Source organism: Lynx canadensis, chromosome X (assembly GCF_007474595.2).
Source record: "Lynx canadensis isolate LIC74 chromosome X, mLynCan4.pri.v2, whole genome shotgun sequence".
Taxonomy (NCBI): Eukaryota; Metazoa; Chordata; class Mammalia; order Carnivora; family Felidae; genus Lynx; species Lynx canadensis.
In genome coordinates this window covers 79,150,353-79,293,935 of record NC_044321.2, presented here as the reverse complement: position 1 = coordinate 79,293,935, position 143,583 = coordinate 79,150,353, and the positions used below count along the sequence as shown (strand labels likewise).

The window sequence follows — 143,583 nt, the reverse complement described above, 5'->3', positions numbered from 1 at the left end:
TTTTTTTTTTTTTTTTTTGCTAACCATTACTTTATTTCCAAAACACGCTGTAGGATTTTAAGTTTTTCTAGAAGTGCTCAATAGTTCTGACAATAATACTGAATGCCACTACTAACAAGGCAGCTTACTGCTAGGTACCAAGCTTATCACACCTAATTTCTTGGCTTACTTTTCAGGAAGACAACATTGAGGTGTGGGAACGCCCACTGTCAGATTTAGCTTGGGCTGTGGCAATGGTAAACCTGCAGGAGATCGGTGGACCTCGTTTCTATACCATCTCTATTGCTTCCCTGGGACAAGGGATGGCCTGTATTCCTGACTGCATAATCACACAGCTCCTGCCTGCGAAGAGAAAACTTGGGTTTTATCAGTGGACTTCAGATTTAAAAATTCAGATAAATCCCACAGGCACGGTTTTACTTCGGCTGGCAGCAAATTAGACCACATTACAAAGCTTTCTTTTAAATGTGTATCTTGTTGCCAAAGGGACTACCCCATTGGTGTCTCCTTTTTCTTCCATTCCCACTTCGGCCAGCATTTCCTTCAATAAAATTTTCCACAGTGGAGTTTTTTAAGAACTTCCAAATGTATCTTTAGAGAACATTTTGTGAAAAAGCTTTTGAACAAATGTTAACAGATGAGAAATAATAGCTGTAATTTATTGGGCACACTCTATCTGCCAGGCACTCTTCTAGATGCATAAAGTATATGGACTCATTTTAATCCTCACCAACAACCCTGAGGCAGGTACTTATCCACTATAAACTTCAGCCAGGATTTCGGCCCAGACTTTTAACTCTTACACTACTACCTACTGAGTTGCTTGGAATAATCTTGTCAAGAAACACCCCACCACTTAGGTTTCCAAATCCCAGTGGTTTGCAGTCTAGATCCAACAAATGCATATGACTTACTTTCGCCAGCAATAGTTGATACATTGTGACCTAAAGTACCAGGCCTTTGGCCAGAACACCCTCCCCCCTTTAAGCCACCTCCTCTAAAGAATGTGATGAGGCAATGACCTTCAGACTGGGGTATGTGGGAGTGAATCATTTGAAAGGAATTTCCAGACATTACAATTCCCTCCCTTTCCTACAGTTCATTTGCCTGAGTACCAAACCTTAAAGCTTCCAGCCAGCCTCACCACCTCCCCTTTTAAAATCCCCCTTCTCCAACACGACCAAAGGCATGCAGCTCACCCATCCTAATGCACTACAGCACAAAACTAGCAGGGCACAAAAGGCCCACAAAGTACATGTTAATTCCTTTGCCTGTCAGGTGATTACCATTCTCAATAAAACTGGAGGAATAATCATCAGTTGCTAAAACTGGCAAGCCCAGGCTTCCTCACTCATGGAAACAAAGTAATCTGTAAGAAAACTCCATCTCATTGAGATGTAGTTACCAAAATATATTGCTTATACACTTTGTCTCCAGTTTTGCTACACAAGTATGAAAAGCTGAACATCAGGAAGAATCAAGTATACAATAGTATACAAAAAGGAAAAGAATGTAAAACTTACAACTATTAGACATCTTTAATTGACAGATACCTCTGTTAAATTCCACTGAGCAGCTCAATTCACTAGAAACTTTATCTTCTGCAGTGGTTTGTACATGAGAATTTAGGTCTACTTCAAAATTTGACAGGGCACATCAAAATGTTGAGAATAAGTCTGAGGACACAATATAGTATACTATGCCAAAAAAACTGGGCCTAATTTCCTCATTAAATTATTGCAGTAGCAAGGGTATATGAGAATTTCACTCTTAGTAAACTTACATTCACTGTGTAATTGTTACTGATCTCACCATGTTAGTGAATGCAGATCTCTACTTATGTCCCATGGTAACCAATAACCTTTAACAGCAAACAGAATCCCATGAACCCCAAGTAATTGAGGTGAAAACTGAGAAATCATGTCTCATGTGAGTTCAACCAGTTTAGATTCAATCCAAAATGAGCACAGTACCCAAAAGAACCATCAACCATAAATTTCCCCACGAACAGAATTTTGTTGAGGGTGCTAGTTTATTTCATGCTCAAAAGACCAACTGCAACCAAATGAAGTGAACGTAACTTCAAGATTTTATTGCCTTCATAACAAAATATGAAGCTTAGAACTGGATCACTTGGCCCTGTAATGGAACAGAAAATAAGTGAGTTTTTTTAACGTTGCAAAGAACCTTTACTCCAAGTAGACCCTCCGTCCCTAAAGTGATCACCATCTTTTAAGTCACTTTTCATTATCCTTCTACTACTCATGCCAAAACCAACACCAAAAACCTCATACCTTCAGCTAACGGATCTAGGTATTTTAAGAGGATTGCCCAATTCTTGATTCCACAATCAGTAAGTGGGGAGAAATGTTCACCTCTTCCAGTAGAAAAGATTGCACCCTCCACCCATAATTATATACCTTTCTCTTCTTATCTCCTCCCAGTTCAAAATGCTTGCATCTCTTAATAGCCAGCATTCTCTTAGATCTGCAGTTGGGCTCAACACATTCAAGCCTCAGAACAATCTTCTTTGTGGTTTTAGCCTGGAAAAAATTAAGTCAAACCCTTCATAAATCACTAGAGAAAATCTTTCTTCAAAAATAGCACTGTTGGGTTAAGTACTACTTAAAGGAAAGCTTTTTCAAATGACAGAAATGGGTCAACCAAGTGCATGAAACTATGAAATAAACCCAACTTTCTCACTGAATAGGGCTAATAATTGTTACTTAATCTGTTCTCCGGAGACTACATAAAACTATGTATACAATTTATGTGCATTCAGCTGTATCATTTAACTCAAGGTCCACTAATAAACTTTTTAAGCCTACTCCTATAACAAGAATCCTACTGCTACCAGTTCACAGTTCACAAAAAAGCCAAAACCTAGGCAGAATCTCCCCATCTTAAACAAATTAGCTGAATGTGAAAAGGCTATCAGGTATTCCTTTTACCACCTCGAGATCAAACCATTTACAGCACCTAAATGAATGCTAGTTATTCCTTGATATTTTCTGAAACTAGGCTGAATGAGCAAAGCACCAAAAGAAATGCTGTGTTCGTAAGAATGCTGTTCCAGGCACTGTGTACTTTAAGGGGTAGCCAATCACCTGGGGCAGAAAAGAAACTCATTTGGCCTGGATGAGAATGACAGAAAATTCAGACCAGTGGAAGGCCTAAATGACAATTTTAAAGAGCTTTACAAGTTCATGAGATAGGTAGCTGACTGCAGGCTTCTGAGCTGAAAAACAAAGTAAGCAAGTAATTCTTACTGCAAGCAAAGACTGAGGATTCACTAACGCATGACAGGAAACAGGGCAAAGGAAAAGATTTAGTGATGTACTCAAACTTCAGTTCTTAGGAAGGCAGGACGCATTCATTTAACTTGATGTTTGCCTTTTCAGTAAGGGAAGGACAAAAAGAATAAAACACTGAGATGATACAGTATTGCAGACTAGGGTCAGCCCTGGGTTGCATTCCCAGCTCCACTGCCTACGGGACAGGTCACTGCAGGTTAACAGAGAACTTCAATGACACACACCTGTACTGGAGAAATGTGGGCCATAGAAAAATGCAATGTCTTTACCACAGTAGGTGGGCAGCATGTCAAACAGTAATTACTACTAACCTTTTTCCGGAAAATCGGCTTAGTTTGCCCACCATAGCCACTCTGCTTCCTGTCATAACGCCGCTTTCCTGGGAGAATAAAGTTATTTGTTATGGTATACCAAAGATAATCACAACTGCCACATGGTAAAGTCTTCTTTTCTTACAGGTTTTATCTTGGTTTTCCCAGCATAATTATCAATACTCAAATTAGGGGAGAGGGCGCACAGGACCGCTCATTTCTTATACTAGTATACGAATGATGCATTAAAACCAAATTACGTACAGACTGTCTTACCCTGGGCATAAAGAGAATCTTTGCCTTTCTTGTACTGTGTCACTTTGTGGGGTTGGTGCTTGCCACACTTCTTGCAGAAAGTCCGGCGGGTTTTAGGAACGTTCACCTAGTAAGCACACAGTTTAGAATGAGCAGGGTTATCAGATAAAATTGCACAATGCCTTGACCTACCCAGCTGAAGCTAAGACATCCCATGACAGCTCGACTCTCAAGATTCCTCGCTAGCACACAACACTCGACTAGAAGGTGGTACAGCCGCAAGTGCTTCCAATACAGCGGCCTCCTGTGAGCCCCAAAGTCAGCACATTCCCTCCACCCCCACCTAACTACCTCTTTGATCCCATCGCTTCATTTCCTGGCCCCAAAGCCCAGTGCCTCCGGGGTCCACCCCAGCAACACTGGGTTTCTTTGGTACATCGAGTCCACGCGTGGGCCCAGAGCCATCCTGGGACGGCACCGTCAAAGGGTATGAGAAGATTAAACTGGATGTTACAGGGCCCCTCCCCAAGGTCCTACCATGGCTGCGAGAAGGCTATCGGCACGGAAAGAGAGAGGCCAGGCCGGAAACGGAAGTATATAGGAGGTTTCTGGTCGCTCTTGCTCATGGGAGTTGGCGAAAATGACCATAGAGTCTAAGGCTTTGTGAGCACCGCCCCCTGGCGACTGAGATGACCTGCTTGGTAGCCGTGGGCGGGAGTTTAAGAAAGGGTTTGGCCGGAGGCAGATCCTGTCTTTGACTTCCTCCGGTCTTCCCTCTTTGCAATGTTTCCTCACTTCATCACTTTCAGTGGACGCCGCTAGGTAGCAGCGTTAAATGAGGGAAGCAGCGCTCATTCTAGACCCTTGAGCTTCCCTGTCCCTATCTCCAAGGAAAGCAAGGACTAGGGCCAAATGGAACAGCCCTACTCACCCATGTGCCATTACTGTCCCACTTCAAGGACACTGGGAACGTCTTTTGACAGTGAACTGCTGGTGGAGGGATTGGCTTGGAGGGAGCCAGTGCCCTATTTCATTTATCACGTGGCTGTTTGGTCCATTCAACAAATGTTTATTGAATTCCTATTCTGTGTTGGGCACTCTTCTAGGAGAGTGACACAACAATCAAATAATCAAATACACTCTCATAAATATATAATTACAAAGTACTGTACTTTGCAAAAAAAAAAAAAAAAAAAAAGCACCCGTTTGTTGAAGGAGCAAGCTGGCTGCTGTTCTGAAGAGACAATGAAACTTTTCACTTACCGCAATAGCAATAAACAGGCAGAGATAGAAAGTATCTACCGCTCTTCCCTTCCTGTGTACCTGGCAGAAGGCATGTGCTAGGTTTCAAGAGTCCAACAGAGGGGTGCCTGGGCCTGTTTCCGGCTGAGTGACTGAATCTGAGCCTGCTTCAGATTCTCTCTTTGCTCCTCCCCTGCTCGCTTGCTCTCTCTCTCTCAAAAATAAATATTAAATTAAAAAAAGAGTCTAGCAGAGAAAGACTTCAGTGCACTGAGTATTTAAAATTGGATGGCTTGGGGCGCCTGAGTGGCTCAGTCGGTTGAGCGGCCGACTTTGGCTCGGGTCATGATCTCGCGGTCCGTGAGTTTGAGCCCCGCGTCAGGCTCTGTGCTGACAGTTCAGAGCCTGGAGCCTGTTTCAGATTCTGTGTCTCCCTCTCTCTGACCCTCCCCTGTTCATGCTCTGTCTCTCCCTGTCTCAAAAATAAATAAATGTTAAAAAAAAATTAAAAAAAATAAAAATTAAAAAAATAAATAAATAAAATTGGATGGCTCAGGGGCGCCTGTGTGGCTCAATCGGTTGAGCTTCCGACTTCAGCTCAGGCCATGATCTCTCAGTCCGCGAGTTCAAGCCCCGTGTCAGGCTTTGTGCTGACAGCTCGGAGCCTGGAGCCTGCTTCAAATTCTGTGTCTCCCTCTCTCTCTGCCCCTCTCCCACTCATGCTCTGTCTGTGTGTGTGTGTGTGTATCAAAAATAAATTAAAAAATTAAAAAAATTTAAATTGAATGGCTCAGTCCATTAAGTCTCCAACTTAGGCTCAGATCATGATCCCAGGTTGCGAGTTCAAGCCATGCATGGGGCTCTGTGCTGACAACATCGATCCTGCTTTGGGTTCTCTCTCTCTCTCTCTCTCTCTCTCTCTCTCTCTCCCCCTGCCCCTCCCCAGCTTGTGTTTTCTCTTTCAAAAATAAATATTTAAAAAATTTAATAAAAAAGTTAAAGTTGATTGTTTCATAAAATACAGTAATTCTAAGAGGTAGGGAGTACTATTATTCCCATTTTACACATGAGAAAGTTGAGGCCATAAGCTATTCAAATAGTATATTCAACATTTTGCCCAATGTTAATAGTATTTAGTGGAGCCAGGATATAAACACAGGTGATCTGACTCCAGATTCTGGGTTTCTTTAACATTATACAATATGGCTGTTGTGGCCTGGTAATTATAATAGCTAACAATTATTGAGGACTTCTTATATACCAGGCATTTTCCTAAACACCTTATATACTACCTCTTGTAATCCTAACAATCCATATATTGCGTACTGTTATGAACATGTCACAGGTAAGGAAACTCAGGCACAATACAAGTGATTATTTTGTGGAGCTGAAATCTCAACCCAGGTAGTTCTAACACCACAGCCTTGCACCTAACCACAACATCACATGGGGGAAGCAGGGGCATCTGCAGGGTAGAGGATGATGAAGTGAGAGAATTGATCAGGGACTCTGGAAGGGGTACCAGTGACTAAGGGCTAAGGAACTATGAAAGCTTAGGATCTCATGCTTGCATAACTCTCCAGGAATACCCATGAGTCCAGAGTTGATTCTCTGATCATCCTCTTTTTGTTGGATGGTCTCTGGGAAGGAGACAATAAAAACATTACCACTACCTGCTACATTTCCTAAAACTTTCTTTGCCAAACAGCCAGCCCATAGTCTTGACATTTTCTTCTTCTCTTTAGGCTCTTAGGCAGTCTTACTGACATTTGAAGAGTTTCTACAGGGTTTTGACATTAGTCAAATGGAAAAATGAAGACAATGAACATGGCCCCTGTTAGTCTAATCAACCTTAGTTCTTTCTATTACACCTGTGTAACATGGCTTTGGTTTTGATTTCCTTCACTAATCCTGGTCTCTGTTTTGGACATACTCCTGCTTAATTTTTCTTAAGACAAGGCACTCAGAACTTAACACAAGAGTCTAGATATGGCCTCACCTTGCAGAGTAGGTGACCTATTCACTTTCCTCTGTCTAGATATTTTACTTATACAAGGAAGCCTAATATGACCTTGGATTTTCTGGCAGCCATGTTACTGACCTGACATTTCTCTTGATCATTATCAGCAAAAACCTATGAACCATTTTCACAAATGCTACTGCAATCCCACTTTCACCTGGAGTCCTTTGAAGTTCAATTCGGTGCCCAATTATGGGGCACATCCCTTAGCTTTGGTAAAATACACTTGGTTGAAGTTGGCTTATCACACCAGGTGACCAAGACCTTTTTTGCAAACTGATTGCTCCAGTTCTGTCATCCAATCTAACTCATAACAGCCTTGCCCATTCCCAGATTAGCTAGGCTACTTCCTATATCTTCCTCAAAGTTCATTAAAAAATGTTCAACAGGATATCACCCAAAAAAACCTTACATTACATCGGGAATCTTCTGAGGCGACACTAGGCCATTTATTTGCACTATTTGGGTGCAGCCGTTCTGTCATCTAGAGAAATGTGTTAGGGAAAGGCTCATGGGCAGATGGTAAAAAAGTGCATAGGTTTATTTTACCCTATCCCCTTGTCTCACTCTCCCTTTTCCAGATCCCCCATTGTATGCTTATCAATTTCCGGTCTCCACCCCAAGATGGCCCTCGAGAAGGGATAGGCCATGTGACAACAGGTAGCATCTGACTGACGAAAAGGGGAGGGGAGGAGAATGTCTGTGACCAACTCTCAGTCAGAGGACCAGAGCAGCTGTTCAGAAGTGACTAGTGAAAGGATATATCTATCTTGTGCAGATGTGACGATTATCCACTCTACCATCCCTACAAAATGTGTTTTAAAAAGTTTTGTTGCCTTAAGACTTCTGACACACTTCTAGTGAGATCTGTGATCTTAGGATACAGCATGTAGGGCAAGTAAACATGGCAGTGCCTGATGTGTCAAGGTGGGAAAGCCAACCAGTCAGCAGGGGCTCTGCCGCCATCCTGGTCTGCAGCCAGTACTGTCTTCATTTCCTAGGAGAATCCTCCAAGAGATGATTGTGGCCAGAACACAGGCCAAGAAGTAGTTGAGGAAACATTCAGGCTTCAATTAACACACTTAGTCTGGTTTATAGACTTACAGAATTAAAGGAAAAGGTGTAAATTAAGAGTTAATCCCTGAGGGGCACCTGGGTGGCTCAGTCGGTTGAGTGTCCGATTTTGGCTCAGGTCATGATCTCACGGTTTGTGAGTTCGAGCCCCAAGTCGGGCTCTATGCTGATAGCTCAGAGCCTTGAGCCTGCTTCGGATTCTGTGTCTCCTCCTATCTCTGCCCCTCCCATGCTCATGCTCTGTTTCTGTCTCTCAATAATAAATAAATGTTGAAAAAAATTTTAAAAAAAGAGTTAATCCCTGAGGCAGAATCTGAAATGGAGAAAATCAACATCCGCAGAAAATGGGGAAGGGCACAGGTCTTTGTGAGGGCTTACATTTGTACATTTTTATCTGTAGAAAAACATGCTTTCTTAGAAAATGACTCAGCAGGGGGAAGTCTTGTCTCTACCTCTCTCAGGCTCTGCACTTTGGGGGTCCCCTTGTGAGCAGTCTCCATCTTTCATTATCAAGTTTAACTGTGTGACCTTGAATCTCCTCTGCCTTCAAGGACATGAGACTGTAAAGACTCTTCCTCATTAGACCCTTTGATACATCTCTGAAGGTCTGCATTTCTCCTCTTTCCTGTAAGTCTCCACTCTCTCTGCTGAATATCCCCACAGTTCTTTAGGCATGTCGTCCCTTCACCTTGGGGAGGTCAGCCTGATGACCTGTCTGCTCAACCCAGACCCATCTAGAGTCTCACTGTCCCAAGTAATGTTGAGAAGGTTTCTTTCAGAGCAGACTTAAGATAGTAGTGTCAGAGGTCTCAAGCAAATGAAGGGCGGGGACAGCTGGGGGCTCGGGGAGGGGGGGTGGTATAGGAACAGAGGCAGGGAACCAGATACCATGCTGCTGAGAAGAAAAAAAAGACATCGGTTTAAGTCAGGAAACAAAAAAAGGGAACTGAGTGGCTGTGAAAGGGTGGGGTTTGCTCAGACTGTCCTTCCTCTCTGGACTGTAAGAATATGTCTCCAGGGCCAGTGTCTTCTGAGATCGAGTCACACCTTCAAAGTCCTGGCATCTCAATGCATCTGGAAAGCTACCTGCATTAAGTCAGGACTGAGGTGGGTCTGGGGCATGGCAGAGGCTGGGCAGCAGCAACAATTATTTTTCATGGGATCCCTGAAGGCTGGCGAGAAAGCGTGGCTGGTGCCATATCCTCTGCTGGCAGAGAAGGCTGACAGAGGGTGGGAGTGTCATCAGCACAAGGCCCTGGTGGTCCTTTCCAATGATCAGAATGGGATGTAAGGGTCCTTTCCGAGTAGGGTTGCGGGGGGAACAAGAAGAGAAAAAAGTGGCATGAGGTGATCATCTGAACAGGTAGCAAATGTTGGAAACGGGCACCTTGGCAAAACTTGGCAGGAAAGTGATATTGTCGATGGTGGTAGGATAAAAATAAGCCATTTGGTAAAAGATTGTTTGAAGGCCCAAAATGTATACTTGTGTCACTGAGACCCTTAGAAGAAGAAAAAGTAGGAGGCAGATTGAGAAAACAGTAAAAGTTCACGTGCCACAATAGGTCATCAACCTGTGTAAACTGGGGAAAAGCACTGTCTAAACCAGGGTGTAAACTACCTGCCTTGGGCTGCATCGGGCCCATGTTGTCTGGAGTGGGCTGGATTATTGGAATGATTATGTGTGCACCAACCTCGTGGTAATGAGGGTAAGAGCCTGGGCCAGAGGAAAACAGCCTCAGCCTCAGCCCAGAAAGTGTGGCCAACCCCTGAGGTCATGGGGAAGGTTTTTCCTATTACCATTGCCTGCCATGTGCACAGCTTTCCTTTCTCGTCATTATTTCTCCTCTCCTTTTCTCTTCTCTCCTCCTTTCCACCCCCTTTCTCCTTTCTCTCCTCCTTCTCTCTCTACCTGTACTCCCCTTTACACCCCCCTTCATCTTGTTCATTACCATATCCCCAGAACAGAGTTGTGCTTAATAAATAATTGTTGAATTGCATTGGATTCTTCTTGCCCTTTTCTTCCCCTGCTTTTTTCCATTTTTTCTCTCCCACTACTTTTTTACTACCTTCCCCATAGGATTGTTGTGAGTAGGAACCATGTTAATATATATAAAACAGTTAAAACAAAGCCTGGCAATAGTAAGTACTAGCATCTCCATGTTTGCTATTATTTTTATTCTGCCTGAGACCTGCTAGTGTCCCCAGAGGGCCTGCCTAGAGCAAATGGTGTGACATTTAGAATAAAATGGATTGCTGACCCTGATCAAGACATCCTTGGGTGGGCTATTAGACTCCAAAGGGAATCCTGGTCCCATATCCTGGTCACTCATTTCTCCAAGCTCAAAATCTCAATGCCATGCTGTGCATTTCCAGAGGCAAGCCAGCAGCAAAGCCTAGAGGCAGGGTCTATAAAGCTGTGGGACTGTCCTCTGTGCTGTTAGTTGTGTGCTAGTTCTACTCTTTCCCTCATTTTGCATGCCAAGCCCCTGAACTAAGGGTGCTATAGCCTCTCTGGAGCCTCGGTTATTTGATAAAACAATGTCACCCTCCACAAAAGCCACAAAATGCAAATACTCATGGAACGTAAAGCATTATACCGAAACAGTATCTCTTAAGGCTAGCCCTGTGTGCTCTATTCTGACCCCCTTTATATTCAGATATTTAAACTGCATTAAAATACAAATTCCTGTTCTTCTTGACCAGTGATGTGTTTGGCTAGAATCCTTTGTAAACTCTTTATGGTGAGAAGTAATGCAATTTCCCGTCTGCTTCTAGGGTCTCAGTGCAATTTGAAATTATCAGTACTATGATTTACTATTTCCATTTGAGCAAATTTCCTATAGAGATTTTCCTTTCAGTGGACTAGACCCATACCAGGAAGTGACTTAGTATAAGGGGAAGATATGCCTTTTGAAAATCAGTTTGGATGTTCTCCAAAGAGTCATCAGATACTTGCTGCTTTTTGACCAAAGATGCTGTATTGAGATCAGATCGATAACTACTGGGAATAAGGGAGAGCTATAATTTTCAGTAAGTCAGTGCTCAACAAGAAGCTAGAGACAAGACCTTGACCTAATTCATCCCAAAGCCTCTTGGTTATGCAAATGAAGCCATCAAGGGATGGGGTGAGAGAACTCCTCTGAGGACCCTGAAACAAATGGGCCACGTGTGACTTTCAGTTTCTATAGAGGTTCATGTGCACTGAGGGAGGGTGTTGGAAATACAAAAGCCTTAATTGCAGGCTTTTCTTCTCACTCTCTGAGAGCCATCATCAGAGACCCTGAGAGTTATTGTTGGTTATCTGAACCTCAGAAAGATCACTGCCTTTCTTCCCTAAAAGAAAAATAAACGATTGTCAATATGGCTTATTCCTAGAAGAAGGAAATTCTGGAGAGTCAAGATAAGTTAAACTGTACACAAGTTGGAGGTTGGAATACACTGGAGTTCAAGATCACTGGCTCAATAAAAAACACAGATTAGTCTGCAACAAAAACAGAGTATAAAACTGACTAGAAATGGAGCAGAAAATAAATAAAGGATTGGGGAAGCAGGCTCTCAAAAACTAATATCTGGAGTGGAAATTGGTAAAATGTTTCTGGAAACTATTTTGTCAATGTATTTCAAAATGCAAAATGCATATACTTTTTAACTTGGTGAATGATGCTTATATAGAGATCCTAATATCATGGAAAGATAATCAGGAATACTGTTAAACAAAACCTTTGGATATTTTGGGGAAAACGTGTGTTGGTCGGATGGATAGGTAGATAATGTTAAGAAATATAAGTAAACTACAAATTGCATGTGCAGTATGATCTCAAATATAAGAAAAATGCACAGGAAAAATGGAAATTAATATGCCCAAATATTAATACCTCTGGATAGTGAGCTTATAATTGATGTTTTCTTTTTTAATATTCTTATAGTTTTCTTTTTTAATATTCTTGTAAAATTAAAAAAATTTAATGTTTATTTTTGAGGCAGAGAGAGGGTGATCATGGGAGGGGCAGAGAGAGAGAGGGAGACACACACAGACTCTGAAGCAGGCTCCAGGCTCCAAGCTGTCAGCACAGAGCTCGACATGGGGCTCAAACTCACGAACCACAAGATCATGACCTGAGCTGAAGTCAGAGGCTTAACCGACTGAGTCACCCAGCCACCCCTTGAAACATTTTTTATAATGAGCATGTGTTATTTTGATATTGAAGGATAAAATAAATAAAATATTTAAACCAGAAACAAAAACTAAACCGAAAAAGAAGGCCAAAGGGCCACTCAAGTCTGGAGTGAAAGATGGAAAGACCCCAGTAGTCACCCTGAGAGCCGAGGGACAGTGCTGAAAGTATTACCACCAATCTGATGTTGAGTGCAGACTTACAGATTATCTACCTGGCTCTCATGTAAAATATTAACATGAAGAACCAGAAGAACCAGAAACCTGAGGCCTCTTGGAGAGGACTATAGCAGATGAGAATTTCCCTGGTTAACATGCAGCCATAAAACTGATTTTGGCTAGAGGACTTCATCACAAAGCTCACCCCTTATAGTGCTGAGCATGAAGCTTATCAAATAATTACGTTTCTTTGGTGCTTGAATAGAGCTTCTTGGGAACTTAGCAAGAGCAATTAGGTTTCTTTGTTGCTACAGTTATATTGGAAAGAAGACTTCTCTTCTGGTTCCAGGAAATTCTCAGTGAAAATCTCAATCAGAACCTATGATATGCTTCTTGGAACTGAGAAGAGATTTTTGGTGAGCTAAATTTAGCCCATGATACTCTACTCTAATTTCAGACAGTTGATAATTCTACCAGATTTCATAGTAAAACATCAGGAAGATAGGACTGAAATGGAAAGAAGGGATAACGCAAAGCACATAGGCCAACAGATAAGCCAGACCTGGGTTTGCCACTTTGAGTAACTAGGAATTCATTCTTAGAGTGGAAAACTATGATCACATGTACAAGGATGTCCATGGCAGCATTGTTTATAATTGAAAACAATCAACCTAAATATATCCATCAGTAGGAGAACGGATAAATAAAGTGTGATGTACTCATGATATAGAATACTTTATGCATATAAAAATAGATAAAAATGTGTGAGCTAGAACTACCAAGGAAAATAAATCATAAAACATTAAGCTGAGAAAAATGCAAGTTGCTGAAGAATGTGTACCACTTATATGGAAATGTAAAACATGCAAACCAATACTAAATATCTTTTATGGATATTTACATATGCAGTAATAATATAGACCCATGCCTAGGAATGATGAACACAAAATTCAAGATATTGGTAACCTCTGAGGAAGGAGGGGATTGATTGTAGAGGAGTATACAAGGAGGTTTTGACTCTATGGATGGTATTTTATTTGTGAAAAACATCAGAAGCAATTATGGCACAATGTTGGGATTTTATAGAGCTAAGTGGTGCATTTCTAAGTATAGTGTTATTCTCTGTACTGTCTATTTGCAACATTTCATAATATAAAAGAAAGTACATTCAATCAAAATTTTGTATTCACAGTGTGCAGTAACAACCCTAGGGACAAAGAGTGGATGGGGGTTCAACTTAAATCTTGTGTTTTTATCTCAACAATGAAAAATCTTGAACTAGTTAGGATCTCCTTGTGAAACATTTAAAATGTAAGAAAATCTGGTAGGACTAAGAAGAGTCCACATGTGGGAAAAAGTACAGTTGAAAGTTAATAGGGATAAATCATCCTTTCTAGCTTGGAGGATTATTGCAGAGGAAAATTTCCCCAGGGTCCTGTACTCTCTCTTATCCCCTGAAATTACCACCATTTCCTCTTTTGCCAAATGTTCCTATAAGATGCAGAGGGGTCTGTCCCAACTACTCTTTGATGATAGCCAGGGGGGATGACAAGGTGCTGAGGTGGATAGCACCACAACTCATTGAAGGCCAAAAAAAAAATCCCTCTGGGAGGAGTGAGGTCGGTGTCACAGAAACAACAAGGGCTATGGATTCACAGATGGATGAGGTTGGGCAAGTCACACAACCTCCATGAGTCTCACTTTCCTCATCAGTTTGTTGTGAGAAATAAATGAAATAATGAGTATAAAATGCCTGATAGGTAGACTGCATTGAGAGAAACAGGAGTTCCCTTCCATTCCCCTGGGAGGAAAAGGGAATAGACAGACTCTTGGGGCAATTAATTAATGCTTTAAAGGAGAAATAAAGACAGAATGATATTTCTTGGATACTCTGGCTAAGTAGCTATTTGAACTATGACTGACTGGGTATTTCTAACTAGCATCTCCTGGACTCTTCCCAATCATAGGCAGGCTGTGTAGTCTTCTGAACATTGCTCTGGTGTTGTTCCTAATAGTGTTTACCTCAGCCTGAGCGATAATAGGACCAAAGGTGGTTTAGTGTACCCATCCTGTAGGAGCTTTTCATATTAGTGCTTTAGGATAGTGCAGTTTGTAAGATGGCTGAACTCTTACTAACAAGCACCCACTTTTTGAATTCTGCTGCTCCATAGGGAGCTGGGAGGCTGCAAAAGGTGTCCACATGAAAATCCTTGCATTTGTAGTTTAATAAAGAGAACATAATACTGGAATTCTAAATTTTAAATGAAGAGCTCTGTGTCTTTCTTTTACTTTTCCTCCTCTTTCTTTATATGAACAGCAGTATGTATGTGTGTTTGCGTGTGTGTAATATTCATGTCACTTCCGGTTTCCACCCCCACCCCCACTCCCTGAGTGAACTGGAGGGTCAGCCCTCACTGTGCATCTTTTGTGGTCAAATTGACGGTCAGCTTCAGAAATAGTTAGAAAAAAAAAACTTAGAACCTTCCACAATAAGTACCTAAAGAAGCAACATTCAGGAAGACATAAAGGACAGATGCACCTTCTTTCACATTATTGGTGGATAGATCAGTGATGACTAAGGAAGAACTACCACATTTTCAGGCTGTGTGCTCAGGGACTGGATCACAAGGAATAGGAGGAAATCTGCCAAAGAGGGTGCAGCTAGCCCTTGGAAATCCTGGTAATCCTTTAGGTCAATGATCTAGAGGTAGAGGCCATTTCACCCCTTGCTTGAAGGGGTGATGGCTAGTGAGAAGCTTGCTTACTTCCTCATACTTAGACCAGCACTAAACCCTAACCAAACACAGACATTTGAAAGAGAAGAAGGCTTCCTCTTGTACAAACTGGATTTGTTCTAAAAAGAAAAAGAGCAGAGGCAGCTTCCAGAAGGACCTATCTTATAGGAAGTAAGAGCAGACATCAAGACTGAAGTGGATGGATGCCAGGTCAGAGCAGGGAATGTGTCCATCAAGAGCTTGCAACAAAGCTAAAGGTAAAATGATGGGTGTGCTTTACTCAGCTAAAAGAAGCAAAATTGGCTGCAGTTTGTTGGGGTGCTTCTGATCCAATTTACTGGTCATGCTGCTCACTTTCTTTTATTTTATCTTCTGTAATTCTAATCTTTTTGATTGTGAAAAGGTACTTAATTGGAATTCACCATGGAAAAAAAAGTAATATTTTTACAAGGATCTTGATGAGTGACAATTCTTGAGAATATAGTATTATTACTGGGCTACCGCTACTTCTGGGAAATTGAATAGTTTTAATGTTGAAGGAAATTTCTGTGGGCTTTGAGCTGAATCTGTGTTAAAGAGGACTCTGGTTGTAAACTTTGTCACTCCTGTGAGAGACCATGTAAACCAGGGAGTCAGGGGGCTGTGTGACATGATATGGGAAAAAGTTTGCTCCTTTGCCTAATTTTTCTCAAAAGATCATTTATAAACCATTGAATTGTGAACCATCCACAATTTATAAACAATTGAGTTATGAACCATTGAATTAGTCTACCACCAAAAGACAGTAGCATTGACATGGTGGATAAATGATCATTCTGAACATCTGTGGTGTTCCTTTAACCTATTTTTGTGTCCCCAGTATGATAATAGAACCTTCTCCACCACACGAAAGAGCAGAACAATGGTGTGGATAGCCTCAGACTTTGATAAAAACCACTCCCTTGCTCTCCTGATGTGAGCAATAATCTGTGCTTCACAGGTATAAAAAAATGCTGACTTTATTTTGCATCCATGGTGCCACCAAAATCATTAAGGACTTTAATTTTTTAAAATGCCACCCCCCTTAAGGAAAAAACCCACCTGTAACAAATTTGAGAGGGGTTGGTGATTTATTCAGCACTTATTTGTGCTCTGTTTTGTGGCAGTATTTATAGTTTCACTTTGTCTAAGGAAGGTATGGAATTAGTAGTATACAATTGTGCATAAACCAAGCAAATAACTTATATAAAAACGTGTTTTGTGCAAATAAAAAAATGGTGACTTTTTGTAACTGTCTTTGCATTTCCATACTTCAGTGACCTAAACTGAATCTTTCTGGAGTATTATAAGTTTGGAGAGGGTGGAATAAGTTACTTTTCATAAACAGAGATGGCATCCATAAGACTAAGTTGCATCACTTTTGTATGACACTGTCTAAAAGAACCAATCTAAGAAAAAAAAAAGGAGGGAGGAAAAACCAAAAAACAAAAAATTCCTCCCCAGAGATTGGTTTTCAATTTTAGAACAAAGATTCTATCCTTTGTAGCTCAGCCAGTGACCGATGGGCAAAATCAGTTGGGCGGCAGTTAGTACATGTCCATACCTGCAGGTGCAGCCTCCATATCCTTATTAGACCCCTCGGTTACAGACCCCAGTGGGACAGTGTTTGAAAAAATTACATTCGCTGTCTAGGAAACTGGGAACTGAAAGTCCAATATCTGCCTCAGTGGAGTTCTGGCACCTGCATTATCCCTTCTGGGAATATCAGAGTCAACAGCTGCACAGAGGCTTTTGCTGTTAACAGATATCATAAAAGGGTGGTTAGTATAAAGCTGCCTCTAGACATTACCAAGCACACAAGTACATGTCATTTGACATCCAGAGCATTCCATTGCCTTATACAAAAAGCCAGTGTATGTGAACTCACAACGTCGAACCAGTCCTCCAATTCAATGTGCATCCATTAAACCTGAAAACTGACAGAGGTGGGGGCTGTGGAAGGAAGATGTCAAGGTAGGAAGAAGGATCTTTGTTAGCTTTGCACATTTCTGTTCCATTTGAAACTAGATGGCCAGGCTGAGGGGAAACCAGGAAGGATGAGGATTAAAGATCTGGGTCCTCAAGAACTTTCATTATCAACAGCACACAAGTGAGTTTCAGAAAGAAGAAGCCATGGCTACAGTGATACTGGAGAGCATCTTTCTCAAGCGATCCCAACAGAAAAAGAAAACATCACCTTTAAACTTCAAGAAGCGCCTCTTTCTCTTGACTGTGAATAAACTTTCCTATTATGAGTATGACTTTGAACGTGGGGTAAGTTTCTCTGCTGTGAAACTTGAGTTTCAAGGACCTGGCCTTAGATCTTCCTTGAGAAGGAAGTAGATCCTTTCTGTTTGGAGGAGGGAGGTGGTAGGGACTTGGGTACATTTCAAAGTAAAGAAAATGTTTCCTATCCTTGAACTAACTACAGCCATGCTGGCGCAAAAATTCAAAGGTGCTAAGAAGCTGGCAGGGGTGGGAGGGATGAAATCTTACCATGGAATCTTGTAATTGGTGATCATTCATTAAATGTTGTTAAGAATGAAATCCAAGTCTAGAAAATTACTTTCTTACTTTTTATGGTAAAGCCACACACAGTCATCCACTCTTCTATAGTATGTTCCTTTATCTGATAGTCAAAAAATATTAGATTAATAGATCTGGAAGTTTTTTGTTTTTTTTTTTTCAAAATGACAGGTCCTGATGTAGACTGTGGGTGTCACCTCACTATGTTGAATTATTAGATAACAAAATCTAATCATCTAGTTGCTTAATCAGTCTTAACCTTTCTCCATTTTCTTCCTCATTCTCTTTCTCAGAGAAGAGGCAGTAAGAAGGGTTCAATAGATATTGAGAAGATCACCTGCGTTGAAACAGTGGTTCCTGAAAAAAATCCTCCCCCTGAAAGACAGATTCCGGTAAGTAGAGGCCATTGTCAGAGCAGGAGTGTAGTGGTTAAGAAACTTGGAACGCTTCAGTTCTCTGCAAATAAAATGGTGATGCTGTGCAATATGGTAAATCTCCCTTATAAAATTCTTCACTCTGCCACATATTGGTTATATTGAGTCTCAGCATTTTCCACCCAGATGCAGAACAACTCATTTAACCTTGAAAACTCCTAACACCAATTTTAAGACGACATATCAAATTTTCTTTTTGTTGTAAAGATTTTATTTTTAAAAAATAATCTCTACACGCAAGGTGGGGTTTGAACTCACAACCCTGAGACCAAGAGTCACATGCTCCACCAACTGAGCCAGCCAGAGAGAGGCCCCAATATTTAAAATTTTCAAACTGATCAGAGATTATTAGTTTTACTGTCTCAGATACCAGGATCGGATTTATAGGTTTGAGTTAGTCTGAAGGCCAGAATCTAGGGCTCTGAGCCATGAGATTCTTTAATAACTCAAGGTTTAGTCTCCTCTCATTTCCCAGAGGCTCTCTGAGGCATAACACTTACAGATTTCAGATTGAATTTTAAAAAAAATATATCATTTGTTATTTTTCCTTATTATAGAAACTCTATAAAATACTTTAAAAAGCACAATAAAGAAGATAAAACCATGCATAATCCCATTATCCAGGTAAAACAGCTATTGTATGTTGGTATACAGAGTTTCAGATGTTTTTCTCCACTAGCAACACACATATTCATACTAATATGTATGTTATACATTTATTTTTTAAGTCTATTTATTTAAGTAATCTCTACAACAAACATGGAGCTCAAACTCACACCCCCAACATCAAGAGCCACATGCTTTTCTGCCTAAGTGTGCCAGGCACCCATATGTTAGGTATTGAAAACATAGAATCATACTAAACGTCTTGCTTTGTAATGTTTTCAATTTAACAATATATGGAATATTTTCCCATGACAATAGATACTTTTTAATAACGTGATTTTAATGACTATGTGGTATTCTCTATTATGAATATATTGCAATTTGTTTAACTGACCTATTACTACACATTTGTTTCCAACTTGATATTATAACCATGTTAAGAATATCCTTGTATACATCTTTATGTACATTTGCTATTCATTTCCTTAAAATAACTTCCTAGAAGTAAAATATTGTTCTTCCCTTTATTAAATTTGTACAATTTGGTTATGTTTATCTTTATATTCTATTTTCTAGAAATGGAATTTAAATTTCATGCACTCCTACAAGCTATGTATGAGAGTATCTCTATTTCTCTACATTCTTTCCAGTATCAGACATTTTAAATATTTGTTAATTTGGCAGCCAAGAAAAGTGATATTTCATTTCTGACTTATTTTGCAATTTTTTGTTACTCATAAGGTTGAATGTTTATGTCTTACAGCTTATTTATGTTTTTCCATCTGTGAATTGCCTGCACATTTTTTTGCCCAATTTTCTGCTCAAATGTTTACCTTATTCTTAGTACTTTTTAAGAGATCTTGATATATTAAGAGTATTAATGCTTAGAGTGCCTGGGTGCTTCAGTCAGTTGTGTCTGACTCTTGATTTTGGCTCAGGTCATGATCTCACAGTTCGTGAGTTCGAGCCCCATGTCAGGCTCTGTGCTGACAGTGCAGAACCTGCTTGGGATTCTCTGTCTCCTTCTCTCTCTACTCCTCCTCTGCTCATTTTCTCTCTGTCAAAATAAACATTTTTTTTAAAAAGAGTATTAATCCTTTAACTGTAATATGTGTTGAAAATATTTTTCCCAGTTTTTCATTTATATTTTAATTTTATGGTGTTTTTTACTTGTTCATTTTTACCATACTGGGTTTTAAAGTCTATGCCATCAAATTACTTCATCTTTTTCCTAATGTTTCTAACCTTTAGCATTATATTGGAAAGGCCTTGTCTCCCACAAGATTATACATACAGTCACTTATGTTTTTTTTCTCAGTCATTCATAATTCCATTTTTATATTACCTCTTGAATCCATCCAGAATTTACTTTGGTGTATGGTGTGAAATAGCCACCTAACTCTCCCTCAACACACATACCAATATTAGTGGTAAAATGTTTGTCCCAGCACCACTGATTAACCTCCCTTTCCTTGATGGTTTGAAATGCGTGAGGTTTTTTTTTTTTTTTTTTTGAACACATATGTGCTGGTTCTTATGGATATGTGTCCCTATTGGGTTAAAGGAAGCAATCTCCAATAAGAATTGTCTGTGCAGGAATGTCTTCTGGAGCCACTGCAAAGGACTCAGAGTACCCAAGGAAATCCAAAAGACAGCAATGTATCAATTAACAACCATGCTCTCTTCTTTTTTAAGTTGTTTTTTTTTTTAATGTTTATTTTTGAGAGACGGAGAATGAGCAGGGGAGAGGCAGAGAGAGAGAATCCAAAGCAGGCTCCAGGCTCTGAGCTGTCATCACAGAGCCCAACGTGGGGCTCGAACTCACAAGCCATGAGATCACGACCTGAGCCGAAGTCGGATGCCCAACCGACTGAGCCACCCAGGCACCCTTAAGTTGTTATTTTAATTCTAGTTAGCTAACAGGCAGTGTTATATTAGTTTCAGGTGTACAGTATAGTAATTCAATAGTTCCATACTTTCCCTGAGCTCATCACAAGTGCACTCCTTAATTTCCATCACTGGTTTAACCCAACACCCACCCACCTCCCCTCTGGTAACCACCAAATTGTTCTCTATACTTATCTGTTTCTTGCTTTGACTCTCTCTCTCTCTCTCTCTCTCCCTCTCTCTCTCTCTCATTTTTTCCTTTGCTTGTTTATTTTGTTTCTTAAATTCCATATTGAGTGAAATCATATGTTTTTTGTCCTTCTCTGTCCGACTTACTTTACTTGGCATTATACTCTCTAGTTCCATCCATGCTTCAAATGGCAAGATTTCACTCTTTTTAATGGATGAATAATATTCCATTGTATGTGTGTGTATACACACACACACATCTATATGTCTATATCTATATCTATATATATCTATATATCACATCTTCTTTAACCATTTATTAATGGATGGACACTTCAGCTGCTTCCACATGTCAGCTATTTAAGTAATACTGCTATAAACATAGGGGTGCATGTGTCCCTTTGAATTAGCGTTTTTGTATTCTTTGGGTAAATGACAAGTAGTGCAATTGCTGGATCATAAGGTAGTTCTATTTTTAACTTTTTAAGGAACTTCCACACTGTTTTCCACAGTGGCATGTGCTTTCTTCTTTCATTGCAGAAAAGGGGTGAAGAATCCAGTGAAATGGAGCAGATTTCAATCATTGAAAGGTTCCCTTATCCCTTCCAGGTAAGGTATTTTCTCTCACCAGCTCTCAAAGGTACCTGTAATGTAATAATTAGGGATGGGGTGCAGGGCACAGTGAAGAATACTAGGTCCCAGTGAACAGAAGTTGAGGTGGATAAGGACACTCAAGTGAGAAATGACACTGACATGAGCTAAGAGTGTTTGTTTTTTTTTTCTATTTTCCCAATTTAACACAGTACCTTTTAGTCCCTACACCTCAAAGAGAATCCATAATGGCAGTAATTGTATTATGGCGTGTCTTGTCTATGGTAACTACATTAAGAAAGATGCTCTGTTGAGTGAGCATTTCACTTCCTTCTGGTTCTGCCTATCTGTCTAATGGTGGTCATGTGGGTTGAAAAGACAGAAAAGGGGAGGGAAGGAGTAGTATTAGGAAGTTCAGTATGGGGAAGGCTTATTAGACTTATACATAAACCTAAATTCTATTCATGTCTGAAATAACTGAAAAGCCACATAGATATCTGTTTCATAGGTGCATTTTAATCCATGAGGGAGAGCAAGAGCTTCAGATTCAACCTTCAGTTTGGCTTGCTTACATCCTGAAAACTCTGTAGGTCATATGTTGTGAATATAGCAGCCTCTGCAAACAGTGAAAGCCAGAAAAGGAAGTGGAAAGTCTCAGGGGAGGGGGCTTTCTGTCATGGATTTATGAGCACAGCAAGACTAACAAGCAAAAAGAAAAATTTGCAAGGATCTTGTTCACATCCTTGACTGTATCAAAATTTACAAAACCTATGAAGGAGGAGTGTTTTAGACATCGTTTTTACTACTGTTGTTTTTCAACAAGATGATGTTGTTTGGCTGGGCTAGTGGATAATACCATTAATTAATTCAAGTTAATTTACATTTGATTTCAGAATCCAATATGTAATGTCTGTGAGGATTGGAACCACATGTTTCATGCACCTCTACAATACCAAACACAACGCCTTGTACATGTGAAGTTTTTAAAAAATACTGTTTGATTTGATGACAATGCTTAATATATACTTTACTCTTTTTGAAGTAAATATATACTTTACTCTTTTGTGGTTCCAAACTTGGTTTATTTTGGCAATGGGAGGCCACTAGGGCACGGGAGGAAAATTAGCTCTGAGTTAAAATTTTGTTACATATTATAATCCATATGTACCGATGAAGACTTAAGTTATACAAATCATTACTTCAATTCTCTCCTATACAAACACAAAGTTTAATAAGATCATAACATATTCTTTGTTGGATAAACACAAATCCTGTCTCCATCATGAGTAGAGGGAAATATTATGAACTATGTTTACACACAAATTGAAACACAGGTCAAGAGGATCTAGGACCATTTAAAAAGCTAAGAGCCCCTAAGTCCTACTACCCTGGATATTAATTTGTTCAGGAATTTATCAGACAGCTTACATGACCCCAGCTCCACTGCTGACTGAAGACCCTAACTTTCTTTGTTTTCCACTATGAATATACAAAGTTGTAGCTTAAGATTATTTCTTTCATAAATTTTCTTCTTTTTTCTGAATCCTAACTGCTGAAGTCTGTGTGTCCATTGCCTCAGGTTGTATATGATGAAGGGCCTCTTTATGTCTTCTCCCCAACTGAAGAACTGAGGAAGCGTTGGATTCATCAGCTCAAAAATGGTGAGAATTATTTTGAAAATAAATTAGTTTTCAAAGAAAGAAGGGAAAAAAGGAGAGGGAGAGGGAGAGAAAGAAGAGAGAAAGGAGCAGGGGGACAGGGAAAGAGAGATGGAGGGAGGGAGAAAAGGAGAGACTAAAGAAGAATGGATGGAAGGAGGGAGGTGACAGAGAAAAAAGAGAAGAGGTGGAAGAGACAAAAGGAAAGAGAGGAGGGAGGCGGGAAGGAGGAAGACAGGGAGGGAGGAAGGAAAGAAGACGATAAATTGTATTTTATCCAATATTAGTGATACAATTGAGTTATTAAACTCCTTTCCTTCCATTATATGAATAAAAGATAACGTACAAGACAAAGAGTTTCAATGCAGTTCCACCATTATCTCTCTAGTGCAATTCTGTAGTTGTAGGCACCTCTATTTCCCTATCTATAAAACAGTCCCACTCTTTCCACCAACTATAAGGGTGGTATGGCATTCAGTGGTTATTGCAATATTTCAAATCCTAACTATAAGATATCTAGTTCCCAAAACTTAGATGATTATGAGAATGCTTGAAGTCAGAGCAGAGAAGCTTCTTCCAAGCCCTCTTCTGCCACTAATAAACTGGGTGACCTCTAGCAAGTAGGCCAACAAGCTCCTTTTGAAGCTTAGTTTCTTCTTCTGGAATAGAAATAATAATGGTACCTGCCACACCTACCTCCAAGGTTGTCTTAATGATCAAATGATATAATGTTTATGAAAACACATGGAAAACTATAAAACACTGTATAGGAAAGCATGGTACATCTCTTTCATGGGTAAATATTTTCTAAGGAACTATTTCATGTTCCTTGTTTTGTGAGGACTTAAACTTGCATAGTTTCAGCATTTCACAAAGACCATACAACATGCTCAGATAAACTTGACTCTAAAGTCTTGCAGCACAGGATGCATGCACACATATTTGTGTGTATATATAGCCACATGTCAAGTGACTGAGAGATTAACTGGTTGAGTTGACATCAGGAAAGGCTGCCTAGAGAAACAGGAAGGATGGCAGACTGATAACAGCATGGTTGGGTTATTGCACGACAGCCCTTTTTGTTAACATTTAGATTCTGATATTCGGTGGCTCACCATACCACCCTTATTCACTCCCTTGAGTGCAAGTCTGATTGGCCAAAATAAAAATCACCAAATCTTTCAAGCTGAAAGAGGAGAGGAGAAAGGAAGAAAGGGGTCATTTATTGTATTCTTGCTATGTGCCATACACCAAGCTAGGTACCTTGTATTTATTGTCTCATTTAATTCTCACAGCAACCGTGGGTTAAAACAACAATAATAGGGGTGCCTGGGTGGCTCAGTCGGTTAAGTGTCCAACTCTTGGTTTCGGCTCAGGTCATGATTTTGCAGTTCATGAGTTTGAGCCCTGAATCGGGCTCTGTGCTGGCAGCTCAGAGCCTGCTTAGGAATCTTTCTCTCCCTCCCTTTCTCTGCCCCTCCCTGGCGTGTACTGTCTCTCTCTCTCTCTCAAAACAAATAAATAACTAAATAAATAAACTTTAAAAATAAAAAAATAACAACGCTTAATAAGCACTTATTATGTACCAGGCTCTGTGCCAAGTGCTTCAAATGTACTAGCTTTTAATTCTCACTATAAGTTTATGAAGTATTATTCCCCTATTTATAGATGAGGGAACTGAGGTTCAAAGAGGTTCAGTAACCTGCTCATGGTCACATTCATGGGCACACTTGATGGTAAAGCCTGGATTTTTACCATATCCCTAGGTCTGAATGATTCCAGAGCCTAAGTTTAGTACATAGTTTCATGCTGGTTTGTTCTCAAGACCAGAAGTTATACCTGTAGTTAGCTGCAAGATATTCTAGAGTAAGGTCATGTTGAGATGGCAAATTGGTGATATCTTATACCACAAAGTCCAGTTCTTGGGATTTTTTGGGGGGGCATGTTTTGAGGTAAGAGGCCTGCTTTAGCCCTAGGGGTACAAAATGAGCACACAGAAGGCATATATGTTTGTATTTCTTTGGTTTCTCTCCACAGTGCCTAATACAGTGACTTGAATGCAGAAAGGGACCAATGGTTATGCTCACTGATTTTTCTGTAAGAGTATACAACCACCACTAACTAGGGCTCCATGTTGATGGACAGCTAGGAGTTAGTTTGGAAATAGGGGAAAGTGGGACATACTGAGCAAGAACCAGAAGAGAAAAAAAGTGACACATGCAAGTTAGTAACTCCCTTACACTTAAACTACTAATTTCAAAACCAGTCATAAGTTAGCCTAGCAAATATTTACTGAGTGTCCGCTATATTCAAGGTATTAGCAACGACTGAATATCCAGTGTGTGGAGCCTGGGTAGCTCAGTCCGTTAAGGGTCTGACTCTTGATTTTGGCTCAGGTCATGATCTCACAGTTTGCGAGATTGAGCCCAGTGTTGGGCTCTACACTGGCACTGCAGAGTCTGCTTGGTATTGTTTCTCTCTCCCTCTCTCTCTGCCCATCTCCTGTTTGAGCTCTCTCTCTCTCTTTCTCTCTCCTCTCTGTCTCTCTCTCAAAATAAATAATCATTAAGAAAATAAAAAAAAAGAATATCCAGCTTGTAAACTTGGCTTATTAACTCAAATGGCAAACTTATAATGCTGATTATGCACTATTAAAGTTCATTAGGTAAGTAAAACTACAACAACAGTAAAAATAAAGCCAAAACAAATAGAAAACACTACCATTTGAGTTGGGTTATTAGTGTGGATAGGTAGCGTGGGAAGGTACAATTTTGCCTTTTCTTCTCTTGTGTTTCTGAAGGCATTTCATTTCCAGTTTTTCTACACCTGGGTGTATGTCTTCTTGAACCTGCTTGGGCTGACAATATGACCCAAAAAAGTAGGCAAATTGCAACAAAATACCATAGTTGCTGGGGGATTTAGGTGCAAGTCGTAACAATAGCAAGACAGCCCCAGGTTCTGCAATGCCAATTGTGAGATAATCTAGGAGGCATAAAGTCCTACTCTAGGGATAAATTATCCCACTGTAGGATAAAATGCAGCAGTTGAAAATCACAGGCATGAGAAGGAGACTTCATCTGAGTACTGGCTACCTCTGCAGGGTTATTGGCTATTAAAGTGCCTGAGGGAGCCTTCTGAGGTCCTGGATCAGAGTGGTGGTTAAATGGTTGTAGACAAATGTGGCTAGTTGTATATCTCAGATTGCACACTTCATTATGTGTAAGTTATACCTCCATTTAAAAGTAGGGCTTCAGGTACCCCATATCCAGCTGCCTTCTTTTTTCAGTGGCACTTTCCATGCAGAGGTTGTATCCCTGAGGACTTGGGCTCTCTCCTTCCATTTCCTTGAACACAACAGTGGGCACTTTAATGTTATAGCACCACAGATATGTGTCTACATTCACTCTAGAATATTGGTTTGGACAAACTCAATAGATCCTCTCCTAATTGCAACTTCAAAAATAAGCAAAAGTCCTGACCTCACCAAAAATGAAAGAAAGAGTGGCATTGACAAAACTGCGACAACTAATATAGGGAGGAAGAACTCATTCATAATGAAACAGAATTTTAGACATTATCCTGATAAATATGAACACGAGAGACCAGCCCATCAAGTACTTGGAGAAAGTGCACCAACCATTAGTGCTTCCCAGACAGAGTTGGCCCTATGCATTGGTGAAGTAGTCTTTCCTGGCCCTCTCACTTGGACACTGCCTTAGTTCAGGCTGTCATAAAAAATACCATAGACCAGGTGGCTTAAACAAAAAACATTGATTTATCACCATTCTGGAATCTGGGGAGTCCAAGATCAATATGCCAGTGGATTTGGTTTCTGGTGAGAACCCTCTGCCTGGCTTGCAGAATGGCCACTTTCTCCCTCTGTTTTCCTATGGCAGAGAGAGACAGAATCTCTCTCTCTTGTCTCTTCTTATAAGGGCACTAATCCCATCATGAGGACTCCATTCTTATGACCTAATTACCTCCCTAAGCCTCCATCTCCTAATACTATCGCATTGAGTGGCTTCATCATATGAATTTCAAGGCAGGGGGGACATAAACATTTAGTCCATAACAGATGAATGTTTTTGAAATTCCCTCCTAGGTAGCTGGAAATACCAGTTCTGGATTAGCCAGCAAGAGAAAGGGTGTCATCTTCAAGGGACCCTGTAAGAGGCAGGCATTATTTAGGAAGGTAGGGTGAGTTCTTAATGAGTCTTCTGTAGGGAGAGAGGGCAGAAAGCATTATGTGCCTTCATCCGCATATTAGCATAGCTTCGTTTTGCAGAGCAGCCAGTTATTGGTTAAGAATTCTGGTCTGCCAGTGTGCAGGCCTGCACCAGAGGGCCTTCAAATCCCTGGGTGAAGAGTAATGGTGGGAGGAGAGAGGGGCAGAGAACGGAGGTAGTGAGAGTGATCAGTCCTGGCTGACATCTGGAATGTTGTTCAGAATTGCCAGTGCCTGGTAATAATAAAAGACAGACTTTTGGTTGGTTTTACTGGTGTTTTAAAATTCTCTAGAGACAATGCAGCCCCTTAGCTTGCACCTCCATCTGACTAGGTCCCACCACCCTGTACCTGGTACAATGGTGAAGGGGAGTGCTGAGAAAGTAAAGGATGAGGTTAAGCAGGGAACAGTGGTTAGAAGTCCTCCAATCCATGTTTAGAAAAGCATCAAAATAGTACTTTAAAAAAACCAGCACTTTTGTTAATTTGCCTGTGAAATGCACCTGGCCACCAGAAGCTTCTAGGCTTCCCTCAAAGTCTTAAGTGAATGAATGGAGTGAGACTAGCAAGCTCTTAAGGACTTGAGTTGGTCTCTACAGAGGAAAAATTTCCCTTGTTTTTTTAAAATTTTTTAATATTTATATATTTTTGAGACAGAGAGAGACAGAGCATGAGCAGGGAAGGGGCAGAGAGAGAGGGAGACACAGAATCTGAAGCAGGCTCCAGGCTCTGAGCTGTCAGCACAGAGCCTGACGCGGGGCTCGAACTCGTCAACTGCAAGATCATGACCTGAGCCGAAGTTGGACGTTCAACCAGCTGAGCCACCCAGGCACCCCTGCCTTGTTTTTATCTTAAAAAAAAAAAAAAGTTACATGGGCTTCTCCTTGGCAGTAAAGGCTGAAATGTGCAAGTCCTCAAATGTGCATATTTTTAGACCAGCCAAAGTCTTTTTGTCCCAATGATAGCTGTTGTCAATTATTTCAGTTGTGTTGGCTCTATCTGTTATCTGTCAACTTGATCCCATGGATGACTTATCTAATTGACTTCATGCTCAGGTTCTTGAGATGCCACAGTATTAAAAACAGTAATACCAATTCCTCCTATCTGCAAACCACTCTATTCTTTGCAAAGTACTTTGGCTTCTGGGAGACATTTTGAACCTCATGACTCTGTGAAGGAAATGGAGATGCTGTGTTTATCTCCCACAATGAGCTGAACCTACCTTGGTGGCCCTAGGAAGACCGGAACCATGTTTATTCTAGAGGCAGAATCACTTCATTTGCTCCTGAGCTCCATTCTATTGTCTATTCTATGAACATGGAAAGCCTGATGCAGATAATCTCACTAAAGTAGGTATCTCTAAAAGACCACTCAGGTAGCTGGGACATTGGCATGTTGAGAACTGGAGTGAGTTTGGCATGGGCTTATTGTTTCCTGTATCTGGAAAAGAACACCATAATCAACACGTTGCCTTACAGGAATATTGTAATGGTTACTGGGAAAACAGAGAACATATATATTTTGTTGTTGTTGTTCTTGGACTCTGGACACATAGATATTCTTACCACAGTAGTCAGGAGATAGTCATCATGAGAGACCACTGAAGAGGACTGTACAAGAACTCTCCAGGGACAGGGATATGAGCCAACTGGTCCTGAGGAAGGGGCAGTTGTTTGGAGCTCACCACTAACCTTAGTCAAAGAGGAAAACATGCAAATGGTGGATTCTTTGGAATTTCAGATGTGATCTCTTTCTCTCTCTCTCTCCCATTACAGTAATCCGGTACAACAGTGATCTGGCACAGAAATACCATCCTTGCTTCTGGATCGATGGGCAGTATCTCTGCTGCTCTCAGACAGCCAAAAATGCTATGGGCTGCCAAATTTTGGAGAATAGGAATGGAAGTAAGAGATCTGATCAATATAATTTCTCCCTCTTTTGACCCTATCCACCACCCTTTCAAGGGTCTGTCAAACCCAGGTTTGTACATTTTGCCCACTGCACAAAGGGGCCTGGGAGAGGGGTTTAGCTGGGGCCGAAATCCTGCTGGCACTCTGCTGTCCAAGCTGTGCAACCTGGTACAGGGCTGTATGCACTTAGACTTTTTATAACTTTCCTAAAGGTAATGTATACAAAAGCTAAGTTCCTAATCAGATCTGTCCCTGGGCCCTTTCCTAAGATGCATTCTATATCAAAACTGGTTTCTTACTTTGTAGGTTTAAAACCTGGGAGTTCTCACCGAAAGACGAAAAAGCCCCTTCCTCCCACACCTGAGGAGGACCAGGTATACAGGGAAATTGGTGCTGCTACTGTTTAAATAGAAACTTACAGGGGCACCTGGGTAGCTCAGTCGGTAGAGCATGTGACTCTTGATCTTGGGGTCATGAGTTCAAGCCCCATGTTGGGTGTAGAGATTAATTTAAAAATAAAATTAAAAATTAAAAAAAGAGAAACTTATAGTCACACCCTGAAAGCACACTAGTCTTAGAACTCCCTGGGGACTTAGTAATGTTAATTGGTGTTCTTGAGGAAACATGGGATTTGTCCTAATTAGGACTTCCTATTCAGTGGTAAGATATAGGGCTATTGCAAAGCTCTTGGCAATGATTTAATTCAATCACCTCTTTAAAACAAAACAAAGCCTGATATTTTTAAGTGAAAAATATTTTCAAACATAGAGTTGTAAGAATTTAACAGTGAAAACCCATATACCCAATACTTGATCCTACCACTAGTATATTATTATTGATTTTTTGGTTACTTTTTGAAATCTAAAAACTTCTTTCTCATATTTTATGAGTAAGCACGGCTGGAGTTATTATGCTCATTTTACAAACAAGGAAACTAAGATTTGGAGCCACTTAGTAGATCCATGTACTTGTTTAATGCCAAGGTTACTAGATCATGACTGTTCATGGTTTTTGTCTGGGAAGTTTTAAAAATACTGGTGCCTGGGTCCCATCCCCAGATATTTTGACACTATTGATATAGGAAACAGCCTATGATTATTAGCCACTCTCTAGATGATTCTGATGTGCACTCCAGGCTGAGAAGCCAGCATAGATACTTGAAAACTGGTTGAATAAATGCTGAATAAACATTTTTTTTTATTCCTGATTTAGGTTAGACTGGTGTCTCTAGTAAGCCTGAGAGTTGGGGGAGAAGAGGAGAGGGCTTGATATCTAGCCAAAATCCCCTACTTTTTCCTCCTCAACCACACAGATCTTGAAAAAGCCTCTGCCCCCTGAGCCAACAGCAGCACCTGCCTCTACAAGTGAGCTGAAAAAGGTTGTAGCCCTTTATGATTATATGCCAATGAATGCAAATGATCTACAGCTACGAAAGGGTGATGAGTATTTTATCCTGGAGGAGAGCAACTTACCCTGGTGGAGAGCGCGGGATAAAAATGGGTGAGTCCACTCCAGCCCTTCTGGAGCCTTGTGCCCACCTTCTCCACACACATGCAAAATCTTGCAGCATGATTCCCCCGTTCAGTATCCCAATCAGAAATTGTTCTTCCCACACCAAAGTGACTATGCTGTCCTGCCAAGTACTTCACAGAGTGCAGCTCTACTTGTGGCCACCTCTCGGAGCCTACAAGGTATGGCCCATATGTTGTCATGCGCATATAATCAGCGCTGCACGTACAGAAGCTACACACTTCACTGGCTTAGCCATGCATCAGTGACATGATCCTCTTTGAGGGAGGAATGTGGTTTATATACCTCCATTTGAGATCTGTTCTGAGCCGGGGGATACAGGCATATGAATCTGTATCCCCCGCCCCTGCCAGGATGGGAAGTACTGGATGATATACCACACTGTCTCCTCTACAGGCAGGAAGGCTACATCCCTAGTAACTATGTCACCGAAGCAGAAGACTCCATAGAAATGTATGAGTGAGTATGCTTATGTTCCCAGCACACAGTCTTCCCAGACGAATGGAATATAATGTATACATTCTTATACTTTCAGTAAAATTTTTATTTTAAGATACTTACTAAAGCCACTGCCAACTGGGTCAAATGATGCCACCACCCTAAGTCAGTGGGTATGTCTTACCCTCACCCCAAACGCTCTTTTCTTATGAGAGCTGGAGAGGTCATCACACAACCTCACCCACCCAAATTCAGAAGAACCACTCAAAGAAAAGTATTTGACAATTTGATAAGAAAGGGTGAAAACGTCAAACTTCTGTTGTTTTCCTTTCTCCCTAATCAAGTAAATGGATTATCCTTGAATGTCCTGTCCCTAATCCCTTCCTTGAACCCCTTTGCCTTTTGTCCTGTGCTCTTCATTTCCAACCAGTCTTTGGGAAAGGGATGCTGTGTGCTATGCACATGATAGGTACTCAATAAATAGGAGTTGATTGAACTGACTGAACCACTGGCATAGACGAGCCATGAAAAGTGCTCTAACCTCTAAGCTGCTAACCCTGTGGCCTAAGAGCCACTGAAGCATTCTCCCTTTACAGGTGGTACTCTAAACACATGACTCGGAGTCAAGCTGAGCAACTGCTAAAGCAAGAGGTAAGTGTGTGACCACAGGCAAATGGCATTCTCCTTGCACAACAAGTGAGGGCTTGCTTCTATCTGTCACCTCAAGGCAAGGCAGTGTCAAGGCTGTCATTTTATTGGGGGGGGTCTCAATTACACTTTTCAGTATCAAAAGCAATGAGGCTGCAGCTCAAACATGGAACTTGGCAGTAAAATCAAGGCTTCAGTTTTCTCTCAGGTTTGGGCAGGTGGGATGCAGGTGTGAGCACCACTTCCTCCTTAAAGTCAGCTTCTTTTTCATTGTTTCAGGGGAAAGAAGGAGGTTTCATTGTCAGAGACTCCAGCAAAGCAGGAAAATATACTGTGTCTGTGTTTGCTAAATCTACAGGGTGAGCATTACTGTTCCAAGGCCCTGGGGACAAAGGGGAGAGGTTCTTTAATAGTGTGCCTCTCCTACTACCTGTGTGCCTTAAACTCAAAACTCACTTTACTTTGGGTCCTGCTGACCTTTGTTCTCAAGTTGCTGACTCAGCACCCACTTCCTTAGGGACTCTCAAGGGGTGATACGCCATTATGTTGTGTGTTCCACACCTCAGAGCCAGTATTACCTGGCTGAGAAGCACCTTTTCAGCACCATCCCTGAACTCATTAACTACCATCAGCATAACTCTGCAGGTGAGTATCAGGGGTACCAGAGAAGAAGGGTGTGACAAGAACCAGTAGAAGCAATTCAGGACAAAGTGGTAAGGGGACAAAAAGCCTCACAAAGCAGTGCAAATTAGCTGTGAAAGAAAACCCTTATGATGCTTGGTAGAGGTCAAGTAAAGAGGCAGTCAAATGCAGACTTTACACCCAGTACAGACTGACTTCTTATTTGGTGACTGAATCTCAGTGGTAAGGAAAGACATAGAAGATACTGGTAACTAATAAATCAGCAAGTATTCATTGAGTTCCTATTGTGTCCTCAGCAGTTTTCTTGATACTGGAGGAGAACACAGTAAAGTTATTAGTCAAGGTCCTTGCCCTCAAAGAACATACAGATTAGAAAATATCAGAAGACAGTTTCTAAGTCTGGTAGGCATTTGAAAAACTGGGAGATTGGTGAGGGCATGAATACATTGAGAAGACTTGCTGCTGTCTGCTATCCCCATGCAAGGCAGTGTCAAGGCTATAATTTTATGGGGTCCCAATTACACTTTTCAGTATCAAAAGCAGAAGTAGAATGTGAGCTAAGCTTGGGCTTGGAGGTGGGGATATATTTAGTTGGGGAGTGTATTTCAATTAGTATTTATCTCTTTTTTTCTGAAAATCCTTTTGTGAAAGGAGAAACTTCCAGAAAAATTTGGGCTCGTGAAGATCTTCTGGGATTCAAAATGTACCAGAAAGATAAATATCAGAAGTGTAAGGCTTTAAGCGAGGGTGTGTATGACATCCCACCTCCTACACTGCACCAGCAGCATGACCCTCTTTGTATGTTTCAGGACTCATATCTAGGCTCAAATATCCAGTGTCTCAACAAAACAAGAATGCGCCTTCCACTGCAGGCCTGGGCTACGGTAACTTCTTATTTCTCTAGGGTAGGGTGGACTGATCAGTTGCAAGGACCACCTTTGGCAGACCCAATTAGACCTTGCAGCACATTGTTCTGCACCAGCTGCCTCAAGGAAGATTAAAACAAAGCCAAACAAGTTATTTAAGAATTCTTCTTGCCCTGGTGGCTCCTACTGGGACTGCAAAAACAGATTCATAAAGGGATTATTTTTTAATTGTGATAAAAAAAATAACCACAAAGGAATTTTAACAGATTGTCTAGTTTCTCCTACCTTTATGGCTAATTGGCACCTAAAATTCCAATTCCTTCAACCAGTAACCACCCTGTCCCTGAGATTTTCCCAGGCAAAGAGACATTAGTACTCCTGAACATTTCCTTTTTACCACTTGCCTATTACTACCCCTAGTAGAGATTCTTATCTATTGTAGGAATTATACATACATGACTCCCAAAGAATCGTATCAAGGCTTTGTTGTTATAGGATCATGGGAAATCGATCCAAAGGACCTGACCTTCTTAAAGGAGCTGGGGACTGGACAATTTGGGGTAGTGAAATATGGGAAATGGAGAGGCCAGTATGATGTGGCCATCAAGATGATCAAAGAAGGCTCCATGTCCGAGGATGAGTTCATTGAAGAAGCCAAAGTCATGATGTGAGTTACAGCCCAAACTCAACTCTCAATCCAGTTGCTGGAGTCTAGGAATTACCAGGACTGTTTCCACTGTGGCTTAAGGTGACTTAGAGTAGGAGAGATTTGGGACCAGGGCCTGAGGTCAATCTTTGATTGGTGGGAATACTAACTGCTGAGGTAATCATTTCTTTATCTTAGATATTGGTTGATAATAGTGTTGATCACAGGGGTGTACCATCTCAGTAGCATTTAAGGATAAATGTGAAAAATGAGAATTTCAAAAGGAAGACTGATTCTGATTACCCTTATTATTCAGTTAGCCCTGGGCTTATTTTCTGTTCTATTGACAGGCTTCAAATCCCTCTCTACTCTCACATATTAGGCATATTTGTGGTTTAGGGTGGGAAGGAGGAAAGTCAACTTGTTATCATGGTCCCTTACCTGATACTCTACTTCCAGGCCAACTCTTTTCCTCTCCAGCCCCTTTCTGATTAGTATGCAGAGCCAGAAAGGGAGGACTGGTTTGTTGCCTCTCCTGTAGGAATCTTTCCCATGAGAAGCTGGTACAGTTGTATGGCGTCTGTACCAAGCAGCGCCCCATCTTCATCATCACTGAGTACATGGCCAATGGCTGCCTCCTGAACTACCTGAGGGAAATGCGCCACCGCCTCCAGACTCAGCAGCTGCTGGAGATGTGCAAGGATGTCTGTGAAGCCATGGAATACCTGGAGTCAAAGCAATTTCTTCACCGAGACCTGGTAGGACCTCAGAAGGATTGGCCTGGGACCAAGGACCGAGGGGGTGAAAGTAGCAGAGGAATATATATAGTACATGGATGAGGAGGGTTGCTGGAATCATCATTTCAGTTTTATCTAGAAGGCATTAAGAGTTAGGTGAACCTATGCTCCAGCGGTCAACCAGTCAAGGATCTCTAGCCCCAACACAAGTTCTGCCATGGTGGTAGCTAGAGCTGTCACTCACTCCCATCTCCTACCACAGCAAGTAAAAATGGTGGGGTCCTTCAGGACACAAGGGCAACCCTGCTTCCCATTGGGGCTGCTCCTGGCACAGAACCTCATTTGGTTACATCAGAGTACATTTGTACATTTGGGTGCATTTGTTCTTTTATTAAAAAAAATGTTGTATGTTACTTAGCAAACACTTAAAAACACATTTAAAAAAAACTGAGGGTACCTGGGTGGCTCAATGGATTAAGCATCTGACTCTTGATTTCAGCTCAGGTCATGATTTCACGGCTTGGGCGTTCAAACCCCACATCAGGCTCTGTGCTGAGAGCGCAGAGCCTTTTTGGGATTCTCTCCCCGCCCCCTGCCCCTACCCTGCTTGTGCTCGCTCTCTCTCTCTCTCTCAAAATAAATAAATAAACAAACATAAAAAGTGTTTTCATTAAAAATAAAAACTGAATTTCCAGCTTGTCTTGAAAATCTTGACCATCTTGAAACACCAGGCCCATTCTCACAGACCATGCTAACAGTCAACTGGTGCTGAGGAACAGCTGCCTCCTTCAGACCAACTGCATGCTTTGCATTTTCCTGCAATCTACCCTCCCCACTTCACTCTCTCATTTTACCTGTGCCTGCCTGGCCTCTAGAGGCATCAGAGTTTGTGCCACTGCTTATTTCAGGGAGGCCAAGGCTCAAATTGTCTTAGCCCACTGGCAGAAAAGCAAACCAAACAAAACAAACTTGCCTTCTGTTTTCCCTAATTCTCTCAACATTTTGGTAGAGGAAGGGGTGTCATGGAATCATCACTGTGAATGGAATCATTCTGCATACCCTCAATGTTTTACTTATGTCTACACAGCAGGTTGCTTTAGATGTATGGGAAATGTATCCAAGTTTCTCAGTGGCAACAGCTGACTCCTGCTGGGTGGGAAAGTGTCTCTGGAGTGAAAGAGATGAAGCTTCCCTGGCTTCATTCCCCTGGTGGGCAGAAGCTTTGTGTCTTTGTGACCTGTATGTCAGGGCCAGAGTCTCACTGGTAATTGTTGTACTACAGGCAGCCCGAAACTGTTTGGTAAATGATCAAGGAGTTGTTAAAGTATCTGACTTCGGCCTGTCCAGGTAAGTGTATCTTTTTCATCTTTCCCTCTACAAGTAAAATAAGGGTGCCTGGGTGACTCAATCATTCAAAGTGTCTGACACTGGCTCAGGTCATGATCTTGAAGTTTGTGAGTTCAAGCCCCGCGTTGGGCTCTGTGCTGACACCTCGGAGCCTGGAACCTGCTTCAGATTCTGTTTCCCTCTGTCTCTGCCCCCTCCCCTGTTCCGTCTCTCTCTCTCTCTCTCTCTCTCTCTCTCTCTCTCTCTCAAAAAATGAATTAACATTAAAAAAAGTAAAAGTAAAAATAGCACAGCACAAACATGAGGCAGCATTATTGTTTTTCACCCTCTCCCTTTCTTTTATCCCCCTCATTCTAGTCTTTCTGTTCCTTTTCTTTCTCTGAATTATTTAAGTCACTTCTTTTGTCCTTTGTATCCCTCTCCTCTCTTTTGTCATTCCCTCTTTCTTTAGCCAATTTCTCCAAATATGGTTTTTTTTTTGATGTGTTAATCCTGTTGTCTCTACTCCTGAGCCTCCTTCTTTACTAATTAGTCTAATTCCCATGGGCAACTACAGACTAGAAGGAAAGAGAAAAGACAAAGAAGGACAGAGAAGAAGAAGGGAGTATTATTTCACTTCATACTTTCTATAACCATATTATTAATCAAGAAAGCTAATTCAGATAAGAAAACAGGATTACATTAAAAATAACTTTTTAAAAACATACTGATTGGCCCATAGGCATGCATTTGTGCAGTTCATATGACTGTGCCAAGAAAGTTTAAGCACATGTCAAGCTCTCCAAATCCTAACAGTAACAAGTCTTGAACCATCCACAGGTATGTCCTGGATGATGAATACACAAGCTCAGTAGGCTCCAAATTTCCAGTCCGGTGGTCTCCACCAGAAGTTCTTATGTATAGCAAGTTCAGCAGCAAATCTGACATTTGGGCTTTTGGTGAGTGGATAAAATTATACAGATTATACAGCTCAAAGGAAGGGAAAGCAGTGGGGAAATTGCCACTTTGTAACCTGCACACAGAGGTTACTATTTGTTGTTTTCATTCTTCTAATCCTTAGGGAGTGCTTACTATTGTCAGGCACCACAGGGATTCCTGGGGCTAAAAACAGTAAAATAGACATGATTCCTGCCTTCTTAGAACTCACAATATATTGAGAGGAACAATTTATTCAGTATTCCACAGCTTCTGAATACTGATTATGTACCAAGGGACTCTACCAGACCCTCTAATTACAAATAAGAAGCTGTCTCTTTCCTAGAGGAGCTAATAGTCCAGTAAGACCCTGTTTACCCTCTAGTGTGGTCAGTACTACAGAAGTTTGGACCAAATGCAAAATTCAAAGTGTGGGGAATCAGCTGCATCTAATATTTGACATTGATCTAGGAAGACTAGTGTCCCCACTACCTGAAGAGACTGCAAATCGACTTAATACATTTTTTCATTTTCTAGGGGTTTTGATGTGGGAAATTTACTCTCTGGGGAAGATGCCATATGAAAGATTTACTAACAGTGAAACAGCTGAACACATTGCCCAAGGTCTACGTCTCTATAGGCCTCATCTAGCTTCAGAGAGGGTATATAGCATCATGTACAGCTGCTGGCATGAGGTAAGTGTTTTGTTGGGACCTCTTAAGTGATTTCCTCAAGCTGCACTTTCCCATTTAGCCAGCCAGGCACCCAGTCCCCATGCTCCCTGGCCACATGGCGGCTGGGCACACACCGATAGCTACACACGTTCTTGGACCCAGCCTGTACCCCAGTCCTTTGATGGCCAGAGGCTTTCCCAGGCTCATCCAGTTTTCCCTAGAGTATCATTAACAGACTCCATTACCAACTCAGCTTTAGGGAGAGGGGATGTTGTGGGCCCATGTCACCTAGCATAAGCAGGCAGTTAACGGTACTCAGGCAAATGTATGGACTCTTACAATGAGGAGAAAAATCATTAAAATTTGTGTTGATTCCTTTGGAAGTCATTGGCTTTTTCTTCTACTTTACTAACTGCCAACCTTTTCTGGCTGTGGTCCTAAATGGCATTAAAAAAAATCCTGAAAGGAACTAAAATAGGCAGTGGTCATTTTTAATTTTTTTAAATGTTTATTTAGTGTTTTGAGAGAGAGAGAGAGAGAGAGCGAGAGAGAGAGAGAGAGAGAGAGAGAGAGCAAAGCAGGGGAGGTGGGGAGGGGGCAGAGAATCTGAAGCAGCCTCCATGCTGACAGCAGAGAGCCCAATGTGGGGCTCGAACTCAAGAACCACTGACCTAAGCTGAAGTCGGATGCTGAACCAACTGAGCCACCCAGGTACCCCAGTAGTGGTCATTTTTTTTTTAATATAATGCATCATGGGGTATGTGGATAGTAGTGGTATTTTGAAAATAAGGAGCCTGTCCCACTATTACTAAAATGTTTTGGGGGCACCTGGGTGGCTCAGTTGGTTAAGCGTCCAACTTCAGCTCAGGTCATGATCTCGTGGTCTGTGAGTTCCAGCCCCACATCGGGCTCTGTGCTGACAGCTGAGAGCCTGGAGCCTGCTTCAGATTCTGTGTCTCCCTCTCTCTCTGCCCCTTCCCTGCTCATGCTCTGTCTCTGAATCAAAAATAAAAATAAAATAAAATAAAATGTTTTGCTGCTCTCACCTTGAGTTTCTTTAGAGGTGCTTTCTCCACTTTTCAGTAGATCCTTGGCAACTTTAATTTGGCACCCTAAATCTCTAGTAGGAAATGAATGCTCAGCTTAGTTCTGTGCCACTAGAAACAGGAAAGGACAGTGTCCAACAAGCATATATGTGAATCTGGAGTCCTCTTGGTGGGGTGAAAAGTGGGTATCTGGATCAAAGCATGGTTCCTTTCCCTTCAACAAATGACTGAAGTCACAAAGGATGTATGGAGAAAGGGACACCATTTCCCTTCTCTCTCCTGCGCCATGCAGGTTTAAGGGAGATTGACAATGCTCCTTCCCAACTAGGACATCCTCATTCTGCTAGTTAACTGTTTCATACAGGTGCTTTCTGCAGAGCCTGTTTATTTTTATTTTTATTTTTTATTTTATTTTTTTTATTTTATTATATATATATATATATATATATATATATATATGAAATTTATTGACAAATTGGTTTCCATACAACACCCAGTGCTCATCCCAAAAGGTGCCCTCCTCAATACCCATCACCCACCCTCCCCTCCCTCCCACCCCCCATCAACCCTCAGTTTGTTCTCAGTTTTTAACAGTCTCTTATGCTTTGTGCAGAGCCTGTTTAAAGTAGTACTCATGAGGGTACTCATGAGTCATGATCTCATGAGTCAGGGCTCAGGTCATGATCTCATGGTTCCTTAGAGCAAGCCCCACATTGGGCTCTGTGCTGACATCGTGGAGCCTATTTGGGATTCTTTCCCTCCCTCTCTCTGCTCCCCACCCCCCACCCCTGCTCATGCCCTGTCGCTGTCTTTCTCTGTCTCTCTTTCTGTCTTTTTACCAAAATAAATAAACATTTAAAGAAAAGTAATACTCATGAAATTGGCATATCAGAATCCCTGGAGAACTCTTAAAACTGCAGATAACTGGGCCTTACTTTCAGAGATTCCAATTAGGTATGTCTGAAGCAGAACCCAGAAAGTCTTCCAAAAAACCTTTTTTAAATGTTTATTTTTGAGAGAGAGAGACAGATCACGAGTGGGGGAGGAGCAGAGAGGGAGACACAGAATCTGAAGCAGGCTCCAGGCTCTGAGCTATTAGCACAGTGCCCTATGAGGGTCTCAAACTCATGAGCCATGAGATCATGACCTAAGCTGAAGTTGGACACTGAACCGACTGAGCCACCCAGGTACCACCCCCCCACCCAGAAAAGTCTTTTTAAACATCCCTGGAAATTCTGATACTCAGCTAGGTTTAAAAACCACTGATTCAAAGGGACAAGAAATTGATGACTTTTTGGTTCTGATGGATTGAGACCTTCCTGGCATGAATATGCCCTGAATCACGAAATACCTCAGGGGTTTATGGACCATGGTGGTCACAAAGGGTCTTAGTCTAGAGGCCAGACAGTGGTAATAAAAATGTCCTAGGTGCTGAGGATCTCTGCCCACTGATGCAGCCCATGATCTATAAATGTTAATTTCTTTGTAGAACTTTGACTGTGGGATGATAGAAACCGTATTTGAAAGCTTACGATTTCAGTTCTGTCAAACATTTAAACTTGTTCAGTAGCCATTTTTCACTTGAGGATCCACAATAAGGATGCATTGATGTACAATTTTGTAATGAATTTACCCTCAGTTTAATCAGTGTTTGTGAGTTTAATTTGCAAATTGTCCCATCACATTAATAACCTGAGTTACTAAAGATGAGAAGTGCACAAAGACATTATGGAGCACTTGCATTTCTTTTCTTCTTTCTTTCTTTCTTTCTTTCGTGTGTAATTGACAGGTTATGCTATAGGGAATATAGTATACACTTGATAAACATTTGCTGCTTACTCAGTGCATTTCCCTTGAATTTTGGATTTTAGCCTGCTGTTACACTCTACTTTCTGTTTGGTTTTAGAAAGCAGAGGAACGTCCTACTTTCAAAATTCTTCTGAGCAACATCCTAGATGTCATGGATGAAGAATCCTGAGCTCACCAATAAGCTTCTTGGTTCTACCCCTCTCCTCCACAAGCCCCAATTTCATTTCTGAGGAAATCCCAGGTTTACAGGCACTGGATCCTTTGTGCTCTTGCTGAATACACAAAGGCCCCTCTCTACATCTAGGAATGACTCTTTTCTATGATTCTCTGGGATTCTGAGCAAAAGCCAAGGAATTCTTGTGCCTGGTATTGTTCTCAGAGAAAATAATTTCCAGGAGTATTAAGACAGGACTGAATTTGGGATGGAAAGTTTGGAGGAGGGAGGGATGTAAATAGCCTGACAAGGGATCCAACAGCTCTTTGGGTAGGCATTAGAGCTTGGGGGGCGGGAGGCAGAATTTGGCAAGAATAAAATGGTGTCATAAAAATGGGAGGGCAGGGTGTTTTGATAAAATAAAATTACTGGAAAGCATGAAGGTTTCTTGCTACCTCGATTAATCACACAACCTCCCTGAAGCGCCCTATCTCAGTGTTGCAGAGAACTGTTGTGTGGCATTGGTTTGCCATATTCCTACTTTGAGAACTCGGCAAGATCCACGGCAATTAACTCCTCTGGCTCTTAGAAAATTCTGGCTCTAAATCAGAGATAAACTCACAAGCAAAGCACCAGTGCATGCAGCATTACCGGAATGAATCTGAAAGTTGGGGACAAATTCTGCAGGAGCCTCTTTCAAAACACCATCAAAGAACTGGGGCTCCAGGATCGCTAAGAGATGGGCCTAGCAGTCACAGCGGCAGGAAAAGCGCGGGCCAATTTGGAAATGGGCAGGGCCAGGGATTGTCGGGCAGACCGAACCGGCCACCTGGTGTGAAGTAACTTCCTTTTTCACTTTTGACCGTTTCTCTTTGGAATAGCAGCATCTCGACCGCATCGCAACACCCGGCTACAAGCCTGGAGGCCTCCCAGCTGACGTAGGGAGCGTCCGCTGGGTCGCGAGCTGGAGCGGGGAGCGCAAGCGGCTGGGAGGAGCGGCGGGCGGGGGTAGGGGGCCACACGCCGGCGCATTGCAGTCACGGGGCGGGTCTGGAGGCGGTGGATTGTGGTTCCGGTTCCGTCGCGGAGACACGTGAAGGTCGGTGAGTTGCTGCGGAGTTCCTCTCGGCACGCGTGGCGGCGCTGGGATGGATGCCTCCTCGTCTTCGTCCGCGGCGGGTTTGGGCTCGGTGGACCCACAGCTGCAGCATTTCATCGAGGTGGAGACTCAGAAGCAGCGCTTCCAGCAGCTGGTGCACCAGATGACGGAACTTTGTTGGGTGAGGAGCTGGGGCTGGGACCTAGCCACTGTCCCTGCTTTCCCCCTGCCCCTTCCGGGCGGGACTTGTCAGGACGTCCAGGATTCGGGGACGGGGAGGACCCGGTATCATCTTGCCTTGGTTTCCTTCGGTTTCTCACACCAAGCGGGAGGGGTGAGAGGGTGACTCCGCTTCTCGGGGAATTCTCACGCCAGACCTCGGCTTTGTTGGTGCAGAGGACTGGGGATCACACTTGTCCCGAGTAGCACTTTTAGGCACCTGAGGTTGACGCTGCCTGGTGCTGGTCACCAATACTGAGATCTTATTTTTGGAGCCCCGATTCCCAGGAAGCGAGTCTCCCATTCCTGGACTCCTCAGGGTTAACCTGGATTTCCCAGTTGCTTTAACCGTTGTCCGTGACAAATGAGTCGCTGTAGCCCACTAACTAAAAGTAGCGTCTCCCCCCCCCCCCCCACACACACACACTTAAATTTGCTTTTTTGTTGGGTTGTTGTGTAATACCAAGCTGTTTCGGGTCTCAATGTTGAGGAATTGAATATGCCTTGTGAGGGGACTTGGCAAAAGGGTGAAAGGCATTTGCAGCTTAGGATCAAAGTGTTCTCTACCTGCCAACGACAGCATAACTGCCCTGCCTTGAGAAAAAAAATCTCATAGAATTCAGAGGCCAAGGATAATTTTCCTTGGAAGTGGAGAGTCTGACGCTTGTGTACACAGCAGAGAATAACTAATAAAATTCATTTGAAATAACTTGAACTGTATACAGTTATTGGTTCCATAGTCCCTTTCACATAAACTTATGGTATTGTGGGACTCTGACCCCTAACAAATGCTTACTTAAGTCCTGTACTACTTGGTACTTTCATTCTTAAAAACAAAAACAAAAACAAACAAACAAACAACTGTAATTCATTACATTTGGGCCAGGAGGAGGTGTGGTTGAGGATTCCTCTAAGAATCTGTAATTTGTGGGCCCTTTAGGAAAATTCATACAACTTTCCATTCATGTTGAGAGGATTCAAGAACTTCTGGCTTAAGTATACAAGGTTACAGCATCTTGGGTAATAGATGTCTTTTTTTGTTTGATAGGTTTCAGGGTGTCACTGCTGTGATTTATGCTTTCACCCCCCTTTTTTCCCCCTGGCAGTTAGTCTAAAGGCATTTAATGGTGGCAGCATTGTGGAGTTACAGCCAAATTCAGCCAAGGGTTACTTCACTTGTATTTTGCCCCCCCCCCTTTTTTGCTCTGTAATAGCTCCACCATTTTCTGGCCCAATAATTTTGGGCAAAGTATCTCTCCCACTGCTTCCCTGTTTGTAAAATGAGGATTAATAATAGTATCTATTAGGTAGGATTGTTGTGAGAATTTAATGTAAGGCTGTAGATAACTGCTTGCCATACGCCAAATGAGAAATATTAACATAACAGATACTGGGTTTAGGTGAAATTTTTCCTATAAATAACAAGAAGTTACCCCCCCCCCCCCTTTTTTACCTCAAGTTCTCTTTGTGATTCTGTATCTTGTCCTGTTTGTGATTCTGTATCTTGTCCCAAGCAGGAAAAGTGCATGGACAAGCCTGGGCCAAAGTTGGATAGTCGGGCTGAGGCCTGTTTTGTGAACTGCGTTGAGCGCTTCATTGATACAAGCCAGTTCATCTTGAATCGACTGGAACAGACCCAGAAAACCAAGCCAGTTTTCTCAGAAAGCCTTTCTGACTGATCTCAGCATTACCTCTTTGGAAAAGGAAGGTAGTCCAAGAAATGAAGAGCTGTTGATGGGATAGTTGAAGAAAAGGCTATGGGGGGATTGGCTCCCACCTTTGTCACTCTTGGGACATCCTGTCATCTGAGAATGAACAAAGACCAGTTTTGTGTGTGTGTGTATGTGTGTGTGTGTGTGTGTGTGTGTGCGTGCGCGCGCGTGCACGCTTTGAGGGACATGTGTATTTGGCTGTGTTTTTTAATGCTAATCTTGTGAAAACAATTGACAGATGAATGGAAAACTCTACTAGATGCATATTACTGTATGTGGGACTGTGCTTTCTCAAAGTCCCATTAATTGCTCTCTATAATTTTGACAGTGGAACTGCTTTCTCTAATTTGATAGTGGGACCACATAGGTACAACCTGTCATTTGCATGGATTCATTTAGGATTTCTGGGGAGATTGTTATACATCTTTGTGTCTCTCAGAAAGGGCAGCAATGAGCAAAGGGTAATTTGCTACTTAACTGTAGGCCTCCTTATCTAGTGTTTTGACTATCAGTGTTGGAAAAAAAATCGATGGGATATTCATACAATACACTTCAGCTTTCTAGATAATCTCCCCTATGCTGTGATTTACTTAAATATATAAAGGTATGGTCTCAAGGTAGTACAGGTAGCTTGAGTGTCTAGAGGCCTTTGGTTATAAAGGAATGTAGCCAGTGAGCATAATACTCATTACTAAACTGCCACAAGGAAGAAGCTTACTGACGCTGTATATCAGGGTTGAAAAAATTCAAAGATGTGCCTAAGTAGGTTGTAAAGATTTAGGCCAGTCAAGAACTAACAGCAGTTTCAGGTAGAGGTGCATGTCTAATGTTAATCAGTATAGGTTCCATTGATTGCATCTTTTTAATCACTGAAATAAAAGCTTCTACAAAATTAAACTCTGATTGAGAAGGCTTTCTATTCTGGTTATCACCTGCACCCTGGAGAGATTTGGTGTAGGCTGGTTCCAAGACTGAAGGTTAATCAGTCCAGGTACCTCCTCTGTGCAAGGAACAGCATGGTATTCCAGGAATCTCTGACCTTTATGTGACAAAAAGAGAACCTTCAGATGAGATGAGATGAGATGGGGGAAATTTCACTGTTGACAGTCCATTCCTTGAGTGTAGTAGAAGAGGTTATATTGACTGGATTCCACACCCCCCCAACTTCAAATCCTAGTAGTATACTGGAGTGTAGACCTAAAGTGGAACTGCCTGTTGGGAGTCTTTGGTTCAAGTCCACGAAGGTTGGGGAAATACACATTTCTAGAAGCCTCAAGTCCTTTTAGCTTTCCACCATATACTATAAGGAAATTTTTAAAAATCCTGATGAAAAAATTCAACAAAAGTTTTTCTTTTAAGTTTTATTTATTTATTTTGAGAGACAGCATGAGCAGGAGAGGAGCAGGGAGAGAGAGAGAAAGAGAATCCCAAGCAGGCTTCGCAGAGCCTGACATGGGGCTCAATCTCACAAACTGAGATCATAATCTGAGCTGAAATCAACAGTTGGATGCTTAACAGACTGAGCCACCCAGGCACCCCCAACAAAAGTTTTAAGTGATTACTCTGTGCCAGATACTTTCTTGCCAGAGACTCAGGAGTACATAAAAACAAAGGAGTGCCATGTAGAAAAAGCAGGGAATGTTTGTGGGGGTATTGTGATTTCACATAAGATGGTTAGAGAAGGCCTCTTTGGGAACATGGCATTTCAGCAGAGACCTGAAAGAATTAAGTGACCAAGCCATGTTGGTATCTGGGAAGAATATTTCAAGCAGAGGTTACAGAAAGTCCAAAGGCCCCAAGGTCAGAGCAGCATGCTGTGATGCTAAAGTAGACTAGTGAAAAGGTCAGTATGACTGGGGTGAAATGAATAAGGAGAATGCTAAGAAATAAAGTCAGAGACCTATGCATGAGAGGGACTGCAGCTGGGAGGCAGGGATGTGCACTGATCATACAGGGCTTTGTAGGCCATTGCAAGTACTTGGTTTTTACCAAGCAAGATGGGGAGCCATTTGAGGGTTTTTAGCAGATGAGTGATGTGATATCGCTTAAGTTTTACGGGGATCTGGCTGCTGTTTGGAGAACAGGTACATGTAGAGAAGTAATAATAATGTCATTTTGAAGTCCAGGAGAACTCAGGCTCTTAGGGTAGGTATCTAGCATATACTTTGTATCTATATATCTCTATTGTTTTCCACCACCGCCCCCCCCCCCCCCGAGTTTAGTGTGTTCTCATAAAACCTCAAGTCATAAAGGGAGGGTCTTTTAGTCTTTGCCTTCTTATTAATTCTTCCTTACTCTTTTTCTTATATATTATTATGTCATTATTTATTAGCTATTTCATTCATTGTTACTCTTGCTTCACTTAGTATTAAAATATTCTCCTCACATTTAGACACAAAGTTAACCATTTTGTTTTACAGTGTTACTGCTTGCTCAGCTACTGTACATAATGAGAAAGAGTCTGTCAGATTGATACAACATGCTTGAGCACCAAGTATATGTGTGACACTGCTAGGTACAAGATAATAGGAAAGAAAAGGTCGAACATTTGTCCCCATCTGTGAGGAAGTTAAGTATACCAGAGCAACAATTTAAGCTTTTGTTTGCTTTGTCAGTCTCCAAAATTTATTTTCAGGATCTTGATAGAAAGGTGGTAGTGTCAGCCCTAATAACATTCAAAGTTCTCATTTCAATATTCAGGGTACAATGCTTAAGACATAAAGAAATAAAAGGAATGAATTAGCAGGCTGTTCCCGAAATGCAATCTTACTTGGAAGCCTAATGTATAAAAGAGAAGCAAAGCTGCTCCAACAGTGATGGGGATATCTGGAGGCCTGCTGTTGTCACCCCCACCCCCACTTCACCCACCCCTGTGGTGCCTAAGGCACTGTCTTAGGACCTCTAGGGTTTTACTAAGCATACTGTGAAAACGACCAAGACTATCCCTAAGGCCCCTGTCCATGAGCCCGTGAATGAACATTAGGGATGACACATGCAAGGAAATCAAGCAAGAACTTCATATTTATTTATGGTAACAAATCTCTATTAGGAGTTTGGATTTAAAAATACAACAAGTCAATAAACCCCATGTAGAATAACATTTACATGGAAAGCAATCGGGGCTTTTTTTAAACCAATTTTCATTCGTATGAGTACCTTAAAAAATCTTGGCCTGGGGAGATTTTATTTCAAAGACCACCCACTAGTGCATCTTTTGAGACTCTTCATACTGTCTCATCTTCTGGATTCAAAAGAGGCTGATGCAGAAGAGTCTGGTAACGTGCATTTTTATTCCATGTAAGAGAAATGGTATTGTTTAGATTTTTTATGAAGTATTTTTTTTACGTTTATTTATTTTTGATAGAGCACAAATGAGGGAGGGGCAGAGAGAGGAGACACAGAATCTGAAGCAGGCTCCAGGCTCCGAGCTGTCAGCACAGAGCCCTATGCGGGGCTCGAACTCACGAACTGTGAGATCATGACCTGAGCTGAAGTCGGACACTTAACCGACTGAGCCACCCAGGCGCCCTTTGGGTATTGTTTAGATTAATTGATCCCCAGTCAATGGGCAGCAGATACCACAAGGGACCTCTCAAAAGGCATGGAGGAAAAAAGCCCAAGAACTAGGGTAAGGAAACCACAGGTGGTACCACCGAAGTTGCTGAGAGACTTTGCTGCCATTCCTTGAAAAGAATGGCAGAGAGGTGATGACAGTAGTAGGGAAAAGCAAATACTATACGAAAAGGACTGCATAGGTACTGGCAATAGCCAAAGCCTTGGTCAGATAGTTCTTTTGAATGCCACACCCATCACAGACAAGTCAAGAGTATCCAGTTGAGGGCTGGTTATGTGATTGGCTTCCCTAAAACAGCTGCTTCAAGGCAATGCCCAAACTTGATACCCAACACAGAAAGTGAGCCAACAGAAGATCATATCTGAATATACATAAAGAGGCCATCATGAGGTCCCACTATGAAGACAAGCAAGTGGAACTGATCACTACACACAAATCCTGCGATAAAAGAAAATAATTGAATTACTACTTTTAGTACTTATATAAGAAATGCTAAATCAATTTGATGATTAAATCATTACATCCATTAACATTTTAACAAGAGGAACATTTCAGCCATTAACCATTAATGTATGAACTAATAAAATTTGTGTTGTGTATCTAAGGCTATATCTTAAAAAATCACTCAAAAAAGGCAAAGCCTATACAATATGATTAGGGTACTTTCTGCTACACAGAAATACATAAAAGGGATGGTTAGGATATAGCAAGCCAGGATTCAAATGTACTGATCAGGAACTCTAGATGAACAAAGGGGTCAACAGAATTTTGAGCTGTATCTATAATATAATAATAGCTATGCTTTGCTGAGGAAATATATACTATTTGCCACATGCTGTACTAAGTATTTTACATGGGTCATCTAAAAATTACAACTCAGAGGAACTATTATTACATCGATTTACAGATGGAGGAGCTGAGGCCCAGAAAAATGATCTTATTCAAGGTTACACAGCTAATAAATTACAGGGATGGTTTTTGAATCCAAGCAGTTTGACCCCAGAACTAATGGTCTAAACTACTACACTAAACTACCTCCTAATGCATTTAAAGATAGGAAGAAATGTTTCTTTAAAAGGCAAGGCCAGAGTGGAACATTTCATTCTGGAGATACCATGGTATAATAGAAAGAGAATAGGTTTCAGAGTTAGGCAGAACGGGTTCAAATCCTGACTTTGCCAACACCTGTGTGACCTTAGGGAAGTCACTTAACCTTTGATCTTCAGTTCCTTTTTAAAATTTTTTTTAAAGTTTATTTATTTATTTTGAGAGAGAATCCCAAGCAGGCTCCGCACCATCAGCGCAGACCCCGATGCAGAGCTTGAACTCACAACTGCAAGACCATGACCTGAGCTGAAACCAAAAATCGGATGATTAACCGACTGAGCCACCCAGGCTCCCCTGATTTTCAGTTTCTTTATAAAACTGAGATGGTAATGCCCACCTTAAAGGGTTGAAAGATGAGATCACATGTAAAGTACTTGGTACACTATAGATGCTTTAGCAGTAGCAATTGATTACCATTATTCAGAACTGAGCATCTTTGATAACCCTGGCAGAGTCATTATATGGGAGAACAAGAGAAAAGCAAAAAGTCACTTAATGAAGCTGACTCATTGATGAAGTGGCAGGGCTAATGGAGCATATAATATTAAGAATCTTGAGTTTTATCTTGCAATCAATGGGAAGCTATTGAAGGATTTTAAACAGTGGAGTAATATAATGATATTTGCACTTTTTAAGTGACCAAAGTATTACATGCATGTTTTAAAACTTTCAAACAATATAGAATTGTTTAAAAAAGGGGCGCCTGGGTGGCGCAGTCGGTTAAGCGTCCGACTTCAGCCAGGTCACGATCTCGCGGTCCGTGAGTTCGAGCCCCGCGTCAGGCTCTGGGCTGATGGCTCGGAGCCTGGAGCCTGTTTCAGATCCTGTGTCTCCCTCTCTCTCTGCCCCTCCCCCGTTCATGCTCTGTCTCTCTCTGTCCCAAAAATAAATAAAAAAACGTTGAAAAAAAAAAATTTTAAAATAAATGAAAGTTCTCCCCTTACCCTCATGTATGTATTTAGAAAGATCACTTTAGCAGCTAGATGGTAGTTGGATTAAGACAGAGAGAACAGTAGTAAGAGTATTTTCACTAATTGAGGCAACAGACTGTGAGGGATTGGATTCAAATAATTTCAGAAATTTCAGGAATTTCAGAAATTTCTAACTGATTCACATTCCCTTTGTTACTGATATAGTGATTAATAAGATCCCCCTCAGTCTATTCCTGAGTGAGCTTTCATCAAGCTTCCCTACTTCACACAAAACTCAGGAGCTGTAAAATAAAAGGTTGTTAATTTTGTCTATATAAAAAATTCTGAACAGCAAAAACTTCATTAAGCAAAGTTAAAAGAAAAATAACAAACAGGAAGCGAATCTTTGAACCTTTTCTACAAAGGACTAATTTCCTTATATAAAGGACCCCTACAAATCAATCATAAAAGACCATTCAATAGAAAAATGGACAAAGGATATAAAAAGACAATTCAAAGAAATGGGAACACAGATGGCTCTTGAATATGTGAAAAGATGTTTATATTTAAGAGAAATTTTAAAAACCTACACTGAGCTATAACATCTCTCACCTGTTAGACTGGCAAAACAAAATTCTGGTAACATACTGTTGTGTGGGTGGTGAAAGGAAACGGTTACCCTTACACTACTAGTGGGGGTGTAAATTGGTATCATCTCCATGGAGAACAGTTTAACAATATCTACCAAGTTATATATGTACACACCTATTCCAGAAATCTGACTTCTAGGAATTCATCCTATGGATATACGCACATGTTCCAGCTGACAAATAAGATTATTCACTGCAGCATTGTAACAGAAAGGGACTGGAAACAACCCAAGTGTCTCTCAATAAGATATTGATTAAAAAATGTTCCTACAATGAGGTACTTAACTATGTAGCTATGAGGCTACATACATACATACAAAAATGTATGAGGGATCTCTATACCAATAGTGAGCTCCAATACATAGTTAAATTAAAACAGCAAGATTGAAGACACAATATGCTACCACTTGTGTAAAAGGGGGGGAGATTAAAACATATGTGCACATTTGATTGAATAAGCATAAAATACCTCTTGAAGGATATTGTTAACGTTGGTTGCATCCGGGAAGAGGAACCACGTAGTTGGGGAGTGAGGATGGGAGGAGGCTTTACCATACATCTTTTCTGTATGCCTTTTGAATTTTGAATCATGTGAATGTATTACATATTCAAAAAATAAATATTATTTTAAAAATAAAATTTCTCCCCACTTCAGAACTCTGAGCTCTGTACTAAAAAGTAGAGAGGTGTGATGGAAACCACTTCCAGGAATAAAAGCTCTATATTTGAATTGCAACACTTTAAAGTAGTTTTAGTTTTGTCGTTGTTGTTGTTTGTTTAAGAAGGCTCAACTCCCAACCTGGAGCTTAAACTCACGACCCTGAGATCAATAGTTGCATGCTCTACCAGCTGAGTCAACGAGGTGCCCCTCTTTCTTCCTATTCTTTTCATTTTTTTAAGATTTTATTTTTAAATAGTCGGATGTTCAACGTCGCTCCTCATCAGGAAAATACAAATCAAAACCACACTGAGATACCACCCGACGCCAGAGTGGCTAAAATGAACAAATCAGGAGACTATAGATGCTGGCGAGGATGTGGAAAAACGGGAACCCTCTTGCACTGTTGGTGGGAATGTAAATTGGTGCAGCCACTCTGGAAAACAGTGTGGAGGTTCCTCAAACAATTAACAATAGATCTACCCTATGAGTCAGCAATAGCACTGCTAGGAATTTACCCAAGGGATACAGGAGTACTGATGCATAGGGGCACTTGTAACCCATTGTGTATAGCAGCACTCTCAACAAGAGCTAAATTATGGAAAGAGCCTAAATGTCCATCAACTGATGAATGGATCAAGAAATTGTGGTTTATATACACAATGGAATACTACGTGGCAATGAGAAAGAATGAAAGATGGCCTTTTGTAGCAACGTGGATGGAACTGGAGAGTGTGATGCTAAGTGAAATAAGTCATACAGAGAAAGACAGATACCATATGGTTTCACTCTTATGTGGATCCTGAGAAACTTAATAGAAGACAATGGGGTTGGGGAAGAAAAAAGAGAGGTTAGAGAGGGAGGGAGCCAAATCATAAGAGACTCTTAAAAACTGAGAACTGAGGGTTGATGGGGGGTGGGAGGGAGGGGAGGGTGGGTGATGGGTATTGAGGAGGGCACCTGTTGGGATGAGCACTGGGTGTTGTATGGAAACCAATTTGACAATAAATTTCATATTTAAAAAAAATAAATAAAAATAAATAATCTCTACACCCAACGTGGGGCTCAAACTCACAACCCTGAGATCAAGAGTTGCAGGCTCCACTGACTGACCCAGCCAGGTGCCCCCTGAACTGCAATTCTTTCAGATGTCCACTAGTCTCAGATTATTTATATACCTAAGGACCTCAAGCAAATGTGGGATAAGGGTGAGATGAATAAAGCACTCACCTTGTGTGCAGAATTTAAGGGGATACCAGAAAAACCTCAATAATCTAGATAATTCAGTATTTGCCAATTGAAATTAATGCAAAAATCCATGATGAACAGAATATCAAAATTTTAAATAAGGACAGGATCAACAAAAGTGCCATACTGAGCCATACAGGAGCTTGAGGCAAAAGGAAAAATGTGGACCCCATATACATGTTTTTATGTATTCTTGAATGGTTAATGTTTTCCAGAACATTAAAGCAGTTACAAAATTGAAAAGTAGATACATTAAAACTCACAGCATTAAGTTTAAATATTTTATTTATGCCAAGACCATAATTTATTAAAGTTTTATTTTCCTCGCTTTAATGGAAGCAAACTCATGAATACATTTTCATCAAAACCAATAATATTTTCGTTACATATTTAATTAGGCCGAAAAGAATATGTAGAATTTTGGGGGGTAGGGGGAGAAGAGAAGTGCTAGTAATCTGGTGCAACTGAAATGCGTGGTAGACATTGGAGAATCTCTGGTGATAAGAATCACAAGGTAGGCCTGGAATATTTCATTATGCCATGCTCAGGAGCTTGGATTTTATTTTGAAGGCACTGGGGAACATATAAAGTCTTTCATTTTATTTTATTTTTTAATTTTTTAAACGCTTATTTATTTTTGAGACAGACAGAGACAGAGCATGAACAGGGGAGGGTCAGAGAGAGAGGGAGACCCAGAATCTGAAGCAGGCTCCAGGCTCTGAGCTGTCACCACAGAGTCTGACGTGGGGCTCGAAATCACAGACCAAGAGATCATGACCTGAGCTGAAGTCCGACGCCCAACCGACTGAGCCACCCAGGCGCCCCACATATGAAGTATTTTAAAGCACAGGTTTTAGGAAGATTAGAATTATACCAGTGCAACTGAAGGACAAGACTAGAAGTAGAGACCTGATAGATTTTTAAGCTAGAAAGGTAATTCCAAGGTAAATAGGCTGGGTTTTGATGGCTGAGAGAAGAGGAAAAAATGAGGATGACCAACCATTCAAGATTCACCCATTTACAACCTGTTCGGTATCCATATTATTTATATTACACATTCCTGAAATGTATGAAAGGAGATACATTACTCTCTCCTTTCTAAAAAGTATGCCAAACAGCTTTTATTTTTCTAATGTAGCTCACCAAAAAGCTTGAGAATCATGCATATGATCGATTTTCTCATATTAATAGTGACCCATCCATATCCACATCTCACATATGTGAGATATATCCTCCTCACCTTCACTATAGTCCTTTGCAAGAAACTGACAAGAAATCTGGTATTCTGCCAAATGTACCAAGACTTGGATAGAAAAAATAAAAGTGGCAGCAGACCTCAGGTAACTGGTAGGTTGACAGTTTTGTTTTCTTTTTAGGCAAGCAAAAATATTTTTAGTGAAGTAGGGCAGGAAAAATCCATTTATATTCTTCTATGAAAGGATGGCCTTCTCAATAAAGAATTAACATCAAAGCCAATGCTGCCTGCCATTCTAAGATTATTATAAATATAATCTTTCATGTCCATTTACAGTAATGTGGTGAAAATAGCCTGAAAGTCTTCCCTCACTCTAAAACACTTCGAAATATGGAATAAAATATAGTAGCCTTTTAAATGTATAGCTGAGTTTCCAAGTAAGTAAAAGAAATCACTAGGGGTCCAAACACAAAGTGGAAAGCCATAAACCAGAGCTATCCCTTGAACTACCTGGCAGAAGCAACATAAAACAGCTCTACAGGGACAAATCTTCCACAAGATTGTCACAGGTAAAGCCATGCTGAATATGATTTATAATAAAAAAATTACATAACACATGAAACAATACCACACCATAAGCCAATGCCTGAACACATAACAGCAGGATTAGACCCCAAATCTTCAGATAAATTTTCAGTGTCATAACCATTTAACACTATAACTCTGTATAAAATGACTACAGACATAATTGAAAACATGAGAAAGTGACACTATTTTTTTAAAAGACAATTTTTTTTCATCAGTAGAAAGGATGTCATTTTAATCTGCCTGCTGTTAAATCAACATTTGTTGACTTCTGCTTTTTTCACTATCCTTTTATCCCCAGCAGAAGATGAACATGTGGTGAGAGAACCAGAGCAGTGTGTCCAAGTTCCTTCTCCTGGGGCTCCCCATCTGGCTAGAGTCACAAGGTATGTTGTTTGCCCCTATCCTGGGCATGTACCTGACCATGGTGCTGGGGAACCTACTCATCATCAGGCTGAACTCTGGCCTCCACACCCCTATGTACTTCTTCCTCAGCCACTTGGCCCTCATTGACAAAGAAAAAAAAAGAAAAAAAATAATTCTACTAGGTATTTATCCAAAGGATACAAAATTGCTGATTCGAGGGGCACCTGGGTGGCTCAGCTGGATAAGTGTCCAACTCTTGACTTTGGTTCAGGTAATGGTCACATGGTTTGTAAGTTCAAGCCCCACATTGGGCTCCACGCTGATAGTGCAGAGCTTGCTTGGGATTCTCTCTCTCTCTCTCTCTCTCTCTCTCTGTCTCTCTCTCTCTCCTACCCCACTCGTGCTTTGTCTCTCAAAATAAATACACTTAAAAATAAACTTTAAGAAATGTTGATTCAAAGGGGCACATGCACCCCAATGTTTATAGCAGCACTATCAACAATAGCCAAATTATGGAAAGAGCCCAAATATCCATTGACTGTTGAATGGATAAAGAAGATGTGGTATACATACATATATATACTAGAATACTACCCAGCGATCAAAAATAATGAAATCTTGCCATTTGCAACAATGTGGATGGAACTAGTGTGTATTATGGTAAGTGAAATAAATCAGTCAGAGAAAGACAAATATCATATGATTCCCTATGTGGAATTTAAGAAACACAACAGATGAACAAAAGGGAAGGGGAGGAAAACTAAGAAAAACAGAGAGGGAGGAAAAACATAAGAGACTTTTAAATACAGAGAACAAAGTGAGGGTTGCTGGAGGGGAAGTGGGTGGGGGATGGACTAAATCGGTGATGGGCATTAAGGAGGGCACTTGTTGGGATGAGCACTGGGTATGTAAGTGATAGATCACTAAATTATGAAACCAATACTACACTGTATGCTAACTAACTTGAATCTAAATACATAAATATGGGACACCTGGGTGGCTCAGTCAAACATCTGACTTCAGCTCATGTCATGATCTCATGGCTTGTGGATTCAAGCCTTGTGTCAGGCTCTGTGCCGACAGCTTGGAGCCTGGAGCCTGCTTTGAATTCTGTGTCTCCCTCTCTCTCTCTATGCCCCTACCTAGCTCACCCTCTGTCTCTGTCTCTCTCTCTCTCAAAATAAACATAATGAAAAATTTTTAATACATAAATGAAAAATTATTCTAGAAATGAAAAAATAATTTTAAAACTAAAAACCCAGTGGAGAGATTAAACCACAGATGGAGCACTGCTAAAGACAAAAAATTGGTACACTGGAATAGAGATATACAGAAAACAGTACAGAGAGATAAAGAAATAAAAATATGAAAAAGAGGTGAAGAGACAAATGTGAAAAGAAGTAATACTCAAAGAAGTAATGACTGAGGGTGTTCCAGAACAGATGAGTTAAAGATGTGAATTCTCAGATTCAGGAAGTCTGAATCCTGAGCAAGATGAATACTATCAAATTCACATTTAGTCCATTTTAGCAAATCTTCAGAACATCAAAATAAATTATCATAATGATAATACTTACCACTTTTTATGTGCCAGGATTGTTCTAAACACTTTACTCAAAATATAATCATTTTAATATATTGACATATTTTCTTCCAGCCTTTTATCCATGCATATTTATGTATATATATGCATATATATCAAAGAAAAAATAGAATAATACTACAATCTTGTATTCTACTTTTTTTACTCAATATTTTTTCCATAAGCATTTTCCCATGTCATGAAGCAGCTGCTGCGAGAACATAAATAACAGCTAACATTTCAGTGTTTTCATTATGAACTTGGGTTTTGAAGTCAAAATTCTGTGTTTGAATTCCAGCTCACCAATTACTAGCTATATGAACTTGGGTAAGTAACTCATCCTCTCCCTGATCCCACTTTCTCTTCTCTAAAAACATACATCCTAGAGTTATTCTGAGTTACTGTTTACTAAGCTATCTGCCAAGGCTGGGCTAAACACATGAATAAAGTCACTGACTCTTCACAAAACCCGCATGGGTTGAAAACTCTTATTGCCCCTATTTTACAGGTAAGTGGGCTTATAAAGACTATGAAGTGATTTGCCCAAAAATACTCAGCCAGTGAGGGTGCTTCAATTTGAATCCACATCTGTCTTCAAAACCTATGCTCTTGATTGTTATGGTACACTCTTCTTTGATACATTTGACTGGCTTCATAGTAGGTACAGATCATAAAGCTCACCACAATATTCCCCAAATGTTGCACATTTAGATCTTTTCCACTTATTTCCTATTACAAATAACCCCGTGAAGAATATACTTGCCCACAAAACATTGTGTGCAAGTCAGATAAACCCTTTAAGTTAGTTACTCTGAAGTGGACTTACTAAGTCAAAAAGTATTAATATCTTAAAGCTCTTAATATGTGTAATATATATATGTATACATATATCTATATCTATATATAAATATATATATATATGTAATCACAAATGAGGAAGGAGAAATAACAACCAACACCACAGAAACACAAACAATTATAAGAAAATGTTATGTTTTGGGATGAGCACTGGGTGTTGTATGGAAACCAATTTGACAATAAATTTCATATATTAAAAAAAATAAATAAATAAAAAATTAAAAAAAGAGAAAATGTTATGAAAAACTACATGCCAATAAATTGGACAGCCTGGAAGAAATGGATACATTTCTAGAAATATATAAACTACCCAAATTGAGACAAGAAGAACTAGAAAACTTGAACAGACTCCAACTAGCAAATAAATTGAATCAGTAATCAAAAAAACTCACAGCAAACAAAAGTCCAGGGCCAAGTGGCTGCACAGGTGAATTCTACCAAACATTTAAAGAGGAGTTAGGGGCGCCTGAGTGGCTCAGTCGGTTGAGCGTCTGAATTTGGCTCAGGTCATGATCTCACAGCTCATGAGTTCAAGCCCTGCGTCGGGCTCTGTGCTGACAGCTCAGAGCCTGGAGCCTGCTTCAGATTCTGTGTCTCCCTTTCTCTCTCCCCCTCCCCTGCTCATGCTCTGTCTCTCTCTGTCTCAAAAACAAATAAAAACATTAAAAAAAAAATAAAGAGAAGTCAATACCTATTTTTCTCAAGCTATTCCAAAAAATAGAAAAGAAAGGAAAACTTCCAAATTCATTCTATGAGGCCAGCATTACCCTGATTCCAAAACCAGATAAGGTCTCCACTAAAAAAAGGCCAATATCCCTGATGAACATGGATGCAAAAATTCTCAGTAAAATATTAGCAAACTGAATCCAACAATACATTAAAAAATGATTCACTATGATCAAGTGCGATTTATTCTCAGGTTGCAAGGGTGCTTCAATATTCACAAATCAATGAATGTGATATATCACATTAATAAAAGAAAAAATAAAAACCATAGATCCTTTCAATAGATGCAGAAAAAGCATCTGAGGGGCGCCTGGGTGGCTCAGTCGGTTAAATGTCTGACTTTGGCTCAGGTCATGATCTCACGGTTTGTGGGTTCAGGCCCTGTGTTGGGCTCTATGATGACAGCTCAGAGCCTGAAGATGCTTCTGATTCTGTGTCTCCCTCTCTGTCCCTCCCTGGTTGTGTGCTCTCTCTCTCTCTCAAAAATAAATAAACATTAAAAAATTTTTTAAAAAGGAAAAGAAAAAGCATTTGACATACTACAACATCCATTCATGATAACCATCAACAAAGTAGGTTTAGAGGGAACATACCTCAACATAATAAAGGCCACATGTGAAAAACCCACAGCTAATATCATCCTCAATGTTTGGAAAAAAAGAGAGCTTTTCACCTAAGGTCAGAAAAAAGACAAGGATGTCCACTCTCACTACATTTATTCAACATAGTACTGGAAATCCTAGTCACAGCAATCAGACAACAAAAAAGGAAAAAATAGCATACAAATTGGCAAGAAGTAATACTTTCACTATTTGCAGATTACATGATACCATATACAGAAAATCTTAAAGACTTCACCAAAAAACTGCTAGAATTGATAAATGAATACAGTAAAGTCACAGGATATAAAAGCAATGTACAGAAATCAGTTGAATTTCTATACACCAATAATGAAGCAGCAGAAAGAGAAATTAAGGAATCAATCCTACTTAATAATTGTCCCCAAAACAACAAAATACCTAGACATAAACTTAACCAAAGAGGTAAAAGTCCTATACTCTGAAAACTGTAACACACTGATGAAAGAATTTGAATATGACATGAAGAAATGGAAAGACATTTCATGTTTATGGATCAGAAAACAAATATTGTTAAAATGTCTATACTACCCAAAGCAATCTATACATTTAATGCAATCCCCATCAAAGTACCACCAGCATTTTTCACAGAGCTAGAATAAACAATCCTAAAATTTGTATGGAACCACAAAAGACCCTGAATAGCCAAAGCAACCTTGAACAAGAAAAGCAAAGCTGGACTTCAAGTTATATTACAAAGCTGTAATGATGAAAACAGTGTGGTACTGGCACAAAAAGAGACACATAGATCAATGGAAAAGAAGAGAACACCCCAAAACGAACCCACAACTATAAGGCCAACTAATCTTCAACAAAGCAGGAAAGAATATCCAATGGGAAAAAGACAGTCTCTCCAACAAATGGTGTTGGGAAAACTGGACAGCAATATGCAAAAGGATGAAACTGGACCACTTTCTTATACCATGCACAAAAATAAATTCAAAATGGTTTAAGACCTAAATGTGGGACCTGAAACCATAAAAATCCTGGAGGAGATCACAGGCCGTGATGTCTTTGACATCTGCCATAGCAACTTCTTTCTAGATATGTCTCTTGAGCCAAGGGAAACAAAAGCAAAAATAAACTATTAGGATACCATCACAATAGAAAGCTTCTGCACAGTGAAGGAAACAATCAAGGAAACTAAATGGTAATCTATGGAATGGGAGAAGACATTTGCAAATGACATATCTGAAAAAGGGCTAGTATCCAAAATATATAAAGAATAATCCAATTAAAATGATCAGAAGACACAAATAGATATTTCTCCAAAGAAGACCTACAGATGGCCAATAGACACATAAAAAGATTCTCAACAACATCACTTATCATCAGGGAAGTACAAATCAAAACTATGAGATATTATTATATGATCAATGAGATATCATACACTGCATGGTAACTAACTGGAATTTAAATAAAAACTTTTAGAAATCTTTTAGTAAATTTCAAAAATATAATACAGTATTACCAACTATAGTCTCCATGCTGGACATTAGATTTCCAGAACATATTCTTCCTATATTAATGAACTTTTGTACACTTTGAGCATCTCTCCATTTCCCCCGTGCCCTCTCCCTGAACTCTGGAAGCCACCATTCTACTCTCTGTTTTTATGAGTGACTTTTTCAGATTCCACATGTAAGTGAAATCATGCAGTATTTGTATTTCTTTTTTTGTTTATGAGTTCTTTTGTCCTGCTATCATAAGTGTAATTTTTTTCTTATTTCCATTTTTTAGGTATGTATAGCTATGGTACAGAAGAATTTATCTTGAATCCAAATTCTCTGGTTAATTCTAGACTTTTTGTTACTAAAGTCTTGGGTTTGCTATGTATATAAGCATACATTAGCCAAAGAAAGGTCATTTAATCTCTTCTTTCACAGTATATACACAGATTTTTCTTATCTTACTTCATTCTCTATAACAGTACTGTCTAGTGGAATTTTCTGTGAAGGTGGAAATGTTCTATAGCTGTACTGTCTAATGTAGCAACTAGGTACATGTGGCTATAGAGCACTTTAAATATGCCTAGTGAGACAGAAGAACTACATTTTAAATTTTATTTAATTTTAATTAATTTAAATGTGGTTAGTTATATATGACTAGTAGGTATCATATTGAACAGATTGAACAACACATGTATAGGATATCTAAAATAATATTGAATAATAATAATAATAATAGGCTTATCTGTACAGTTTCTGCTTTTACACAAAATGGTTTGAGTCTTTTGCTACTACTTAGGATACTCTTTGTTGTTGGTCTTTGGTAAATAGACTAGTATTATTTAGGGTTTTTTTCTATTCCTATTTTACTTAGAGTTTTTCTTAGGAATTTCTGTTGAATTTTAAGAAATTCCTTTTCACTATTAATGTGATCATAGAACTTTCTCTTTTAATTTGGTGATATAATGGATTATGATGATAGATTTTCTTATAACTAACCACCCTCATTACTGGAATAAACCATATTTGGTCACAGTGTAACTTGTTACTAAGTAATTTTAAAATAAAAATTCTAAGTGATTTTTAACTAGAAATAATGTTTTCATTTCGTCAATCAGTACCTAGATCTTTCAGTTTCTCCGCCATCTGTGATAAGGGAGAATTTTGCTCCCCCTGTTAGGCATAGATCAATATTACATTAAAGCTCGGAACACTTAGGATGCAGCCCATCTTTCTATGCATATTCAGTTACTCATTCAAAAAGTGGAAGAGTAGGTGGCTCAGTAGGTTAAAGCATTCAACTTTAGCTCAGGTCATGATCTCATGGCTCGAGAGTTCTATCCCATATCAGGCTCTTTGCTGACAGCTCAGAGCCTGGAGCCTGCTTTGGATTCTGTGTCTCCGTCTCTCTCTTCCCCTCCCCTACTCACACACTGTCTCTCTCAAAAATAAACAATAAAAAATTAATTTTTTTAAAAAAATTGGAAGATAAAATTGATTAGGGGAAAACAGATAAAGGTAAATAAACCAAAGTTAGGCTAGGCAATTCTTGGAAAAATTCTTGGTAAAAATGACGAAGATCATTACAATTTCCTGATACCACATAGATTTTTTTCTAGTGTTTTGATAGGAATAAAAATGGCTGATAGTAATAAAAATGGTCCTAGGAACAAAGTAAGAAGCAGCAAAGGGTATTTAGACAGATAAATTAACTTTAGAAAAGTTACTGTAGAAGTAATGATTTAAGCAATGTTAAAATTGGAAGGTTTTATATAAGGGCAAATATTCACTGAAATATATAGTATCTTCTAAACACTAAAATTTAAAATTTATTATAAATAAAGAGATGAGGATAATAAAAGACCATCTTTGGCAGAAGTAAAATACTATGTTAGAATTAATTTGGGAATATAGAAATTAAAAATAAGAATGAGAAAGATAGAATAAAAATTATGATGATGCTAACAGAAGTCTCAGATAAAGCATATTTTTTAAAAAATGTTTACTTATTTTGAGAGATGGGGGTGTAGAGTAAGAGGAGAGACAGAGAATCCCAAGCAGGCTCCACTCTGTCAGCACAGAGCCTGATGCGGGGCTCAAACACACAAACCGTAAGACCATGACCTGAGCCAAAATCAAGAGTCAGATGCTGAACTGACTCAGACATTCAGGCACCCTTCAGATAAAGCATCTTAATTCTTCTTACCTGACTAATATATTCAGTCCATCCAGCGGGCACAGGTTACAAAATTGGTAGCTTTTCCAATTCCCACTGCAAAGGTTACACAAAGTTCATGACTAAGTGAGGGAACATGAACATAAACAAAATATGGTATATACTTTTACATACACTAGACTTCTTAAAGTCAAGTCCAGCCCTTGTAAAGAATCAACAGCTCTTATATATAATATACACTTATGCTATGTAAACTCTGAGCATCTACCAAATCCCAGTTAGTGCTATGTTTTTTTCCCAATTAAATAAATCTCACAGCAGCTATCAAATAGGATAGTTCTTACTGATGCCCTAGTAGTTATCACTATTGCAGTGAGCCAAGATTGATAGTTTAATTTTTAGGCTGATAGTTTCTAATGTGTTATGACCCACCAATCAAAGTATCAGCAAATGTGTGCAAATGACTGGTAAATAAGAAGAAAACATATCACGTTGTCCAGAGAAATTAGTAGTAGATAAGCATTTAATTTCTACTTCATTATGATTAAGAAAGCACTACTTCAACCAGAAGAGAACAAAAAGGCAGGATTTTATTGAAAGGTTCATAGGCAGTTCCAATTTCTAGAGTCTGACATCAACTTTATCCTTAGCTCTTTCTGCTATTTGTTCCCAGGATATCCCCTAATTTGGAGAATTTTTCTGGGAAATTTGTTTACCCATAGTGCAGGCCTTGAACAGTAAGACTCAACCATAACTCTAGGCCAAGTCAATAAGAGCTGAAGTTAAGTTGCTTTTGACTTAGCTACACAGAAACAGATCTGAATGTAGGGCAGAGAGAGATATATATACTCGAGATAATTTTTTATTTTGGAAAAGTAAGTAATGCTTATATGACTATTTCTGTGTGAGTATGCAGGTGATTAGGGGAGGAAATGAGATTTTACTGAAAATATCTGAGAAAAGGAGAAATCCTAAATCTGTCAGCTTATTCTAAATTTTTTAATGTTTAATTTTTTTATTTTGAGAGGGAGAGAAAGAGAACATGAGTGGGGGAGGGGCAGAGAGAGAGGGAAACACAGAATCTGAAGCAGGCTCCAGGCACTGAGCTATCAGCACAGAGCCTGACATGGGGCTCAAACTCATGGACCGTGAGACCATGACCTGGGCCAAAGTTGGACACTTAACTGACTGAGCCACCTAGGTGTCCCTTTATTGGCTTATTCTAAATCTGACTGTGATCTCTGAAAAAAAAAAACTTGTTTTTATATGAGCATGGGGTTAAATAGAATTCCAGTAGGTTATAAACTGAAGAGTGGTTACTGAATATTAGTTCAACCTACAAGAACCATTCCTTCAAGTATGTATGACTACCATGACCTAAGGGAAGGCAGAAAAATTATTAATTGTCAATTCTAGAACACTAATATAATAAAGTAATAATGCAACTATTTATCTTTTTCTTCGGGTGAAAAAAACAAAAAATGTAACTGTTCTTTATGAGCTTTAGTAAGGAGCTTGGATTTTTTTCCTATGACATTCATGAAACTTCTTTTATTCTATTTATGAAACAGGATATTTACCTGTTTTTGAAAAAGCTTGATTTTTTTCTGATTATAAAATTAACTTGCATGTTAACTGAAAAATAAGATAAAATACAGACAAGTAAAAGGAAGAAAATGTGTTAATGGAAAGAAAAGCAAGAGGGAGAGAAGAAAAACTAACCTTTTTAATTTTTTAAATTAGTTTTTTTAAGTTTATTTATCTATTTTTAGTAATCTCTACACCCAATGTGGGGCTCAAACTCATGACCACAAGTTCACGAGTTGCATGTTCTCCCAACTGAGCCAGCCAGATGCCCCTAAATAATCTTAAAAAAAATTTTAATGTTTATTTATTTTTGAGAGAGAGAGAGAGAGACCGAGAGTGCAAGTGGGGAAGAGGAAAACAGAGAGGGAGAGACAGAATCTTTAATAATAATAATAATCTTTTAATAATCTTTTTTTTAATGCTCTTTTTTACAAAAATTAGATTGCTCTAATAGAAGTGTAGTTGGTCATTTTAATATGTCCTATCTTCTTTAAGATAAATCTTACTCCAATGAAAATGCTGGAGCTGAGAGCCAACACTAGGCCAATGTAGAAGTCAGAATGGTCAGACACTGTCTCCTTCCAGCAATGATTCTCTGGTGGGATAAAATACCAGGATGGGCAATTTGTCCAGATACAAAAAATTTCTGTGTTTGAGTGACATCAGCAAAAATGATGGAGTAGGAAACTGCAAAATTTCTTCCTTTCATAAAAGCAGTAAATAAATTGTCACTGTCAAAATCAACTTTACAAAAACTCTGGAAGATAATAAACAGTTAATAGCAACTATTCTTGCCAAGTGACATTACCAAAAGTTGCAGACTAAGGAACTCCTGGGTTCTATCTCTCCATGAAAACAACTAATTAGATGGTAAAAACTGTCAACTTTTGCAGAACTCTGGAATGTAGTACAAAAAAACACAAATCTTACAACAAGTAGGGGAAAGTTTAATGAAAAAGAAGTGGCTATGTTGCAGTAAAAGAGTTCAGTAGTGTTTCTGATCACCTGCCTACCAACTTCTCACTCCCCAGGTCAGCGGCAGCCATGAAGACAACATCCTGCACTCCTGGCATAGGTTGATACCACCAGAAGGAGCAATATGGACCTTATTCTCAAAGATTGTGGTTGTGTGTTTCAACCTGACTAGTGACTCCCTCAAGGACTGGCATAAGGACCTGCCTTTATTTCACCTGACTCTGAGCATTCCCAGGGCTTCTGGGTAGCTTTTGCCAAAAGCATTTATTTATTTATTTATTTATTTAATATATGAAATTTATTGTCAAATTGGTTTCCATACAACACCCAGTGCTCATCCCAAAAGGTGCCCTCCTCAATACCCATCACCCACCCTCCCCTCCCTCCCACCCCCCAACAACCCTCAGTTTGTTCTCAGTTTTTAACAGTCTCTTATGCTGCCAAAAGCATTTAAAGGCAAAATATTGTCTGGAGAAGCCTGGGAAAGGGATAATAATCAGGACAACCAATAGATAGCCTGAAAATCCTGGGAAAGAAGAGGCTATGAAAGAAAATATGTGAGAGAATAAGAGCTTTTAACAGCTCTCATGTATACTGGGAAATTTAGAAAGCCACATGCATGCCCAGAGCTGCACATATGCTCAGAAAAGACCTGAGAAGACCTAAGCTTTCACTTCTAGCTGACCTTCAGGATTTGTGCAAGCAAGAATTGAAGGCTAAAGCAGAGTTGTAGATGGGTTTGGCTAATCTTTGAAGGGGTCCCCCAACACAAAGTCAGTCTGCAAAAATTGGGAGAGTACTTTTTTTCTTTCTCTTTTTTCTCTTCTGGTTTTCTTTTCCTGGCTCCAGGCATTTGAGGACATCTGTCAAAATACTAGTTGACCACTAAGCTAATGGGATACAAATGTCACTGGCCATATTACAGAATAGACACTTTACAAAAATAGTTTAGAAAAGTCATTAAACAAATAAACAACGACAACCTACACTAGGAAGCGAAAAACAAACCCTGGGGTGTGGAGAGAATAATATTTCAAGGGTTGCCATATTATAATATTCAGAACAACCAGTTTTCAACAAAAATTACAAGGCATGTAAAAAAAAGTAGAAAGTATGGCCCATACGGCCCATGGGGCACCTGGGTGACTCAGTCGGTTGAGTGTCTGATTTTGGCTCAGGTCATGATCTAGCAGTTCATGAATTCAAGCCCCACATCGGGATCACTACTGTCAGAGCAGAGCCCACTTCGGATCCTCTGTTCCACTCTCTCTGCCCTCCCCTGCTCACGCTGTCTCTCAAAAATAAATAAAACATTAAAAATAAATAAATAAGATAGTATGGCCATTCACAGGTAAAAAGAAATTAATGGAAACTTCCTGAAGAACTTCCTGAAGAGACATTGGATTTACTAGGAAAGACTTTAAATCAACTGTCTTGAATATGTCCAAAGAGCTAAAGGAAGCCAAGAGCAAAGAACTATAGGAAACCAGTAGAACAATGTCATACCAAATAGAGAATATTAATAGAGATAGAATTTATAAAAAGGAAACAAAAAAGAAATTCTGGAGTTGAAAAGTACAATAACTGAAATAAAAAATTTCCCTTGAGGAGAGAGTTTTGAGGAAGATTTGGGCAAGCAGAAGAAAGAGTCAATGAAATTGGAGATAGATCAATCCAGATTATCTGAGGAGCAGGAAGAAAAAAGAATGAAGAAAAATTAATAGAGACTCAGAAACTGGTGGGACACTATCAATCATATTAACATATACATAATGGGATTTCCAGAGGGAGAGATGAGAGAGAAAGAGGGAATAAAGAATATTCGAAGAAATAATGGCTGGGGTGCCTGGGTGGCTCAGTCGGTTAAGCATTTAACTTCGGCTCACGGTTCATGAATTCAAGCCCTGCATCAGGCTCTGCGCTGTCAGAGCAGCTTCAGATCCTCTGTCTTCTTCTTTCTCTGCCCCTCCCCTGTGTGCACATGTGCGCACTCTCTCTCAAAAATAAATATTTTTCAAAAAATAAAAAAAAGAAATAATGGCCAATAACTTCCCATATTTGATGAAATACATGAATCCACACACCAAGAAGTTAACAAACTCCAAGCAGGATAAACTAAAGAGACCCTCACTGAGATCTATTATAGTCAAATGGTCAAAAGCAAAAGAGAGAATTTCGAAGGCATAAAGGAAGAAGTGACTCATAATGTACATGAAAGCCTCAGTATGATTAATAGCCTATTTGTCTTCAGAAGTCATGGAGGCCAGAAAGCAATGGGATCACATATTCAAAGTGCTGAAAGAAAAAATCTTGTCAAGCAAGAATTCTGTATCTGTCAAACTACCCTTCAAAAATTAAGTAGAAATTAAGACATTGCCAGATAAAAAACTGATTTGTTACTAGTAGACCTACAAGAAATGCTACAGAGTCCTTCAGGCTGCAATGAAGGGACACCAGACAGTAACTCAAAGGCATAGGATGAAATAAGAACAATGCAAAGGGATATACAGGGGCAAATTTAAAAGCCAGAATTATCATATTTTTGGGTTGTAACTCCTCTTTTCATCTTCTACAATATTTAAAAAAGAAACACATAATAATTATTATAAATCTATGTTATTGAACACACAATGTATAAAGGTGTAATATGTGACATTAATAACATTAAAGGGGAGAACAGAGTTATAAATAAAGTAGCATTTATTACACAGTTAAAGTCAAGTTGGTATCAATTAAAATGAGATTTTTTATAATTTTAGGATGTTATATGTAACATCCATAGTAACATGTTACCCGTGGTAACCACTGAGAAAATATCTATAGAATATAAGCAAAAAGAAATGAGAAGGGAACCAAAACCTGTCACCACAAAAATCAACTAAACACAAAGGTAAATCAGGGACAATGAAACTGTAAGACATGTAGAAAATAAATAGCAAAATGTCAGAGGCCTTCCTTAATAGAAATTATTTTAAATGCAAATGGTTGAATTCTTCAATCAAAAAGGCAGAAAGATTGGCAGAATAAATAACTATTGGGCCAAAGAAGAAATCATAAGGAAAGTTAGAAAATTACTTGAGAACAATGAAAGTGAAAACACAACACAAGAAAACTTCTAGGATGGAGCAGAAGCAGTGCTAACAGGAAAAGTTGTAGCTATAAACACTTACATTTAAAAATAAGAGAATGGGGCACCTGGGTGTCTCAGTCAGTTAAGCATCTGACTTTGCTTAGGTCATGATCTCACAGTTCGTGAGTTCAAGCCCCACGTCAGGCTCCATGCTGACAGCTTGGAGCCTGGAGCCTGCTCTGGTGTTTGTGTCTCCCCTTCTCTCTGCCCCTTGCCCACTCACTCTCTCTCAAAAATAAATAAACATTAAAAAATTAAAAAAATAAGAGGCATCTTAAATCAACAACCTTACTTTTTGCTATAAGAAACAAGAAAAATAAAACAAACTAAACCTAAAGCCAACAGAAGGAAGGAAATAATAGAGATTAGAGCAGAAATCAATAAAATAGAGAATAAAAATAGAGAAAATCAATAAAACCAAGAGTAGATTCTTTGAAAATATCAACGAAATTGAGAAACCTTTAGCTAGACTAAAACAAAAAGAGAGAAGACTTAAATTAATAACACCAGAAAAGAGATCAGGGACATCACTGTCAATTTTACAGAAATAAAAAGGATTATAAGAGAATACTATTAACAATTGTACATCAGCAAGTTGGACAACCTAGATGGAATGGAAAAATTCCTAGAAACACACAAATACTGAAAATGAATTATAAAGAAATAGAAAATCTCAACAGATCTATTACCAATAAGGAGATTAAGTCAGCATCAAAAACTTCCCAACAAGGAAAAACTTAATGAGATGGCCTTACTTATTAATGCTATCAAACGTTAAACATATTACTGCCTACATTTCTCAAACTATTCTAAAACATATGAGCAGAAAATACTTCCCAACTCACAGTATGAGCAAAGTGAATGAAGCCAGATACAAAAGGATGAATGCTATATGATTCTACTTATATGATGTACCTAGAATAGGCAAATTCATAGAAACAGAAAATGGAATAGAAGTTACCAGGAGCTAGGAGGAACAGAAAATGGGGAATTACTGTACATCTAAGTGTGTAGGGGAAGTCTATGTAAACAAAGACACAGTTAGAGTGAAGGGACCTGGCCTTAAATTATGTATTGGCTTTGCCATTTACTACATGTGTGACATGGGTCAAGTTAATTAACTTTTTCAAATCTCAGTTTACTTATCTGGAAAAAACCCAGGATCACAGTCACACCAAACTCACAGAGCAATTGTGAGGGTTAAATAATACATACAAAGCACTTAACAAAGAGCTTAGCATCTAAATAAGTGCTCAATGAATGTTAGCTATTATTAACCTTAGAATGGTTTCTGGCACATAACTCCATACATTTCTGTTGAAGGAATACATGCAACTGCATATTTGCTATAATAATGAAATTGATCGGAGCCACAGTTAGGGGAGGGGATGGGGTCCAGAAGAACTTTTTGGAAAGACAGCAACATGGCAGAACAGAGCTCAGAAATATAGTCTGTATGTATTTGACAATATGATAGTATGTATATGACAGGTTATCTGTACATCAGTGCTACTTGTTGGATCACCCTTTTCCCAGGAAGAGAAACCACAATTTTCATGTCCTTTTCCTTCTTGCACATTTCATCCGATTCTTCCTTAAGAAGGGGCTAGAAATCTGGCAATAAAGGAAAAAATTACATATATGTATGCTTGTATTTTATGGGTAATTTTTGCCTCCTTCCACAAAACTCTTACCGTATTTTCAACATGTAATAAATATTTAAAATCAAGTCTGGCACATGAGATTCTCAAGTAACATTTGTTGGAAGATCAAATTTATACCTGAACAGTTACTATATTCCCTTACTCTACCTACAGGGATGCTCGCTGTGACACTTCTGTCAGAGTACTATTTTTATTTATTATTTATATCTCACTCTTTTAATATTTTTAAAGTAATTTCTACACTCAAATGTGGGGCTCAAACTCACAACCCCCAAGATCAAGAGGTGCATTATCTACCGACTGAGCCAGTCAGGTGCCCTTCTGATTCTCTTTTTAAGAAAAAGAGGGGTGCCTTGGCTGGCTGAGTCTGTAGGACGTGTGACTCTTGATCCCCAGGTTGTGAGTTCAAGCCCCATGTTAGGTGTAGAGATTAGTTTAAAAAAGAAATAAATAAAAAATAATGTTTTGGGGGCGCCTGGGTGGCGCAGTCGGTTAAGTGTCCGACTTCAGCCAGGTCACGATCTCGCGGTGCGTGAGTTCGAGCCCCGCGTCAGGCTCTGGGCTGATGGCTCAGGGCCTGGAGCCTGTTTCCGATTCTGTGTCTCCCTCTCTCTCTGCCCCTCCCCCGTTCATGCTCTGTCTCTCTCTGTCCCAAAAATAAATAAACGTTGAAAAAAAAAATTAAAAAAAAAATAATGTTTTGAAGCAGGTTTCAGTGTTACAAGATAAAAATAGGGAATTGGGAGAGAATATTGTTATTTAATATAAGAGAAAGAACAGCATATGCCAATAAAGTTCACAGTTGGTAGATTTGGGTTGCAAAATAGGTTCTGAGCTTCCTAGCAGCCATCACAAGGAAAGTTAATTAAATAATTCACATGGTCTGTATGATTCAAAAAATAATTACTCAGCTATTTCAGTTACTGAAAATGGAAGTTTTCCTTTGAGTTATTAAAGAATTATTTTTTTATATAAATGCCTTTAAGAACATACTACACTACATGAAAAAATGAGTTTCATTGGTCAATTTTGTATTTCAACCCTTAATGTAAAGATCAGCAGATGGATTCCAAAAGGGATCAAAACAGTTTGTCTAGGTCTGAAACTCTGATAATTCAGCTTCACGGATATGATTTAAAAAAAAAATCTTGTATCCAGAAGAAATTATTGTACAATAGTCTTCCAAACATATTTGTCCCTTACCATTCAGTTTAGATGCATATTAGGAAGTAGAGATTTCACAGCTACCATCTCTAACCGGGACCCCTAATGTCTCTAATATTATCCCTATGTCTTTAAGGAGGATACCTTTGATATCATTTTATGAAAGTTCTGGAACCTCCAAGGTCACATGACTGAACGGGAAGCCATTTTACAATCTCCACGGGTCGACTATGGAGTACAGTGAGGAGGAGCCTCCCAATTCTTTCGAAAGTGATTCAACACCAACAGCTTCCACATCAGAAGTAACGGGCTCACAAGATCCCCAAATTCCTGAAGACAGCGGAGCTGAATACTTTGGCGACCTGGGGGCCGAAACTGCCACCAATGAAGGCACCCAAACTTCTGCCGATGGCACCCAAGCCGATGTCGATGGCGGCACCGACATTGCTGCCAAAACTCCTGAGGAAAACTTACTGGAAGGGACAGGTAAGTGGTGTTAAATTTTTTTTTTCCCCTCACAAGTTAAGAAAATTCTTTGGGGGAAGTGAACTACTAGAAGTCTCTTTGGACTGAGACTCCCTTCAGGAGAAATAATCGGTGTCACGTGTGTCCCTGTCCAAAAGATGTACTCTAGTGACTCTCTTGAGGAACAGGGAAAGGCTAATTATGTAAGAGTAGTTTGGGCGCGGATTGTAGTTATTTAATGGTTTTGCGTGGCGGCCTGTTTGTCACCAGCCGAGGTCGTCTTGCTAAGGGACAAATCTGGCCAACGTAACGGATTCGAAGAGCAACTGTATGTGCCACCCCTTTTACAAATATCACTGCGCACCGGTAACACTCCCGCGGCCTCCCTGAAGGTCGCCCCCCTGTAAAAGGAATTGGTTTTGAAACTATGCTCGGCAAGGTTCCCCCACCCCCACCCCCACACTGAGCTGCGCTCAGCGCCTTTCAAACCTTCCAGCTCGGCACGCGGTAAACTGGCCGCTGCTTCGAGGCCAAACGCCGGTCGGGTCGGGGGCCAGGTCGCGGAGGCGTGGCTAGGCGGGGAGGGGCGGCGCGCGCGGCTCCTACCTGTCGCCACGCCGTCGGCCCGCAGCCCGCCTCCACGCCCGCAGCCCGGGAGCCCACCCACGCCCGCCGCCCGGGAGCCCACTCACGCCCCCTCCGGAACCCGTCCCCCACCCCCACTCCGGGGAACAGTGTCTGCGCAGCCTTTCCTGTCCTGGCGTAAATCAACGGAGGAGCGGGTGAGTCGGGAGGTCAGAGGGCTCCCGGGCGGGTCAGCGCCCAGCTCCCGCGCACCGGACTTCCTTATCCAGCCCGCCTGGACGGCGAGGCGCGAAGGCTCGGGGCCCCTTGGTCCCACGGGAGGTTTTCCAGGGAAATTGGATCAAAGCCTAGGAGCTGGACTCTTCCTTGGAAGATTAGCGCTCCTGGGATAAGGATGAAGTGGTCATTGCCTCATATTGCAGCCAGTGGCTATGAACTTGAGAAAATACCAATTTAGGCTTGTGCTGACTTGTGCTGCCTGGAGCATGCTGTTAGGCACCCTCCAGCTAGCTATAATTCTAATTCCAATCCTGATTCCGCTGAAACAAGATGGAGCTGGGGGTGGAGAGTGGTCCTGTTTAGTTTAATTACTTATTAAAGAGTGCTTGTCTGAAAAAAAAAATGGATGCCTTTTAAAAAAATAAATACAATACAACCGGTTCATTGGGTAGATGAAAGCAACAAATTTTAAAAATAACTAAGACTCATTTCAACTGGGGTTGTCCACCTTCTCTGAAATAGTTTCAATTCTTACATTCTTTCCTTTATATTGAGAGGAGTTGCCAGTAAGGCATTGAAATGAACAAAATACCTTAGTCTTAGTTCTGAAAAATCTAAAAGTTATTTCTGATCTGATAAAATCTTGCTTAGCAGCTAGTTCTTCAAATAATCTGCATTTCTGCTCCCAACTTGTGTTTGCAACTGTCCGTTCTGTTAGGCAATGTGCCCAGCCCCAAGGTTTTTATTTAATTTACTTTATTTTAATTAAATTTTTGCTATGTTCACATTTAGATTTTGTATCTGTGTGTGTATGTGTGTGTGTATCTGTGTGTGTGTGTGTGTGTGTATCTGTATGAAGCAGGAAGAAAATAAATGACTATCACAAATAATCAATCTCTCTCCTCTCATCCTGGGTGTCTCCTTTTCTGCTGCTGACCTCTCTTGCTTTCTATGCCTTTCTGGTGGTTTCTGAAGTCATACTAAAGGACTGGTGAATGATTTCACCATAATAGGGTCTCAGACTCACTTTTATGTGTTTTTAAAAAGGGTTGCAATTCTTTTAAGTGAGATTCAAATGGTTTACAGAGTATTAGGGAGCTGTGGTTAACTGGAGATTTTAATCTAATTAAAAATACAAGATTTTATAACTTGGTATGTAGCACAGTGTCCTTAGAACATAGGAAGATCTTGTCTATTTTCATATATGTATATTGCTTTCTTTCTACCTTTTGAGAAAAAATTTCCTCAGAAGTGTGAGCCCTAAAACGCAACGTGCAAGCCACTACAGATTTTTCCCAAATAGCTGGAAAATAAGATTAAAAATAAAAATCAACTTGGATGGGATTATTCACTTTACAGAAGGTTTTTTTTTTAATTTTTTAAATTAAAAAAAATTTTTAACGTTTTATTTATTTTTGAGACAGGGAGAGACAGAGCATGAACAGGGGAGGGTCAGAGAGAGGGAGACACAGAATCCGAAACAGGCTCCAGGCTCTGAGCTGTCAGCACAGAGCCCGACGCAGGGCTCGAACTCACGGACCGCGAGATCAGGACCTGAGCCGAAGTTGGCTGCTTAACCGACTGAGGCACCCAGGCGCCTCCAGAAGGTTTTTTTTTTTTAAATAAAGGGATCCATCTTAGAATTCCTTTAAATAACTTCTTAGGGGTATTTCAAGTAAGTGGTAGTTGTGCGGATTAAATAAAATAATAGACCTAATGCACTCAATGAAGTGCCTGCCATATAGAATGTACACAGTGAATGTTAATAATGAATAAATTAAATTGGATTTTATTATCTATCGTATCACCCCTTCAAGAAAGTGCCCATTCCATGAACCTAAGTGTACTCAATATAGATAGCCTCGCCATAAGAACTGGACTCCTAACTTTTAAACAAAATAGTTCAGAATTGTTGATGCTGACTTTAGAGTCATAGAACCTGCCTGCTCTCCCATCGGCTTAATTCATACCAATCCATTAAGGTGAATGAAATATTAAAAATTAAGCTCTTTTTTCCTTCAAATCATCATAGAACACTTGTGCCAGTGGTTTTGGTTGATTCTGGACTTTGGCACTCTTCCCTGCAGAGGCATGTAGTTTGCTTCGGTAGCCATCATAGCGCTGATGAATTGTAGTCCTTTACCTTAGAGTCTAGCAATATCATTAAGAAGACTAGGGGTGCCTGGGTGGCTCAGTCAGTTAAACGTCTGACTTCAGCTCGGGTCATGATCTCATGGTCTGTGAGTTTGAGCCCTACATCGGGCTCTGTGCTGATAGCTTGGAACCTGGAGCTTGCTTCGGATTCTGTGTCTCCCTCTCTCTCTGCCCCTCACCTGCTCATGCTCTCTCTCTGTGTCTCAAAAATAAATAAATGTTAAAAAATAAAAAAAAAAGACTAAATCATGTTCCATAACAACTTTACTTCATTTGTTATCATGTAATTTGGGCTATCCTTGGAAAGTCCACATATATTGGAAGGGAGATCAAGTGACTTTTAGAAATAATCAAGTTATGTCAAGTAAGGTACTTCAGAGCTGTACACACATCGTTTCAGTGAGGGTTGTGGGCAAGATCTTGTGTAATGTAACCAGTACTACCAGAAGTGGTCAGCAGAGGGGCAAGATGAGTTTTTGGTCACTTGCTATTTTGTGTTTGCTTTCATGAACTGAAAAACAAGAGATGAGTAAAAGCCAGGATGAACCTCCTCAGGAACTTGAGAACCAGTTTATATTGCGTCTCCCACTGGTAAGAAACCCTTGTATCTCAGACCACATATCTTCAGTGCATATGTATTAGCTCTGCTTGGATTCTGTAGCATTTCTATTTAAGGTAGGCTTTAAAAATTAAGAACATTTGTTTCCCAGGAATCACGTTTTATTAAACAGTCCTATTCTAGTGTGTACTCTTTTAGCAGAATTCTTTCATCCTGTACATGCCACCTATCATGTGGGTTGATTTCCTAGCAAAGGGCTGTGACAGTGAGGGATCCAGTGACTTACCGGAGGTCCTAACAGCCTGTTCACTGAACAGCCATGATAAGACTCCTTTAAAATCCTTTCTGTCACCTCAAAAGGGGCAGTGAAAGGGACCATCACTATTTCCTCAAATTCATCACCATGCAAGGCTGTTGAAGCTCATCTGAACATTGTGTTAGGGTCTCTTCCCCCATTGATACCTGCATTCAAGTAGTATTTAGTCTAAGAATGTTGTATTAAGGACGGCCTTCAGAAAGATATTTCCCCAATTAGGGCTAATTATATACCCAGTAAACTGCAGCTAAGCCTTTACTTAGCAACTACAACTGAAGGGCAGCAGTAAGAGGCAGGAATATAGGGCTTGAAGAAGGCATTAACTGTAGCTACTAAAAACCAACAATGAGATTAGAGTCAGCCTCATCCTAACTTGACTTAGCGCACCATATGTCATGGTACATGACACTGTTCCTAACATTTGGGAGATTTAAGGTTTTATTTAAGGGAGGACTGTAACACATCTATTAGCTGCCAAGTAGACAATTCATCCTTCTGATTTTTTAATCTACCTCCTTTTTAGGAACATGCATTTACTGTCAGGAAGATGGTACATTCTGGAAGTGTTGCCATGAAGGATAAACTAAAAATTGACTTATCTTGTAAGTAGTAAATACCCGTCTACTATACATTGAACAGTTAATTTATTAAGGGATTGCTATGTGCCAGACACTATACTAGATACTAAGGATGAGACAAAGAGCAGAATATGGTCTCTGCCTTGAAGACCCTAAGAGAGGCTTAAGTCACTCTCATATCTTCTTTTTTGAGGAAAGGAAGTAGAAATTATGTAATTTGAGGTAATTATTGTACTGTGTATAAGGAAGAATTGGCGGGAGGTCAACGGTGAGATTTGTATACTTCTGTTTGTCTCTTACATACAAACTTTGTGATTTCTGACTGTCCAGGGTAATGATAAATGAATGTCCTGTGCTTTTTTTTTTTATAAAAGTGACATATCTTTCTCTCTTTTGAATAATATTTATTAGGATTTTTAAATACAGAGAAGTATATAAAGAAGAAAATTTAAAATGGCTTATAATCCCATCACTCAGGTAGCCCTTATTGACATTTTAAAAAAGGTAATACAAGTTCATGGTTAGAAAATTTAAATATAACCAGAAGAAGACAGGAAATAATAAAGATTAGAGCAGAAATTAATGCTATCGAAACCAAAACAAACAAACAAACCCAGAACAGATAAATGAAACCAGAAGCTGGTTCTTTGAAAGAATCAACAAAATTGATAAACCACTAACCAGTTTGATCAAAAAGGAAAAAGAAAATTTAAATATAAAAGTTCAAAAAGAGGAGTGAAACTCTCCTTGCAGTGCCCCAACATTAATGCCAAAGATAACTAATAATAATTGTTTCTCCTTGTTTCCTTACAGACAGAATTTTTATTCATGATACCAACATTTAAATCCCCTACATCTTTCAAGTTAATTGAAAGAATTAAAGCACCATGTCCAGCATATTTCTGCATTTTTATTTTTTCACTTAATATTAGAAGATTGTACTTGAATCCTCTTGTGTTAAGGGACGAGCAAAAGCTAGACATCTGGGCTGGATTCAGAGTTGTCAGTATATGAACATATATATTCCTACAGTGTATGGATATTGTGTAGAATCTTATCTTGGTGAAGCTAACTAGAGATTATAACTTCAGATATACTAGCACCTTTCTGGGATCACCCCTTCCTTCACTTGACCCTTTGAAAATACCCATGTACAATGACATAATTGAGTGCTTCTAATGGGGTCAAAATGAATGGGGTTGAAAGAATGGAGTTTGCCTTTCAGGATGAGAATGAAACATTCGCCACTTCATCCACATTTAGTTCACAATGATTACAAAGAGACTTAGCTACTTTTGATCCAGTAAACTGAGAAAAAAGAGCTCCATATACCCTGCCTTCTTTTCACTGGGAAGTTACCAATTACATACACAATTCTAGCGTTATGAGAAATAGTAGGTTTTGCTGAAAGACTGGCCTGTCCCACTTAAGTCTTCATCACTTAAACCCCAGAATGCTTAAGAGTACATTGGGAAGATGTTGGATTTAATTTTTCCTGGCTCTCTTCAGCTGATGGACGTCATGCAGTTGTTGATGTAGAAGATGTCTCACTAACTGCTAAGCTGGTTGATTTGCCTTGCATTATCGGAAGCCTGAAAACTCTTGATAAAAAAACTTTTTATAAGACAGCAGATATTTCTCAGGTATGGATGAGTTTTCTTAATCTACTAGTTCTTACATCCTTCGAGGAATCCCTTTCTCCCTACTTTTCTCTTTCTTTCAGTAGTCCTTTCCACTTGGTGAATGGCTGCTTATCATTTCTAATTCGCAGCTCAATTGCACAGGAATACAGTGTCATGTTCTGGTTTGGTATTTGATCCATAACTTTTGACTTTTATCCAGATAGCTTTTATATAAAAAAAGGTTCAGGTTTGCCATTTATGATGATTGTCATCTGAAAAAAAAAATGAGGATCTGGGATCTTCTTCTGAACTTTCTGCTAAAGCAAGATGCTGTTAATTCTGGAGATTTATATTTGTTTTTTTCATCATCTCAACTGTTGATTTCTTGTTTGCCTTCTAAATCAAAATACTAAGATATATTTGTTCTTAACATATTCCCTCTGAAGTGGTAAGTACTTGAGCTAAAAACAAACAAATAAAAACAAAATCTAGAATCCATATACAGTGTTGCAGAGACCGACAGAGAAAGAGAGACAGAATTAATATGCATGTATATGTAATACTTGGCTTTCTGGAAATGCCAAGTACTATTCTCCTTACTGCTTACTATGCTCCAGGATTTCTGGTAGTAAAAATGATCATGATTCATTTCTAATCCAGGATTCGTGACCATAGTCAACTTCTTCATCTTTGTTAAATGTAGATGCTTGTGTGCACTGCTGATGATAATCTCCACTCTTCTCCGGAAGAATCAGTTACCTCTACTGACCTTAACGCAGTCATGAAAAATGAAAAAGAGAGAGAGCAAAAATATGTCTGGAAGCATGGCAGTAAGTCACCAGCCCCTTGCTCACTTTGGTTGACTACATTTAATCTCCTGAATCCTAATTACTTGTGAGCCAGGGACCTGTTACCACACTTAGGTGTTTGGTTCATTAGACATCCAGACACTCTTAAAGGAACAGGTCATGTCGTTAGCCAGTGGCTTTCTCTTTGTCAAATTCAGATAGATATGTGACTACCAACAGTCATATATACATTTCACCATGTTGAATTTATTTTAGTTACTCCACCACTTAAGAATGTCAGAAAGAAAAGGTTCCGCAAAACAACAAAAAAGGTTAGTTGCATGCTATTTCTGTGTCTACTGGGTGGATTGGAAGAGGAGTTAGTTGGGGATTAATTTGTTCACTCATTTATATGTTCAGTAAACATCGATTATGAGCTAAATGCCAGGCACTGTGCGGTAGCAGTTGGGAGTATATAGTGAACAGAAACAGACCTGATCATTTAGGGATCTGGATGTGTCATGAATTTGAAACTTCTGCTAATGCTTTGTTTTCAATTGCAAAATCTAGTTTTAAAGTTTATTTATTTATTTTGAGAGAGACAGAGACAGTGTGAATCGGGTAGGGACAGAGAGAAAGGGAGAGAGAGAGAATCCCAACCAGGCTCCACATTGCCAGCACAGAGCCCAATGTGGGGCTCGAATCCACGAAACCATGAGATCATGACCTGAGCCGAAACCAAGAGTTGGAGGCTTCCACCCAGGTGCCCTGCAAAATCTAGTTTTAAAGTGAACCCATCTAGAACCTGAGTCTTGGAAATTGTGGTTCTGTTCCTAGCCTTACCTCCAATTTGTAGAATCTTGGGCAAGCTACAGGAATATTGTAGCTTGTCTGCTTTTTTTAATTAACTTTTTAAAAAAATGTTTTCGTATTTTGAGAGAGAGAGAGAGGGAGCACATGTGTGTATGTTGGGGAGGGGTTGGGCAGAGAGAGAGAGAGAGAGAGAGAGAGAGTATCCCAAGCAGGCTCCACACTGTCAGCACAGAGCCCTACTCGGGACCCAATTTCACAAACCCCATGAGATCATGACCTGAGCTGATACCAAGAATCAGATGCTTAACCAACTGAGCCACACAGGCGCCCCTATAATTAACTTTTTATTTTGAAATAATTGTAGGTTCACATGCAGTTGTAAGAAATAAAAGAGAGATGCTATGTACCGTTTATCCAGTTTTCCCCATTGTAATTTTTTGCAAAACTATAGTACAATATCACAAACAGGAAATTGACATTATCACAATTCACCAATCTTACTCAAATTTCTCCAGTTTTACTTATACTTGTGTGTGTGTATGTGTGCATGTAGTTCTATGCAGTTTTTTCCCATATGTATGTTCATGTATCCATCTACACAGTCAAAATACTGTGCAGTTTTGTTACCACAAGGATCCCTCATCTTGACCTTTTATAGTCACATTTACCTCCCTCCTACCCCACCCCTCGGTCTCTAACCCCTGGCCAACACTAGTATGTTCTCCATCTCTGTAGTGTTGTCAATTTGAGAATGTCATATAAATGGACTCATACAATGTGTAACATTTAATGCTGGCTTTTTCCCCCCACTAACCATAATTCCCTTAAGATCCATGCAAGTTGTTGCATGTATCAGTACTTCATTCCTGTTATTGCTGAGTAGTATTCCAGGGTATGCATATACTCCAGCTTGTTTAACTGTTCACCCACTGAAGGACGTCTGGGTTGTTTTCAGTTTTTTACCATTATAAATAAAGCTACATGCAGGTTTTTGTGTCAACATAAGTATTCATTTCTTTGGGATAAATGTGCAGGGGTGCTATTTCTGGGTCATATGGTACTTGAATGTTCAATTTTATGAGAAACTGCCATACTGTTTGCAAAGTGGCTATAACATGATATCTTCCCAGTAGACTGTACCTGTGATCCACTTACTCTAAGTCCTCACCAGAATTGGGTGTTTGTCACTCTTTTTTATTTTAGCCATCTGATAGATGTGTAGTAACCTTGTTGTGGTATTAATTTGCATTTCCCTGATAGCTAATGATGTTGAACATCTCATGTGTTTTTTTTTTATTTTGCCATCCATATATCCACTTCAGTGAAGTGTCTGTTCATGCCCTTTGCCTGTTTCCTAAGTGGATTTATTTATTGTTCAGTTTTAAGAGTTCTTTTAATATTCCAAATATTAGTCTTTTGTCAGATATGTAGAAATTTGCAAATATTTTCTCCTAGTCTGTAGCTTGTCTTTTCCTCTTCTCCACAGGATCTTTCAAAGAGCAAAGGTTTTTTGTTGGAGTAAGTCCAACTTACAGATTTTTCCTTTTTTTAATATTTATTTTAGGAGAGAGAGATAGAAAGTTAGTGGGGGAGGGGCAGAGAGCGAGGGAGACAGAGAATCCCAAGCTCTGCACCGTCAGTGCAGAGCCCAATGTGGGACTCAAACCCACGAACCATGAGATCATGACCTTAGCTGAAATCAAGAGCCAGTCACTTAACTGACTGACCCACCCAGCTACCCCTACCATATCTTCTCTATCCATTCATTCATCGATTAACACTTGGGCTCCTTCCATATTTGGCCACCTAGGTGCCCCTATAGATATTTCCTTTTAAGGATCTTTCCTTTGTGTCAAGTTTAAGAACTCTTTGCCTAGCCCAGATCCTGAAGATTTTCTCTTATTTTTTTCTAAAAGTTTTACATTTTACATATAGACCTGAAATCCATTTTTGAGCTAATTTTTGTAAAAAATGTGGTGTTTAGTTCAAGGTTTTTTTTTTTTTTTTGCCTTTGCATATCCAGTTGCCCCAGCACCATTTATTAAAAAGACTCTCCTTCCTCCATTGTATTGTTTTTTGTACCTTGTCAAAATCAGCTGGGCATTTTTGTGTGTGTCTGTTTCAGGGTTCCCTATTCTGTTCCATTAATCTGTGTGTTGATCCTTCTACTGATATCACAGTGTAGCTATATAATAAATGTTGAAATGAGGAAGACTGTTCTCATTTTATTTTTGTCAAGATTGTTTTAGTCATTCTAGAGCCTGTACCTTTCCATATAATTTTTTTTGTAAGTTTGAAGTTTAGAACAAATTTTCTATGTCTATAAAAACCTTGTTGGAATTTTGGTAGGAATTGCATTGAACCTATATCAATTTGGGGATAATTGACAGCTTTACTATGTTGAATCTTTCACTCCATGAACACAGTTGCCTTGGCTTTTATACTGTCAGTCAACAGTACTTATTGAGTGCCTACTAAATGTAAAACTAAATTAAGAATAATTTTAGAATCCTTTAAGCTTTAGTGAAGTAGAACAGTTTTAATAATAACTTCATTGTTTATTGTGTTTTATTTCATAGCTCACTGATTTCAAACAAATTGAAGAAATCAGCTTTCCTGAGGTAGAGCTATCATTATATAACTTTATTGTTTACCCTTAGTGTGTTTTATTTCATAGCTCATTACTTTAAGGCAAATCAAAGAAATCAAAAAGATTACTTTTTGGCCTTCCTTCTCCTCTCTAACTGCCACTGCCATACAGGTACACTAAATTGGTTCACTTAAAAATGGATTCATTGTTTAATGCCTGATAACTCCTAGAGGAAAAGATACAATTTGGCCAGTGACTTTGAATTCTAATCTGCTTTTTTCTCTGATACTTATTTTAAGAGCCATTTTTTGGAAGCCAGTATTCACTTTTACCAGCAGTTGTTTGCAATTGCTTATTCCCCCTCAAAGTTCTAATTTCTATTTGTAGCATGACAAATTGGTTGCTGTGGAGATAATTGTCTAAAATTGGATTTAAGGGAGAACATGTAGCTAAGACCCAGTTTTTATAGGAAAATCTTTAATAATAAAGATGTGGAAAAGTGAACTTTGGGAATTTGGATCTTTAAACCAAATTACTTTTAAATAACAAGTAAGGAATTGTAGTTGTTTGCCAGTATGGGTCAGGGCCAATAATTAATAACTGAGGCCTAAGGGTTGTGCTTCTGAGAGAAGTCTTTAACACAGAGTTGCAGATCGAAAAGATTAAATGTCTCAAGTTAATTTGTTTGAATGGGAAAAAAAATAAGCTTACCATACAGAAACCTAGAGCCTGGTCAAAGATTTCTTCATAAATAGCATTACTTAAAGTAGAAATTGATGTGGATGGATATTAAAGAGACCTAATTATTTGAATTCATTTGTATGTAGGAGCAGGGCATTCCTGCAAAACACAGGGTGTTAAATGACATTACTGATATCCCCCCTTCCCCTGCTTTGGTTCAATACATTGAATCTCCTGATGTGGAAAAGGAAGTGAGAAGACTACTGTGTTCAGATGCTGAAGCTCTCAGTGCTCGTATCCTTTTATACTGAATATTTTCCTTGTAGCCTGTTCCGCCCCATATGTACTTGCTGACAAGCCCTCACTTCTGGTATTTGTGTACTAATTTTGGTGTGTAGAACTTCAGATTTTTGTTACAGAAATGTTACTTCCTAGCTAGGAATAGTAAATCCACACAATAGAAATGTATTTACTTGTGTAATCCAATAGGAGGTACTTCTTCATACTAGGAATCCAGATACAGATGGCCTGAAGTTGGACCAAATTAAACAGCACTTTCACTCAGAGAACCTCTTCCCTTTCAACTGTGTCTTCTCCTTTCTTTCTGCTTGTTCCTTGACCACCACCCCTCCTTTCAGGATGGGAAGTCATTGCTGAAGATGAAACCAAAGAAATAGAAAGTCAAGGCTCTATCCCAGGCTTTGCAATGTCCCCAGGAATAAGTGGCTATAAGCAGGGTCATTTCTCATCAGGTATGTTAATAAAGACAAAACTAGAGCTTCAGAGAAGGCAAGTGTTGACTGTGCGAAAGACCATTCTCCAGAGACTCACAGGCCAATCACAGAAAAAGGATGCCTTGGCCTTTCTTTCCTCTTCCTTCAGTGCTTCAGGGGTTTTAGACTGGTGTTCTAATCTCCCATCAGTCCCTGGTATCCTAAATTCCTATGGGCCCGTAAATACTCTAAATGTCTTGATCACTGAATACATGAATGAATGTTAGTGTTTTGCATTTCCTGCCATTGCCTTAGGAAGGGAAGGATCTTCCTGTGAGGAAATTATTTATAAAATTCATTGGTTGACCAGTGAATTTGAGGGAAGGAAGATAACTGCAGCTTGAGTGAGAGTCATTTGAAAAGATTCAGATAGATTCACCTTCCTCTTGCTTGAAACCAATAGAATATGGTATGTTTCGGGAGATGTTCAGTGATTCTAGTAGCAACAGTGATGATGAGGATGAGGAAGAGGATGAGGATGATGAAGAGGATGAAGAAGATGATGAAGAAGATGACTACGATGAGGATGAAGTTGAGAAAGATTATTATGAAGAGGATCTGGAAAGGGAGCTACAGGCCAAGTTCTTTGCATCTGGCCAGTATGAGGCAAAGGAAGGAGCCAGTTCAGCAGGTAAGTTATGGAGGAAAAACCAAAGAGGTGGGACAGAGTGGGTGGCAGCGCTGAAGATTGACTTTAAACATGTGTTAGATGCAAGGCTAAGTTTGAGAAGTTATGGTTGAGATGTGGAGTGGAGTTTTGGTTGACTTTAATTTTGGTCCACTAGTTTGGGCCATGTTTAGTTAAAATTTCTGTCTGTCTCTGTTAGTCATGGATATTCAGAAGCAGATTCATTACATGGAGAAAAAGCTCCAAGAGATTCAATGCAAAGCACAAAGACAGAGGGATCTCTTAAAGAAAGTGGAAAACCTGACACTCAAGGTAAATTCTTGTTGGCTGGGATAAAGATACCTTGATATCCTACTTTCAAAATCCCATCTTTGTGTTTCTAACTCGTATCATCCCTGTGCAGCATTCTTACTCATTTTTTGACCTAAAACAACCTCTTAGAAACCCCTAAGAAGATATAGCCCTATTTCCTTTTATCTGAGTAATTTTGATCATCTCATACAAGAATTTTTGAGAAGAGACAAGGAGACTTGAGATAATGATTACCAATACTGAGCATCTGTTATGTGAAAGGCACAAAAAGAGCTAAGTATTTTACATGTATCATCTCATTTCATCCTCATTTCATCCTTCCTGAAATACAGGTACTGTCGCTAATCTTATAGATAAGGAATTGAAATTCAAAGAGGTTAAGTAACTAGTGGTAAGACATAGATTGAATCATGTCTTGATTCAATCAAATAGTTGTTTGTACCAAAATGTATTCATTGAAGTGAAAGAAAATTAACGAAGTTCATTTTTAAATGTTATGATGCATGCCTGAACAAGAATAAATATCTTGCTTGATTTTTATTAACATATATTTCAACAAAAGGAAAGTGTATGTTTAGGCCATGTTTGCATCCTTTTTTATAGTGAGGGAAATTCTGAAGCATCTGGAAAATTGCTTGCCAGATTTTATTTTCTGGAGAGCCGTAGTCATCAAAATGTAGTAACTCAACACAGAACTGTACCTATTTAGAATATTGTCTTTTACATTAACCAAGTGAGATAATAGATGTGGACACACTTTGAAAGATACAGTTGTATTGATGTTGCATGGAGGACTAGTTAGGAATAATAATATTCTGCCCTAGTGCAGGGAAGTGAATGAGTCAGCACCAAATTCCAAGTCAGCTTTTTTAATAGTTCACCACAGTCAAAGGATTTGTGCTAAACTAGAAAAAGGTAACATGAAGGCATTCCAACCATTTATTTTAAGGCAAGAAAAAAATATCGTGTGTAGGTTTATAAAATCAAATCAGATGGCTCTGTACTTAGGGGATGCAGTTTTTATACTCTGAATCCTTTAAAAAGAGTGCTCTTTTGTTATGACTGACAGTTTGCTTATCAAATTATTTGCCAAACTCTTTGTCTCACTTGCTTCTCTTTTCCTTTGAGACTCAGCATTCATCATTTATACAATTTGTTTTCCAGAGTCATTTACAGTCTGTGCTGGAGCAGCTTAAGTTACAGGAAAAAGAAAAAAATGAGCAGGTGAGAAGTGTTTTCAAATCAACCAGAAAACATTTGATACAAAGAATCCCCAACCCCACCCCCAAAGTCATTTCTAGCTGTTCCTTTCACAGGATCAGTACTGACTAAATCTTCTAATTGAGGATAGCAGGTTGGAACAAGGTTTTTGTGAAAATTCACTCATTCAGCAGATACTGAATGCCTATTAAGTGAAAAGTACAAGATGTACATACCGTGTTGAATAAGACAGAGTACTTGTCCTCATGGAGATGTCTAGATGGAAGATTGACAGTGAACAAATTAACATACAAATGGAGAAGTGCAAATGGCAAAAAAAAAGTGCTTTGAAGGAGGAAAAAACATCAGTGGTGCTATTTGAATAAAAGGAGTCCTGAATTAAATGGAATTAAATTAAAACAATGGGCCTTTCTGAGGAGGTGATACTTAAGCTTAGACCTAAAGAGTCAATCTGAGCGTAGAGGGAATGGAGAGCCTCTTGGGTGGAGCATATGACAGGTCCCCCATGGGGGAAAGAACCTGGCCTTTTTGAGGACCTCTGGGCTATATAAAGCAAGGAAGAGCATGACTTAACATAAGGTTGTAGAAGTAGGCAGAGGCCATAGTGTATGGTCCCTTGCAGGCCATGATAAGGAGGATGGGTTTTAGTCTTAAGTGCAGTGGGAAACCCTTGAAGAGTTTTAAGCTGGAGAGAGTCACATTTAATTTAAACTTTTTAAAGATCACTCTGATTCTTATCTGGAGAATGGATTATGTGTGGGGGGGGGCAAGACTAGAATCAGGGAGGCCAGTTAGGAGGCTGTGTGGTAGTCTAATAAGAGAAAATGACAACCTGAACTAAGGTGGTGGCAGTGGCTATGGAAAGAATATATATATATATATTAACTGCAATAAAAATGTTTTTATAACCACTTTGTTGAGATATAATTCACGTACCATACATTTAAATTGTATGGTTTTAGTATTTTCACAGAATTGCACCACCATCACCACAATCAGTTTTAGAACATTTTCATCACCCAAAAAGAAACCTGTATTCAATACCAGTCATTCCCCCATTTCTTCTGAATTTCTACCACTTGCCGGACCAAGGCAACCACTAATGTACCTTCTCATCTACTTTGCCTATTCTGCTTATTTTATCTAAAAGGACATATATAATGTGTGGTCTTTTGTATCTGGCTTCTTTCACTTAGTATAATGTTTTCAGAGTTAATCCATGTTGTGGCATGTATCAGTAGTTTATTCCATTTTGTGGGTGAATAATATTCTAATATTCCATGTGTGTAAGCATACACACACACCACATTTTGTTTATCCATTCATCCATTGATGGACATTTGGATTGTTCCCACCTTTTAGCCATCATGAATAATGCTGCTACAAACACTCATATATGAGAGAATATATTTTAAAGGTAGAATGGATGGGAGTTGGGCCAGTTACTGGGTGTTGAAGGAAGTGTTAAGGATGCATGTCAGATTTCTGACTTGAACAGCTGTATTATTTCAAGCCACAAGAGAGTGAGAAGACTGAAAAGAAGGTACTGTAGGATAAGTGAGGGTCAGGTAGCTGTACAGAAGATGTATGCTGGCTTCAGTCCTATAAAATTGAGGGTAATAATCATAAAGGAACTGGGGGCCATATGATGATGGGCTTAGCATGGGGCTCTTAAGATAGAGACACCAACCCCCATCCCCGTTACACATACAAGCAAAGCCAGGGGAATTCTATATATTCCCTTCCACTCAGCAAATCACTTAACCAAGTACTGCTCATAAACAACCATGTGAACAATTAACACCAAATTGCTTTAGCACACACCAAACATCTTTGTTTTCATCCATGTAAATAGTATTGGGGAGTGCTATTTTCAACATGGAAATGTAGCTGTGAACTTTATTCACTCACATTCCTTTACGTTATTAGTTCATTTATAGCCTACTTGAAGCTAGGTTCTGTAGTAGGGAGCTACAAAATGCTTACAATCCAGTCTCTGCCTCCAGGTGGGAAGAGATCCATGAGAGGGACAGGAATTTAAAGGAATGAAGTCTCACTTTTGTCCATAGAGACTAGGGATGACTTCATAGAGAAATGATGTTTGGCTGGAGCCTCAAAAGGTAGAGTGGGGTTTTAATAAGGAGATAGGGAAAAGAGGGCATTCTATATAGAAAGTAGCATGCATAGTGGCTCAGAGATGGTGATGACAGCCTAGAGTTGAGATTTTTTGTTTAGGGCATAATGAGCCACCAAAACTTTTTCACCTGGGGAGTGACTCAGGAAGATGTCTCTGCCAGCAGTATGTAGGAGAAATTGTTGAGTGGAGAGATACTAGAGGAAGATGCAAGTGATGGAAGGAATCAGAGCTTAACAATTGATTGGATTCATGGGCTCAAAAGGAGATCAAAGAGGAGTCCAAAGCCTGAGTAACTGGAAAATGGTGTGCCACTAACAGAAGACAACAGGAAGGGAATTGTTGGGGGCACAGATGGAGAAGATGATGAGATAAATTGGAAGCACGTTGAGTTAGAAGCACTTTAGAAAATGGGAGATTGGAGAGTGGCTCATGCAGAGAAATCATCATTGAAGCTGTGGGGATAGATGAGTTAGCCAGGTTGACTGTTTAGCAAGAAGTCCAAACCTGGGGGAAAACCTTCCTTTAGGGGGTGGTGAGAAAGAGAGCCCACAAAAGGGAAAGAACTGGAGCAATCAGTGGTTGTAATCATGTCAGCACCAGAGTGTAGCCTCTAAATTACTGTAGAAGCAATTCTCGTATTTTGGTAGGTGATGTGCAGCATAGGATCATTTCTAATGCTCCATTCCTTTCTTTCACAGAATGAAAATCTACACTGGTATGGAGTGACCTAAATTGAATAATACTCAAAACCAATCTCTGTCCCAAAGACAGTATACCTCTCAATGTTTTTGGTCACTTTGCCATTCCAAGTAAAATAAATAAGGAGAGAGAGAGATAGATAAATAGATAAATAGGTAAATAAATAAATATTGGTCAGGTCTTTGGTTCAGTTTCCAAGTGTATCATAACATGGTAAGAAGCAGCAGCTAAGACTTGGTTTAAGATCCAATGTGTTCAGTGGGACAAAAGCCTATCCCAATTGCTTTATTTTCTCACTCTTCAAATGTGGCTACAGTGATCCCTCTGTACACTCTTCACAGAAATGCAAAGTCTTATCAGAAGCATATTTAATTTTGAAGCATATTCAATTTGAAGGCTTCTTTTTAGAAGTTTGGCACAGTAAAAGACAACATCATGCAGTGTTGTGCATGCATTCTTGACTGTGGCATTGTTCTTTGGAACATTGCAAGACTCAGATAACCATATAAAATACAAATTACAGTAGTTCTTTTTGGTTCATACAAGTAAATCCTAGATCAAGTAACAGAACCTAAGATTTCAGAGCAATTTTTCATATTTTTCTGCCTCTCCGTACAGCTCATTTTCCTCCGGGAACAATTGAAATCTATTTTGGAGAAGTAAGAGAGCCTTCAGCCTGGCACATGAACCTTGGATTTACTATCCAGACTGAAGACTGGATGAAATTGTACGTGTTTCTGTCCCTTTCATTGCCGTATGCGAAGTCATTTGTTATTTGTTGATCTGAAACTTTTTATGCTAGTCACATTTGAAGTTTATAGCTGTGTAGAAAGGGACAGAATATAAAAAAGTAGTAGACCTAAAACCCAACTCAATATAGAACTTCCCTTCTCTTTATCAACTTGATAATTGCTTACATTGCCTCTGCTCTGTTGGTGCCATCAAATGATTCAGCCATGCCTCCCAAAGACAGTCTAGCCTGAAGGCCATACAGCTAGCTGGTTTGTGTATGTTTTCAGTTCCCTTCTTCTATTAATTTTAAATATTTCCTAAAACATGGAACAAATCATTTCTACCAAAGGCTAGGACCTCTCACAGTGAATTAAGTGCCTATCTCCCAGCAGTTAACACCAGCTTGTGTCCTGTCTTTGTTAAGGTAATAGGGGCTGCTTTCCTGCCTCAGGGATGATTTCTTGCTGCTGCTATCTTTGTTCTGTTGTGTTTTTAGGGACTGTGGTTATTATTTGACAGCTAAGAGAATAGTTAGGACAGAGATGAAATTCTGAGTTGTTATCCTTATTCTGAGCCTCTTTATCCTAACCCCCATCAGAAAAGGTTAGGAAAAATCAGATGCCTGTGATGCCTGTGAAGACTCCCTTAAAAACCCTGAGTGGGTTTGTTTTTTCAGCTGTATTGTTAAAGTTTTCTGGCCTGTGTTCTTTAAGCAATAAATAAATTCTTCATTTTAATTGGATTGCTGTCACTTTATTAAACCGTTCCCATGATGAATACACTCATATCCAAAAGGAAACTGGAGAGACAAGCAATAAACTCTACCATTAGGAAATGACAGAAGATGCTGTCAATACTGGGGCATCCTTCTAAAGAGCTCTTGGGATAACTCCTAATGAACTAAGCAAATCATTTCACATTAACCATATAGCACTGGGAATTTGAGAAATCATCTAGAGAAGTGATCAAAATGGCAGTATTTGCATTGATTTATGTTGTAGTGGAAAGAACACAAGGTTGGAATCCTGGCTTTTCCATTCACCTTGAGCAAGTCCCTACACCCCTTGGAGCCTCTGTTATTTTTTCATCTAGAAATCAAGGATGATAATGCTTATGACCAAGAGGCATCTGAGGGTTTTCTAGAAGTAGTCCAGCTAGACCCAGGTCTGGTCCCAATTGATGGAGTCAGTGCTGCTCTAGGAAATGAACTCCACAAGTTTTCTGTGCCTCTTATAGTGCTCCCATTCCAAGTTCAAGTTAATAAGCCAGGGGCAGTGAAGTTCAGGTCAGTATGTATGGGCAGGCCCTGTGGAGGAGGATGGAAGATGGAAGGGATGCTGGGGGCAAATGCAGGGAAGAAGCGGGACTAAGGAAGATATGTTAAGGGCAAAAAAAATGAAGTTAATATTAGGAAAAAAGCTAGAAGACAGCTTGAAAACCAAGATGATATATAAAAAAAGATTTTTTTCAGAAATTCGGGCTTTAAAAGATGAGAAGAAAGGGAAGTGGGAGAAAGGGACTGTTAGAGGCAGAAGGTGTGGGGGAAGAGGCAAGGTTTGAAAAGAAGATAGCCCTTTACAGATGAAGGAAGGCAGAGGGGGCCACCTGGGTGGCTCAGTCGGTTAAGCACCCAACTCTTGGTTTTGGCTCAGGTTGTGATCTCACCGTTCAAGTCCTACATCAGGCTCTTTGCTGATGGCACAGAGCCTGCTTGGGATTCTCACTCTTTGCCCCTCCCCTGCTCGTGCTTTCTCTCTTTCTCAAAATAAAATAAACTTAAAAAAAGGAAGGCAGGGGGCTGGAGCAGAAACAGATAACAAAGCATCCTGGGGACATGGCTGGAGAGACTGAGGCTAGTGAGGGTGGCATATATGCCACAGGTGGCATCTAGAGGTGATAGAGGTAGAAGAGCCCTAGTTCAGCCTCTATCCAATACTACAGCCCAAGAGCAGCCAGAACTCTGCTGAGAGACAGGATGGAAGGGAAGACAACAGGAAGGGGCAAGGGTGAGTCCATGCGTCTGCAGTGGCCTTGCATTCCCTCTGCTGCCACATCTCATTGTAACCCAGGGTAACTGCTTCCCCACTGCCTTCCAGTCACCCAAGGCTTACTGCCACCCTGACTCCCCACCTCACCCCAACAAACACACACACACAGTGATACCTCATGAAGTTTTCTTTTTCTACAGCCCAGTGATTTTAAATTTTATATATTACAGACCTGTGCTGTCCAATATGGTATCAACTAGCCACATGTGGGTTTTGAGCACTTGACATTTGGCTAGCTCGAGCTGAGATGTGCAGTAAGTGTAAAATACACACTGGGTTTCTGTAGGGTAACTGGTGCCCTGCTGACCTTGTACTATTAGCATAGGCCATGTAGGCAAGGCTCAACTGCAGGCTGACCCAGGCCTTGGCAGAATGCCCTGTGATCCTCCAGAAACATGGGAAGATAGGCAGTCTCATGAGAAGTCACTACAAGACCATTTCTCACCTCCCTGTCTCGAGGGAGCCTTCTGGGAGGCAGTTCCTCATCTGCCTCCCTCATTTAGGTTAAGCATAGGACTTTCTGCCTGCCGTACCACCCCCAAAGTGTACAGCTGGAGGCCATAAAAATAGGATGTCCCACTATCCATGTTGCATGTCCTTGGGCCCCTTTTGTTTCAGTGGCAATCTGTGGAACAAGGGATGCAAGGAGGTGATACCATTGCTGATCTTGCTTTCGCTTCTATGAGTAGTAAATTGTCTGGATCTGTGTGGGTCTCTTGTTTCTTTCCAGCTGAATCTGTCAGCCTGTTTGACAATTTCTAAGACTTAGTTAAAAAAAAGGAATATAAAATATCTCATTGTATACTGATTTCATGTTGAAATGATGTTTTGGATATACTGGGTTAAATGTTAAAGTTAATATCACCTGTTTATTTTTATTTGATATATTTTTTAAGTTTATGTTTTGAGAGAGAGTGGGGGAGGGGCAGAGAGGGGGAGGACAGGATCGGAAGCAGGTTCCATGCTGACAGCAGAGAGCCCGATGTGGGGCTCGAACTCATGAACCACAAGATCATGACCTGAGAAGTCAGATGCTTAGCTGACTGGGCCACCCATGTGCTCCTCACCTGTTTATTTTTTCATTTTTATGTATTTAAAAAAATTTTTAATGTTTATTTTTGAGAGAGAGAGAGAGAGAGAGAGAGAGAATGCAAGTGGGGGAGGGGCAGAGAGAGAGGGAGACACAGTATCCGAAGCAGGCTCCAGGCTCTGAGCTGTCAGTACAGAGCCCATTGTGGGGCTTGAACCCATGAGCAGCGAGATCACGACCTGAGCCGAAGTGAGATGCCCAACCGACTGAGCCACCCAAGCTCCCCATTCACCTGTTTATTTTTTAAATATGGCTGCTAGAAAATTGTGTGTGTGGCTCTCATTATATTTCTATTGGACAGTGGTGTTATAGATTGGTGAGAAAAGAAAAATTGGTGTTGGGGAAGAGGGACTCCCAGGGTCTTATTTTGCTAGAAAAATGGCATTAAAAAAAAACTGCCATAGTTTCTTTGCCCCAGTTACAGGGACATTTTAACACTCCAAAAAATTATATGCCGATAATAAAATGTAGACCTTTAAATTGAGTAAATGTATCTTTATGGAAAGTCACTGCATTGTCCTGATTTTTCTCACATTGCTTCAGGCTGGTGAAAACTCCCTCAGATTGATGAGGATGGTTATTTAAGAACCATTGGTATAGAAAGCTCGTCCCATGAGGGGATAACTGGCTAATTTGTATAGGATCTTGAGAGGTAACCAATCCAGGTAACAGTAGTGGATGGGGCTAGTGCAGGTGGGTTGGTTTTTGTTTTGTCCAGCAGGTGTTGAACTCATCTGGTAGCCCATGTTTTGCAGTATCCCTGTGGCTTCTTGGCCCACCCTCTCTTCCCACACCCGAGTCAGAGTATAACCAGAAGAACCAAAGTAAACAAATACAAATTTATTCTTTTCAAAGCAGAATTCAAGGGAAAGGGGAAAAGCACCACAGTGAGTGGCAATCAAAGTTAACCAATTTGTTCCCAGCCCCACCCACTTTGTCCCATTTCTAGACCTGTGTGCCACCCTGGCCACCTCCCCCCTGCCCTGAATCCCTTCCCCAACTTCCATTCCTGAGACCAGTTGTTGCAGCCAGCAAACAGCATAGCAAGCTCCACTCTGGGACCCAATACTGCCCTGGAGACAGCAAGGACATTCAGCAGCCACCACCCTCCCCCCATGCCCGCAAATGCAGCCGCTGTGGGATGAGATGGAGGCTGGGAGCTGATTCCTGGCCTTGAGCCTTTCCCTCTCCCACAGCCGTTGGTGTTAAAAGAGTAAGAAAGAGCTGAAGTATTCCTTTGTTCCCAGGGCCAGATTTTGGCAGAGAGGCCCAGAGATTGAGCTGCCCAGCTGAGCAGCTCAGTCTCCACAGCCCGGGGGTAGGGCCCCCCAGTTTCTCTCCCAGGACTGTTCGCCTTAAGGTAGCTTACTTTCTTGGCTAGCTGTCACCTATGCGAGCGGAACTTTAATGAGATTCTTGGCCTGAAACGGTCTCAGAGGCCTCAAGTTGGCCATTGAGAATGTGTGTTCCAGGAATGTTCTAGCATGAAGCTGGACATGGAGCCCAGATTCCAAACACACACCTCAGGCAGCATGGGTATTCCTCAAAATTAACCTGGAGGGAAAACGTCTATCTCCCAGCATTGGCCTCTGCCTGACGTCAGGGTTTCTCATTACTGTGGCCTGCCAGCCCAGTTCCTGGAGCATGAGAAACTCAAACAGGTTTCTCTACAGAGAAATATTTTTAAAGTTTGGGCCTTGATAGAAATGGGCACTTGAGAGCCTTGATTTCAGCCTTGCCATTCTGGAGGGAAGGGCATGTATCCTCCTGGGTAGGGCCCTCTTTAGGGAACCATCCAACAAACAGCTTGATGTTCTGCAGCCAGTCAGCCTTTTTTAACAAGTTCCCAGTCAACATGACCCTGCTCTGCTCTCAATTTGAGCAGAGGCACCTTCATAACAGCTTTTTGGCCTCTGCCAAATCCTGTCGAGAATAAATCGCCTATCAGTCCTAACTGTTCCCTGATACTACTTGACAACAACCCCAGCAAACACTCATGTTCCTTCTCACAAGTCAGAGGCTTTCCTTAGGCTGCCTACCCAGAAAACTCCCCCTTTACCATTCCTCCAGTACAGGGCCATAAATTATGCAGCATCACACAAAAAAGATACCTCTAGGAAACATGATACATGATAGATGCTTAACAACATACAACACATCTCAGTAAATCTCACCCTAATTTGGATTCACCGTGCCCAAGGATCCATTTACCTCACTGAGGGCAAACTGCCCACACATGCTGCAGTGACTGTCACTGGACCCTTGAGTGATACACTCACCTCAGGCATTAAGGTACACACAGGACCACACACACAGTGTCAGTGACCCCATTAGTGAGAATTCAACCTGCTGCGTCGGTCCACCTATAGCACAAATCCTACATAGCAAGATCTACATCTTCTCTACTATGCCTAGCCCACCACAGTTGCCACAGGCCCTTGGCAGCCCAAGATCTCTTGGGTGAGGTGGGGGTTATGGGAAGGATTTTCTAAGACTTTCCCGGTCAAAGATTGTTTCATAACATCTGCCCTCTTAAGCCTTAGGCAGGATATGCCTCAAAGACCCTGTGCTCCCTGACCTATAGCAAATGTCTTCTCCCCCATTCCTGCCTACAAACTATGCCCCTACAAATACAGCCTCCTTCCCATGGACAGATGCCCATGCCCTGTGTTTGTTGCCCACTCACAACCTGTTCACCATACATCCAGATACCCAGGCCTCCCATTCAGAGACTTCATGGGCACTAAGGCAGATGCGGTTAGCCCTGGACCTGTGGCTTAGTGCTCCCTGGAAATTCTAGAAGGAGGTAATCCTAGGCTTCTGGATCAAAGCTGCTGCCCTCCTTCCCCTGCAGCAGATAAATTTAACCTCCCAGAAGCTCTACCCACTGGCCTACTGCTTTATTATAACAGAGCACCCCAACTATCTCACACCCTCCTGACCTTGGTGGCAACTGCTGCTTTCTTTGAGTCCCTGAGCCAGACTTATGACCTGGAAGGGGCTGGAGGGTATTCTCTGCATCAAAGCCTGGCAAAGGTCAATAAAGGCCCATCTGTTCCTTCTTGTTTGCATGTGATGAGTAGGACTCACATTTGCTCTATTTTGGCACCTGAACCATTGTTTAGGGGAGCCCAGGAAAATTCATCCAAGGCCCAGGTGTCAAGGGAACGAAATTTGGAATGAGTGAAGAGAACAGAGTGACTCTTCCCGTTAGATTCCACTGTGGCCACAGGCTTCTGTTGGCTTTGGTCTTAAGGATAGCTTACCCCAGACATGAATGGAGAGACATCCTAGGGGGGGCAGCCAGGATGCATCTACCAGTCCAACCAGAGGCTGGGGCTAACAAAGAGCAAGGCAGAACATTAATACTTTGAGAGGTATTAGAATTTAATGTGTGAGCAAGGCCAGGGGAGTACTGATGTACAGTAGGTATGCAGGATAGATATATATGTATATAAACTTAGGCAAATTAAGTCAATTGCGGGGCTCTAGGTTATAAAGCTTCTTTTGATAGAAAACTGCCCAAGTGGGCTTTGACTGTTCAGATTTTCCAAGCCCATTACCCCCCTCCCCCCAACCCCACTATCTACTTTGAACAGTTTCTGGATAAAAGGATTATGGTATATGTAGCCTAGGAAGAGTTAGTTTCCTTTGAGGATTGGATTCACCTTCCAGAGTTAGAAAGAACAGTTTTATGCAAAGGAAGGCCTTGCTGTTGTCTGGGTGGAACGTGGCCAGCTTCCTGATGTGTGGCCAGTGGCTCCTAGGAAGAGGCCACTATTTAAGGTTGCCACTCGCATCTGCCTTATGATTAGCTAGGGACAGTGAGCCACTTCATCTGATTCAGCCTAAAAGAAAGAAGGGTCACAGCCTGCAAGAGTGTTGGGCAGTCACACTCCTCCAGGCTGGTGAGTGGCTTCCCCTTCCTCACCCAAGTAGAGCAAGACTTGCTTGCTGAGCAAGCTGCTGCCTCTACCCCAGGGCTCTGAGGGCAGACCCAGAAGAGCCAAGGGTGGCTTCAGCTGGTTCCTAGAGCAACTCAGCTAGTGTCTCAGGATGCTGAAGCCTTCAGGAAAGAGGATGATTGGGGAAAAAACCAAAGCCCTAAGTATTTCTTTAATGCTTCCAAATGTAAAGTGTAAGTAGGAATCAGAACGAATTGTTCCCCCTCATTGAGGAAAGCCTGCCAGGGCCTGAGGCAGAAGGAACTGCAGATATTCTAGGGGGAAACAACATCTAGGTAGCATCAGGATGACTAGAGATATGCCGTCAAACTATAGTACGCCACATGCTGCCCAGACATTTTCAGGGGCACTTTTTTGGGGGTAGGGGGAAGTCTCAGAGATATTCTTTTGCCTCCCTGAGCTGGGCCAGAGCGTAGGATTAACTCCTGTGGGTTCATAATGCTGGAACCCTGGAGTCATTGGGTTTCCTTATCTCCATAATTCCATGGAGAAGGGAAAGGGGCTGATGGGCACTGCTTAGCTCTGTAAGGCAGCTTCTCTGTCCCCATCTGAATGGCTTCCAAGTGCCATCTGCCTGGACCGAAACAGAGACATACTTAAGGGACTGATCTCAAACTTGTGGATTAAAGGGCACATTTCTATAATTGGAGGAATCATGCATCTTCCTCCCCCAGTCCTCACACATCCACTTCACATACTAGTGGATCCCTGCTGCTGCCCAGAGCCCAAATAACTCTGGCTGAGGAATGTGGGCCCGGTAGGGACTGGAAATGTTGGGTGAAGGCTGAAGGAAGACTTTGACCAGAAAGAACCAGAAGACTGTGGATTATAGGGTGGGGAACTGGCTCCATCAAGAGGCCAGCAGGGTGTTGGCAGTCACATCAGAGCTTCGCACACTGGGGAAGGCATGGCGGAGCTTCTCCATGATGTCTTCTAAGCACAGGCTGACATCTTGGCTCTTTGACCCCACATCATCTATGTTGGAAAAGAAAGATTTGGGAAGAGAACTAGAGATTCCTTGATGAGGACAAGGGGCTGAGGTGGGATGCGGCCAGCTGAAGGACAAACCTACAGCATTTGTGTTGTTCCAGCACAATGCCTAGTACATAGAAGGTGCTCAATATACATGTGTAGAATAAGCAAACAAATGAATCCATCAATAAGCCCATCATCCCCGAAGCTAAGCTCAAAGCCATGAGGAGAAACCAGTCTCAGCCCTAGCAGAGCCTTGGGAAGATCTGGGCCAGGATGAAGCCATAGAAGGGGCTGGGAGGAGCCGGAGGAACTTACCTGCTGCCTCAGTATCTGGAGTAGTCTGTCCCTTCTCCTGGGGGTGACTGCCTTCTGACTGCTGTGGAGAGGAAGCTAGGGACGAGCCTGCAGAGCCATTGCCATCTGGTTCGGTGGGTGGCTAGCAAGAGGTAAGGCATGACTTAAATGGCTTTGTTTTCCTGACCTTACTTTAACAGACTCCTGAGCTTAGAAGGGAGACCTCATGCCCATCTCTTTGCCCTTGGACTTTAAGAATTTTTGGCAGTGCCCCAAACAGTGGCTCTTCCTTTTAAGAAACTTCTTAGAATATTTAGTTACCAGTTACCTTCTTCCTTCGACAACATGTGTCAAAGGTTCCCAGTTTGTATAAGGATGGCATTGCACCTAAAGGTCTCTTGCTGTCATCTTGGCTATAATTAAGCTATTTAAAACCCAGTTCTCTCTGAAAATATAGAGTTGTACACCCGATCCTCTGTTTGTGATATAATATCATATGTTAAGACCTCCAGGAATTCATCTAGAGGCTATCCCTTGGAGGATCTGGGGAAGAAGCATGGGGTGGTATTGGTACATAGAGTGACAATACAGTTTACCCTTGAACAATGTAGGGGTTACGGGCACCAAACCCTCCTGTGTGCAGTTAAAAATCCATATATAACTTTGGATTCTCTCCAAAACCTAACTCCTAATAGCCTACTGCTAACCAGAAGACTTACTGATAACATAGTGAACTGTTATATATATGTATTATATATTATATTCTCACAATAAAGTCAGCTAAAGAAAATAAAAATGTTATTAAGAAAGTCATAAGAAAAAAAAAGAAAGTCATAAGGAAGGGAGAATACACTTACCGTACTGTAAAAAAAATCCACGTATAAGTGGACCCACATAGCTCAAACCTGTGTTGTTTAAAGGTCAGCTGTGATAAGTAACATTTACAAAGTATTTACTATTCCTGGCATCGTGCTAAATTCTTTAAATTCACTGTCTCATTACATGCTCACAATTCCATGAAGTTGATATATTATTATCCCTGTTTTACAGATGAGGGAACTGGGGATAAGTGAGGGTAAGTCACTCTTAACACCTGACAGGCAATGATTGGCAGAGTCACATTCAAACCCCGGGCTGTCTGACTCCATAGCTTCACTATATCACATATACTACTTCTCAAAGAGGAAAGGGACAAACATTAACAAAGAGCTCCCTTCCCAGAAAAACTTTTTCTTGGCCGTTCAAACCTGCTTCTTTCTAGAAAACATCATAGTAGCAAAATCAAGGTTTCAGATGATTCTTTGAACTTTGTTCTTTCAATACCAGATTCAAATGTGTCATTGGAGAAGTGAGCACCCAGAATTGGCCAAGCAATGAGACATACCAGCCCCTTCCTTCCTCCACCTTCCCTAATTGTCAGCCCAGTTCTCTTTAGAAAGTCATCCAACAGCCACTGCCAAGGAGCTCTTTCTTTCCACCCCTTTGCTGTGCTCTCCACCTCTCCTCCCCTCGGGGGCTGCTCTGGTCCTTTCCCAGGCTTCAGCCTCACCTGCAGGAGCAGATCCCTTAAGCGCTGCAGCTGAGACTCTAGTTGCTTGTTGTGGTCCTCAAGGATCTGCATGCGTGTCTCCAGGCGGCTCTTGTGCTGCCGAAGGATCCGGGCCTCAGCCAGAAGCTCCTCATTGTGGTGGTCCTGTGCTACCTCGGCAGAGCCCTCAGCCAGGGTGGGGGCCTCGGCAGCCTCCTCATGCTGCCACTTCAGGCGCCTCAGCTCTCCCTGGAGAATCCTGCCAAGGACAGAGGAGTTAAGACCCATGGCCCTAACAAAGTATTGACTGTCCAGGTCCCAGATGTCTGCTCATACCTCAGTGTGAGCAACCCCTTTGCTCTCTCACCCCCACCCCCACCCTAGCTGTGTTCTTGGTTGAACAGCCATATCCATTTCTTCTCCAGCACATATGTCATTTACTCTGCCATCCTTGGGCCTTGGAGCAGAGGGAGCTGACATTTCATATAACAAATGTCTTAGGGCTTTGATGTGCTGTTTCAGGGATTAATTCTGACCTTAAAATCAGACAGAAACACAGTCTGCAAATAAATGAGGCATTAGGGCCACTGACTCACCTACTCCATTTGTAGATTTTTAGATTCCAGTGGAAGATGTAAACAAAAGACCACCCATCTTGCCTCTTCTCTCCACTACCCGCCTTTTTGGCCCACTTTGAACACCCATGTTGAGTCATCAAGAAACAGGTTCCAAAGAGATGGTCTACTTTAGGGGACATTACTTTTGCAACAGAACCATTCCTTCACCAATGTTTTCCAGGGCCAGGCCACTGCTGATCTAATACAGTGCTTCTCAAACTATCTGTAACAAAATCCTGGGGCGGGGGTGGGGGGTGGTTTTCAAATCACTGTGAACCAATGAGTGGTCCAAATGTGTATGGCTAGTACATAGCTCATGCCACACATGACACGCCACACAAGTTCAACAACACTCAAATGGGTCTATACCTTATTCAATGAAAAGTCCACTAATTATGTGCTTGGATGTCATGGCAGTGTCAAATTGCTATACAAGTTTCTAAAAGCTTATTCTCTACTTATCTTGTCTTGAACCAATAATGAAGATTTGGCAGACCAGTCCTGTTCTGAGGACTTGCCACTCCAAGTAGTCTGTGAGCCAGCAGCATGGGCATTCGCCCCTCCCTGGGAACTAGTTAAAAATGTAGAACTCTGGCCCCACCCCAGACCTGTGAATTAAAATCTGCATTTTACCCAATTCCCCAAGTGACTTGGATGCACACTAATGTTTGAGAAACACTGTTCTGAGGAATTCTTTGGGTTCTACTGAATTCCCCCAAAGTGGCTTGGACCCTCCTCAGACCCCTACTGCCACCCGTACTTTATGGACATCAGTGTCATCCTTGTAATCTTCACCTTCCCTCTGCCAGTCTTCAAACACTACATGCAGTGCCACTCTCCTCTTGTTTTATTACTTTCAGTAAGTGATAAGTACCTCTTTCCATTTCTAACACTGAAGATTCCTTGAGGGCAGAGACATACATACCGTCTTCTGTAATTCTCTGTGTTTGCATTCTCTCTGCTTGCATCTACTGGGTACTTGAAAATATTTGGGTTGAGTTCAAAGGATTCAATTAATTATTATAATAGCTAGCATTTACTGAACCCTTATGATAACCCAGGTACTGGCTAACACATTTATATGCCTGATTTCCTCTGAAATTCTACAAGTGACCCTAGGAGGTAGATACTATTATCATCATACCTATTTTATAGATGAAGAAATGGAGGATCACAGAATATAAGTAACTCGTTTAAGGCCACATAACTAGGATGTGGAAGCATCAAGACTCAAATTCAAGCTGTTTGACTCAAACCCACACAGATCTGTGCCATCACCATACCCACCGGTTCTCATCCTCTAAGTGTGCCAGGATCTTCTCTAGCTCCCCCTTGCTTTCTGTGGCCATGCTGCATGGAGCCTGCTGTCCAAAGGCTGTCTCCCGGTCTGTAATGGGGCTGGAGTGCCGCAGCAGGTACTGGTCCTCATCTCTGCATGGGTGTGGGGAGAGGAAAAGGAGGTGGCCAGGCATTGAACCAAGAAACATCACAGGGCATGAGTTCTCAGCTTCCAGCTCAGGCCTCAGGATACATATGCTGGAAGATTCACTTCTAAGTCACATAGGAAGGGAAAGGCTATATATTCAGGTTTAAGAGGGATGAAAAAATAAGATGGCAGAGGTCATGGTTGAGGGTATAAGAGAGAGGGTTTTCAGGATGCTGGGGCTTCTGGGTTCTACCTAAAGCTCCCTGGGAAACAATGAGCAAAACATTTCCCATTCTGTGCTGTTCCCTGACCGTATCCTCCTTTGCTTCCTCACCCACCCAGGGGCTCACTGCCTAAGTCCCAATCAGGGCCAGCAGCTTCTAAGCCTCCTGAACATGCCAGGAATCTCCCTAGGAATAAAGGGCCCCTTCTCTGACCTATAGCACCAGGGAATCTCTCAAGTCACACTTCAGTTAAGTCCCTGATGTCTCCCCAGGATGTGGCACTAGATGGGGCTTTGGCATCTTGAGCATAGGATAATGATTCATTTCTGCAAATTTAAATGAGGGCATATTCTTCTTCCTTCAAAACTAGGCATAGAAAGATGGCAGCTTACAAGAGGAAGGGACCTGGGCAGATGGCAAATCTATCAATAGAGAGCTTCTATTACCAAATACTGTGCCCAGAAAGCAGCTTTCCTTCCTTGGGGCTTCTAGAACACTAACCACCATACTCCCCCCCGCCATCTTGAGGATATATCCTTCCCAAATTGTGGCAGGGGGATCCCAAAGAAAATTATTCCTGGAAAATAAGCAGCTGTGAAAACTTACATGCTGTCATCCGGGGACAGGCTGTCATTAAAGAAGGAACAATTTTGACTTTCCATCTCAGCAAGCCTGGGAAGAAAGAGCAGGAACAGAAGGGAAAGCAGGATGTGGGGCCTGTTTTCATCTCAAGACTCTAATCCCACAGTGGGATCATTAGCTTTGATGGCTGCCCCAACTGCCCTTAAGTGTTGGGCGTCATTGGCTGCCACATACCCCACTATGCATGTCCCTCTGGTCTTGACTCCATTCTCTTTGCCCTGACTGAAAACCCCATCCCCCTTAGACTCTTGAAAATCTCCCTCCTCCAAACCCAGTGGTACCTGCTGGCAAAATGCTCAATGCGGGAGTGTGTGTCAGCGTGTGGCAACATCGGGGAAGAAGCCAGCCTAGAAGAAAGCAGCAGACTCAGGCAGCCAAAGAATGGGTAGCTGAGCAGTCTGTTACCTTATAACAACCCTCCCCACCCCCTACCACCAAATTAGGGAGATGGGAAAGAGTTGATGGGAACAGGATACAGAGACTGGATTCTAATCTATTTCTCAGGCCAGATTCCTGTCAGGCACAAGCTGAACTTCCTTGTTACTAGTCAGGTTTGCCTTGGAACATTCCTCTAGCCCATGCGGGACTCAGCCCCTACACAGCACATCCCCAGCTCAGCAAGGCCTGCAGCCTGTGCCCACCCACTGGTACTCACGTCTCACTGTAGTCAGCCTCCAGCACTGATTGCACAGGCAGATAACCTCGCTGAGGGTGTTTGCTGAAATAATGCTTTGAGCGGAATTTGTTCTTTAAAGTTGTGGCAAAGTCCCTCATGTTCTCACTGGATGTGGTCTAGGGGGAGACAGGGCAGAGGGACTCACCCTAATGGCTTCGAAGGTGCTCCCCTAGAGCAGGGAACATGACTGGTAATCTAATCTTAGCCCCACTCCCAGAAAAATGTCGAGAAGGGTACAATGCGAAACTGTGAACACTGGTTGCCTCTGGGAAGTTGGACTGGAGAAGTGGGAGCAAGGCTGAGGAGAGAGGGGGACTTTTATATTTTATACACCTCTATATTATTGGACTCTTTTACAGTAAGTATATATTTGTTAATGCAGGAGGTACAGCATTCTCAGTCTCTCATCTCCAGCCAGTTTTCCATGCATGATTTTTATAATGTTTATTTTCATTTTTTTTTTGAGGGTATTTTTATTTTTTTAATGTTTATTTATTTTTGAAAGAGCATAAGCGGAGAAGGGGCAGAGAGAGACGGAGACACAGAATCCAAAGCAGGCTCCAGGCTCTGAGCTGTCAGCACAGAGCCTGACTTAGGGTGCAAACCTATAATGTTTATTTTCAAGTGATAATAAAATAAAAATAAAGGGCAAGCTCCCCGCTCCCACTGAGTCACACATGTTTCTGTGCCAACAGAATATGGAGAAGAGATGGTGATTTACAGGGATGGATTCTGGGGAAACAGGTTGAAAACTGGGGTGGTAGGGTGGGAGAAAGCAGTGGGGGGGGAGATGGCAATATACTTGGGACTTCAGGAGTATCCATGGGGCAGAAAGGGATAAAGGAGTTTGGGGAGTAGAGTTAGCTCAGGGAGCTAGGCACGGAGCTGTGCGTCCTGAATACAGCACAGGAGAAATTCTATGAGTGGAGTTCAGGAATGCTGACCCACCTGGACTCAGGTGGCAATGAAGGGCACAGTTTCCAATGAAAACCAAGTGGAATCTGGGGACCCAGGTAAAGAACACACCCTTTCTAACCTCCAAGAGACTGAGTAATTTGAGCACAAACCTTGGTATTGACTAGAAGGTATGGAAGAAATGACAAAGTAGCAGGTAAAGACTAGGTGACAGAGCAATTCAGGAAATTACGTAGGAAAAATTAAAGTAAGCAATGGAAGTCTAGTTGCCGGGAACTTCCTTTCTCTCTATTTTTTCCTGAAACTTTTCCCTGAAGGAAAATAGTGAGTGCCTTTTTTTTTTTTTTTTGAGAAAGAGAGACAGAGACAGAGACAGAGAAACAGAGAGAGTGCAACTGGGTGAGGGGCAGAATATAGTTAGTCCATGCTTGGCAAAGTGGATCAAGGGCCTAGAACCTGAGAAATGCTTCCCCCTCCTGCCTGGCACGGAGGCTCCATACCGGGGTGTAATACTCCATGATGGGGTAGTGCAGCTTGTTGCCTTTGCTGGCCCTGCCTGTCAAGAAGCAGGTCTGGCAGATGTCCACGTTAAATTCTTTCAGACTCCGGTACCTTGGGGAGATGAGAGGTGATAGGACAGAGGATCCAATGTACCATAGTGACCTCCCCATTTCCCTAACATCCAAATATATACACACACATTAGAAGGGGGCGGGACATGGAGTCATAATGCACTCAACCTCCTATACATAACAGTGGCTTCATCCTCACTAGATAACTAGCCTTAGTCTAAAGACCACAAACCTCCATGAAATTACATGCTCAGACTCCTAGGAAGTGTGGGGAATAGCATTGCCTCACCATCTTTTTTAAAAGGGTTGAAGTGGGAAGGGGTAAAGAGCTCATGATGTCAAATAGCTTTCTTTTTTTTAAATATAATTTATTGTCAAATTGGTTTCCATACAACACTCAGTGCTCATCCCAGCAAGTGCCCTCCTCTATGCCCATTTCCCCTCTCCCCCACCCCCTATCAACCCTCAAACAGCTTTCTAAACAAAAATAGCCCCAAAGGGTTCAGTCTAACAGGTACCACTGCCTACGTTGGAGAACTTACACTTCCAATACAAAGGCCATTTATTCTACCAGCCTTGGGCAAGTCGGCTAAGTTATTTCCAAAACTTGTTTATAAAAATAACTCTATTATTACTAAATATTGACTAGCCCATAAGATCCAGGTCCAAAACCTGGCTGAACTCCCCAGACCAGACCCTAGTAGTACACAATGGTGAAATGCCTGGACTTAGAGAAGTCAAGAGGATCCAACATCTATTCCTGGAACTATACTAACCAACGGTGAAACTGGGCAAGTCACATTCCACGTCTGTGCCTCATTTGCTTATAGAAAGCAGGGCAGTTGTAAAGATAGTGCCTTAAGGCTTTAAAAAGTTTTAAAATTGAGCATTTTATGATGAAAGCCTGGAGAATGTAACCAGGGAAACTTCAAATGTATTGCAATAAGGCCTTCTTTCTTAAGCTTGGTGGTGGATGTTAAAAATTTCAGGGATTTTCCAAGCCAGTTGTTAAATACAACCATTATAAAAAATTACTAAACTCACAATTAAGTAAATGATATTAAAAACAAAGGTAACACATACCCAGAACCCATCACCTCCTAATTATTTTCCTATTATCTATGCACTTGAGGTTGTTTAAATCTATCATCTCTGCTATAAATAGTGTACAACCATGCATCTCTTCTCAACCTCTTGTGGGTACCTGGACATCAGCCACAGTGGGAGTATTTACATCATGGAAATTAGCAAATACTACACATTAGGTTTTGTTTTTTGTTTGTTTGCTTTGCTTTCTGGGGAGTCAGTTGTGAACCATTTGCCAGCATACCATTTGGTACACAGGTGATCTTATATGTCTACTTAATATTCCCTGGGAGACAATGAACAAACTACTTCCCTTTCTGTGCTGTTTCGCCATCCCACCCCCTACTTTTCTATACATTTTTTTGTTAGTCTGGAATACTTCATAATATAAACTAAAAGAAAAGAAAATATTTCATCATTTCTGATTTTCTAAAAAGTTAAACATTCAGTAGTAGAAAAGATTGCAACAACATATAACAGCGTACCATAGATTAGCTGTAATTACATAATTATGGAATATGTACATTGTTTCATAATATATGATTTTATATGTAACATGGCCTATTTAACATTATCATTCTAGCAGGTATTGCTTTCCCTACCTGAAGCCCTTGATGGGGCACTGCCTACAGATAGAGCACTTGGTCTGATGCTTCACTTGCTCAGCAATGGTGACCCGATGCAGGACAGCCAACCACACCATGGATTGGGGCTCCAAGTTGACCCACTCAAGGAACTGTGAAGCTTCAATGACTGGCTTCCCAGTGCTCTAGAGAAACAAGAAGCCCAATGGCAATGAGTGGGGCCCAAAGTGTTCCTAGAATGGTACCCCTCACAGGGACAGGAGAACCAGCAAGGCCTGGGTTGGCCTATGGCCTATTCTACAGAGGTGTCCACCTACTGCCCTGTCCTAGTTGAGCTGGCACTCTCCCCAGTAGGACTCTGGACTTAAAAGCCCAGAGAACCCTCTATTTTGTTGTTCTGAAGAAACTCCTTTACATCTGATTAGTTCAGATTGAAAGCCTCACTCGTAGTTCTCCCTCCCTTCCTCCCACCTTCCCTCTCATCATCCCTACCCAGTCCCATACTCACAAAACGGAAGCAACTACGGACACTGGGCTCCACGTTGCTGCCCCCAAAGGCTGCCACTTCCCCCAGCTGACGGGGCACCTGAATAGCCTCATGAAGCAGGACACCGAGGTGGCGCTGGTCACACTGGCTGCCTGAATTGGCTACTTGGCTGAAGAGGTCTGCTGGCCCCACCATAAGTCATGGCCAACCCCGATGCAGGAATGCCAGAGAATGGTGTGAGGAAAAGGAGAAGAAAAGGAAGACAAGGAAAGAGTACATAGACTTAGCTAATGACTTTTGAAACTGGAATACCTAAAGATCTATCCCTGATCTTCTAGAAGCCCATGATTTATAAAAAGAGCAATCTCTGTGTTCAGAGAGAAAAAGCAAGACAGACACAAAGAGAGAGAGAGCATCAGAGAGAGAGAGAGAGAGAGATGAAGACAGAGAGCGGGCTGCATGTCAGACCAGTGCCAGACACAGATATGGCACTGCTGGGAAAACAGATTCTCAAGAAGTAAGATGAAGGGGTGTGGAGTTTAGGTGTGCCTGATCATGAGTCCCCTCCTGTTCACATAGCTCATGTCATCTGACACTACAGTAAACTCTCAACTCTCCACATAAATGGAAACAAACACTGACATGGATCATCCACAAATAGGAGATGATCACCTAATTGACTATGGTCTAATAGAACATAGTCTAATGTGTGCAATAGACTATGGTACTTATATTCGAACATGGGCTATATCTGCCCTGTGAGAACTACCCCCATGCTACCGCAATCTTAGCAAAGCTCCTTCAGCGGTTCTTGTCTGTCTCATACATCACCAATGGCTTAGAAAATACTCAGAAGTGGAAGGCATATGGCCTGGATTTTAGTTCTGGGTCCATCACTGGCTAGCTTGTAAGACCTTGGATAAGTCATGAACCTCTCTATGCTGCGGTTTCCTCACTTGAAAATTGAGAAGAAATAATTACTATCCATTCCTTCTCAAAGGAATATTGGGAGAAATAAATAATATCATTGCTATGAACATGCTTTGCTATGTCTCCTTCCCTTTAAAGTTTTCCCAGGCCACTGTCATCCATCTTCTGTGATCTGATATAGCACATATCCTTTGCCATTCAGATTATTCTAATTAACACTTTCAAAAATGTTTTCTGTGTACTTCTATCTCCTCCTCTGGACTGTCAACAACCTAAGGCAGGGACCATGTCTGATTGGACCTTGTACTCACCACATTTAGCACAACGGTCAACACACATTAAGCACTTGACAACTAACACTGCTGCTGCAGAAAAGTACAAAAAGCCATACAGAAGATGGAGGATGGAGGGGAAAGCAAAGGTAGTATAAACCAGAGAGGTTAAAAACTACAGAAATGCATACTATTCACCTACCAGATACTGGGGATTTTTGTGCCCTGCCCATGTAATCACATGGGACGTCTCTAGTAGAATGTGTGACTTGGCTTGAGATTCAGACTAGGGGAGGGCTGAGCCTGATGGGCCACAGGAAAATAGCACTAGGAAGTCAGGCCCTTGGATACCCCAGGAAGCCAACTCAGAGCTTAGTCAACTAATTATATTAGGTCAGAAGAAGTCAAAATCCTTGGAGTAACACTGGAAATAATAACAGGTCTTAGACCCATCTTAGCCTTTGACTGTTGTGGGTTTTTGCATTAGCCTGGACCACCGTTAGAATGTAGCCTGAGTAGTGCTCTGCTGAGTCATAAGACCTACCTTCTGCTTATTTTCACCCTTCCTCCTCCTATCATGCCTCTCCCTCCACCCAACTCCACTTCAGACTTTGGAGTTGTACTCACATTGCAATTTTTCCTTTACTTCAGTGCCACACAGGCATGCAATGCCGGTCTTAAAGGACAATGCCCGCATCTTTCCACTGCGACCACTAGGTTTAAGAGAAGAGACTGAGAACATGAATATATGTAAAGGGTTAACATCTTGGCATTAATTTCTCTGACAGACTTTATCCCAGCAGGGCTCTGTGCCAACCATGCCCCAAGTTGAGCTAAGTCCAAGTCCACTGTGGGAGTGACCCCTTCTCACAATGCCCACTTCAGATATCCCATTGGATTTCATACTGGAGGCTTCTGGGGGGGGGGGGTACAGGCCCTTACCTATCAAAAACATTGAGGAGCCAGTTGAGGCTCATGTCCACACAGAGTGGCACATTGACCAGGATGCCTCTTTCCTCCTCCAGCCGTTCATATAAGGCCGTCAGGCAGTGAATGACCTCTACCACATCCATCACTTGCTCACTGGCCTGCAGATCATGCTCATTGAAGATCTCCAGGGCTGTGGTTAAAGTTACCAGGTCCACTGGGAAGGAAAAGAGAGGGAGAGTGGCCAAAAGTAGAACTCCTAGGACTACATGAGAAGATAACACCACTGGCATCACCAAATTTGACTGAATCTCCAGACCATCCATTTATAAGTATGATACAAGATTGCCCTTCACCAAGATCCTCATCCTGAAGAGGGGGATGGCAGTGAAAGGCCCTGGAAATTAACCCCAAACATGTATATACCTATATGTTCTTTGGCATCAGTTTCAAGAAGATGGTAGGATGTGAGTAAATTCACCTTCTTTGTTGTATTAACTCCCAAGGAGTCAAATCTCATTTTACGTTTCTCTGTCTTTACACACATTTCAACAGCAAACAGGTTTGTTCATGAACCTTGTTCTGAGAACCTAGATACCAGTTATGAAGGCTCAGGTATGTCTGGGTAAATGTGAAATGCCTCAAGAGGACTTTCTAATTATCTGGAATGATGGAACCAGCCTAGTCAGACATGCCTGGGCCAGGAAGACTGAATGGATAGTTTTCCTAAGAAAGGCCAGAAAGCACATTTTATCTATAGCCACATTGTCCCCTAACCACTGGCACTTGCTTCAATAGTTCTGCTACATTCAATAACCAACTCCAAGATGGCAAAAGAACACAAGCCCCTGATGGCTCCAAACCTTGGGCTGGACTACTTCCTGCCACAAAACAGTTGCTTGATTATCCATGTTGGGCAGGGAAGGGACAAGGAGGAGGATAGTTATGGGTTAATTTAGAAACAAGTCTGGGGCTTGGAAACAATGGAAGGCCCCTGGAAAGAGCAGGTGCCCACAACCAGCATACTCCAGCTTTTGGAGACAAGCCAATCAACAACCCTGGCCAAGGTGGAATCAAAGTGGAAAACAGCTAGCAGATGAGGAAGAGTGGGAGTAGGGTGAAGGCTGCGGGGAAGTGAGATGGGAAACTTACAACGCAGCGCCTTCTGGACTCTGCGTAGCTTCATGGCAGTGCGGTAAGCTGAGAACTTAATGTTGTTCAGATCAGCTACAAAGAATGGAAAGAGACACACTCAGATCAGGGAAATGCAAATTAAAACCACAAGATACCATATTACACCCACTTGATTGGCAAAAAAAAAAAAGAAACAAAGTGTTAGAAAAGATGTGGATAAATAAGGACCTGCTGGTGGAAGTATAAACTGATACAACCACCTCAGAAAACAACTTGGCAGTACCTAGTAAAATTGAACATTCACATATCCCACAACACATCTGGCTACATATCCTAGAGCAGTGATTTTCAAGCATTTATTGACCAAGATGCACAGTAAGACATTCATTTGATATCACCGTCCAATATGTGCACCCTATGTGTGCATGTATAAATAACTGAATCACAATATTTCAGGAGATAATACCTTACTAGATTTTTGATAAAGTAAAAACATAACAATTAATATTGAATATGATTCTTGCAAAGGATCTGTTGCACTTTCAAATTTCCTAGTCTGTTCACAACACACTGAAATGATGTTAGACCTTTAGACTGAAAAACGTGCACATGTGCACCAGAAGACATGTGCAAGAGGTTAGCAGCACTGTCCTTACTAGTTCCAAACTATAGACAATCCAAAGTCCATCAACAGTAGACTGGATGAAGAAGCTGTTGTATATAAAATGGAACACTCTACAGCAAGGAACGTGAATGAGCTATATTCACATGCATCAGCATGGATAAAATTTGCAACCTTAATGGTGAATCTCTTAGTAGCCAAAACTAAGGCACACGGAAGTCATATTCATCATAGCCTGGACAGTGTCTTTCAAAGCAGGTCTGTAAGAATAATTCCCTAATGTGATGGTAAAATGGTCTAGGAGGAATGTAGAGCCTCCAGTTGAGGGAGGTGCAGAGGGGAAAGGAAGAAAGGCCACTGGGTAAATGACAAGGTGCTCCCTTCTACCCCCACCTGTTTGTTGAATGGAATTCCCTTCTGTTCTTACAGGAAAAAGGCAGCTATATAGATCTCCACCCTATACAGGAACTCTGAATTCTTACCCAGGGTTTGGTATAACTCAGTCATCTTGGGATGGTCCCAGCAAGTGGTCTGAGCCTGGTGGCTACAAACAAAAGCATCAATAATACCAGGGTCCACACCACCCCCCACCCTCCCCACACACATATGTGCTTCACTCAGTGATAGTTTGGATGCAAGGAACTTCAGGATCCGAGGGTGGACCATTAATATCCCAAAGCACCCTTCCCCAGGCAGAATCTTGAGCTCTTGAGATGAGTAGGAGGAAAAACTGGACTGGATGGAGGAATCCCAACAGATAAGGAGTAACAGCGACAGGGAGAAAAAAAGAATAGGCAAGGGAGGAGGGTGGGCAGGTGAATGACCCATTTCTAATTCAGATGGTCACTCACTTGATGTAGTAGGGAACTTTATTGGGTGAAATTGCTCTTTCCCAGGGAACCTGCACAGAGGCTGGTAAAGAAGAGAAAGAGAAAGAAGTTGGCCACTAATACTTTTTAGGCTCCTGTTGACTCCCCTGCTCTATCCTCCCAAATAGGTGGTTAAGTCCAAAACAGGGATGTCTGACTTGCATTACCAGCTCTTAATAGCCCCTGAAGGTGGGGCAAGACTAATAAACGTACTTCTCTCGCTGATGTTAGGGCAAGGGAAGAAGAAATTGTCACCGATACCCTCATGTGTCAATGATGTGGCAAGGGCATGAAGAGGAATATCTGGCCTCAGCCACCTTGATGATCTCTTCCCTGGTCAGCCTGCCATTTCTATCCATTCAGCTGCAGTGCTGTTAGAGATATGAAGTGGACTACTTTCCTCATGGGACTCAAAAACTTTCCCCCAGAAGGCCAAGCTTCTCAGTCCTATGGGACAATGGGGAATGGTATTGCCCATTTCTCTCTGGTGAGGAATTCTGGAAAAGGATGCCCTTCTCTGCTCCATGTCTTTATCTTCCAGATGTTTGAGAGGCTAAGTCACCTGGCAAACCTCCTCACTGTAGTTTCCCTGGATACAAGAGCCCTCTATAGTTATAGCTGCATGCCAGTGATTATTTAATAGCAATAGTTCTAACTGCCATTAACATTTATTGAGTTCCTACTATGAGCCAGATACTTTGCCAAATGCTTTGTGTACATATCTAATTTTCACATCTGTATATCCTCACCATCTCCACTGCTACCACCCTGACCTGGGTCACCATAATCCCTCACCTGGATTATTACAATGTCGCCCTTCTGCTCAAACCCCTCCAAAGGTTCTCAATTCCATTCAGAGTAAAATCCCAAGTTCCTACCATAGCCTACAAGGCCTTCGGTGCTCTAGCCTCCTGCTACCCTTTTTGATCTCCCGCTTTCTCCTCTCCATATTACTTCTACACCTGCCTCCTTCCTGTTCCTCAGGCATGCCCCTGCCTTGAGGTCCTTGAAGTTGCTGTTCCCTGTGCCTGGTGTGCTCTTCCCTCAATTATCCCCATGGCTCATTCCCTTGTCTCCTTGAGGTTTCTGTTCCGAGAGCTCTCAGTGAAGCCTTTCCTGACTACCCTATTCAAAATTGCAATGCCTCCCTCATTAAGTCCAGCACTGCCTTTTCATGCCTTCCCTGCTTTATTTTTTTTCCCACAGCACTTGTCACCAATTTACCTTATATAGATTTTACTTATTTGTTTATGTTCTGGCTTCCCTTACTAGTGTAGAAGCTCTATAAGTCTAAAGACTTGTCTGTTTTGTTCTCACTGATGTAGCTCCAGTGCCTGGAACACTACCTGGCCCACATTAGGTCCTCAATAAATATTGTTGAAAAATTCAAGTTATTTAATATTCCCATAACCCTATGAGTTAGGTAATATTTTCTCTTCTTTTTTCATATGGGAAAATTGGTGTTCAGAAAAGTTAAGCTATTTTCTTCAAGCTTGCACAGCTATTAAGTCAAGGAGCAGTGGCTCAGATCCAGGTCTCTCTGATTTGAGACCCTGTCCTTTCTTCCACTATACTGCACTGCTTTATCCTTACTGCTTCTTGGATGCCAAGATATATTGGGCTCCTACCAGACCCCCAAGGGACATGAGTAGACTCTCTTGTAAGGTATCTGCGGTTCTGCTAAGTGAAGTCTAGTTTGTCTCACGTACAGGAGAGGAAATGCTGTGACCCAGGCCCAAAGTCCCGGTGGGCATCCTGGAGCTGCTTAAGCCTCTCACCAACTGACACCTATGGAAAGAGGCAGAGTGAATTCATTCCAGATATTTAGTGTGAGATTTCCAGGCACCTCCAGAAATCTTTGTGAAGTCCTTCACAGGCTAACTCGTCTCTGGCTCTAGATCCTTCCATGATCACCTAACTCCTAGTGCTTCCACATCACTCCCAAGGGTCAGAGAAGAGCATTCTTAATTACAGGCCACAGTCACTTCTTATCTGACCCTAAATGCCCACATTTAGACAGGCCCCTCTCAAATCTTCATTTCAATTACTTCCTGCAGCTTAGAGGTTGAGAAGACTGTTCCCTGGCCCCAAATGCTCTACTATTCTTTCCCCATGGAGGTCCCATCCCACTTTAATGCCCCTTCACTTTCTTTTGGCCAGAAGAAGATTCTCCCAAGCCTAGTTATATCAAAGCTCTTTCCATTGGCTCACTCCAGGCTTCTCTTCTACCTGTAGCTGTTTCCACCGAACATTGATCTGCTCCAGGGCGCGGGAATTCTCCATTGACAAGTGTACATCAGAAATGGCAAGTTGATGGGCCAGATCATTCACCAATTTCACTCCATCTTTCATAGGAGAGAATTCTTCTTTGAATAGCTATAGAACCAGGACCCAAGTCCCACAGCAAAGAGAAAGTAGGTAAGAGGAACCATTAGTCATTCATCTCAACTCCTCCTTCTTCACCCAGACTTTTGTTTCAATAGCACGATCCAGGTGCTTGCTATTAGGCCATTTGGATGAAGGTGAGGGGGGCCACTGTCCTTATCCTCGTCATTTTTTTACCCTTAGAAAACACCAGGGAAAGAGAAGACAGTAAAAGGACAGAGGAGACTCCAGCTAAACCAGCCCCCAAATCCAGCACATAAACTGGAAAAGGCTCAGTTACAACCTGGGACAACAATGAAGCTTCAGTAGCAGGGACATGGTCTGGGAGGAGTGTCAGGTTTCAGGGTGGACTTTAGCCAGGTTAGGGGGCCTGTATACCTTAAGAGCCTGGATGTGCTCAGGGAGTGAATCAATGAAGAGATCCCCAATGGGCTCCCAAGTGGCTCGGACTCCCTCAGCCTGGGTCAGAGTATTGCTTAATTCCTCCATTGCCCCATGGATCTCCAACAGCTGCTCCAGAGTGTGCTCAATGTGGCGGTGCTGGTCGACACAGCGGGCTGTCAGCTTCTCCCATAGTTCACTGGCCACCGTTGCCTGCTTCCACACAAAGCGGCTAAGGTTCTGGATCCGCTGTCTGGGAGAAGTATCTGTAAGAGCAAGCAGGAAGCCAGGTCAGGCCAACCTGGCAGGGGCAGCCATGGAAAAGACAGAGGCAAAGATATACCTCTGTAAAATGTTCATGTGCCCCTATGTATATATTTAGTTCTATGCGATTTATCACACATGTAGGTTCATGGATCCAACACCATAGTCAAGAGACCATGTTGTTACTTTCCACCTGCTAAGAGGATTTCTTCATATTCTTAAAAAAATGGGCAAGGTAAACAGTGAGTAAAATATTTTATTTTTTTAATTTTTTAAAAATGTTTTTATTTATTTTTGAGACAGAGAGAGACAGAGCATGAGCCGGGGAGGGGAAGAGAGAGAGGGAGACACAGAATCTGAAGCGGGCTCCAGGCTCTGAGCTATCAGCACAGAGCCCGACGCAGGGCTCAAACTCACGGAGTGTGAGATCATGACCTGAGCTGAAGTTGGACGCTCAACCGACTGAGCCATCCAGGCACCCCAGTGAGTAAAATATTTTAAGAGGCACAGTGAGGCAAATCATCCAGAGTCCTATGCACATGACCCTGGAATGCCATTTTGCATTAGTGTCTGCTGCCCACTTCCATCCAAAGAAGGGAAGAATTTTATGCCTAGGAGAGGTTAGCAGAACTTTCCCAGCTTTTCTATCTAGGCTCCTAAATTGTAGGTTTCTTCATCCTCCCCTGGAACTCCCTTCAGAAGTAGATTCAGACCCCCAAAAATCCAGGTTAATTGGAACTATCCTGCTCTCTTTTGAACTTGTCCTATCTGAGGCCCATTGGATAGTAAATTGACTAATAGCCTCCTACTGAGGGGCTGGAAGTAAAGGGAGAGAGTCAACAGCTTTAACAAAGAGCTCAGTTAACAACGGATCCTTCCAGGCTATTCATAGCCAGTCTTGAAAGGTTGAGAACTCCTTCTGGAGAAGAGGGCTTGCTGGGCTACCCCAAGAATCCCACCCTGCTCCCTTATTTGAACCTAGACCTAGAGTGGCCTACTCTACTGAGGAAAGGGGCCAGAAGTCACCACAATAAAGACCCACAATAAATTTTCTCCTGAAATGTCATCACCTAACTTTTTAGATTTAAAAAAAGATTTTTTATTTTCTCATTGATTAGAACATCACTGCATGTCTCTCTATGTCGGAATAAAGGAGTACACTTTTTATTTTATTTTATTTTATTTTATTTTATTTTATTTTATTTTATTTTTCTTTAAAGGAGTACGTTTTTAAAGGACATACTACTACTTTTATTCAGAGTCAGCTCAATGCATTTGAGTCTTTTGTTTTTTCTTTTTTATGTCTCATTAGAACGCCACACATGATGCTCCACATAGTCACATACAGCTTTGGGCCACCCATTGGTCTTCCCTGCTTCAGGTTCTGTTCTCTTTGCTTTTTCTTTTTTCTTTCTTTTTTTCTTTTGTTCTCTTTGATTTTTCTTGCAGTGTGAACCTTGCTCCTTCCCAACTTTGGACTCCTAAGAGAAAATTATTCTCCTAGATAATAGCTGAGAAACTGAGTTTGGGGAAGGAAGGAAGGTGTTTAGCAGTTCAAGAAGAAGGTAAAAGAGAGGAAGACTACCCACCTTTGGTCTCAGAATGAGGCTCCTCTAATTCCTCAAATGGGTGCTGGGACAGGAAGGCCTGAGCTGACTCCAGAACAGAGTAGATATAAGGGCCCCGAGACTTGACATCTTCCATAAAGGCCTATGAAGTTTAGCAACATGGTCAACAGGGAAGTCAAGTCTTTCAACTGCTTCAAATTCTATTCTGCAATTGACAACCTTTCTTCTCCTTAGTGCAACTTGATCCTTTAGCATTATCATGCATCTTTGGGCTACCCAGACATAAAGAGCTGCAGTCCTCTCTAAAGCAGAAGAGTGACTCTGACATAGGGAGATCTATTTAGTATGAAATGGGTCTGTATATGCCACAAGGTAGAGAGAAATGTAAGGATTTGGTGTTGAAAATCTTGGTTCTCTGGAAGACCCAGAAATTCCCCAGTAAGGGGCTTTAGAGAAATCAAAACCAGACAGGCAGGATTTATATCATAATTTTAATTAAAATTTTTGTCGAAATATAGAGAAGTGTACACAAATCAAAAGTGTACAGCTCGGTGAATTTCCATAAAGTAATTCCATGTCTGTAACCAGTACTGAGATCAAGAAACAGAACTCCACCAGCATCCCAGCAGGTATACTCAAGGGCCCCTTCTGGTCACTATATCACCCCTTCCCCTTAGGTAACCAGTATCCTGACTTGTAATACCACTGATTAGTCTTGCCCATTTTTGAAAACTTTGCATAAATGGTATTATGCAGTATGTACTCTTTTTTTACCTGGCTTTTTTTCACTAAACATACTGTTTTTAAGAGTAATCCATGCTGTGGCATTCAGTTATAGTTTATTTTTTTGCTGTACTGTATTCCATTCTGTTTCCACTTTTTAAATTGGTATATAATTGACATAGAAGATTGTGTAAGTTTAAGATATACAACATATTGATTTGGTACATTTATATCGCAATGTGATTGCCATTGTAGCCTTAGCTAACACCTCTACCATGTCACATAATTATTTCTCCTACTGCATTCTGTATTCATTTTTAAGAAATATCTGTTGTTAATTTCTGATTATAAGAGGTAATATATGTCACAGAAATCTTAGAAACTTCAGAAAAGCATGAAGAAGAAAAATTAAAAAGAACTTTAATTTCATCACCTAGAGTTAACCATTGTGGGCTTTGTGATATAGTTCATTCTTATGTTTTTGTATGTGTGTATACATGTACACATGTCTATATTTGTTTTTGTACAACTGAGATCCACCTGTATATAGTTTTTGTATCCTATTTTTTTTTCACTTAACATTATGTTATGTTCATTTTTCCATGTCCCCACTGAAAATCAGGGCAGGATTTTAAGAGAGGTCAGTATTTGATGAAAGGGCCAGGGAGAAAAGGTTTGACTTACTCTGGTGGTGGGCTATCCAAAACCCAGTAAAACTGTATCCAGCCTCCTGTTACTTCAGATGTCTAAGCAGAGGTTAGGTGCTCATCTGTCAGAACACTGCAGAAAAGCTCCCTTCCCAGCTGAGAGGTGACACGCCACAGCCTCCATAGTTCAAACCTACCGCATGTGTCTCCTTCTCCTGTTGCACCAGAGCCACATCCCCTTGCAGGGGCAGCTGAGCTGACAATTCCTCATCTTTCTGGCTGAGCCAGTCAATAATCTCTTGGAGAGGGAGCTGAAGCTTCCCACTGTGGTCTGAGAAGGCCTCTAGGCGAGCACTGCACACAATGCAAAAGACGAGTGATTTTCAACCTTCTTTTTAAGTGGCAAAACACTTTTTCCCCAAACACTTATGTAGAACTTTAATATATATAAAACAGATTAAAGAGGAGCTGCTCTGGTTGAAGTAGGAGGAGGCCCAGAGCCCTCCATCTTACCCATCCACAGAGGTTCCCAATGTACCTTTGCATGGAGTACAGTACTAAAACCAATGGGTAGGTCCATGAGTGGGGAGGTGTGACAGTGTGGATGTCAGCTAATTCAGTTGCTTGCCCAGCATCAAGCTGGGAAGGGGAGGAAACTGAACAAGGGCATTAGGGGTGACAGCTGTCTGGTTACCCTCTTACCCTTGAGGAACTCAAACCATGCCAAACTACTCATCAACAGAGGCTTCTCAGAGCCTGACCTCTGAGTAGGAAGAGGATACAGTAAGTGAAAGGGCAAATGAGGTGACTGAACATGGGTGCTCACTACGTACAAATATACATAGCCCAAGGGTCCCAAAGGATGACAGCACCAGAGGCTAGAGATTTGACATATGGAAGGAGAAAAATGCATACACTATAATCATCTCTGTAAGCCATCCCCCACAAATGAACCATGAGCTGAGGACCAAGTGGTAGGAAGCTAGAGGCCAACCTAGGTACAGCTATCAAGCCCATTCCCCTTAGCTGACAATAATAACTATTCATTACTTCCCTACTACCTGGACCAAACCCTTACCTAAGTCACTACTTCCACTAATTCTCAGAGCAGTGACCTTATGAGGTAGATACTACTATTGCCTAAGAAGGTTAAGTAATTTGCCCAAGGTCACACAGTTAAATCACTGGTAGAGCTATGATTTGAACTCAGGTTTATTTGACCCCAGAGCCTGCATTCTTTCAACTTCTCTACACTGTCTCATTCCAGCCAAAACCTACCAAAAGCCAGGGGTTTGAGCTTTGATAATAGGGAGTGGAGAGGAAAAGTGTGGGGGTAGGTTATACAGAAGGGTAGGGAGAAGAGGGACAACTGATATAGGAATTGCCTTCATGCTCGTACAGATTTGCCTTCAGTTTGGGGAGGAATAAGTAGGATGATAACCAATGGATGGGAGTAGAAGGCATAAAAGGATGGGAAAGAGAGCAGATAATATCTACTGAGATGGAGGAAGGACAGTTATGAGAAGAAGAGGAGAAAGGAGCACACATATCCTTCATTTATACATGAGTGCTTTTAAGTTCAGAAAGCATTTTCATATCTTATAAGAATCCTTACAACACTGTGAAGTAGTTAGGAAAGTTCCTTCACTCATTTTTGTTTTTGTTTAAAAAAAAAAGAGAATAAAATTCAGATAACTTAAACCACGTATCCAAGGTGACACAACTACTTTAAAATGAAGCTCAGGAGGGCCTTGGGTGGCTAAGTCGGTTAAGCATCGGACTCTTGATATGGGCTCAGGTCATAATCTCAAGCTTCATGAGATCGAGCCTCTTGTGAAGCTCTGTGCTGACAGCGTGTAGCCTGCTTGAGATTCTCTCTCTCTCTCTCTCTCTCTCTCTCTCTCTCTCTCAAAATAAATAAATAAATAAATAAATAAATATTGAAAAAAAAAAAAACAACTTAGGCTCAAATCCAAGCCTCTTGACTTCTGACCCAGGGTCCTTTCCACGGTCCAGAGAAGGAAGTGGAGAAGTAGATGATGAAGCTGATGAGACGATGAGAAGTGGATGATGAGGCTGACACAGGCTGAGAGGAGAATGACAAGTTGAAGCAGCAAAAGGAGCCCAACACAGCCCCAGCCATTTGCCTAAGGCTCCTGTTTCTAGGGGCCAGGCCTTACCGGAGGTTGTGAGACTTTTTTTTGATTTCATTCCAACACAGATTCATGGCTCGTGGTTCGAGGGGTCCAGCGGCACCAACAGACCCGTTGAATAGCTTTGGGCTTAGGCAGGAAACTCCAGCACCATCCTGAGGAGGCGCAGGGGCAGTAGCAGCAACTCTAACCTGGACAGAAACATAGACATTCTGCAATCCCCAGAGTATGCCACACCCTGGTCTGCACCAAGCCAAGGATGGGACAAATGTGAACAAGGAGAGAGAAGCGCATGTCCCAGGGTATGTTTGGGGGTGGATTATTACTGTAAATTCTGCCAAGACTATTGCCCAGATGGGATTCTGGAAGTATTTTCCTTAGATAAGAGCAGCTCAGAATTGCCCAAACACTGGCAAATACAGCATTCAAGGTAAGCTTTAGGCTCAACCTCAGTGTCCCACACTGAAAAAGAAAAGAAAGCTGAGGGGCTGCCTCAAAAGATTCAGGGAGAGAGAGTAGACCAGCCAGGGAAAGATATCAGTAATAGATGTCCTACTTCTCAAATGAATCCAGGCCTTGGTGCCCCCTCTCCCTCTTCCCCACATGCATTTTCCACCAGTCGGAAAGCCTGGAAATAGTCCTAAAGAGTACTGTTCATCTTCCATGGGTTGAGAGAGAACTAAAGCCATATTCTTGACCCTGATCTCCAAAGGACGCTGACCAGAGTCAGCAGCCAAGAGGACCAGTCATAGATCCTGCCAAAGGCTTCCCTTGAGCCCTAAAGCTCAGAGCCCATCACTTCTTCACCCTGCAGGGAATTACAAGGTTTGGGGGAATGAGGGTTGTGCTAAATAAGTTAGCCACCTCTAGCATACTGCCAGGACCGCCCAGCCAAAGGCAGAAGGGAATTGAGGGAAGGGGAGTATGGACGAGGAAATCTCAGCCTGTGCTGCTCAATCCCAGACTTGGGAAACCCACCTGTCTGCCCACCTGTATACCAGCTTGCCTTTTGTAGAAAGAACATAGTTCTGTTGGTGGATGAGACTCTTTTAGTCTCCCTTTCCCCCCAAACCATACTTCCTTCCCACACAAGACTTTTCCAACAATTTAAGAAAACAATCATCCCATTAAAACCACAGCTCACAGCCACACACTGAAAGGAAGTGAGGGAGCAACCAGGCTCAAGGGCAAAGTTCTGAAGTCAGTCACCCTATGTTCCCATGAGCTGACCCTACCTGTGCTGCCTGGGAACTCCACTGCAGGATTAGGCAGCTCCATGATTATCCTTCAGCTTGCTTCCAGAATCAGTGTCTGATGAGCCACAGGCAGAATCCTGACAGGCTCTAAGCAGGCTCCCTCAGGGAAGGCTGGCAGATCTGAGCCAGGTCAGGAGGTGGGAGCTGTCACCCTGTTTGTTTACTGACCCCCCAGGAATCTAGAGGGGGCGGCTATGTCAGGGCTCAGCTGGTGAATCAGAGCTTTGTTCCTGGGGAATTCCAGCTCACTCCCATCTGAGCCCACCACACCGGGGCCAGGAAGGCCCTCCCAGGCTGGCAAGGATTGCGGGAGTGGAACTGGACATTCCATGGTGTTGAGGAAGGGTATGCAGAGGATATTTTCTCTTGATTTATTTTCATTTTCTATGGAAGACACAAAGGACTCACTGCGTCCAGGCCCACCCCTCCCCTGAGGTGGAGTAAAGGATCAGACCACTTTGGTGACAAACCTCTGGTAAGCTATTTTCCCCAAGGCCTGGCAGAAGGATGGGCTTGGAAATAAGCCTTGTCTTTAACTAAGTAAGTGTCCTCAGAAGCAGTGAGGAATGTGTGTGGCACACCTGGGGACAGAGTCACAGGATGGCAGGATCAGGAAGTTGAACAGCAGAAGATTCATCTGAGCCCACTATGAAAACAAGGGGGTGCTCTACCTTACCTTTGAGAGGCAGAGAGGAGTGAGGGGAGAGTCATTATCCACCTCCTCAGACCTCTCACTGCACTCTAAGGTTAGGGGGAAATAGATTTTTCTATGGGCATCCCCTTGAACCTCTGCAGGGGAGGGAGAAGGCAAAATGGAACTCAGCAGCTCTGTACAGGGATCCAGTGCCAGGGAGGCTCCTGTGCCCTACTTGTGCTGTCCTGGGCCACTGGTCTGTGGGGTAGGGCCCCTTCTGGAAGTGGTCACTCTTCTCTCTTTCCAGCAGACTTGCCTGGAGGAAAGGTTAACATTCCCAAGCTAGGCCCCCACTCTTCAGCACTGAGGAAAAACACTTCATTTTTACCAAAAAGTGTTCTGTTCCTATCCTCATTAATCTCCCACAGAGTCTTCTGGGCTTTCCACAGTTCCACATTGTTTCCATGCTGAGGCCCACCTACAGGAATAGTTGGAGCAGCTGCCTGACCCTTTCTAGGGGTCTGGGGTGGAGCCATTCTGGGTAGATGGGGGATGGCAGGGGATGGCAGGCCAAGAGCAGGCTCTAGTTCTGAGTCACAGCTTTGCTTATGCTGGGATAATTGGGCTCAAGCCAGTTTCACAGAATCCCCTAGACTGAGAGTTAGAAATGGCTCCTTGTAACTCAGCTACAACCAAGTTGTCCTGGTTCTGAGGGAAGCGCCCATGATGAACTTGGCTCCACCCATATTAGGTTTCATTCTCTTCAGACTTCTTCTTAGTTTCCTAAATCCTCACTTGGCCCCCTTACTATACTCCCTCACCCTGTTCTCCCCTCCGAGTCCCCCCTTATACTCACAAGTACCCCTAGCACAGCCAGGTACACAATAGGCAAATAATGAATAACAACATTTTTTGCTACCAATGGCCTTCTACTTCTGGCTTTTGTAGCCAAGATGTTTGTTTCTCACTCCACTCCCCAGAGGGCTCTCTCCTTATCTCTTGAAACTTTAAGACAAAGTCAGGGCCATAGGGAAGGGAGAGAAGAAAGTGGACAGTGGCAGAGGAGAGGGGTGGCTCTCACCATTCTCAATCACAAAATGAAGCCCTAGGTCCCTCTGTCTAGGTGGTGAAATTTGGAGGGGGTGGACAAACGTGCAGGGCAAGCCTTTTGGAAGGGCCCAGACTTCTCAATCCCTTGACCCTATGGCAGTCCCAGTCTGGGAAAGGGGTAGGTACACTGGGGAACTCTAAGTTGGCACTTGCCTGAGAATATGTTAGAGGCAGCAATTTCTCTCTGGTTAGATGTGGGAAGACAGCTCAGGAAGACCTGGATGTTATGCCTCTCTGGACTTTTCCTCATTATTCTCTTCAAAATGGACTCCCCAGCACCCACATTTTCCATCCCTGCTGCCGTTCTCCCTCCTTCCCTCCTCCCTGTATATTTAGCTGCTGTCTGCACCCCCAGCAGTGACTCAGCACCACAGCCCATCTGTGAGATACTAGGAGACATAGTACTTTTTCGCACCCTTATGGCCTCTGGACCTCAAAGCATTGTAGGACAAGCCAAAATATGTTTATGCTTCCCCCTTGTCCAGTCAACTTTCCCATGGACCTCCCTCATTGTCAGTGAAGGGGGCTATCCTCTTGGGATTACTACCTCTCATACATCCTCTGCCCATCTACCAACATATATAGGCAGGAACACACAGTACCACCATTCCACTCCTAGGGGAGGAGAGAGAAAGGAGAGACAGCTATGAAGCTACAGGGATTCTGCCAGGAGCTGTAAGACTAAAGGCTTGAGAGGAAGAGCCCATGGAAGGAGAGAGAATATTCTTCAGGTGCAGAACATGAAGTATGCCATAAAGAAGTTAAAGCAAAGGAAGATCATGCCTTGTCCTAGGTGATACCCTGAAGGGTTACACTCTTCTGGGACTTCCCTTGGGAGGTTAACATGAAACTAGTCTCCCTCAGCCATTCTTGGCCCTTTCACTTACCCAGACCAACACATTTCTTTGCCCCATGCCCCCTATAAAAGGCTTCAAGGGAGCTCCTCAGTGACTCGATTGAGCATCTGACTCTTGATTTTGGCTCAGGTCATGATCTCACACTTTGTGGGTTCAAGCTTCACATTGAGCTCAGCACTGACACTGAGGAGTCTGCTTGGGATTCTCTCTCATTCCCTCTCTCTCTGCCCCTCCCCTGCTCCCACGTGGTCTCTCTCTCTCTTTCTCAAAATAAATAAACTTTATTTTTAAAAAAGCTTCATGACTGATAAGGGATGAGTCAGAAGGAGGTCCCATGCCCTCCAAACAGATTCATGTATATAGAGAGTGTCCCATAGCCTTAGGAAGCATGGACACCCACAAGAACACACACAGATCCTGCGTCTACCCTTTCTCCACAGGACTTTCTTTTGCTATCAGCCTCTTACCTGAGGCTGGAGGCAGGTGCTACGGAGGCTGCTGCTGTTATGGAACTGGTCAGCTGCCCGCCATTCATGACATCGAGGGAGGGTGTAAGGGCATCCCTGCATGACCATAGGTTGCATCAGAACCAAGGCTCATGGGGGGAGAGAATGGGCAGTGCACCAACTGTTGACCATAAGCACCTGGAAAAGTAACAAGGACAGATTTAGAGTCAAGACCTAGAAAAGGCTTATGAACCCAACACTTACCCAAGGGTACCTTGACCAGTTATGTAAATAAGTATTAAAGCTTACTGGTCTACCCAATAGTTTTTCCCAGGCCACCATGTACCATAAGAGGCTTTATTTAATTATTGACCAAAGAAGTATTTATTGTTCATCTATTATGCTTTATGCTAGAGACACTAAGATGATTTGCTATCTGAGATCTCAGAGCCTGGGGAAGAGGGTCGGGGAGGTTGCAGGGCGGGAGGAGGCAGTCATATAAGCTCATAAAATGCTTATGTGGCAAGTGTTATAATCGAGATTTGACCAGAAGGCTTGGTGAGCACAGACTTGGGGACAAATAACTCTAAGAATGTGCAAAGATTTCAGAGAAATTGCATTTGAGATGAGTCTCAAAGGACAAGTAGATGTTTGTGTATGCAGAGAAGGGGAGTAAGAGAAGGGTCTCCCCAGTGGAGGAATGTACCTCTGTAAAGGTGGATATCACAAAAAGGCACAGCATGTTCAGAGAACAGTAAGTTCCATTTGGCTAGAGTTTAGGAGGCTCAGAGATGAAAAAGACATGGTGCCTATCCCTGAGGAGTTCACACACAGAAAGAACAGACCTAGAAAAAAATCAAGTCATAAAGTGTTACTTGCATTAATGGTAGAAGTATTTATGGGATGGAGTGAAGGGATAGGTGAGGTGAGTTCTACCTGGTCAGGTCAGGAAAAGCCTCCCTAGAGGAAATACACTTGAGTTGAGCCATGAGAGAGAAATCAGATCGTCATTAGGCAGGAGAGATAAAAAAAAAATAATTCCAAAAAGCACAAAATGAAATGTATGGTGTGACCAGAGTACAAGGTAGGTGCCTTGTGGGGAGCAGTAGACGAGTCTGAAAAATGAGGCTGTGGCCAGATTGGGTCATGCCTTGAATGACAAGCAGAGAATTCTAGGCTTTATCTTGTAGATAATAGGGAGGAACAGAAGATTTTAAGCAGGGGAGTGGCTGAACCAGATTTGCATTTTAGAAAGAGCCCTCTGGCTGCCTTTTGGAGTGATTCTCCTAGGGGAAGAATCCATTAAAGAGCTGTTATAATAGGCAAGCAGTTGCAGGGAAGATGGAGCAGAGAGCATGGATTAAGAGATACACTGAAGAGGTAAAATACATTGGGTTCGGTGATCAATTGGATGTGAAGGGTGAAGGAAGTGAAGGAGTGAAAAGTTTCTAATTTGGGAGCTAGGTGGATAACGTTACCAACAGCAAGAGAGGGAAGACTGGAGGAGGAGTAAATTTGGTAGGGTGGGGGATGAAGGCAGTGTTCCATAATAAGCTATGCTTGGGCAGTGTTCCATAATAAGCCATGCTTCAGACATATTCAGCTTTAGATGTCAGGAGCTAAGCTGAGAACAGGAAGATATGAGTGAAAAAGTTAGATGTACACAAGGAATGTACACAAGTGTGATGAGAATGGGTAACAAAGACAATGCTTGGAAATGCTAAAAGTCCTATCTTTTAGTGTTGGGCAAAGACATGAAAACCCTGATCAAAAGGGCAGGACATAAGCATCTTTGATTCCTGAGGTTGATGATTAAATAGCCACCATTTTTAGTCTCTATTTCAGTGGTTCCCAACATTTTAGGTTTAAGGGCCCCTTCTTAAGAAAGATTAAAAAAAGAATCTCACTTCACCCACTCATACCTACAATAGTAGCTATACTTTTAGCACTTACAGAGTAAGAAAAAGCACTTATACATTTAAAGATCTGTGGACTCTTGCATTGAGTGCCCTTCCCTCCTTCTCAGGGGCCCATGGTCCAAGATTGCGGACTGTTACAGATCACAAAGATGCAAGAATTTAAGGTCAAAAGGACACTTAATTGTAGTCAAAGTCTCTAGAGATTACACAGCTATATAGCTCCTCATCCCCAAAGAGATTCTCCAAAGAATGGTTGAAAATATGGCTCCCCTCTCATCTGACACCGACAGAAAACAGATAAAACAACAGATAAAAAATAATTACTATAGATGTGTCACAAGCATGAAGGCTACAAAATACTTGCTTTCAGACCTCTTTTTATATCAACATTTTTATTTTTGCTGATTACACAAATAATGCATATTCTTTACAGAAAAACTGGAAAATACAAAAAACATCATAAGGATGAAAATTAAAATAACCTATAACACTACCACCCAGAAATAACTAATAGGTATGAAGCCTTATAGTAGTTTTTCTATGAAAAAATATATCCATACATATCCAATTGCCATCATATGATATATATCATTTTGAATTGTGCTTTTTTCATTTATCATTTATATCATGATCATTTAAAATTTTTTTATGTTTATTTATTCTTTTTTTAATGTTTATTTATTTTTGAGACAGAGACAGAACATGAACAGGGGAGGGTCAGAGAGAGAGGGAGACACAGAATCTGTAGCAGGCTCCAGGCTCTGAGCTGTCAGCACATAGCCCGACAGGGGGCTCAAACTCACAGACCGTGAGATCATGACCTGAGCCGAAGTCGGAAGCTCAACTGACCGAGCCACCCAGGCGCCCCAATGTTTATTTATTCTTGAGAGAGAGAGAGACAGACAGACAGAGTGTAAGCGGGGGAGGGGCAGAGAGAGAGGGAGACACAGAATCTGAAGCAGGGTCCAGGCTCCAAGCTCTCAGCACAGAGCCCGATGCGGGTCTTGAACCCATGAATGGTGAGTTCATGACCTGAGCTGAAGTTGGATGCTTAACAGACTGAACCACCCAGATGCCCTTACATCATGATCATTTTAGAATGTCACTATTCCTCTAAAACATGATTTCTAATGACTGCAAAGGTGATAGAGCACTATGGTTGAGGCCATGGGCTTTGGCATCATACAGACCTAAATTCAGATCCACACTATTCAACTTAATAGCAGTGTGGCCTGGGATGAGTTAACCTCTCTCTGAGCTTCGGTATTCCCATCTGCAAGATGGGATGACAATGATACTGCCGTCATAGTTATTCTAATTATTAAAATTAATAATGTATTTAAATAACTTAGTAGAGTCCCTGGCAATAGTACACTGCTCAATAAATGTTAGCTGTAATCATTGTATCCTATTCAATTGAATGGATATACCATAATTTTAATAATTAGACATAAGTCACACTGCAATGAACAGCCTTGTGCTTATTTGTGATTCTTTCCTTAGGATATTTTCCTAGAAGGAAAACTTCCTGGACCAAAGGGTATGAACCAATTTCAGGTTTGTGATGCATACCTCTAAATTGCCCTAGAAAAAAATAGATCACTTTATACTAATACCAGCAATGGATGAGAGTGTCAGTTTCCCAGCATACTTGCCAACAGTGAGTATTCTTATTTTTAAAACATCTTTGCCAATTTTTTAAGAGAAAGAAGATGGCATCTTAAGGAGTACTCCATATTTCATTAATTACTAAAGATGCTTAACTTTTTTCCTATACTTTTAGTGGCCAGTTCTATTTCTTCTTTCATGAACTATCTTTGTCTCTTTTGAGGTTCACCTCTCTGCAGATTAACTTCCTTCCTTCTTATTCCTCTTCTGACCTGATATCAGGTTGATGCTTCACAAAACAAAAATAAAACAAACACAGGAGTCAGAGAATTCAGAGACCCTAATCCCAGTATAGGCAGAGAAGGAATAAACTCCTTCTAGTCCTACCTTGACTATCCTCTGCTGTTTCCAGACTTTGCCACTTGTGACCTCAAGTCATTTCACCTCTCTAGATCTTGGTTTGCTAACCTGTAAAACATTAATGTTTAAGAGTTGTCAAACGTTGGGGTGCCTGGGTGGCTCAGTCAGTTGAGCATCTGACTCTTGGTTTCAGCTCAGGTCATAATCTCATGGTTTTTGGGTTCGAGCACTGCATCATCAGGCTTTGCACTGGTGGTATGGAGCCTGCTTGGGATTCTCTCTTCCCTCTCCCCTGCTTGTGTTCTCCATCTCTCTCTCTCTCTCTCCCTCTCTCTCAAAATAAATAAATTTTTAAAAATAAAAAAAGTTGTCACACATCAAAATGCTAGCATTCCCTTAAAAAAAAAAAAAAAAGAAAATGCTAGCACCCCCTGTACTTGTATAACATGCTTTTGTAGCCTGCTATTGTCTTTCTTGATCCTTAATGCAACCTGGTAAGGATGGCCCAGGAAGGATTATGATCCTATTTGAGAGATTAAGATGCTGAGACACAAGAAAACCAGGGCACCTGACTCCTGACCAGTGCTCTTTGTTCTGCACAAAGATTCTTATTTCTGCCTATTTGTCCTCATGATGTCCCACATTACCACCTGTACATACTGATTCTCTTCCTATTTTTCTTTTTAATTTGCAGAGGCTGTGAGGAATTGGAGAGGAATCTTAGTCCCCAGATGGTCAAGTGTAGGAAATAAGACACATTTTTAAAAAGTATAACTTAAGGGAAAAAATGATTCATACCTTATGTGGGACACAGAAATCATGTCTTGAGAGGTCACAGAGGAAGAAGTGTTCGCCTTAAGTTGGAGGGATTTAGGACGTATTTATGGAAGAGATGGTTTTGAGCTAAGGTGATTTGTACACATGGAGTAGTGTGAAGGATGCTTTGGGGGTGGAACTGACTCTTCTGTGCTCTCCCCTAGGGATCCTGCTAGATACCAAATTGTGGCTTTTTGCTACTAGGAATGCCCTTCTTGGTTTTCAAAACCACACATACACCCTTTCAGGAAGATTAAGATGGGAGAAATTATTTCTCTTGGGAAGAGATAAAAGCTTTAAAAACATATGGGAAATACCAGGATTCCAACAGGAAAGTAAAATTATTGGCTCATGGAAGATAAGATCCATGCCTGATATTTATTTATATCCCACATATTTTTTAAGACAGTGCCGGGTACAGAGCATTCACTCAGTGAATGTTTCCTGACTTGATTTATGGAATTAAACTCCAATTAGGTAAGCGTACAGGTTCTCAACTTTGTAGGTACAAATCCCAGGAGGCATGAAGAAAAATGCTGTGGATACACATATTTATTTGTATTTTGTGTAAAATGATGTATACAGAATGCTAGCATTTGAAGCAAGCCTTGAAATAGCCAAAAAAAAATTGCAAACAACCTAAATGTCCATTACTAGGGGACTAGTTAAATAAATAATGGCATATCCATATAATGGAATTCTATACAGCTGTTAAAAACATAATTAAGAACTCTTTATGTGCCAAAATGGAATAATCTCTTGGGACATAATTTTAAGTAAAAAGAAAAGTAGAAAAAAATAAGGTAATTAGTTTACATTTGTGTAAAACCAAAAGAAAAATATGTGCTTATGTATGCAAAAAATTATATGCAATAAAAGTATACAAAAGAATCTGTTAATATTGATTGCTTTTGGAGAAGGGAGACAGATGGCTACTAGACAGGGGTGGGAGAATTCCCTCCATTCCTGTGGAATTTTCTCTCAGTTTTAAAAACATACCTGCAGAAAATACATAAAGTATATGTATAAAATATATAGAATTATTATAAAGTAGATTCCCATATATTCACTGCTTGGGTTGAAAAATAGAATAATTACCCACACCCACAAAAGCCCACCAACAAGAGATGTAGTTTTTACTGAATATCCTTTTGTACCATGTCAATATATTAGCTATTTAACAGCTACTTCCTCCCTCCCTTCCCCACTCCTCACCAAAATGTCATGGACTTCTTCAACTGTTTTATGTAATCATTAGTGTCACAGTTTTTCCATAGCCCAAATAAATAATAACAGTTAAAACTTATTGTATTCCATGTTTTACATAATTAACTAATCAGTCTACATACACCAAGTTCTTTAATCTTCACAATAACCCTATTAAGTGGTTTCTATTGTTTCCATTGTGCAGCTAAGAACACAGAGGAACAGAGGCAGTAAGTAAGTGCTTCAGAGTGATATTGTGAATATGCGGTGAGAAGCTGGGATTTGTATCCAGGCAGGTGTGTCCAAGAATACAAATTCGTCACTGTTACACTATTCTGCCTCTGTATTCTAGAACACAGGCCCTGAGGCATTGTAGTCACTAACCTTAGCAAGCAGAGATTTTTTTGGCTATGGGCCACCAGATGGGAGCCCAAGAACTGACTCAGTCATGCCTTACTCAGGCAAAGATACAAGCAGCTTAGAGAAGGCAGTGAGTCTGAGGTCTGGGGTACCACCCAGCTGGCAAACCCTACGGAATATTTACATGACTTTCCTAGGACATCTGAGAAGTAAAATTCTGGTCAACTGTCCTAGCTTCTGAGCTTCTCCAGTGCCTTAGAACTCAGTAAATTTTTTTTAATGAATCAATAAGTTCTTTCTGCCTATAAAACTAGAGAAGTCGAGGAACCTATCCTAGAGAAATACTTGCAGAAATGGATGAGGGTAGTTGCTGCAGCATTGTTTGCAATAGCAAAACTCTGTAATCGACTCAAATGTCTATTAACGGGGGACTGGTTAAGTGGACTGTGTCAGAGAGGTGGCACAGCATGACAGGTAATGGTGTGGGCTCTGAGCCAGGACACTCAGGTTTGCATCCTGGCTCCCCTATTTATCAGCACAGGTTTGGATAAGCTCCCTGACCTTATTGTGCTTCAGTTAATGCACCTGTAGAATAGGGATAACAAAGAGGCCTACCTTGTAGCCTTGTTACAAGGAGTTAATTCATAGTTTCTGATACCTAGTAAGTACTCAAATCTTACCTATTATTGGAGCCACTCACAAAATGAAATATTATACAGCTGTTAAAAATAAATAGGTGGATCTATATACACTGATTTGAACAGACATTGAAGATATATATTTTAGATAAAAGAAAATAAGTTAGGAATAATATGTCTAGTAGAACAACAATTATGCAAAAAGCTTTTGTAAAAAATCTACATGTGTATATGCATAGAAAGAAAGCCTGCAAGGATACACAAAACTGTTCAGTAACATTACTCTGGAGAGTTGTGTGAGGGAGAGTCTCCCTTTGATTTATATACTTTGTATATGTATATATATGTACACACACAACTATGTATGTGTATATATAAATGTATGTATTTTATAACATATAATACATATAAATGTATGTATTTTATAACAAGCATTTATTATTCTTGGAAGAAAAATAAATAGGGAAGACTTCTAAATCATGAGAGGCTTGGAAAAAAACAGAGCAGGGGGAAGAAGACCCCCTTCCCATGGGCTATAGATTCCTCTGTCCAATCCAAACTAACATGAAATGATGGGCCCCACTCTCTCACAGCACTGACTTTCTACCTGACAGCATGGCACTAAGAGAGAAGACACACATTTCATTGGTACTGAACCTTGTTATCTGTTCCTAAAATAATTATTGCAATGTAGCCAAAAACTGAGGTTTTGTTTCAGATGCTCTCACTTAATGAATAAATCATGGAGCCTCAGACTGTCAAACTGGAAGGAATCTTAGAGATTATCTAGACCGACCCCCTCATTTACACACAGAAACAAGGACATGTGTTCCTGAGAAGTTAGCTGTCAAGAAATTTCGAGAAATGGAGTTTATTTTCCAGTGAAAAGAATCAGAGATGCATCCCCATGGGGAGCATTTTATTCTAAGGCCAATTAACGCAATACATCTGAAACCTTGATACACTGCTGGTGGGAGTATAAGTTAGTAAACCATTTTGCAGAGCAATTTGACGATATCTCCCAAAGGTGAAGATTCTCACACCCTGTGATGGAATGATTCTCTTCTAGATATATACACAATAGCAATAGTCACATAAGAATATCTACAAATGAATGATCATAATAGCCCCGTGAGCCAAAACCTGGAAATAGCCTAAATGTCCATAAACAGCAGAATGGATAAATAAATCAAGGCATATTTATTAAGTGGCATGTTATACGATAGTGAAAAAAATAAGTGACCTAGAGTCACATGTCACAACATGTATGATTTGTAGCTATAACACTGAATTTTTAAAAATTGGACAAGAATACGTACCATTGATATAAAATTTTAAAACATGAAAAGAAGTAGTGTGTGCTGTTTAAAGACACATACATATGTAGCAAAAGTATAAATAAATACATAAGAATCATAAACACCAAATCTAGGAGAGTGGTTACTCTGGAGGGAGCTTTAATCATAGAAGGATAGACAAAGGGTTTCAACTCTACTGGTGATGCTTTTTCTTAAGCTGGGTGATGCGTATTCTGATTTTCATTATATTATTCTTTATATCTTTTTGAGTGTATAAAGATTTTCACAATACATTGTTTGAAACAATGCAACAAATCTCATGCTGAAAAACATTCACTTTTCAGATATAACAAAATACTAAAAAAATGTATAAGATACAAATGCTGTACTCCAAATGACAGGATTATTCCTTAAAGCTGTTTGATTTTCCTGGGACTAGTGTCACAGGAGGGAACCTGCTAGAAAAGGAGCAGTGGACTGATAATCAGGAGATAAGGGTCCCACTCTTTCAGATACTTATCAGCTATGGAAAGGGGAACAATTTGATTAACCTCTCAATTTTTTTCACATTTAAAAATGCTGTGTTAGACTAGATTATCTTACACATTTTTTCCATGTGACAATTTCTTCCAGCTTTTTGTTTATTTGTTTGTTTGTTTGTTTTGAGAGCAGTTCCCAAAACTGTGTCTGTAGGATGCTAAAGTGTTTTCCATGTAGAAAACTGTTCCCTGGTCAAATCAGTTTGGGATATACCAGGTTAAACAAAATTAAAGAGATTTATTTATGGCACTATATCTCAGAGCTTTGAATATGCGTCCATACATTGTGACTCTCTAAGCAGAGAACTCTGTTATGAAGCATTTTCAACAAATTATAACAAGCATTTATTTTTCTTGGAAGAAAAATAAATAGGGAAGACTTCTAAATCATGAGAGGCTTGGAAAAAAACAGAGCAGGGGGAAGAAGACCCCCCACAGAATGCACCCCCCCAACTACTACCACCACCGCTCCTTACCTTAAAACACAATCTATTAACATTCTCTCAGAACAGTGTTCTATGAGACATCAGTTTGGTAAATGCTGTCCTAGAAGGATTTGTCTCACTTGCTATCTCTGTTGCCAGTGTGTGTTCAGAATCCTTTATAAGGGAGGAATGTGGTTTGATGGTATAGCTTTCCATACAGTGGGTTTCTTTTGGGTGAGTGTCCCTGGCAAGTTTAGAAGGATATCTTCTTGGGCTTCATTAGTGAGAGCCTAATCATATCTGGCACTCTGGCAGATTTAACATCAGAAACTTCTGGGTATCTATATTGAGAAGTGCTGCATCACTGACACACTCTGTACATCTGCCCCTTGGGCCTTTGTTAAGTTTTCTGCTTCTGGCCATGCTCTCCTCCTTTGGGTGATTTTGGAACTGAAGGATGCTCTGGGCCGGAGCTGAGAGATACTTGGCAAGAGCAGAATGCCTGGGGGAACAACTGTCATAGGAAGAGGGACCTTTTCCATATGTCTTCTTCCCCCAGCAAGAGTTTGCAGGAAGCAGGACTGCAGGGCAGAGGCTAACTCACCCAGCAAAAGAGGGTCTTGGTCTTCTCTCAGGGACAGGATACTTATCAATTTCACCTGCAGTATTTCCATTTCCTGGAGGGTTTCCTTGAGGCTCCAAAGTTCTCTGGAACCATCCCCCCACCCAAATCCCACAGAGCAAATCTTCTGAGATTTGTGGCTCCCACAGGGCCTTTTAAAAGGTGTTTTACCTGAGGGCCTTTAATCTAGAAACAAGGGTGCCTTTGGAAAAGCCAGGAACTAAAGTGAACTAGAAATAGAGGTGTTTTTTTTTTTTTTAGGCTTTAGTTCTTTTGAACAATCACAAAGAAAACATAAGAGGAAAGTATGTTCTTTTCCATTCAGCATGCACCATGCTCTCAGTGGAAATAGGCAGCTACCACTGCCATCCCTCCTTCTCTATTCCACTCCACCCAAGCCCAGCCCAGCTACCTGCTTGGACCCAACACCCATGAGGCCTAGCTCCACCTGCCTACCAAAGGCAGGACAAACTTTAACTACCCACACAGTCTCAAGCCCACTTACCAGGCTTGGACACTGGACCTCGTGCCAGGAAAGGTGAGGAGACCAGAAGGAACAAGGTGTTTGACTCCAAGAGATGTAAACCCCATTTCAAAGCACACCAAGCTACGCTCTCAGAAGTGGAGAGGTACCCTCCTGATTGCAGGAGTTAGAAAGGCAACCAAGGGAAGAAGCAAAGGACAAAATCCAACAGGGAAGATAAATTTAACCACGAAGTAAGGGCAGATATCAGGACGTGCCTTCAGCACCAGGCTCCTAAATCAGAGCCCAGTTTACTCCAGGGAAGCACTCCTGTGTCCTGTCTGCTGACCAGACATTCATTTACTCAGGGAACCCGCTCTGAGGTCCCACATTTCCTCTCTCCTCCCTTTTCAATCAATGCTCTCCACACCCCTTCCCTTCCCTCCCACCAGGAAATCCACCCTTGGACAAAAGGCATGTCATTGAGAACAAACATAAATGAACAAACAAACAAACAAATAATACCCTTCTCCCTCTCTAAGAAGCAAACCGTGGACCTTCCTCTTATTCATTACTTGCACACATTGGCTTGTGTTTCTGTGCCAGGGCACCTTTTCTCTCCCCTCTGAATCCAAGCAGTAGCTACTTCATTGTGGGCATTTTTAAAAGCAAGTTTTCCCCCAAAGGCACATGCAGGAAGCAGGCAGGCACGCACACACACACACATACACACAAACACACACACACACTCACACACACGCTTACACACACGCACACAGAGTCCTCTGGAGCTTCCCTTCCCTCAATCATTTCCTCTCAGCCAGCCTGAAAAGGGCGAGGCTGGGGAATCATTTCTCTGTGGCCTACCTTCTGATTCCTTCGGGTCTGAGGAGCAGGCTGCAACTGGGAGCTGGGAGGCTGGCGCTGGGCTGCCTCTGTGAATCAGCAAAGAAGTCCCTGAGACAGGGATGCCGACAGCTGCTGTATGCACACTCTCCCTCTGTCTCTCCCACCTTCCTGCCCTCTTCTCTTTCTCCTCCTCCTCCCCTCTCAGAGCCGCTCTGTGTTGCTATGCAATCACATCAGGACTAACAGCATCATTCCGACCTCCGGCAAAGATACCCTTGACTGGGCAGAATGCAGAAAGAGCAAGGACAGTTTTGTAAAACTACCAGAGCCTTAGCGGCTCTCGGAGATTTCAATTCATTAGAAGCAGAGGAGGAAAGCGGAAGAGGCTGAGGCAGAGGGGGAGAGGGGGAGAGGCTTCCACTGGGGAGGAGGAGACAAAAGAGGCCTGGAGATCAATACAAGCTGCTGAGTTAGGAGCCTGGGCCCCAACTTCCACGGATCTAGCCCAGATCCAAAGCCAACTTTAGAGCCAGCAGCTGGCAGGGTCCCCCAGTAGCCAGTCCAGGATTCAACTTCTGTGTTGGAGGTTGAAACACTCTGCTTTAGAATTGTCACTGGTACTCAAGGCTCAGTCTTAGGCTAGGGCAACCTTCCAGTCACCCATAAGTTCTATGCTTACCCCTGATAGATCTACATGTAGAAAAAAACCTCCACAATAAGGGAAACAAAAGGGACCTTGAATGATTTGAGAAAATATATTTCCTCCATGCCTCTCCTCAGCAAATACCCCAGTTGCTCTCCCTCCTTCTGTCCATACCAGCCCTTACTCCTTTATTACCTCTGTTAAGGAGAAGACAGTATAAGTTCCAAACACCCTGAGAGAACTCAGAAAAGCCACTAAATGGATAGAGGGGATTATATCCCTTTACAGAGTGCCCAGCACACAGTAGGTTACTTAATAAATATTTGTTGAATGAGTAAATTGAATGGATGGATGGATGGATGGATGGATTGAATAGCAGCCAGAAAGTCACCATGTCCATCCTCCTACACAAATATACTCATACTTAAACCTCTAGCAGCTCCAGGAGACGGCAAAGGATAAGAGAAGCATTCTTCTTTCCTCCTTCCACTTCTGAGAACAGGGTGTATATGAGAGAAACAGTGGTTTGGGGAAGGGGGGGTTGTTGCGTAACTTCAAGAATTTGCATCTGGGGCACCTGGGTGGCTCAGTTGGTTAACCATCTGACTTTGGCTCAGGTCATGATCTCGCAGTTGACGAGTTCAAGCCCCGTGTCAGCCTTTGTGCTGACAGCTCAGAGCCTGGAGCTTGCTTCAGATTCTGTCTCCCTCTCTCTGCACCACTCCCCAGCTTACACTATCTTTCTGGTCTCTCAAAAATGAATGAACATTAAAACAATTTTTTTAATATATGAAAATTATTGTCAAATTGGTTTCCATACAACACCCAGTGCTCATCCCAAAAGATGCCCTCTTCAATACCCATCACCCACCCCCCATCAACCCTCAGTTTGTTCTCAGTTTTTTAAGAGTCTCTTATGCTTAAAAATTTTTTGTTAAAAAGAATTTGCATCTAAAATTTTTATAAGCTCTGATGGCACTGGAATTTAGAACAGAACATATTTCCTGGCCCAAAGGACCTGGGTCTAGTGCTTACAAACTGTCTATAGGGACTGAGCATAATAATAATTATTATCATTATTATTATTGAAAACCCTCAGCTAAGAAATAGTGTGTATGTGTTTTTTCTTTTGAGATAAAATTTTTGAAAACTTAGGCTGCTGGTTTCAGTAAAAGTTTAGCATCAAGGCGTAATCTCCTCTTTAAAACAAGCGAACAGGGGCACCTGAGTGGCTCAGTTGGTTAAGCATCTGACTTTGGCTCACGTCATGATCTCAGCCCCGCATTGGGCTGTCTGCTGTCAGCACAGAGCCCGCTTCGGATCCTCTGACTCCCTCTATCTCTGTCCCTCCCCCACTAGCACGCACTCTCTCTCTCAAAAATAAATAAACATTAAAAAATAAATAAATAAAACAAACAAAATGGGAACAAACTGCCCCCTCCCCCAAGCTAGGCTTTTAGAGCTATGTTGAGTGACCCCTCCTGTTTGGCCAAAGCAGCAGCAGCCAAGCCTCTGTGCAGGCCCAGAAAAGGTCTTTGATTTCTGAAGGTGCTTTTGGAAGAACATCCAGCATCTCCATCGACACACCCTCAACAGAGCATTTCATTTCTTAGCTACCCAGCCTAGCCCAGGCCGGACCCTGAGTCCCAGCCCCAGTCTTAGCCCTGGCAGCTTGCAGGGTTTCTCAATACCATGCCGCCCCAGGAGTCCTTTACAACTGACTTGGAAGGACTTGAAGGAGAGAGTTGGCTAGAAGAAAGACCAGAGGGAACACTCTGAGAAATTGTTTGGGCTAGCACGGATGCAGAACAATGGTAAGAGACATACACCAAACACATGGCAACCTGACTCACTATTCACCCCGGCACCAGCTCACCAGTAGGCCAAACAAAACCAGAGTCTTAGGTCTGGAAGGAGGAAGGAGAGTGAGCTGGATTGGGCACCCACTTTGACTATAGTTGGACTTATCCAGATCACAAGGAACACTTGGAATAATCCTTTTTCTACCTCTAGAGAAAGCATTCAGGCTGCAAATACAAAAGTACAGTACCAGCCTCCATGAAAATAAACCCACAGAGTTTGTTTTGAGGGACATAACAAAAGGTTTCCCCAAATCTCTTTCCCACTGACCCCATCATGATGGAAAAACCACCCCTCCTTATTTCTCTGTTTAAGGCACCAAGGACTCCTGTGAAAATGGGAATGTTACCTACCAGACAAAAAAAACCCCACAAAACATTAGGTCATTATCAGCTAGCAATACCTAAGTTTAATTATTAGATTATACTAATAACAATTATAATGGTTAACATTATTGAGCATATATTTGAAGTGCTTTGCACACGTTATTTCATTTTATCCTCACAACACACTTAAAATAGCTTCTCTTGGAGCGCCTGTGTGGCTCAGTTGGTTGAGCATCTGACTTCGGCTCAGACCAAGATCTCGCAGTCCATGAGTTCGAGCCCCACGTTGGGCTCTGTGCTGACAGCTCAGAGCCTGGAGCCTGCTTCGGATTCTGTGTCTCCTTCTGTCTCTGCCCCTCCCCCTGCTTGCACTATGTCTCTCTGTCTCTCTCTCTCAAACATAAATAGCCATCAAAAAATTTAAAAAAAAATAGCCTCTCTTATTGCCCCCATTTTACAGATAAAGCAGTGTAACAGGGAGGTTAAATGACTTGTCCAAGGTCACACAGCTAATGTGCTATGGAGCTAAGGATTATCCTAGACCTCTGTGGGCAATGTCCACATGGTGAACCACTGCTATTCTGCCTCCATTCATCTAGCAGTGGCCTGAAGAGATGTCAGGCCTACGTAGGTCACTGAGACAAATGTGACTAGGGCAGAAGAATTTCCTCAGATAATTTTTCCATCCTTTGTACTGTTTCTCAAGCTATTTACTCTACTCAAATTGCCTCCCTTCCTTTAGAGGTTAGAGACACAGGGACCTTAGAGGTCAGACTTCTCTCTCTGAAGAGTCCCAAGTGAGCAGATCCCAAAAAAAAAAAAAAAAAAAAAAAAAAAAGGTTAAGGCCATGAATGGAGTATGAAAAGGAAAAGAGAAATGACCTTGAGATGAGGTAGAGTTCTCCAGTTTGCCATGGTCCCCACATAGCCTGCTGTACTTCTCTACTTTACTGTATTTGGTCTACTGGCTTAGCTCCTGTGGGCTTTTCACCATGTGCCATCTCACAGGACATTGAAGGCACATTCTTTACTGTTGTTGGTCTTCTGAGGTATTTGGAGAAGAGTTGTTTGTTTTTTTTCCTGGAGGGTATTGGGATAGACAGAGTCTCTAGTTGTATTGCAGGAGAGGTAACATCTTTCCTTACTAACTAGATAGATAAGCCCACTCTGACATTTAAGCCCCAGTGAGACTCTTTCTCACCCAGGGAACATCTGGACAAACCAGAGCAAGCACATAAGCTAGCTTTAACTATTTCTCTGAGGAGGGCAAAGAAAAATCTAAGTAGTTTGGGCTACAAGCTTTGACTGCAGCTCTATCCTGATAACCTGTAGAAGGATGCTTGAGACCCATCCTGTATCATTGAACAGGACTTTGCTAGGTGGACACGGATAAGTAAAGCATTTCTAGGTAGGTAGGGAGAAAGCATGTGCAAAGGCACAAAGCTTAGAGAATTCAGCTTGCTGAGGGACTGCAAGTACTAGTTAAGATAGGGATACGGGTAGGAAATGGGAGGTGGCAGGAGGTGGCTATGGAAGCACACAAGAAGGTGTGCTAAGGATCATTTAAGAGTTTTTTAAAGGCAGGCAGCATGGTCAGATTTATGCTTTAGAAATATTATTCTAACACCTTTCATCTAAAGAACAATTACTGAGCTCCTACTACATGCTAGGCCTGTGGTAGATCCCAGGGGCACAGAGAAGACTCAGAGACTCAGAAACTGCCTTGAAGTTGCTCATAGCCCAATGGGTTAGACAATTAAACACGAATGCAATAGAATGATAAGTGCAATGTAGGGTGACTTGGAGGGGAGAAAGGCCAGAAGCTTGGATGCCGGATAGGAGGCAGTTGTAGGTACTTATCAGCTGGGGGTCTGAAGCAGAGGAGTTGGTAGTGAGGGTGAACAGCACCCTCCCCCAGTGATTCCTCCTCATATTATCCTTTCCTTTTATCATTTCTTCCCAGCCTTACTACTTGCTAAGTTGCTAAAGGAGAAATAAACAGTGAATAGTTTTTTTGTCCCTCGGGGGTGGGAGAGGTAGTATAGGGTCATTCCCATTGCCATTGGGTCCCTGACCATGTTTACCAAAACTACTTCAAATTGTTTCTACTCTTCTCAAATGCCCAACCCAAGCCCACCTAGTTCAGCAAATAATCTCCATTCTTGCTTTACTGAGAAGGTGGGAGTTATCCCTGCAAAATTATTTTCTACCTCAGAATTTCTTCCAGTTTTCTTTCCCATCTATTATCCCCAGAGAAAGAAAACCCCTTTTTCTCCCCCTTCTTAAGGTCAATAGCTTTGCTCATCATCTCACAACATTCTCTTCCTATCTCCTCTAGAACTTTTTCCATAAATTTTCTTTCTCTTGCTTCCATCTTCAACCTTTTTCTTGCCTCTAACACTTTCTCTGCTGTCTAAAAACATGTGAGAAACAGGAATTTTGCTGACTTATGTGAGCTGAGAAGTGGGAAGAATGTTTCCCTACCAGAGAAAGCCCCCTTCACACCCACCCCCCTGCCACAACCCACCACACACACACACACAACCACGTCAAGACTGTTTTTACAGACAAGTTGGAGAAAGTTTAGAGGAAAGTAAAAGTATCAGAGCAAGGAATTCCCAGGTTTTAGGTCAGGCTAGGAAGTAAAAAGCAGCACTAATAAAATGCAGAGGACAAGAATAACCCTCTGTCAGTTATTTACAGAGTGGTTTTTGCCACTTTATTTGTCTAGCAGAGGTCGCTTCCAATGAATTGGGGTTTCATGCAACAAAACCAAAAGGGTTAAGTACAGGGATAGACAAAGGTGAAATGCCTCAGGAGAAGTTGGGATGTGAGAATGAGTCAGACAGTAGGAGGAGGGGAGTGTGTATGACATAGACAAGGAAGCAGGAAATTAGGAGATAAGTTGGAGAAACATGTTAGGAATATAGGGCCACACTGCTGAAAAAGCTGAATTTTGTCATTGGAGTTGATAAGCAATAAGGCAAAGCTATGATAGACCAAGAATTGAAGTCTCAGTGTTGTCCCAGTCAATGTTCTGAACATCCTCTGCAGCTTTTGTCAAACATCTCAAATGCAGAACTCATCTCACACACTTGGTTACCTTCCACCCTCTTTTACTGTTCTTAAAGCTTCTGCTAAACCAGAGCCAGCAGCTGGGATGTTATATAACCAAATATTATGTTCTGTTTGTTTTCAAATGTATTCCATTTAGGCCAAAACCACTTCAGTTACAGTTAAAGTGGAAAAAACACCAAATTAGGAGTTAGAAGACAAAGGTTCTAATCCCAAGTTTGCTATTACATTGCTGTTAACCTTTTGAGACATGTTGTTTGTTTTTTCTTCTTATGGAGAGGATAATACCTGCCTTGTTCAGTTGATTAGATTGTGAATCAAACAGGATAATGAATGTGAACATATATTGAATATACTGTATTTATAAAGTGCTATTCAAATGTAAGAGATTATTATTTCTATTGCTTCAAGGTCCTAGTGGCTTACCTATCTGCAGAAGACATAAAGACCCAGAGTAGATTATAGCAAAGGAAGCAGTGCCAGGAATGTAATTAGCTCCTGTTTCCATGATAGATCAGGTATTTTTCAAGTTTGCTTGTTTTTTTGTTTATTTAGAGAATGCACAGGGGAGGGGCAGAGAGAGAGAGAGAGAGAGAGAGAGAGAGAGAGAGAGAATCCCAAGCAGGCTCCGTACTGTGCAGAACCCAATACAGGGCTCAAACTCACAAACTGTTGAGATCATGACCTGAGCTGAAATGGAGAGTTGGATGCTTAACTGACTGAGCTACCTAGGTGCCCCATAATAGGTCAGATATTATAGCACTTTAAGTAGACATACCAACAAGGCAGTCAGACTCTTATTAACCATCTTTATGTTATCAATCTTCCCATCCTCCTAGCCAACCCAGAATACTAGACACATGCACACATACTAACAATCTTTACATATGGGATTGCAGGATAGGATATACAATGCAATGAGAACTACTGGATCTCTAGGCTAAAGAGAACAGCTAATGATTTCTACTTTGATTGTGTTTAGGTTGCTGGGGCAAGGTGGGCATTTCTTGCTTGTAGCTTGTATTGAGAGGAGAAGGGTATTAATATTTTCCGAGCTCATACCCTGTGCCAAACACAGTGTAAGGCACTTGCCATCTGTTACTTCCTGTAACTTTCACAACAATTTGTGAAGTAAGGATTATTGTTCCCAACTCTGCAAATAAGGAAACTACAGCTCAGAGATATTAAGTAGCTTGTTCAAATTTATTAAGCTAATAAGAAATGAAAGCTGGGATTCTACCCCAAATCCGTCTGACTCCAACGTTAATGCTCTTCCAACTTCTCTCCTCCCAGACAGTGCTTCAATATTAAAAGTAGGGCACATCCTAGAAATCACCACTTCTTGGTGCATTCAAAAGCACATAGTGGCATAATATCTGGCAAGTACCTTGGTCACCAACAGGTAGAGGCCCCTTTCAGGGATACTTTTAAATCCTGAACTTGTTTTGAAATCTAAAGTGAGCCTGGGCCTAAAAGACAAGCGCCATCAGTCTTTTACATCTGGTAGTGATCTCCATACAGTTACGCTAAAGAAAGGCAAGATACTTGCCTAGCAGATGCAAAATTATAATTTCAAGGTGAGAATCTGTCAGTGATAAAAGGATGGCTCACACAGTGTTGTTCGGCCAATAACTAATCAAACTCAGAGTTACCACACTAGCCCCTCCTTCGGTTCAACTTTAAATTCAATCTTATAGGAGTGGATAGAGTCAGTAGGTACCAACTTGGTATGGTTTAAGGAGGATTAAAATGCCATTACTAATCAAAATGACTTCCTCCACCGGCCCTGCCATGAGACTTACAGTTTCCTATTAATCACTTCTCTCAGGTTAAGGCACTGTCAAAATATAAGTGCTATCTTCAGTCATTATACATTATACTCATTAGTTTATCACTTTCATTCTAATCACCAGACAGGTATGAGACACAAGGCAAATGACTATGAAGGGGAAGGCAGAGGGAAAGATTCAGTGTGACATATGATGGGCAGCTAGAGTCCAACAGGGCCAGATCAAGATACTTAGAAGCACCAAAGAGATAATGTTATAAACCCCACACACCCATATATAATTCAAGATATAAATAATACTAACCTGTAAAATAAGCATAAGATGGCTCAACAAAAATCTGATCTTTCCCATAATTACTACTATAATTCTTTTTTATTGCCATATAATTCACTCCTTAAAAGTGTACAACTTAGTGACTTTTAATATATTCGGAGTTGTGCAACCATCACCACAATCAACTTTAGAACATTTTTATCACTTACCCCCGCAAAACCCTTATCAGTCACTCCCACCCCCACTTCCACTCCCAACCCTAGACAACCACTAATCTACTTTCTGTCTCTATAGATTTTCCTATTCTGTATATTTTATATGAGTGGAATCATAGAGTATGTGGTCTTTTGTGTCTGGTTTCTTTTACTTAGCATGTTATCAAGGTTCTTCCATGTTGTAGCGTGGATCAGCTTCATTCCATTCTGTGGCTGAATGATATTCCACTGCATGGATATGCTACAATTTACTTATCCATTCATCAGTTGGTAGACATGTGGGTTGTTTCCTCTTTTTGGTAATTACGACTATTGCTGCTATGAACATTTGTGTACAAGTTTTTACATGGACATATGTTCTTGATTCTTCTAAGTATACACCTAGGAATGGAATTGCTGGGTTATGTGGTAAACTCTATGTATAACTTTTTGAGAAACTGCCAAACTGCTTATCAAAGTGGCTGTACCATTTTATATTCCTACCACACCAATACTTGCTGTCTTTTTTATTATAGCCATCCTAGAGGCGTGAAGTGGTATCTCATTGTGTCAATCCTTTTTTGAAATGTCAAATATCCAATTCTTTCTTTAAAATATTTATTTATTTATTTATTTATTTATTTATTTATTTATTTATGAGAGAGGGAGAATCTTAAGCAGGCTCCATGCCCAGTGTCCCAATGCAGGGCTCAGTCTCACAACCATGAGATCACAATGTGAGCCAAAATCAAGAGTCAGACGCTTACCCAACTGAGCCACCCAGGAACCCCTAAAAAATCTTTAATTCCTCTATTTAGCTGATTTACTAAGCATATGCTTGATCTGCCAATTATTAGGCCATCCAGGACTGAGATCAGGTTAAATTGATTTAGATCCTGGAGTTGGAGGGCACATAAGGGAGGGCCTGTTATGTAAAATATTTCCAACATCAAACCAAGACACAAAGATGACTAAGCCATACTCCTTCTCGAATAGAGGGAGGCAGACATCTTCTCAAACAACTGTGAAAAAAAGTAGAATGAGAGAAGTGCTCTAAGGCAATGGAAGAAGAGGGGGGTGTTAGGACAATCCAGACACAGTCCTCCCAAAGTATAGTGCTAAGCATCCCCAAATGTCACCAAAGTGGCCCAGCTCTCCATTCCTATGCAGCCACAGCATGAAGTCAGTCTTCTTGGAAACAGCTATTAGAGCAGGGAACAAGGCTCTTAGAGATATACTGCACTGAGCCTGAGAGGTATGTTTGTCACTTTCTCATTTCAATCACTATTCATACTTAACTACCCACTGGCTGACTCTTTCAGACTTGGCCTCATTACTTTTAGTCTTACGTCAATTTGTAGGACTGCACTGAAGAATGGCTATAAAGTGCTGTGTAATTCTGAAGTGCATTATGAATAATAATCTCCCATTGCCACCATCTTACCAACAATAAGCAAATCCTACTCCAGCAGTTCCTCATTGGCCTCTTTTCAATCTACTATTTTACCTGAATTGTTCCCATTACACCTCTTTGCAGTATACCCCAACTTCTGGAGATAATGCTTACAAGCAGCTACGCCTTCAGAGAGCTTTTGCAGTCTTACATGCACTTTGATTCAGGATTTTGCTTTGGAAATAGAAAGCAAGCCAGAGAGATTGCTCCTATTTCATAATGGAGGTGCTGAGGCACATAAAGATGAAATGACCCACTATTTTTTTTTAAATCATGTTTTTGGACTGATGTTCCAGTTGTTCTCCCTGTCTTACCATCACCTCTACCCATAAGAAAACTTCAGCTTATTAAGGTTGTGAGTTTGGGGTACCTATTCCCCAAGTCCTAAGATTTCCTCCTGAGAGTAGCTAAGAGTTAGCAGGCTGCCCAATCAGAGATAACTTATATTCAACAGACCAGAGAAGGTAATTTCACTTTTGAACTGCTCTCTACTTTTCTGAAGTGGGACTCAATTGTGCTTGAAAAATGTCAAGCACAACCTAATTGCTCTTAGCCATCTGTCTAAACCCTGCTCACAGCAATGGGCCAGGGAGTTGTAAAAACACGTGATTCCGCCTGAGGGAGGCCTTGGGGAAG

The 143,583-nt window shown here is 41.3% G+C and overlaps 6 protein-coding genes across 13 annotated transcripts in view; 4 read left to right on the top strand and 2 right to left on the bottom strand.

Annotated features, from left to right (window-relative positions):
- The window catches only part of GLA (galactosidase alpha), a 7,756-nt gene extending 7,170 nt beyond the window's left edge, over positions 1 to 586 (top strand). The window contains exon 7 of the mRNA XM_030305021.1: positions 177 to 586. Coding sequence (XP_030160881.1) covers positions 177 to 440 — 264 coding nt within the window. The 3' untranslated portion in view covers positions 441 to 586. The remainder of the gene's footprint in view (positions 1 to 176) is intronic.
- A 1,427-nt stretch (positions 587 to 2,013) lies between these two features.
- Positions 2,014 to 4,528, bottom strand: LOC115506993 (60S ribosomal protein L36a-like). The gene is made up of 5 exons (XM_030305022.1): positions 4,418 to 4,528; positions 3,902 to 4,007; positions 3,626 to 3,693; positions 2,421 to 2,543; positions 2,014 to 2,139 (listed from the first exon to the last, which is right to left on the bottom strand). Exons 1-5 carry the CDS (start codon positions 4,526 to 4,528, stop codon positions 2,119 to 2,121), a joined length of 429 nt encoding a protein of 142 aa, XP_030160882.1. The 3' UTR covers positions 2,014 to 2,118.
- Positions 4,529 to 9,179: 4,651 nt separating this feature from the next.
- On the top strand, positions 9,180 to 41,217 carry BTK (Bruton tyrosine kinase). Of its 7 annotated transcripts, none has more exons than XM_030304990.1 (19): positions 9,180 to 9,323; positions 17,406 to 17,576; positions 18,122 to 18,220; positions 21,485 to 21,553; positions 23,115 to 23,196; positions 29,193 to 29,321; positions 29,634 to 29,701; positions 30,640 to 30,827; positions 31,254 to 31,316; positions 31,892 to 31,946; positions 32,223 to 32,302; positions 32,461 to 32,588; positions 33,395 to 33,469; positions 33,947 to 34,118; positions 34,639 to 34,855; positions 36,117 to 36,181; positions 37,001 to 37,119; positions 37,634 to 37,791; positions 40,723 to 41,217. In XM_030304990.1, exons 2-19 carry the CDS (start codon positions 17,436 to 17,438, stop codon positions 40,792 to 40,794), a joined length of 1,980 nt encoding a protein of 659 aa, XP_030160850.1. In that variant the 5' UTR covers positions 9,180 to 9,323; positions 17,406 to 17,435; the 3' UTR covers positions 40,795 to 41,217. The 7 variants fall into 7 exon arrangements, with proteins under 7 accessions (XP_030160850.1, XP_030160849.1, XP_030160853.1 ...); XM_030304989.1 differs by having other exon boundaries at positions 17,331 to 17,576; XM_030304987.1 differs by lacking the exon at positions 9,180 to 9,323 and adding an exon at positions 14,676 to 15,541.
- A 97-nt stretch (positions 41,218 to 41,314) lies between these two features.
- On the top strand, positions 41,315 to 44,706 carry TIMM8A (translocase of inner mitochondrial membrane 8A). 2 transcript variants are annotated; one of them, XM_030304995.1, is made up of 2 exons: positions 41,315 to 42,059; positions 43,615 to 44,706. In XM_030304995.1, the coding sequence occupies exons 1-2, from the start codon at positions 41,928 to 41,930 to the stop codon at positions 43,774 to 43,776; spliced, it is 294 nt and encodes a 97-aa protein (XP_030160855.1). In that variant the 5' UTR covers positions 41,315 to 41,927; the 3' UTR covers positions 43,777 to 44,706. The 2 variants fall into 2 exon arrangements, with proteins under 2 accessions (XP_030160855.1, XP_030160854.1); XM_030304994.1 differs by having other exon boundaries at positions 43,612 to 44,706.
- Positions 44,707 to 70,281: 25,575 nt separating this feature from the next.
- TAF7L (TATA-box binding protein associated factor 7 like) lies at positions 70,282 to 87,854 on the top strand. Its single transcript, XM_030306275.1, has 13 exons — positions 70,282 to 70,537; positions 73,998 to 74,065; positions 74,873 to 74,951; positions 76,437 to 76,570; positions 77,253 to 77,379; positions 77,614 to 77,669; positions 80,730 to 80,769; positions 81,641 to 81,715; positions 82,060 to 82,173; positions 82,598 to 82,825; positions 83,022 to 83,134; positions 84,299 to 84,358; positions 87,810 to 87,854. Exons 1-13 carry the CDS (start codon positions 70,282 to 70,284, stop codon positions 87,852 to 87,854), a joined length of 1,395 nt encoding a protein of 464 aa, XP_030162135.1.
- A 4,060-nt stretch (positions 87,855 to 91,914) lies between these two features.
- On the bottom strand, positions 91,915 to 133,653 carry DRP2 (dystrophin related protein 2). The gene is made up of 23 exons (XM_030306133.1): positions 133,352 to 133,653; positions 122,252 to 122,428; positions 117,955 to 118,118; positions 115,972 to 116,128; positions 114,426 to 114,546; positions 112,570 to 112,838; positions 112,036 to 112,182; positions 111,516 to 111,594; positions 109,789 to 109,849; positions 109,420 to 109,481; positions 108,334 to 108,408; positions 107,197 to 107,398; positions 106,882 to 106,967; positions 105,074 to 105,231; positions 104,584 to 104,750; positions 102,824 to 102,935; positions 101,388 to 101,524; positions 101,014 to 101,079; positions 100,697 to 100,762; positions 99,728 to 99,871; positions 97,845 to 98,082; positions 96,317 to 96,437; positions 91,915 to 96,001 (listed from the first exon to the last, which is right to left on the bottom strand). The coding sequence occupies exons 2-23, from the start codon at positions 122,366 to 122,368 to the stop codon at positions 95,877 to 95,879; spliced, it is 2,874 nt and encodes a 957-aa protein (XP_030161993.1). The 5' UTR covers positions 122,369 to 122,428; positions 133,352 to 133,653; the 3' UTR covers positions 91,915 to 95,876.
- Between the last annotated feature and the right edge of the window lie 9,930 nt (positions 133,654 to 143,583).

What these genes read in the sequence shown, in the direction of transcription:
- TIMM8A (XM_030304994.1), top strand. Translation starts at nt 41,928, where the DNA reads ATGGATGCCTCCTCGTCTTCGTCCGCGGCGGGTTTGGGCTCGGTGGAC. An exon ending in AGATGACGGAACTTTGTTGG is followed by an intron (nt 42,060 to 43,611) that starts GTGAGGAGCTGG and finishes TCTTGTCCCAAG; the next exon opens with CAGGAAAAGTGCATGGACAA.
- TAF7L (XM_030306275.1), top strand. Translation starts at nt 70,282, where the DNA reads ATGGAGTACAGTGAGGAGGAGCCTCCCAATTCTTTCGAAAGTGATTCA. An exon ending in TTATATTGCGTCTCCCACTG is followed by an intron (nt 74,066 to 74,872) that starts GTAAGAAACCCT and finishes CCTCCTTTTTAG; the next exon opens with GAACATGCATTTACTGTCAG. An exon ending in AAAAAGAAAAAAATGAGCAG is followed by an intron (nt 84,359 to 87,809) that starts GTGAGAAGTGTT and finishes CTCTCCGTACAG; the next exon opens with CTCATTTTCCTCCGGGAACA.
- BTK (XM_030304987.1), top strand. Translation starts at nt 15,488, where the DNA reads ATGCCAGGTCAGAGCAGGGAATGTGTCCATCAAGAGCTTGCAACAAAG. An exon ending in GATTCATCAGCTCAAAAATG is followed by an intron (nt 23,197 to 29,192) that starts GTGAGAATTATT and finishes CTCCCATTACAG; the next exon opens with TAATCCGGTACAACAGTGAT. An exon ending in GTGTTTGCTAAATCTACAGG is followed by an intron (nt 32,303 to 32,460) that starts GTGAGCATTACT and finishes CCACTTCCTTAG; the next exon opens with GGACTCTCAAGGGGTGATAC.
- DRP2 (XM_030306133.1), bottom strand. Translation starts at nt 122,368, where the DNA reads ATGCAACCTATGGTCATGCAGGGATGCCCTTACACCCTCCCTCGATGT. An exon ending in CTCCTCAATGTTTTTGATAG is followed by an intron (nt 106,968 to 107,196) that starts GTAAGGGCCTGT and finishes TCTTAAACCTAG; the next exon opens with TGGTCGCAGTGGAAAGATGC. An exon ending in AGTAAAGGAAAAATTGCAAT is followed by an intron (nt 105,232 to 106,881) that starts GTGAGTACAACT and finishes TGGGGCCAGCAG; the next exon opens with ACCTCTTCAGCCAAGTAGCC.
- LOC115506993 (XM_030305022.1), bottom strand. Translation starts at nt 4,528, where the DNA reads ATGGTCATTTTCGCCAACTCCCATGAGCAAGAGCGACCAGAAACCTCC. An exon ending in AGATTCTCTTTATGCCCAGG is followed by an intron (nt 3,694 to 3,901) that starts GTAAGACAGTCT and finishes TTATTCTCCCAG; the next exon opens with GAAAGCGGCGTTATGACAGG. An exon ending in AGCCGATTTTCCGGAAAAAG is followed by an intron (nt 2,544 to 3,625) that starts GTTAGTAGTAAT and finishes AATTTTTTCCAG; the next exon opens with GCTAAAACCACAAAGAAGAT.